Below are 144179 nucleotides of genomic sequence, written 5' to 3'. Positions count from 1 at the left end.
AACTTACACTAATTTATTTAATCCTCACAACTGTCATTTTATAATCTCAACTTTATAAATAACAAATGTTAGGCCTGGGAGTGTAAGAAAGTTGACCAAGGTCATAAAGCTGGCAAGTCACAGCTTGAGCTATGGGACCACGTGGTCTGGTATAATTTTTCTGTTATGAATGGGGAGACAGCAATCTAGAGAGAAAAGGGGGGCTTGCACAAAATCCTTTATGACAGAGGGAAAGGGGGCCCAGGCTTCCTGACTCTGTGACCAGTATTCCTGCCAGCATAGCCTCTGCTGACCTGGTCCGTCTGCTCACTTACAAGAGACGTTAAGTGTCTATGTACTACCTAACCGTTTTGCTTGCCAGGCTGTTAGATCTAGGAAGATGAGCCATATTGTCTATTTCTTTGCCTAGAGCCCTAGCATATGATCGGCACATAATAAATGTCTGGTTATAATGATTGCAAACATTTACTGACATAACATGAGGTTGTAAGAAATCATTTTAGCACTTTGCCTGGATTACTGTAGTATCTTCCACTATTGGGTCCTTAAAACAGTCCTGTATGTCTTGTATGCCAGGCATTCTCATCATCTGTAAACATTATATGCAAATATTTAAATTGAGGAAATGGAGACTCGGAAGATCAGTAATGTTCCCACAGTCTCACAGCTGGTCTCATAGCTAGTGTGATGGGTAAAACTGAGATGTGAACTTGACTGAAAGGCCGTGCTCTAAGACCTGGTTCCTCAGTGTGGCCCACCAACCAGAAGACGTGACATCACCTGGGAACTGGTCAGAAATGCCTAGTCTCAGGCCTGTCGAATCATGATCTGCATTTTTAATGAGGTCCTCAGGTGAACCCTATGCCCATTAGAATTTGAGTATCTTTGCTCTCAGTCAGCTTGCTATTGCTCTCTGTTGACTGAACAAAGGAAGAAATGAATGAATAAATGATTGCTTTCTGTGTAATGGCAAGGAACAAACCGGTCAGATGAAAACTGTGCTCCAAGGGGAGGGATCAAAGTGTTCATCCTATAAATCAAGCCCATTGCAAAACAAAAATGTCCTTTCTCCAGATTCTGTAGTGATACTGCTGCCCCTGTGGGCTCCTCAAACCCCCTCACTACAAACGTCTAAGATCTGTATTTATCCCCTTGGCTGCAAGATAAATACAGAAGCAAATGCTTTAGGACTGAGTAATAAGAGTTGTAACCAGGCCAGGCTTTGCTTGTGACGCACCCAATGTGTGTTTTTAGGCAAGAGGCAGAGGGAAGACTGCCATCTGCTCAGTAACCTGTGAGTTACCATTTCCCAAAAAATCTAAGCTTTTTCCAATTCCTTTACCATGAATAAAAATACAAACTTAAAGCAAGAGTCATTTTGCCCATGGAAAATGCCTTTGACTTTCTAGATATATTTAGAAGTAGCAAGATCTAGAGGAATTCTTTCAAGATGGTAGGATTATTTTATGGTTGATTATAATTTTTTCAGACTTTTAATAAAAATGTTCACCCAATAATCAACAGAAGTTTCTCAGCCTAAATCATCTATCTTCCCCAAGTCATGGAAATGCTCCCTGCTGCTTTGGGGAGATGTGAATCTGGGCCAGCAACTTACTGCCACTTTCTTGTAAGGTGGCAAAGAACAACTATCTCCCTCTTTTGGGTCTCCTGCTAATTCTAGTTCCTCTGATCCCTAATTTTCTCGATGGTAAGATTAAGATAGCGGTAAGGTCTTGACAAAGGCTTTTTTTCCCATCATTACACTGAATTGTTCACAGAGCCACTAACCTAACAGTTTCTAAACATTTATGAGACTTGAAATACTTTGTGAGCTTGTTTATATTCAGATCCTATTTCCAAAGAGTTTAATTAGAAAAGTCAAAGACCTGGAAATCAACATTTTAAAAGATGTTTTTCAAAGTACTTTAACCCAGCAAAGACTATAATTTGATGTCTCTCTCCAGTGGTTCTTTGAATTTCTCTAATACAAATTTCAACTCCCTAAGCAATGATGGGTCCCCAAACAGGTTAAGCCCAAATTTGAGATGATGTCCTAGTGCTTGGCCACAAATTCCATGTGCGCTCTCACTCTTAGGGTATCAGGCTGGGCTGAAACTTAAGGATGTGCCCAGTGGGGAAAAAAACAATAGAGGCAGGACCAAGGCTTGAAAAGCTTTCCCTTGGGCTGGAGTGGTCATGAGTTAAGTGCATCCACTTGTGTCTCAGATCTCCACCAGCTCACAAGTGATGGGGCCGCCCCTCTGCTACCACACCATGTAGGACAGCCCCGAGCACGTCCCGCCGCCCCTCTGTGAGGGCCTGTGCTCCATGGGCCCAACTGTGATTCCATTCGGCAGATTCCACTCAGTTTGTTTCACCCTGACTTGTTATTATGAGCAATTGGACTTGGTTGGGGTCCTTTTCATTTACTGCAATAGCTTCTGTACCTCTGCTGTCACTCATGCTCACAGTGATCTGTTCTTATGTGCACAACAAACTCTTAGTAAACACTGAAAAAAAGGTGCAAACTTCTCCAAGACTGCTTGCGTCATCTTTATATCTTGCTTATTTTGCAATGGATGGCAGCCGGTCCACTTATTAATTACGTAAATGAAGATCTCAGGTCAGGAGATTATCTTACCATTCATTCTAATACCTGGCTGTGTTCGTATTTCTCTTTTTTCCTTCCTACATCCAAGATTCCTCTTGTATTAATTAAGATAAAATATTTCATGGACCAACTTATGCCATACACATACACACACATTTCAAGATCCAAAATGAAGAGTTTGCTTACAGTTATTTCAAAACTTCAAATCCACCAATGCATACTGTCTACTAGGTTTCAGATATGGATACTTGCAGTGATACAGAAAGTAAATTTTTATTTTGTTAATAATATTAATCAGTGCTCTAAATTATTATCAATAAACTATGTTAAACAGTTTTCCTACATCATGTGATTGAATTTGGCTAAGTCAATCTGGCTAAGTCATATATTATTATTCTTATTAAGAACTTGAAATTAAGAAGCAACTGTCATAGATTAATTGACAAAGTCAAGATCTGAACCCAGGGGCACCAGAGACTGGAGGCTGAGTGTTTTATCCTCAGCATTTTGCCTCTCTCAGAGGGAAGGAATGTGACGTCTGAACTTGATGGGGAGGTCGAGCTCCAGATCGGAGATCGGATTGGCAGCAGAGTGGACTGCTAACTCCCTGGATGTGCTGTGACCATCCTCTGCCCACCCTGAGCCTCATAAATTTATTCCAGTGGCTACAAATCCTGCACAGCTCTAATATAATATGACTCTTTAAATTTAACTCTAGAATCACTTGGTTGGAGAGGTTTGATGGTTCCTGGTCTTTTTGTGACCCTTTAGAAAGGGATATAGTTCAGCTATGATTAATGAACCCACAAATTTTTCAAACTGAGAAAACACTGAAAACAAAAGGGGATATTATTCATAATGACACCAGGACATTAGGCAAAAGCCATGATTGTCCTGAGCAAACTAAGAAGTGTGATCATCGTAGCTGTGATATGCTGATCTCTCTAAATTCACAGCTACTAGCTGAATGTGCTCAATTGTATGCAAGATGAATGCCTCTGGAGAAACGACAAGGATGGGAGTAGGGAAAGGAGCGAACTGGATAGGTCAAAGTTAGCATCACTGTCAGCCCAAGATGGCAGAGGAGTGGAAAAGAGACTATGCAGGGAGAGGTAGCACATGCAGAGAAGTATTAAAAAAAAAATCTAAGTTCCCCATTGTGTAAGGTTGACCCTGGACGATGGTGCCTCTATTCATAATGATGACACACACTCAGGGCAAGATTTTTCAGGATTCTTGTAACTCGATCTCTAGGCATTGCAACTGCTGCTAGACTACCGTTCTCTTTGAACAAAGACTGTGGGGCTGACAGACGTGTCAGCTACGGGTAGGTCATATCTTATCTCAGAAATAGAAGATGACAGCTAATCCTATTCCAAAACAGTCCCCCAAGCCATGAGGCCACAGAGAACATGCCTCTACCAGCCTCGGCAGCTGGGATGCCAGCAGCTTGATCATTAACTGTGGCTTATGGATTGCTGTCCTGACCTTTCATATTCAAGGTGACAGCTCCCCTCCTTTTTTTTCGACAAAATGTGAATTCTTCAGAGAAAGACATATATACACAGATGTTCTCTGCATCTTGCCCCTACTCTCAGACTTCCTTTGAAGAATTAAGCACATATATTAAGAGAATAAAGTGGGTCAAACCTTGTTGGGCCTTGGGATTCAATGATAAATAATACTTGGCTTTTGCTTTTGATGAAATTCATGCTCATTTAAAAAAAAAACAAATAGCTATGTAGAAAATGCAAGATATCACTCCCTGTTTATAGAAATTTTTTTCTACACTGGACGTTGTGTGTGTATAAAAATTAATCTCTATGTAAACTCAATAAAGTAGGTTTCATTATCCTACTTCACGTACCCCACCCAGCACGTCGTAAGTAGCTGAGCTAAGATCTCAGCAAAGGTCTATGTCATCCTACAGTCACTCTTCGGTTCTCCTCCAGTGGCTCCTCATCTTACTTACAGGAAACCTGGAGTCCTTACTATGGCCTAAATGGCTCTATTATCATTTGTCAAATTTATAGGTTTCCCCTCAATCTGGACACATGATTGGACTGTACTTCCTGGTTCCATATTTTGGGTCAATCCAAGCAATCAGTTCAGTCCAGTGAGTAATGTGCAGAAGTAATCTGTGTCACTTCCAGGCTGTATGTTGCATTACCAGGGGGAGAGGGATCTTTTTTTTTTTCCCCTTATGCCAAGGTTACCAGCAATGCATCAGTCTGGGTTCTAGAGTGAGGAAGTAAGTGAGGATGTGGGAGCAGAGGCCTTTCTTGGCCCACGATGGGCATTAGGCTTGTAGAAGTCACTGACCCCAGAGTTGCTGACTACTGTGTCATAACCTAGCCTCTCCTGATCCATACAGATACTTCATTTGTGCTTAACGTGTCATGACTCATCATACAGCTTAATTGTTTTTTTATGCTATTTTCTGTCACCTCCACTGAAGTGCTAGCTCCATGAGGACAAGGAATTTTGTCATTTTTGTTCCCTAATATATTTCACGTCCCATGCCAAGACCCGTGCATGGCTCACTGTAGGAACTCAATAAATCTTTGTTGAATGAATGTAAGAACAAAGCTACCTCATTACACCTATGGGTGGTGAGATGGGGTAAGTTGAGGGTGCTATTAGAACACAGAGAAGAGAGACTGATCCAAAATGAGGCTGGATTTATGTCTTCCCCTGTCTAACCTCAGTGCCTGGTTAGCACCTGCAGCATTGTGGGAACCAGTGTAGGACTGTTGAGCCATTATAGTAAAGAGCTTCCACTGTGGTTTTCATAACCAAGTGGCTCACCGTGTACACATGCGTTAATTATGACTCCACTCACCCGGTGGTGAGACCTTCATCCATTACCTGGAGGTCTTACTTATGTCTTAGTCATGCCTAATGACTAAGCTCCATTCAGCTTTCCTTCTGGCATTCCTCTCCTCCTTCCTCTAAGTTCATTCTTCTTTCTCTTTTAACTCACACATTCAGGTGTGCCTTCGAATATTTAGCTCCAAAAGACTCCTGCCTCCTTTCAGGACAAAGTAGCTCTTTTGTCCCTATGTCACTGGAGGCCTTTCTTGCAGATTTCAACCTCAGGAAACTGTTATGGACAGACATGTGTATCTCTCAAAAGATTCTAAAGGAGATAAGCACTTCTCACCAAAATATTTTTCCACACTGGGAATGATCCTGGCTTCTCTTTAACCCCGCGTGAATGTGCTTCTAATGGATGCCCACTGGTTGCTCTTCCGACATTTAAAATACAAAAGTCTAAATCAAAACTCATCTCTCTCTCTCTCTTCTTGAATTCCTTTGCTGTTCTGGAGTTGACTTCCAGGTACCCAAGCTCTCCTTTTTCCCCAACTTGCCACCTTTACTTAAAGCAAGGAAGTCAAACACCATCATTGCTGTTGTCATCCCTTGTAGCAGTCAGGGTTCTCCAGAGAAACAGAACCAGTAGGAGAGATACATAGATAGATGGAAAGATATATAGATAGATAGATAGATAGATAGACAGCCAGATAGATAGAATTGGCTTCACATGACTGTGAGGGCTAGTGAGCCTTAAATTTGTATAGCAACCTAGCAGCCTAGAAATTCAGGTTAAGAGTTGACATTGTAGTCTTGAGTCCAAAATCTACAGAGAGGCGAGCAAACTGGAAACTCAAGCAGGATTTATATGTTAGTCTTGGGGCAGAATTCTTATTTTTCAGGTAAACCTTAGTTTTGCTCTTATGACCTTCAACTGATAGGAGGAGACACATTATCAAGGGTAATCTCTTTTGTTTAAAGTCCCCGATTGTAAATGTTCATCACAGCTACAAAATACCTTCAACCAATATCCAGACTCGTTTGACCAAGCAATGGGGCACAACAGCCTAGTGAAGTTGACACATAAAATTAACCATCACACCTCCACATTCTTTAATCCATAGGAGACATTATTCATCAATCACTGTACTTTCCCAGGCAAATTCAGATGAAGTTTTGTGATTCCTCTCCTAGCAGCATTGTTGCCAGCTATTACCAATTGATCAGCTCTGCCAAGTGAGCTGAAAGGCATCTCTAGCTTATACTTTTAAAAGTACTTCTAATCATGTTTCTCTCATGCTTAATGGCTCTCCACTGCCTAAGATTCCATATGCAAAGCATGTTTCACAAAACATTAACCTTACAAGATACTCTGCTGTGAAAAAAAAGAGATCTTGCGATCAAAAGGTTTATTATAATTGAGATATTATGATTCTTTCCAAAAATCTTGAGAACTCCTCCAGGAACAAAAACAAATACCATTTGATAACCCAGCTTTTCCAAAACCTATCAGACCACACAAATCATTCTTAACATGTCACTCACTAAACACTGAGGAAAACATATTTTGGGAAATGCCTGTCACTTAAGGCTTTTCCATATCTGATATCAGCTATCTTTCCAAACCAAATATCCTGTGAATCAGTGTTCCTCTGACATCCCTGACACTATCTGCATCCTGCTTGGCCCTCCATTTGCTCAGTTAAAACCATTCCACAATATCTGTCAGTATCCTCTGTGGCAGAAATAATGCTCTGTGCTCATTGAAACTTCTGTCCAGGGCACGCAGAAAAAGAACATATTTCCCAGGCTCCACTGTAGTCATTTCAGGGCCGTGTTACTGAGCCTGTCCCCTGCGATGTGTATGAGGTGAAATAAGCCACTTCCAGGCCTGGCTTCTCACCCTTTCATTGACTCTCCACTCTCTCTCTCTTCCTGGCTCTTGTGGCCAGAAACATAGGACCATCAAAAGATAGAGCCATATGGTGCAAAAAGCCTGTGTCCTCCTTCGGCACCACTTACAAGAGAACCCTGCCGAACCCCAGCAGAAAGCGAGAAGTGAGGAAGACATTCTAATTATGTTCAGCCACTGACCTCTGGGGGCTATATGTCACAGCAGCTAGTGTTAATTACCTCGACTATTACACTCTTCCATAAGCCTGATCTGATGCCTTGGCTGGAGAAGACTTTCTTTCTCAGATTCCCATAATACTTTGGCCCACTCTTAACACATACCACTTTTTACCTCGCATTAGGATGGTTTCTGTGGCTCGTACACCTCTTTTCCTAGACTTTGAGATTCTTGAGGGCAAGATCCATACACATTTCATCTCCACGCCCCTCCACCTCACTCTGGAGAATGAACTGTAAACGGTAGTCATCAAGGGTTGTTGGATAAAAGCTGGCATGGAGGGTGTTCACATCCTAACAGGAAATGTCAGCGTAGGAAGACAAAGCTGTGAGCCTTAAGAGAATTTGAGTCCCATAGCATTTGGCAGGGACGCTCTGTTGCCAGCGTTGATGACGCCAGTCAAACTGACTCATACTCATCCCTAAGTCTTTGGTATTCATGGATGGAGAAAGCCAGATGGAAGAGTGGAAAATGCTCAGATTTTGGAATTGGAGAATACTCGGCTAGATTCCAATCCTCTCGCTTGTTTTTCTGACTTTAGACAAATGATTTTACACTTTGAAGGCTCAGTTTCTTTCTTTAAAGCCGACGGTCATCCCCATTTCACGGGACGTAAAGTACCCGACAGAGGGCCTGGCCCGCGAGCACGCGCTCCGCAAATGGCACTCCCTCTGCCCGGGCTGTTGCTGCCGACGCGTCAGCAGGGCCCGTCCTGGGCTGGGGAGGCGCTCCAGAGCCCTGAAGGGAGTTGAATGGCTTTTAAAGCAGAGTTGATTAAATATGATTTTGCAGCTCCTGCTGAGAACTGAGCTGCAAGGAACAGCTGTGTTGTTTTATCGGGGAATCAAGGATTGAGTGTCCTGTGAAGTCCTCTGAAAAGGAATCCAAAATGAGTTTTGATGCTACTGAGCAGTTCGTTTAGTAAATGAAGTCCTCCCTCCAAAAAAATCCATGGCTAACTAGTGAGGTTGGAACAAAAAGTCAGTAGCAGTTCTCTGTCTCCTTCGGTCCTGACAGATGAAAACATACATCTATCAGTGTGCCCGCCGGTTTCAGGCCGAGCTAACCCAACACTGATGCAACTCTTTTTCCCAGTGGAAAAATGACCAATTAGAGCAAAGAGTAGCCTAATCTTTTACATAAACATGTTAGAAACAGGAGTCCTGGGTGGAAATTTTAAATGGGGGAGTAACAGTGTATTCCTGTAACTGTCCTCCTTCTTCATTTGGGAGTGGTTACGAAGGTTGGAGGTGGAGACGTGACTGTTTAGGATCTGGTTTTGGTTTTTTGTGCTTTTGGTGTGTATTTTTGTTTTTCTCTATACATGTCAGTGAAATGCAGCAAAAAGTGTACTCAGGAGATCTGGGCTCAAGTCCTGGCTTGTCCACTGTGTCATCCTGAGGTCAGTCCCTTCCTTTTTCTGGGCGTCAGTCTCCAGACACAGGAAGGAGTCACACCGAGCAACCTCTAAGCACTCCCTGCGATTCTGCTAACTTTAACGTCTTAGGATTCCTTCTCATACATTCCTTGGGCTTGTGGAAAGAAATAAAATGGTTACACATGAGGTGGAATTGAGAGACTTAGTTTAAAAGAGACCATTTCACCTGGAAGAAAAATAATGGGAACGTTCGGTTCAGTCCTTCATGAAAAGATAACGTTCAAATTTGAAATAACCAAATGGAACAAAAAGATGATGGTCTTCAGTTTACTGAACTTCCCTTGCCCATCCGTTATTATTCATAATTGCTATATATGCATAGACCATGGCAGGAAGGATTCTAAACCAAACCCCACAAATCCTGTCTCCTCAGAGGAGCAAGGGCCAGTATTTACTGAGCCCTCGTGATTTGCAGGTGCTATGCTAAGTGATTTATAAACTATTTCATTTTCCTCGCCACAGCTATAAGGAGTAGAGATAAGGATTCCCCTTTCACTAGTTAGAGGCAGGAAGTCAATTGCCCAAGGTCCTGAAATCAGGGACAGTCTAGAATGCAAAGCCACCTCCTTCAGGTGCTCTCATGGAATAATTCGTCTATTCTGTTACGCCTCCTGGTGCCCTTCATTTATTCCTTTTACAAATGTTTACCAGAAGCCTGCAGCAAACCAGGTGCTGGGGAGGGCTCCTGTTCTTAGAGAACTTGTATTCTAGCTGGGAGGTGGCAGAAAGTCACAAATAGAAATATAAGAAAAATTCCAGATAATAGTAAATAATATGCAGTTGATAAGCTTAGAGTAAATGTAATGAGGGAGGGAGTGGCTGCTTTACATCAGGTAGTCTGAAGCATCTCTCTCTGAACATGTGACATGTAAGCTGAGACCTTGGGAAAAGAGCCTGACCTCTGAGCTTCAGGTTTCCCAGCTGTAATATGGGGAATAGTAAAATGTGCCCAGACAACAGGATTTGGAGAGGAGCAAATGGAACAGTGAAAGTTAATGGCTTATTACACAGTCAGATCCCTGCAAATGCAAGGATTTAACACCCAAGTGCTGAATGCCTAAGTAAAGCAATTTTGCACTTAAAGATTTAGGATTTCTCAGTAAGAGGTTAAGCCAGAGTCGTAGTAATAATAATAACAACAACAAAGGTGTATTGAGTGCTTACTATGTGCTAGGCAGGGGTCTCCATACTTTGCATGTATTAGAAGATTTAATCTTCGTAACGCCCCCACGAAAAATACTATTATTCTCCTAATTTTACAGATGCTGGAACCAAGGCTCACAGAGGTTGGGTCCACTGGCCAATTTTATGCAGACAGCAGTGGAATCAGGCTTTGGACTCAGGTGTGCTGGATCCTGAGACAATGCCCTCACTGTCAAACTCTGCTATTTCTCCTATAATTATCTCTGTTTTTTCTTTTTATTGTTGAAGTACAGTTGATTTACGGTATTATGTTAGTTTCAGGTGCACAGCATAGTGACTCGGTATTTTTATAGATTGCTCCATTAAGTTATTACAAACCAATGGCCCTAACCCCCTGTGCTGTATAATATATCCTTCTTGCTCATCTACTCTATACACAGTAGTTTGTATCTCTTAATCCCATACCGTTATCCTGCTCCTCCCCCTTCTTTCTCCCCACTGGTAGCCACTAGTTTGTTATCTCTGTCTGTGAGTCTGTTTTGGTTTTGCTATATACATTTGTTTTATTCTTTAGATTCTACATATAAGCGATATCATACAGTATTTGTCTTTCTCTGTCTGACTTATTTCACTAACATTCTCCAGGTCCATCCACATGGCTGCAAATGACAGAATTTCATTCTTTCTTATGGCTGAGTAATATTCCACTGTATGTATATACCACATCTTCCTTATCCATTCTTCTGTTAACGGGCACTTGGGTTGCTTCTATATCTTGGCAATTGTATGTAGTGCTGCTGTAAACACTAGGGTGCACGTATCTTTTCAAATTAGGATTTTTGTTTTTTCCAGATATGTATTCCAGGGGTGGAACTGCTGGATCATACGGTGCTTCCATTTTTAGCTTTCTGAGGAATCTCCATACTGTTTTCCATAGTGGCTGCACCAATTTACATTCCCACCAGCAGTGAACCAGGATTCCCATTTTTCTACATCCTATCGAACATTTATTATTTGTAGACTTTCTGATGACAGCCATCTGACAGGTGTGGGGTGATATCTCACTGTTGTTTTGATCTGCATTTTTCTAATAATTAGTCATGTTGAACATAGTTTCATGTGCCTGATAGCAATCTGTATGTCTCCTTTGGAAAAATGTCTATTTGGGTCTTCTACTCATTTTTTTATTTTTTTTTATATTGAGTTATGTGAACTATTTATATATTTTGGATAGGAACCCTTTGTCAGTCATATCATTTGCAAATATTTTCTCCCATTCAGTGGGTTGTCTTTTCATTTTGTTGATGTTTTCCTTTGCTGTGAAAAAGCTGTTAAGTTTAATTAGGTCCCATTTGCTTATTTTTGCTTTTATTTCTTTTGATTTAGAGACACAACACATCCATAGTCAATTAATCTATGACAAAGGAGGCAAAAATATACAGTGGAGAAAAGACAGTCTCTTCAATAAGTGGTGCTGGGAAAACTGGACAGCCACATGTAAAACAATTAGATTAGAACATTTCCTCATACCGTGTACAAAAATAAACTCAAAATGGATCAAAGACCTAAATGTAAAATCTGAACCCCTCGAAGAGAACATGGGTAGAACACTCTTTGACATAAATCATAGTAATTTTTTTGGAATTGTCTCTGAAATAAAACCGAGTCCCCCTAAAACTTAGTTCCCTTACCAAGTTTATGATTGATCTCTCTATCCAAACCTTTATTCCCTTTCTTGTCCTCTATGACCTCAGTCCTGTGCTAACTGAACACTTACCAACCAGAGTCAGATGACTAAAATAGCTCTTGTGGATACCATCGTTCATGTACAAACTCAGGGTGTTTCTCCAGGGCAAGATGAGCTCACAGGCCCCCAAGCCATGGACCACCTGGCCAGAGACTCTTAAACCAGAGGCATCCTGACTCCTGAAACTACCATTAAGAAATATTACAGAAATGTCACAAGACAATGATTAATCCCAGCCTCTTTGTTTTTCCCCTAAAAAAAAAAAAAAAAAACTCGAAGACCAGGTTGAGTGCCTCTGAGGTTTGTCTCCCACTCTTTTGCTTGGCGCTCTGCAATAAATCCTTACTCTGCTGCAAACTCCAGATGTCAGAGTTGGGCTTTCTGTGCCGCAGGCAAAATGAGCCCTTTGCGTGGTTACAGAAACCAGATCTCCAAAATCCCCTCTCCTCCTGCCAAAAGTGGGTAAAAATGCTTGTGAACCCCTATTGCTCTTGCAGTCTTCAGTTCTGCACCAGACATGATGACCTCAGCCTGGAGAGGGATCTGTCTGGAGGGCAAACACACAGTGCTGCATTTCTCCAAATGGTTTGAGATCCTCCTGACTCTCAGTGCGCTCCAGGATGAGAAGCACGAGGTAGTAACAGCGAGCTTCCTAAAGTAGTGAGCTCCCCACCACCAGAAGTATACAACCAGAGGCCTGGCAGGCCTCTGTCAGGGGTGTTGTATAATGAGCGTTACACTTTTAACTAGAGCATGGGTCTAAGATCACCTCAGCACTAGAATCCCACCTTCTCAGAGAGATGCAGTAAGGGTCTCCTCTGACTTCTGTGCTCTTGGTGAGGTAGGAAGCTGCCTATAAAATAACTCTGCAGCACCGCTCCCCTCCCTTCCCAAGTGTATAACCCACACACATTTGTTACTCCTGTAGGGGAACAAAATTCGCCACCCCAAAATGTGTCTCTCTGGCATGAGGGTTAATTCAGTCTGATTACTTTTAAGAAACAGAAGACTCAAGTCTTTCTTTTTACCTTCCCTAACTGCTAAAGAATGTAGCTAGGGGACCTGTCCCAGAAAGAGAGCTGTCACCACGCTTAAGTACAGGATGAACTAGGTGTGCAGACAGGGAAGAGCCTAGCAAAGTCCACTTGTTAAAATTCCTCTCTGAGTCCCATTTCTCTTTGTGTTTGTGTTGCAAACATCTGTTTACTGAACATTTGCTTTTCCACTTCCATGTGAATTACCTTCCTCCTCTTTGAAGTCCCAAACCATTGCCCCAACACCTCTTTTGTCTTCAGTTGAAGATGGTGTTTAAGGTGTGGGTTTAGGACAGTGGGTGAGTTACTCAGTTCCCCTGGGTCTCTGCCATGTTTACAGGTGATTAAACTTTCGTGTGATTTTCTGCTGTTCATCTGCCTCATGTCAATTTAGTTCTTGGCCGGTGAGAAGAACCTAAAAGGGCGGGAGACAATTTCTTCCTCCCTGACACTCAACCTGGAAATCACTGCTTCTCTGATTTAAGGCACAAAAGGCTTCAGCGAGAAGGAAATTGTGGTTCTTGGAAGGAGGTGACTTATCCATGACCATGTAGGATCTTTCCTGACAGAATTAAACCGGGGACAAGGAAGACTAGCTGGGATAGTGAAGGAGTGAGGGCAAGGTCCAGATTGGAAGCTAGAGACAGAAACTGAGATGTTGGAAGTTAAAAAATCCAGAGGACTTGATATTTTGCCTGAGGCCACCCTCGTACTTCTAAAAATATCTTAAAACCATAGGAAATGTTTTCAGATACAAATTATAATCTAAAAAAATAAAAAAAGTGGAGTTGGAGAAAAAAAAGAAAGCTCCTTATAGATATTCCTGCCCATTCTAAAAGAGACCTTGTACTCACAGTCTAAGAGGGAGAGGAAATACAGCAGTTATATTTTCCACACATCCAGGAAAGGGTCCGGCTTATAGACTCAGACATGTGGTTCAGAAGCAGGTTTTCGTTTTCTTTTGTCTGTGTCAAGTCACAAATGTCAGTCTGTACCGGGCCATCAAAATGAAAAACAAAGGTTGAAGTTAAATTCCCTGGAGCTCAGGGAGAAGGGGCTGTTTCTGCAGTCTGAAAGGCTGAGCAGAGAGGCTCCTTTTTAATAAGGGTCGGACCTAAGGTGATCCTTGAAGAGCCGGTGTCATGAGGACGTGGGCATGGCAAGCCTGGCAGAGTCTCAGAGGGGAAAGCAGGCACCTCAGTACAGGTTCCAACTCTGCACTGAGGGTGGTGCTCAGCAGAAACTCAGGGTTCCAAGCTTCTGTTTTTCTCAAATGAGTTGGAGGTTTTGTTTGTAGGTCATTTCCACCTGAGGGATCGATTTATCAGGTCAGCAGCAGATTGGACCAGATTTATACCCGGGGACACTAAAGACAGCAATCACGTCATGGCGAAAACAAGCAGAACAGATGTGGGTTCTAATTCCTCCTCTACTGCTTAGCCAAGTTGCTTCCACTCTCTGAGCCATTCACATCATCTCTGAGTGTAAAACAACAATCCAAACTTCATTCTCGTGGAGTTTGAAGGAGACAATGTAAACAGCATGCAAAACCTAATACAGTATGAACATTCAGTGTAGTAATAATTAGCATTGTTTTTATAATACATACTATATAAATTTACATTTATGGTTGTGAATATCTATCCCATTTTCTTTTGTATCTTCAAATCCTAATGTTAGAGGTAGTCTGTCTGAACAGATTAATGAGAATACATTACCTCTGGGTCATCGGTCAGTGGCTGCCTCGGGTCAGATGTCCACTTAAAGCCCAACCAGAGGCACAAAGAACGGCCTACAGAGCCTTCCATGAATCAAGACCGTGGACATGACGTTTCAAGTGGAGGAGGCCCGAGGCTGACCTGTCCAGCTGAACCAACCACTTTGTAACATAAACCCTGATGGCTGGGCTTCCTCTTTTTTGGAATGCATGTGTCTGACTTGAGTTTTGATTGTTGAAGCATCCATTTCAAAGAGGCATCCACTTCAAAGACAGACTGTCTCAACTAAACAGGTTGCCAGCCACAGGACTAGATAAAGAGCCAGGTCACCTGCCCCCCAGAGGCTCTGTCCTTTTAGAGATCTTGGTTGGTCTCAATAACTGTGCATTTGGGCTACTTGTTTTTTCTCATGTGTTAAATTCCTGCTTTTGTTTCAAATTCACTAATAAAGAGGGAGCCCTGGAAACCATAGGCCCCCGGGCTTGACCCCAATAAAAGCAAAACCCCAGACCCTCTCTCTCTCTCTCACCCTCTTCTCCCCACTATCCACCACCCCCAACCTTGTAAGTAACAAACCTCTATTTTTTTTCAGTTTCCTGATGGTTATCGCTGAAGGGCATCTTGCAGTCATAATAAGAACCACAAAGTCTCATCCAACCTCAACATTGGTTATTGACTGATAGGCTGAGACAGGCACAAAACACACATGTACATAAACAAATTTAAGAGAAACTCCAGGCATGCCCGGACCCGCTACACACGCTGGGAGCTAATTGTCAACGTGGAATCAAGAGTGAAATAAATATTCCAGCTGCAGTGGGCACCACTAGCTGTTGGATGTCATCTTTATTATAGACTCTTAACGGAGTGGCATCAAAGCCCATTTTGTCTTGCTCTTTATTTTCCTATGGGAAACCTAAGTCCAGAGAGAAGAACTGACTTGGGAAAGTCACACAGCAATCTCTTCTTTACTACCCGAACCACACAGGGCTTCAAGGCTCCAGCCTTATCTCTTTGGTAGGACTTTCACAGCCTTGCATATCCTCTCCCCCGTGGTCCCACTGTTCTCAGTTTGGGACTTAACTATATTCATTAACTCACTTTATGCGGAGATGGGTTCTTGAGTGTCTACCACGGGTCAGATTCTAGCGGAGACCAAGACATTATTCCTACCTTCAAAGAACTCACAGCCTAGATCCGTGCTGTCCAAATGAAATAAAGCCACAAACCTAATTTTAAATTTTCAAGTAGACCCATTTAAAGAGGTTAAAAAAAAAAAAAAGATGAAGTTAATGTTAATATTTTTATTTAACCCAATGTAATTCCAAAATATTTTAATTTCAACATGTAATCATTATACAATTATGAATAAGACCTTTTACCCTAGTCTTTATACCAAGACTCTCTAGTGTGTGATTTTTATCTAGCACATCTCAGTTTGGACCGCATTTCAAGTGAACAGCATCCACGTGTTGTTAACGGCTACCACATTGCAGAGCCCATATCTAGACAGAAAATAAACAAGTAAATCCATAAATACAGAAGATAGGTAGGTAAAGAGTGTGTTTGGGAAGGGCAGATTATGGGTCTCTAATCTGGTATCGTGTGTGTGTGTGGATATCTGCTTCCAGGTACCCAACTGTGTGTGGCAGAGTTAGGTTAGAGAAGAAATCATCAGAAGAGAGCTCTCAAAGTTGTGGGTTTTGTAAACAATTTTTTTATTTACATATGTCACATACCATAAAACTTACCCTTCCCAAAAGTTCTGATACTTAAGTTAAATTATAAACGATGATTTCATTATTTGGACAAGTAGGGTAGATCATTCCTAGCTGAAGGAACAGTATTTGCAAAAAGCTTAGATACGTGACTAAGTACATAGGGCATATAACAGAAAATCAAGTCACTGTTTGTTTGCTGGTAAAATGAGAGTTTGAAGAACAGTGGGAGATGGGGCTAGAGGAGGCTTGCACATCTTCTAAGGCATTTGAACTTTATCGCGAAGGCCACGAAAACCTGTTGAAATTGTTTGATTGCAAAAGTGGTAAGAACAGATCAAGGCCATGGGAACTGGAGGAGGCAGGCTCAGAGGCACGAGGGCTCATGCTCTGACAGTTTTATTTATTTTGAGGAAGAGACTGATACGGGATCCACCTTGTGTTTTAACAAATGGTACATTCCTGAGTTGTATCAAGCAGTGTTGGGGCCCCCCAAGAGCAGTGAGTGTTTATTATAGTTTCTTTTTGGTTCCATGTTATTGGTCACTCCAATTCTTTTAGCTGTTTTTCAGCTAAATCTGCCCTGTGACCAGAACAAAAAAGCTTTAATTCATACCATCTTCTGATGACAAAAGACGAGCAAGTTAGTAATTTAATAAATGCAGTCAAAGCTGACCTTTGAGATGAACAACAAACATCTTGTAGCGTGAAATTTAGTCCTAGGGACTTGCCAGGGACATTGGATAATATGATACCTTGATTCTTCTGCACAAAAAGTCCTGGGCATGCAATTTCAAAAGGCGTGTCCAAAGTCTTTCCATAAAAGATAATTGTGGAGTGAGTTCTCCCTTCCTTCTGAGATGCTAAGATAGTTGAATGAGGCCTCATAAAAAGCCGTGACTTGTCGAGTTGGGCCCAATACGTTGGGAGGTAGCTTCAAAAAATGATGAATTATATGAAAAGTAACTTGGGATCAGCCAGATGGAAGCTGTCGCCTACTGCTTTTCCGTTATGGAAGAACTGCCTAAAGGAAGAAATGTTGAGAGCCGATCATGGAAAACTTAAACCAGAGTCAGAGTCAAGCCCCAGTCTTGAAAAATGGCAATACAACATGTCCCTTGGATACTAAGCCCTGTAAACAAACAAGAACACAAACACACTACCACTCACACACATGTCTACAGCGCATGTGTGCACCTCTGCTGTATTCTCGTCCTGCCTTATTGGTGAGCTAGTGTTTAAAATCATCAGGGCAGTTAGCTAAGTTGTTTGGGTAAGCTCTCGAATGGTGCGGTGCTTGTCATGACTAGTTGAAACCTTGCTTGTTTATCTCTGTGTGCTTAAGAGAGACAGCAAGGAAGAGCATTATTCTCATGTCTGCTTTGAATTTATCAGCCTGGGGGACTTAGATAAGGCATTTTATCTTCTAGAGCATCAGTTTCCCTATCTGGGAAGTAAAACGTTTACCCTGCAATATTCCTCTAAGCTCTGAGAATGACCTCCAGATGGTTCCAGGCCAGGTGATCCGATCAGTCTAAGTGAACCCCAATTTTATAACCCAGCTGGTGAGAAGTCCCTTCTTAATGTAAATATTGACTGGATTTACACAATTGCTGCTTCAAAACAATGCTTGCGGCTTTTGAACTGCATCTGGAAACCCTGATATGATGCTACATAAACTGAAGTCTCAAGGAAGTTGTCTTCTGGAGCAATGTCTTCCAAGAAAAACATGGCTGTGTACACCTTGGTCTACTGTTTACCATCCATTTCTCTCTCCTGAGGGCAACATTTCCTTTGGAGAACTGACAGTCATTCTTAGCTATGCATTCAGGTAGGACTGACTCACCCCCATCGCCAGAGGTAGACTTTGACAGGTGCGTGCTAATCAGTGAAGCCCATCTACTTGCCAGCATGGTTGGTTTAGAAATGGTCACATGACCCAGTTTAAACCAGTGAGATGCAAGGAGCCATATGCCCAGCTTTGGGGAATGAAGCTTTCTCACATTTTAGGGAGAGCTAGTGAGAGCGAAGTTCTTTCTATCTCTGCTTGTAAGTAAACATGCAGACCTAGAGCATCTGGCCACTGGCTTATATCCATCTTATCATTCTAAGATGGTAACAAAAAGGTCAAAAGCAGAGAGAAGAAACCTACAGAAAACAGACTTTTGGTCATAATATCGAACCACTCGAGTGATCTGTACAGAAAGTTGGCCCTAGCTCTGAACTTTTGGATACAACCATCAGTGAATTCCCTTAATTATGTAAATAAATTTAATTTATTTCTGTTATACACAACCAAACCGTCTAATGAGTTCTGCAATGAAAACAACCTCAAACCTGAATATCCTTTTTGCCCCAAATATCTTTTCTTTAGGAACTCAGTTTCATGGACAGATCCCAGACACTTGGGCAAGTCTCCTCATGTCAAACAGAGCACTGTTCTTCTTTGTATATAGAAGGTGATTCTCAGCTAGATAATTAAAAAAATGTTTATGCAATACCACAACTTATTCCAAATAAATCTGTGTGACTCAAACAGAGGCTTGGACAGCACTGTAGTTTAGGTATTGGTAATTGTCTAACCATCTACACAAAACAGGATTATTTCTGATCCGAGTGTTAGGGGGCTAAATGAGATGATATAAGATTGTTCCAGAAGACAACTTCCTTGAGACTTCAGTGTACGTAGTATCAGATCAGGGTTGCCAGATGCAGAGACTTCATGTGTGGCGTTTTGATATTTATTACATACCTGATTATTTTTTATGATATAAGAAAGTATTTCAGTCCTGTCTTCTCGAGCAGACAGCCTGGGTTTGAATCCTAGCTCTGCCACTTCTGGCAACACACCCTCGTATGAACTCAGATTTTCTCCCTCGGTGCTTCCGTTTTTCTCCTTTGCAAAATGAGGCTAATAGAATTCCCTGTCTTGAAGGATCTTTGGAAGGATTAAGTCAATTGTCACTTTAAATCCTAGAACAGTGCTTAGTATAAGCACTCAGTCAATACAGTTATTCTTAGTGACACGTTAGAAAATACCCAAATTATGTGATGGTGATTTACCTTACATGATCTGTTTTGGGCATTCCAGCAGAAGAATGGGCACTGTGCTAGGGATTTTATATACAAAGACATTATATATGAAGGCAACCCATACTCACAATAACCATGTGCCTGAATGTTACGACTCCTTCATCCATAAGAAGAAACTGGGTCTTGAACAATTTAAAGCCCATGGATGTAAGGAACAGAGACAGGACTGGAACCCCACTCTCTCTAAAGGCTTAAACCACACATGTTCCATTCATTTGCTGATCTATGACTCGTCTCTGCATTTCTTTGGGTTTGGCATAGACCTGCCTTATTTAGTCTGCTCCCAAGGATGAATCCTCTTCTGTCTGTCTCCTTCTCCTTGTTCCCTCTATCCCCAGAGATTGCAAAACATGGAGGAAGACTGTTTCTGTGGGGTCAATTTCCCACACAAGCTACTCGGCTAAGCATTTGTTTGCCTGAATCAAATGATCACCTAACAAAATCAAAAGGGAATCAATTAAGGACTCCTCATTGCCTTCAGCATAAAGTTCATTGATCCATTCAGCCTTTCAACAAAGATGTATCAAAATTCCAAGCACTGTGCTAGTTCAAATTACTTAGGCAACGTATATGGCTGTCAAGATTTGCCTTTTGTATGTTTTCCCAACCTCTGGCTACATCCGATTTTGCACACCAGCTTTCATCCACTTTTAGTATTTCCTGTATGTGCCATGCTCTTGCTAATCCCCAGGTCTGCATATGCTGCTACCTCTGGCTAAAATGCACCCCCAAATCCCACATCCACTTTGTCTGGCTGACATCTACTTGTCCTTCAAGCCTCAGCTCAGATAGCACGTCCTCGGTGCTTTGGCTCCTAAAGGAGATAGGAGCCTTGATTTCGGGTCCAGCCCTGTACCTGTGCCAACATCCCATCAGCTATAATCTATTGAAATTTCTTGCCTCCTTATGTAATCCTCCACTGGAAGATAGTATTCATAAGAGAAGGATGGCAATTTATTCACATCTAAATCCTTAACACCTAGCATAGTGCTTAATATACAGTGTAAGCTCAATAAATACTTGATTAATGAGTGAATAAGCTATGTGATCACTGAACCAGTGAAGGCAGGAATGGGAGTCCCCATCTACCTCTGCTCACAGAAGCCAGAGGAATCTTAAAAGATAAGTTTCAAGGGATCCCAGTTATCAGTTCATTTAAATGGAATCCCTGATGTTTGAATGCCTGACAACACTGTAATTCTCTTGTCCATAACTTCTTAAGAAATCATGTGCTCAACCACAAACTCAAGCAAAAGGCTAGGTTTCAGTGTCCTTTAAGGGGAAAGTAATCTGTCTCTCTGGCCAAATTCCACACCAATGAAGAAAGTGGAAACTTGAGGGAAAATAGTCCTCAGGGAGATGAATTGGAAGAATGAGTGAAGTTTTCCCAAATTCCCACAAGTTGTGTAATATTCTTAAAGGTCTTTGTTGGAAACAACACCTCTTAAACCTTATTGTTTTAGGAAAGTCAGACATCCAAAAGGAAACCAAACTCTACCTATATCACAAAATTTCATTTTCTTCTGATTTTAGTGAATGACATCAACAAAGTTTAATTGAGCATTTGCTGTATACCCAAGAAATAGCATCACTGAGCATTTACTGTTTGATAGACACTAAATGCTTTCCATAAATTATTTCATTTTCTCTTATAGCAAATGTATGAAGTAAATATCATTTTCCTCATTAAAACTGAGGAGAGACGTGGGGCAGAAAGAGGTTTAGTAGCCTAGATTTGGGATTTAAACCTGGACACTTTGGCTTCCACCCCTCTCAACCAGTTAGCCATGTTCCCTTGCTTTCATATTATCACGTCACTTAACTCTTTCAACTGCCCTAGCAGGTGGTTACATTTATTTCCATTTTACAAATGATGAAATTATCATAATAATGAAGAAGACATACAAAGAGCAAATATGCATATGAAAAGATGTTCCATATCGCATCGTCAGAGAAATGCAGTATAACACAGGATACCACTACACGCCTATTAGAATGGCCAAAATCCAGATGACTGACATCATCAAATGCTGGTGAGGAAGTAGAGCAACAGGAAATTTTGTTCATTGCTGGTGGGAATGCAGAGTGGCACAGCCACTTTAGAAGACAGTTTGGCGGTTTCTTACAAAACTGAACATAGTCTTTCCACACAATTCTGCAATCATGCTCCTTGTTACCTACCCAAAGGAGTTAAAACCTTTTGTCCCTACAAAAACCTGCATGTGGATATTTATAGCAGCTTTCTTCATAAAAAACTTAGAAGCAGTAAAGATGTCCTTTGGTAGGTGAGTGGATAAATAAACTATGGAACATCCAGACAGTAAACTATTATAAACAAATGAGCTTTCAAGATGAAGAGGAAATGTAAATGCATATTACTAAGTGAAAGAAGCCAATCTGAAAAGGCTACATACTGTCTGATTCCAACTACGTGACATTCTGGAAAAGGCAAAACTGGAGACTAAAAATCAGTGGTTGTCAGGGGGCTAGGGGAGAGAGAGGGATGAATAGGAAAGGCCTAGAGGATATTTAGGGCAGTAAAAATACTCTGTATGATTGTATAATGATGGAGAGCTGTCATTATAAATGTAGCCAAACCCACAGAATGTACAAGCCCAAGAGTGAACCCCAACGTAAACTACGGACTTTGGGTGACTGTGCTGTGTTGCTGTAAGGTCACCAGTTGTAATAAACGCACCACTCTGGTGGGGAATGCTGATCCAAGAGGCAAGGCCATGCATGCGTGGCATAGCAGGTACACGGAAACTCTGTACTTGCCTCTTAATTTTGCTGTGGTCCTTGAACTGCTCTGAACAAAAGTCTTAATTAAAAAAAAAACAAACCCAAATATATGAGTTCTGCCAAAAGTTTACAAGAAGATAGCTCGCTACAGGCAAGGAGTGTGTCTTTTCTTTTTCTCTGCTGTAATTTCAGTGCCCAGCACCGTGTCTGCCACATGGCAGGCACTCTGCACACCTTCCTTGAGTAAGTAGGAAATGCTTCATCGCGTCATTGTCTGCTTTCATCCTAGTCAATGCCGTGGCAGTCACTCACTTGTAATGTGTGGTGTTAGGGTCGTTAAGCAGGTCAAGATCTGATTAAAAAAAAACACTCATGGGAGTACTCAGAAGTGGACCTTTAGAAGGAAATGAAAAGAAAAAAAATTAGAAGATTTCACTCATGTCTATTCATTGAAAACATCTGGTCACAGAGACTTCTCAAATTTTGAAAAGAATTTACGTATTTCTAGAAAGCTGTAGGGTTGGAGATACCTGGAGAAGTGTCTGAATCTTGTTCTTTTCCACTGAAAATGTAGAATGTAAGTGCGTGTCTTTTTGCACATCTAGCCGTGGTAAAGTTTAAAATATAAATAAATAAATGAGGGAGGAAGACAGGGAGGGAAGGAAGGCTATGGTTCTTAGTCCCAGAATGTAAAACATGCTTTATTTTGCTCCCAAAGCTCTAATGAGTCCAAGGTTACCATTGAGGGAATGTGTCTGTCAGAAATTCCTTCAGCCAAATCCAAGTCTGGAAATTCAGCCACCTCCATTCCTACAGGGACTTACAAAGCCCCACTATTTCAGCAAAGTGTCCTTCCACGAACAGGCAAGCCTGTTCCTACCATTTCTAAGAAAAGCTGGTCTTTCAGACTAGAGCCTGGAGAGTAGCCTCTGCCCTTATGTCATAAAAATAACACCTCAGCCCTGACAAGGAAGGACAGACTTTTATGGGCAAATGAATAATGAAATTGCTTTATCTCTCCAGAACGGCAACTATCTGCCCAGCTGGTGAATGTGGAAGCCTGCTGACATGGAGACTCCAGACGGGCGTTCCTTGAACCCCAGCCAGTGTTTCTAGTTAAGAAAATGTTTCCAACCACTTCTCCCCCTCAGATGGCACAGTCAGAGAGATAAGAGATAAATCCTGGTTACAAGGAGGAACAACAACAAGAAAATTCACATCCTTTGAGAGATGCCCTGGGGTCTCCTGGTGATACTGGAAGATGCACCTCCCTTATCTTCCAGCAAGGGAAGCTGGACAACTAACATGAGTTAAGCCTGTGCTAGATATTCTACGTGTGCCAACATAATTACATTCATTACAAACCAACTAGAGAGTAATCTTCCACTCCATTTGCCAGGATACCGAAACCCAGGGAAGAACGTGTTCATAGTCACAGAGTAAGTCAGTGGTAGAGCCTGGATCTGGACCAAGATCCAACTGGCTTCAAAACCCATACTCTTCCCAACACACTCGACTGCAAGGAGAGAATAAAATGAGAAGTAAGAGTCTGAACCTAGCATTAGAATCTTTTAGAGGCAAGATCAGGAGAACAGGAATTATAAACAGAGGTCCCAGTCCAGACTTTGCCACTAATACACCTTGGGCCAGGGCTGAACTTTCCTGGCCCTCAGTTTCCTGCTGTGAAATACGTGAGGTTTGGGTCTGCATGCAGTCAGCAGACCAGGGTCTGACTGCTGTTATGTAGGTAATAAACTTAAGTCTTCTTGGAGGGGGGCATTTGTCTTACTCATTTCCGCCCACATTCTTCAGTATGGGAGCACCGGGGGTGGCGTGGTGGTAGTTCCCAGGGTCTGTGTGTGTGAATGATGAATGACCGGTTCAGTATTCTCCCAGCTGTGCTTTGCCATCTGCGCACACTTGCTACCTAAAGTGAGGACTTCAAACTCCCAGGGCAAGCACAGAAACGACCTCATGATCCAGCCCACTTCTACCTCTTCAGTCTCATCCCGGCCATGCCTCTGGATCAACCCTGCCCTCTGGGTAAACCAAGCCGTTGCCTAACACAGAATGCTGTTTCACACCTGCTTTTCTTTTTCCTCTGCTTGCACTGCTCCCTGCCCCTGTATTTCCTTCACCCTAACCGCACATCACCCTTGTTCACCCGACAAAAGCCTTCGCACTTTGGAGGGCTCCCACAAAGATTCCTCTTCTCTGGTGAACTGTTTCTGAATGTTTCCCATACTCTGATAAAATTAACTACCTCTATCCCCTCCCCACCCAGGGATTCCACTGGGCTCCCCATTACCCGTAACACTTCAGTCCTCTTATTTCTTTTAAGTAGTACTTTCCCCCCCTGTGACAACAAATTCCTTTAGAGCAATGGCCATGCATTAATTTTCTTCATATCCAGAGATTAGCACAGGGTCCAAAGCACAGTAAGTGCTCAATAAAAGGATCTAACTCGTTTGTTTATAACTGCTTAGTGGCAACTTCTAACGTGTCAGGCAGGGGCTATTCAGGTGCTGGGGCATTCCCATCCAGGCATGTCCCTCGCCTTCACATAGTAGTCAGCTAGTCACTCAAAAAGGCTCAATCAGTGAAAGGTACAAAGAATAGAGGTAGGGGCCTATAAGAGGGGGTTTGACCCAGTGAGGGAAGAAAGTAGGCAAACCTCCCCTGAGAAAGTAGCGTGTGAAGTGAAGCACAAAGAAGAGTCACCAGGCAGGCATGGGATCAGAGAGGGGAGGTAGGAATAAGGCCTCCAGGTGCCCAGAGGAGTGTGGTTTCCCCAAATGCACACTGACTCTCTTAGTTTTGACATCCCCATCGGCACCACTGGGGCGCAAATCCTACTCTCAGTGTGTGGTATTTGAGGATGAAATGAGAAGATGTACTTCACGTACTCTGCACAGTCCTTGGCGTAGAGTTTCTGCTTTATAGATGCAAGACCCCTAATCATTCTGTCAGTAATGGCAGGAGACACAGCAGGGGGCTTCTGTATGAGACACCCCCAGGGACTGGCTCACGCTGAGACGTGACAAACACAGTACTCCCCCCAGGGTGTGCGGAGGGTGGGCCTCCTTCTGAATACTCTTTCTAGATTTATTGTGTTTATTTGTCCATTTATTTTATCCAACTGAGATTCAGGAGTTCCAGATTTTAGCCCTCAGTTCTCCCACTGACTTACAGCTTAGCTCGTAAGTTGAACCTGATGACTGAATGTTTCTTTCGCATGGAGTTCTCTTTTTCCTTCTTTCTTCCCTTTCCTCCCTCCTTCTCCTTTCCTCCCTTTCTACCTTCCCTCTTTCTCTCCTTCGCTCTCTCCCACATTACTTACTCTTTAGTACTATGTCCAGCCAAACTACTGCGGGCCAGTTGCGGGGCTAGGTACTAGGAATGCAGGGATGACCAAGGCAGATGTGTCCCAGCTTCCATGGAGCTCACAGACGTGAAACATAGCTAAGGAATGGCAACTGGGATAACTGCAGTGAAAATGGTCAAGTTGCTATGGAAATATGCGTCAGGAACCCAACCTAGTCTGGGAGATCACAGAAGTTATGTTCCAACTACATCCTAAGGATGAGTAGGAGTTAGCCAGGAGAAGGGCTAGGGGGCAAACCTCTCCAGGATGAGAAAAGAGCATTTTCAAAGACCTTGAGGATTAGAGGGACTAAAAGATGGTGGTCAGTCTGGCTGGAGAGGTAAGGGTAGCCCAGGAGGAGGCTGCAGAGACAGCCAGGGGCCTGCTCGCACCAGGCCCAGTCCATCACATCAGGCAGTTTGAACTTTATCCTAACAGCAACGGAAGTGGCATGATGCAGATATCCCTCTATGTCCTCTGTAAAACTCTGCTTTTATTTCTCTAATCCGCTAGCCATAATTCACAGAAACCGTGTCCTTCTTTCTCCTCTCCTCTCCCACTCATATCTGTTTCCTTACTAGTCTCCGTCAACAGGGCCTAATTGTAAGGCGTTCCAGCTTGGAAAGTTGCTTTTGGATCCTGGGGCTACAGCTGACGCTGCCCACCTCATCATTGACCCAAATAGGAAGCAGCCAGGAATTACTGGGTGAAGCCATCCACTAGCTGTGCCCCAGCAATTCATTCAGAGCAGGAGAACTGGCCCCCTGAAAGCACTCGCGTCTGCCCGTCGAAGAACAGCGGAGTCAATGGCCCTATTCACGGTCCTGCCCGTGCCGCTCAGCTCCCCTTCTCTCCAGAGATATATGGCAGGATATCCATATATGCAGCTGTCAGTGGAAAACCATGGAATGGGTGGGGTGGGTGGAAAATATCTTTCTTTTTGCAAATTTATGGAAAGCAAATATTGCAGTTCTGCTCCCTCGTGATGCTAAATATAGTGCGTCACAGATCCTCCTTTTACAGCTTACGACAGACATTGGTTTTTCTTTTTCCTTAAAGAAGGAATAGCAAAAACACAGGAGACAGGCAAATCTGCTACAATCATTGAGTACTGATTCAAAGGCCGATTCTTTCTAGCTTGACCCAAAACCACCTATGCAAAGGATGGCTGGCATGCTGTCTCAGCTCGCAGTTGAGTATTAACAATGACATGTCCGTGGTCAGCACATTCCTCCCGAGGCTCTAAGCCTCACCCCAGAAAATACTGCTTTTCCCCTTCTTCCTGCACGACAAGCCCGTTTCCCTGTGCACTTTCAGCCCCTCTAGACATGACAGCTCTGCTTGATATTAATGAGATAAAAATGCAATTCTAGTAAAGTTTAGTAGCTTTAGTCCATTCCAGGGTTTCGCAATCTCAGAATTACTGACTTTTTGGGCCAAGTTAATGCTGTGGGGCCATCCTGCGCAAGGCAGGACACTTAGCAGCATCCCGTCCCGCTTCCCCTCAGCAGCTGTGGAGACAAAAATGTCCCCAGACATTGCTAAATACGCCCTGGGGCACAGACTCACCCCAGGTTGAAAACCACAGGTCTATTCGGCTAAAAGTAGTAGTGTCATCTTCTCACACCCCCAGTACCGTGTAGACCACGGTTCTACATCACAGCAACAAATACAGATCACAAGTTTCAGCACCTCAGGTGCTGCCTCACATTCCAACCTTCCAATGACATCCAGGAGCCCTGTATTCTCTTCAGTCTCTTTTCTACATCAGAGACTTTTGGAGGTTTTGTTTGTTTGAGGCACCTTCTTTTAGATTCTTTCTCACTTAGGAGGCAATATGACACAGCGGTTAAAGCGTGATAAACTCTAAAATGAGAAAGACACTAAGTTTAAATCTTACCTCTGCAATTTAATGGCTGTAAGATCTGTAGGAAGTGACTTAACATCCCCAAGCCTCAGTTTTCCATAGTACATGAAGCAAAGAATGTTTGCCTTTTAATGTTGTGTCAAGAATTATATAATAGGATGGGGGCAAAGCACTTTACCGAGTCTGGAGTGTAACACTTGCTTCATAAATGGAAGTTGCCATTTGCTGGAATCATTATTAATCTTGTTGTTCAGATGCTTCTCTCCCCATTTTCAAGTTTAATCTTCCTTTCCTGCCTATCATTCTTGCTGTATTCACTTATTCTCTCAAAATCAATCCATCTCTAAATTAAGAACAGGCAGAAAGATGCTGTATCATTAACGTGCCCCCTAAATTCTAGCCCTCTGCTTCTGAATGTCTAGACACTGCCCTACCTGTGGGCCATGGGGGGATATCCGAAGCAGAATGTCAAAAAGCAAACAAGCTCAGGTGCATCGGGGGTGGATGGAAAGATCACTAAGGGGAAGGCAGAAGCATGAATTGTTTACATGACGCAAATGAGGCCGTGGTTCTCAGCAAAACAAAACATATCCCATCGCTTGAGGGGCAAAGTCAAGATTTAACATGATCAGAGCAATTTTAGAGATCCGTAAACAAACTGTGGGGAGTCTAGATTAAGGAACTGGAATTAAAGAAGGATCTGATAAGGATCCCTCATGTGCCAACCAACCAACCCACATTCACTATTAAAGCCCAATTGCATCTAGACATTTAAATTGCCTACAATACGGTGTAGCAAGCAAAGTGCTGTCTATAGTCCATAGTGGAAAGATACGGCAGGGAAGGTACATTTCACTGGTATCATTTAAGGACAAGTTAAAGGATGAGAAATGGTAGAAATGACTGAGATGGTTCAACTGGAAAAAAAAAAGGTATTTAAAGAAGGTATGGCCATTGTAGCAGAAAGATTCTCATGTATTTAAGTATTTAAACTGGTTTTATGTGGTGTTATAAGGCAAGACTAATGGGAATGAGCAGGCATGTCAAGAAGTTGATTTCTGATGCTTTACAAAGGATACGCTTACAGCGATGGGAGAATTAAGTTGGAAGCAGCTGTTGAAGGTTAGTTCTTTCCCAGGCATCAGAGTTTAGCTAGAGGCTTAACAAAGTCTTAATTCCCAACTATCTTCTTAACAACTGCTTAAGAGACAGGAAGTGGAGTTACGGTTAGTGGGTAAAGATTTTGAGCTGGTTAGATTTTCGCAGAAACCTGGACTCTGACCCTCACTAATCATGTGGTGTTGGTTAAAGTGCTTTCCTGTTAGTCCCAGTTTCTGAAACTGTAATGAGAGACTATGATACCTACCGCCCTTGGGATGGTTAATAACAAGATTAAATTTATTCACATTCATAAAGCATCCAGCATAGTATGTGGAATGAAGCAAATGCTCTGTAATTGATAACAGTTATTTTCATTATATCAGAGGGGAATCTTGCATAGGGTAAGGTTGGACTAGGAAAATAGATGGAATTCAAATGTAGTGAGTTTTGAACCCTCCAGTTTACCCTCCTGCAAACAATAAAAGTATAACCAAGACACTGAAAGATCAGGACTCCAAATGGCATGGTGGGGTTGGGGGGCCACGGGGGAGCATTTTTTCCCTTGTCCATTCAGACACTTTCTGGATACTGGTTCTTCTCTAGATATAATATTGAGTTGGTTCTATGGCTTGTCTGGTTGCTCTCCAATGATAAAAGCATCCCCTGGAGAGCCTTAGTTCAGGGATTAATATGTTCAGTCCTATGGATTTATCACAATATTAACTTCCTTTGTAATTAAAGTCACTTCCTTCCCCGGTCAGGTCTACATCAGGTTTGGCCTTTCTCTCTTTTTTCTCCACCCCCTCACGAGGCTGCCTGTAGCTCTTCCAGGACTGAAGTGGAAGACGAAGAGAGACAAAGTTCAGGGAAGTCCCTGTTGATCAGTGCTGATATAATCTGGTTTCCTTTGGGTGTAATGGTGGGTAAATACAGGGATGAGGCTCAGGGGATGTTCAAAGCTGATCCCTTCTTGTGGCTTGTTGTGAATTCTTTACCGGCATTCCTCCATCGCTTCTCAATACCTCACATTCAGTTCCCTACATGGCGGTCACCCACAACTTCTCCTTTGGCCTCTGACAGTCTCAATAAGGCTCCCTTCACTGGGGTCCCAACACTCATTCATGTGTCCTTTTCGGGAAAAGCCTTTTTAGGATGACACCCAGCCCCATCTTTTCTCGTGACCCATCTGGTCCATTAGAAGCAGAAATACTTTGCTCCAATGAACTCTGGAGAGCTAGTCATTCCCAGTAAGACTGGCCTTCTTCATCTTTCACCAGAACAGATCCCAGTTTTCTCCCATCAGGCTTTAACACTCCATTATCAGCCACTGTGCCTGCAGATCCCAGTCTCCTTAAAACTCTCATCATTCAGCCCAAAGTGAGGTGGAATGAGCTCTTGTCTACTCTCCATGTGCAAGAGGCAACATCTCTAACATGCTTCTTACTTTTTAAATCTTCTCCTCACTCACTTTTATACCTTTCAGGGGAACATTGGGCTAGTGGTCACATAACCTTTGATCTCATCCTTGACAAGTGCTGCATGTGCCATCTGACAGCACACTAGAATACAGAAGTAGTTAGCACTCTATTCTGAAACTAACTCGCAAAAGGTTCCATCTTAACATCTCATTACAGAAAACAATCTTCCAAAATACCAAAGCACTGAAGTCATACAGTGACCCCTAAAGTTGTGTGATGAGGCAGCACCATGGGAAGATATTCAGAATCCCAGCATTCCCACCATTTGATGGATGGAAGGGAGAGCTGAGTGGAGCATGTGTGACAAGGTCTTTCCAAGCTGTGAGCCCTTTATCCAAGCGGCATGAAATGCCTAAGGATCTTGAATCACAATCTTTTATTTCTTTATACCTGCAGACATAACCTCTTCTAATACTTTTTTCTTTCTCAAACCCATAACGCATCAGAAGAACAGCCATATGTGGTAGGCTCACGGGCCAGTGAAGACTGCCAGAGTGTCCTCTGACACTTGACAAAGGGTTTCATGATTAGATTTCTACTGTCCTTTCTCCAGAGCGTAGGGAAGCGACTTTGGTGCAGCAGAGAGCAGAGGGACTTTAAAGTCAGGGAAGCTAGGGGTTAAATCCCAGTTCTGTCACTCTCTCGCTAGGTGACCTTGGGAATAGGGATTGATGTTCACGCATACATTCTTCATCCATTTCTTCTGTTTGCAAATATTTATTAAGTACTACTACATTCCAAGCGCTCTGCCAGGTTCTGTAGGATGGTGAATAAGCATAAGAAAACACACAATCATCCTTCACAGAGCTTACACTCATCAGGGTAACAGATATCGGAGCCCACAGTCCAATGAGAGATCTCTGGAAAGAGAAATACAGTTCTCCTAAGTGACAGAATTCAGAAGGTAGAAACAGATTCCATCAAATGTGAGTCCTGAAGACTTTTTGGACAACCTTTGAAAAGGTTAAATAGGTAAGACACTGTTGTATTTTGAATGCAAAGGGTGTATTAGCATCAGATGTAATAAGAGGTGTAGAGAGTGTGAGTTGTTCAGCTCTGCAAAGCTCACAGGTGTAACATATTTCTTGCAACATCCTCCTTTACTACTGATTATGGCTCATTATTATATTGAGTCACCCCAAGGCACAGCACGTTTCCTAATTTCCAATCATCGTATCTTTCTTCTTTTTCCTTCTTCATGTTCATGGATTTTCATTTCAACCTAATTCTATTGATCACTATTCTGCTGTTTTGTTAGCAGGTTCTTTGATGAAGAAAAGAAGTCACAGATAAATATATTCTTTAAACCAGTCATTACCAGTGTCACCTCTCAGTGGAATCACAGTCCAATGTAGGCCATTTAAAACATAAAGAAATTATTTTCATTTTTCTTGAAGTTAACAGAAGATAGAACCCAACTCAAAACTAAAGGAGTTACCGAACTTTAAATAAAAATTTCCTTATAAAAATAAATTCCACTTATTAAAACTCCCTCTAAAGTTAAACGGAGGAAATTTTATTTAAAACATTGTAATTGAAGACATTTTTTAAAAACTTATACGCTTCCACCCTAAATAGTATCTCTTGAATCCTTGTTTTCCCCACGTACTGATTTTAAATATTATTTTTCACTGGCAAGTTTTATAATTTTTTTCCTACTAGGTAACAGTAACACTCAGAGTCATTAACGTTACCAGTTATATATTTAAACTAATTTAAAGTTCACTATCAATCCATTTGACCATGATTTTTTTCTACTCCTAGGGTTTTTTTTTTTTAATCTCTTCATTGGATGCATTTCTTTGTCTAGTGTCTGTTCCTTAATTCCAAGGAAGATGTATGCATGTTGTACGTTAACATTCTGCATGCTTGAGGTGGAGATCTGTGAACTTAATATTCCAAGGACAAACTACAGCTGGATATAAAATTAATGAGTCTAATTTCCTTCCCTCCAAACTTTATGGACACTATCCCACTGTCTCCCGAGTACTTATTTCTGTGGAAAAGCATAAGGCAACCCTGAACTTTCCCTTCTATATTATTTCTATCATTAGTAGTAGGAGCAGGAGTAGCAGTATTGGAATATAATAAATTTACTAGGATCTGTGCTCATCATTCTATATAAAAAGTTGGAGCATAGAATACAGTAATTTTTTTTCCTATTAAATCATTTTTATTTTATAAAACGTTTTCTTATGTGATTTTTTTTTTTTTCAAGCACAAGCCTGTCCTTGACTATGTTGTCAGTTAAGTTTATTCTACTTTGGGAACTTTTCATGTGGCTCAGTGATACTTTACATTTTTTGTTCAGTTATTTCTTGAGCTCTTCTCATCTTCTATTATGACTTAATTTTTACTAAAATTCTTGCTTTTTAAGTGTATAGTTCATTTTTTTTTAATGTAAGAGAGATATCAAGGTAACTAATTCCCTTGAAACTATTAGGAAATGAAAACTTGAACTCTTCCGCCAGGGATATAGTGTTCTTTTTGTCTTTCATTCCTTTGACTATTAAGTATCTATGCATAGATTTTTATGCTTATTTCTGATAATTTTTTAACATGACAGCATTGGCTGTACAATATTGTACATGGTGAGCGGTGCAGAAATAACAGATGGGAGGGAACATCTTTGAAGGTGGTAGCGTCTTTATTTTGTTGGTTTTCCGGAACATATTCACCAAATTTCACACTTCTGCCTCTGGGGGCTTGTGTCCATTTCTTCTGATTTAGGTATTTGGGAGATCAGGTAGGTTCCCACGTAAACTCCGCTTGTCACAAAACTTGTAATTTGTGATCTGGTGATCACTGTATTCATTCCATCCTTCCATTTCTCTGTCTCAGAGGTGGAGTGACAAAACCACGTGGGGAAGGAGGAGTCGGTGGGCTAAATCTGAAACAGTTACCAATGCCAGTGCACAGAGCCTGCCTCTAGGCCAGGGGCTTCCCACAGCACGATCTCCCCTCTTCCTGAGATGCCCACTTTGATTTTCCCACTTCAGAGGATCACCAAATAGTCTTTTCAGGATAGTGACACTTCTAGGAAAATCTGCACCCAGTTCCAGGTTTTAGGGAGTCACACCTGTTCTGGGCATCCACCCCCTTGCCACAGACCAGATTTCACAGATAGGAATAGATCAAAGTTTGTGGTTTAGGGTTTTAACTATTTCCACTTTCACTGAAGACAAGAGTTGATTTTATCTCTCCTTGTGTTTTTCTTTCTTTTTCTTGTTATCATTTTCAGGAGATTTAGAGGAAGGATTTCCCAACCTTTAAACCAATCTTTAAACCAAAATCTCATCTTTGAATGCTCAACAGATCTTGTGTTAAGAATGAACATTTTTAAGCTTATTTCTTTCTGATAATGTTTGAACGTGACGAAGTATGGGCTGAACAACACTGTGCTTGGTGAGGGAAACTCACACGAAGAAGGAACCTCAGTGCCCTCACCATTTCCACTGATCTGTTTCCAACTAGAGAAAAGTCAGAATGAATATGTGAAGGAGGGAAGGGAGCCACACTGGTGATGAGAAAAGAGCAGGTGGAAACTTGACCTTGCCAACATGGTTTCCTGGCTCCACGTCTTCATCTTGCTATGAAGCTTTTTTTTATATTTACTCAGCCTCCCTCAGTGAAAGTCATCATTTTGAAAAGAGATACTTTCCCCCTGCCTTTGCAATAAGACTTAAAAGAGGAGAAAACTGACCTGAGGTTAGTTCATCATGCCCTTCCCTGTGCTCACTCTGTACGTTGGACAAACTCCACTATCACATCATTTAGAAACTGTATCTCTCCCGCTCCTGCAGGAGCCCCGCCAGTGCCTGGCGCGAGGCATAGCACAGGGTACCATTCAGTGCGCAGTCAAGCCGTGCAATTCAGGAAACTACTGTGCAAAGTAAATCCCACCTTCTCAAAGCTAATGCCTGTCTTTCCCCAAACCTTTTCCTCACTCCCTACGTCTCCTCCCTTTCCGGAGAGAACCAGGACAGCAGAAGCTGTTTGCTTACGCACGCAGGCAGCACCACGTGAACCAGGCACACTGAGATGGTTTCCTTGGACCTGCAGTTTAAAACCTTTTCTTTTTTTCCATTTTTGCTTCAAACTCGACAGTCCAGTCTTGCCCAGGCCTGAAGCAAGAATGAAAAATTGAATGAAACATTTAAAACCACTACGCTCAGAGTCTCTGGAGGCAGAGTCTCTGGAACTCTGCCACCTCTGGAGGCAGCTCCTGGAAAACTCGTCACCCTTTCGAGTAAAGCCATCTCTCCTCCCTTCTTTTTCCTTCTTCCACGGCTCTGGAGCAGGCTTTGGGTGGGGCCCTACCTCACTCCAGAGACACAACCTGCTATTTTGGGGACTTTGTGCTCCAAGGGTCTAATTCTGCTTGGGCTGCGTGCTAACTGGAATCTTACTCACAGGGGCTAGCTCAAGGCCAAGACGGGCAGCTTGCACTTGACGGGGCAGCAGAAGGACAGCTATCACTTAGGTGTCTTTGCATCAGACAACCTGATTTCATCTTGGCTCTGCCATTTTCTAGCCTTGTGACCTAACAAAAATTAACTTCTCTGAAACTTTATTTTTCCCCTCTGTAAAATGGGCTAAGTAGAATCCATTTCATATGATCACTCACACGTAATAATTAGCATAGTTTCCACCATAGAAAGTAAGCACTGAATACATGCTGACTCATGTGCACAAACTCTCTCTCACCCTTTCTCTCTCTCTCGCGCACACACACACACACACACACACACACACACACACTGATCATTCACTGAGTACCAGCTGCTGGAGTAAGTACTGTGCCTGTATCCTTGAGCCAGCTCTATGAAGTTGGTATCTAGTACCATTATTTTGCAGATGATGGAAGTGAGACCCACAGATGTGAAGTTACCTGAGAGGGCACAACAAGTAAGTAAAACAATGAAGTCCCAGTTTGAACCTAGATCTCTGACTCCAAAGCCCAGGTTCTTACTTCACTTGGGATTTGTCATCCAAGATACCCCAAGTTCTCTTCCCAACCCAAACCAATGTCTCCAAAATGCATCAGGTTGATAAAAGGCCACTGCAAGGAAGTTCCCCATGTTGACCGAGTCACTGGATGTCTCTGTGGCTTCATGCAGGAGGGGCCCTCCCTCTGGATGTCTCCAGCAGAGAGCTTGAACTCATTATTCCCCCTGTGAAGGATTCTCTGACCCCTTCCCTCTACCCCACAAGTCAGAAACAGTCCCATTCTCTTCTGTGGTCTCAAAGTTCTTCATCATTTTTCAATCTCAGTAAGTACTTCTAACTGGATACATATTTTCATGTGTCTGTCTCCATCCCTAAACCATCTCCTGAGAGCAAGGTCTGTGACTTGTCTGTACGTTCTCCACCTGGCGTCCAGAAGATCAGAGCCCATGTGAGTTGAATGAAAGATCATAGGGACAGCTTCCTTTTAGCAAAAAGCAGTCATAAAGCAGGTGCTGGGCCAAGCACCTCCCACATATTCTCTGATGAATTCTCACCATCACCCCACAGGGTAGGTTCTATTCTCCTCCCTTTATAGAGGAGGAAACTAAGCCTCAAGTCAATGAAGCAGTTTGCCACAGTTGCACTTAAGTGGTAGAGTGGGGAATATACCACATTATGCCCCTCTCCAAAGACATGCTCACTGCCCTGCTCCAAGGAGAATGAAGAAACCAGCTTTCTCTACAACACACCTCCTCACTCCCCTTCAAATACCACTCGCACACGTACAGCAAAGCACAACCACAGCGGATGACGTCCCACTACCCGGTCTTTACTTCTCAGGGTCAGTGTGACTTTAGCTTTTCCTGTAACACACATTCCCCTCCTCTGCCCCCCTACATCATAAATCCTTGTCAGCTATTTTTTTCATCAAAACCGAGGACAAAGAATGAGGCCTGAGACGAGTATCCAGGAGGAGAAAATGCCAGAAGAGGGGAGAGAGGACTGGAAGGCAGGCACGAGGTCATGGAAGGACTGGGGGTGGAGGGCAGCACGCACCACCCCCAGCGGTTAGGGAGCAGCCCCAGGAGCGGCGACTGTCGCCAGGGCAGCGGGCTGAGCAGGGCCAGGGCCCTCCCATCTGCCTCTGAGATCATTGCTCACCTACTCCGCCATCCCGGCTCGCCAGGGATTAGCTCGGTCTCTCCGGCAGGCACTGCCCCTGCCTGGCTCTGTGTCCTCTGGTCCCAGACGCTGAGCAAGCCCGGAGCTGACTCAGTTGTCCCCTCCGTGGGGCTCGCTTCACGCTGAGTATGTGCCTGTCCTGTCTACCTGTCCGTTCACCTCTCACTGCAGTCAGAGCCCGTGGCCCGGGGCCTGGTAAAGGCCCCCCAGCCTCAGCGGCACCGAGGTGTGGGGAAGAAAGCACAGGCCACAGAGCCACATACGTGCAGATCTGAACACTAATCCTGCCACTTCCTGCCACAGTTATACCAGCTCCCAAGTCTCCTTTTTTTCTTTTTCATAGTTGGGAACAATAATTCCTCTGACTCAGCATTGCTGGGTAAATCACATGAGCTAATTCCAGTAAAAGCAGTTTATAAACCATAAAGTGCTGATCAATATGCAATTCTCCGTGCAATCAAGTAGTCTAAGATCCCACTCAGAGCTGCCACTCTTAGGTCTTCCTGCCCGGGACCCGGTTTGTGGGGCTGGAGAACCCAGGCCTCCCAAGATTGACTTGTTGGGCTCCGTGTGCCTGGAGGGGGCTCCTGCCATCATCATCACAGTCCTCTGCCTTCAGTCATTGTCCATTTATATTGCTTCATTCAGAAAATATTCACTTGTCACTTACTGTCACTCATTCACTTGTTCAGGCTCTGGACACAGGGAGCAAAGCATTCATGGTTTTAGTCTCTTGATGCTTATAGATTCATAGGTGAAAAGGGCATTGCACAATCATTTACATATTCACTGTACTTGTGACAGCGCTGAAAAAATGGAAAGGACAAGAAATCAAGGAAGTATATGGTAGAGAATGAATTGTGTGTACCTGTGGGTGTGGGTGTGGGTGTGTGCCGTGGTAGTGCCGTTAGAAGGCAATGCTTAACCATAGTGACGACTTTCCCAAGGATTTGTCACTTAAGCAGCCTGAAGAATGAGGAGGACGTGAGTTGTGCCTATGTGTGTGCGGTGTGTGTGGAGATGCATGGGTGTGGAGAGGGAGGCGAGGGTATTCAGACAGAGCCTTAAAGTCAGAGGGATCAGATCTGCAGGAGGAAGACCACTAGATAGGAAAGCTCTTGGCACCTTGAAAGCTGTTTGGGGGACAGAAAGGAAAAGACACTGCAAAGTCTGAAATCTGTCTCATGTTTTCCTATTGGCTTCTACCCATTTCCCCAGCTCCATGAAAGAAAGGAGAAGGGAGAGGAAGGGGAGGAGGACAAGGAGGAGGAAAAGGAAGAGGAGAGAATTTTGCGATCCCTTGCCTGAATAGTACTATTCCTCAAGGAATTTGCTGCCACTTGCTGCATGGGTTCCCCGTCTCATCAGTGGCCCTACCGCACTCCATCATTTGGTCTAAAACGTAGGAATTATCCTGAACTTCTTTCTCTTCTACCTTCAGCATCCAATTACCACTGCTTCTACTCATGAAATATATCAACTCTGATGGTGCCTCCTTCCTGTTCTCCCTGCCTGAGGCCAGACCCTCTAACCTCAACCGTTACAACAGCTTCTCCACCCAAGTCCCATCCATCGTTCTCCCCAGAAACAACTTTCCACTGATGTTTTTAAAACCCACGTCTGATTAAGTTCTCCACTGTTTAAAATCCTTTAATAGGAAGTTCTTGTCCTTAAGAAAAAGCCTGCACTCTTTTTCTTGGCACCAGGAATGGCTACAGAATTTGCAGGGCCCAGTGCAAAATGAAAATGCAGGACTCCTTGTTAAAAAATTATAAGGAATTTTCAAGGCAGCAAGAGCAAAGCATTAAGCAAGGCACAAAGCCTGTCTAAGTGCAAGGTGTGGGCAACTGCACAGGCTGCGAGCCCGGGAGGCAGACCCAGCCTGGCACTAACAGCCCCACATGAACCAGCCCCTGGCATCTCTCTGGAGCTGCCCAGACTGCAAGTTACTCCCCAGGAAACCTCGCCCTTTGTTTGGCACACACTGCCCTACCTGGACTCTCGTTTCCTTCTGGGTTAACAACTTCTTATCCGTTAAGATTCCTCCCAGGAACCATTTCCTTCTTATCCTGCAGGAGATATGGCCCAACTCTGGGTTCCCACAGCCCTGACCTTCCCTTGCTAAGAGCAGCTACTGAACTTCCTAGAAACAGTTTATTTCATATTTTCTCAGCCAGATCTTGAGTTCTCCAATGGAAGGGATAAAGACTTCTAACCCTAGATCATGAGTGCCTAGCACTGGTAATTTCTATCTGTTGAGCACTTACTTCATACCCAGGACTAACTGTGCTAAACAGTTGATGCAGATAATCTCATGTGGTTCATATTATTATAGTGGGAGTAGCTTGCCCCAAATCACAAGTAGGAAGTGGCAGAGACAGTACTCAGGAACAAGCCCTTCTGGTTCCAAAGCCCATACTCTTAATCCATGTATTTTACCCACTCTCAAAGTGCCCAGCGAACATATGAATGCAGGAGGTGGGAGGCTGAATAATGCCTCTGGGAAAGATACCCTAATACTGGAGGCCTGTGAATATTACTTTATATGAAAAAACAGGGTTTTGCAGATGTGATTAAGTTAAGGATTTTTAGATGGAGAAACTACCCCGGATTATTTGGATGGGCCTAAATGCAATCACAAGTGTCCTTATAAGAGGGAGGCTGAAGGAAGCTACAGTCAGAAGAGGACAAGGCAATGTGACAACAGAGATATAGATCGGAGTGATGTGGCCGCAAGCAAAAGACTGCTGGCAGCCATCAGAAGCTGGAAGAGGCAAGATTCTCCTCTAAGGCCTTTCCTGCTGCACCTTGATTTCATCCCAGTGATAGACTTTTGGACTCCTGGTCTCTACAATTGAGAGATAACAGATTTCTGTTGTTTTGTCACCAAGTTGTGGTAATTTGTTATGGCAGCTACAAAAAAAAAAAAAACCTACTATGTAAGATAAAGCTTTATTCAGAAGAATGGATGAATGAGTGGTGAACGTATGGAAGAATGAACTGTACAGTAGGTGGTTCTTATGCTCGCACACACACACACACACACATACACAACTTTCAGCTCCCAAGGTAAGCACTGCCCCATTGTACATATGAAGGAATCGGGGCTAAGAGTTTAAATGACTTTTATAAAATCATCAGCTACTGGGAAAAGGATCTGGGAGTTGATGGCAGGGCTTCCAATCCATAGTTTTGAGCTTTTTCTACAATAACCCATTTTTTCCTTTCTCAGTAAGAAATAAAAGCTTAATAGAGATAAAACCCATAAGTAAAATTTCTACCTTAGACTTTGAATCTCCATTTTACTCCACACCTGTGCCCACCTGACATACAATTGGTGGGAGCATGGCCCACAAATCCCCAGCGACCACAGCTGCGAGCCCTTTGAGGCTAAGGACCACCTCTTTTTCGTGACACTATTGTTCCAGAGCACAGTATCTGACACTTAGCAATACCTGGTGAATGTTAGAAGAAAATGAATCAAAGAATTCCAACACCAGACAATAAAATTGTGGTTTAGTGGCTATTTTTCCATTTCATCATGACTTTGGAAGCTCAAGCCACTAAAAAATTGGTAAAAATAGTCTCCAAACAAGTGGAAAACATTAGCATGTATACAGCTATAGAAGTGTCTGTCTTCATTACCAGCTGAAAATCCTCTGAGAGGAGACAACGTGTTCTTATATCTCTCATTTCATGGGAGATACTCAATAAACCAATATTTACGGTAACTAAAGATGTGATAAAACCCCTTCCTCTGCCCTGAGCAGGCAAAGGGTTTATGCTTCTGGAATACATATCCAACTGTTCTCTTCCTAGGACCTGGTATGACGGTTCCAATTTGAATATAAGTAGCATTTGTATCAGTTCAGCCACCATGCATCTCCATCACTGTATGTAATTGAGAGCTAACTCTGGCTTCCTCAGGGAGGAATTATGTATGGAAGATTCATGCCTTTGCGAGGTAAAGTTCCCAGTTGAAAGGCCTCTGTTAATTTATAGGAGGTCATAAATCAGCACGAAAAGAAACATTGGCTCACAATCCATGGAAGGAAAAGACATTCTCCAGGACCAAATGAAAACCAGGCCACAAGCCTAAGCATGATTTAAGACCCTAGACTCCATTATCTGTTCCTAGCTGATTTGGATTCTTTGGGACTTCTTTGCTGAGGCCAAGAGAAGAGAGGGTTTTGCACTGGCCACTGACCATGAACCAGAGGGATACAAAATATTATTCAGCTAACTGTGCATTACAGATGTGCCATTTCTGCTTGGAAGAGCAATGCCATGCATGCATCACTTACCATGATCTTGCCAACTGGCTGCAGCCATCACAGTCCCTCTGGCCAAGATGTGTACTTGTAAAAGACAGCTCACACTCAGATACTGATTCAAAACTGGGATTCTTAGACTTGGCCAAGGTATTTAGAAGACTGTTCTTGTGGTCTGAAAGCAAGGAAGAATAGAGGTGGAAAGTCTATGCTAATCTGAGGTGGTGGTTACCGAGGTGTATACAGAAGTCAAAACTCATCTAACTGAATACTTCAGAATTGTGTATTTTATTATATGTAAGATTATAAGAGAATGCCAATGAAATTGTTTCTGGAAGCAAGAGAATGGGTATTTAATTGTTAGAGACAAACTGCCTAGAAATGTAACTATCTCTGTGTAGTTTGTGATTTCTGATCAGGGAGAGAAGTATTTCCTGCTATTGTGGCTCAAGATCTGTGTAAAATGTTAAAGACAGAAACTCCCTGTCCTCAAACGGCCTCTGGGCCGGAGGAGGAGGCAAGGCACGTGAACAGGCAGTCATAATACAGTCTGATAGGTGCTGTGATGAAAGAAACCCCGAGAGGGAACTGTGGGAGCAGAGACAGCCCATTCAACCCACTCAGAAGCCAAGGGTAGTTCTCCTGAGGGTTGATGGATGAGTAGATGTTTTCTGGTCAAAGGCTGGGGAGGGCAGTGGGAATAGGAAAAAGAGCTTTAGCAAAGGAACAGACAGTAGTGTGAAATAACAGTTTTCATTTGGGTTTTTTTAATCATTATGAATAGTTGGTGGGGAGAGGGTTGTTGGATCAAACATTATGAACTGGGAGAGGGCAGTCAATGAGCCTGGAAATGTTAAGAAACAAATTTTTTCCAGATGAGAGTTTGTCTCAGCTGAGCTACAGAAAAGTAGACTAGAGGCTGTAAACGCACTTGGGTAGACATGGGAACAGCGTCTACAGCCTTGTTCCGTTTCACCCACTGAGATGGAGGAGGAAGAAGATAACGACTACAGCTCTGGAGAGGGGTGAGAGAGCCAGATGGAAACTAGGGACCTGGGCCCAGGCGCTTCTCCTTCATGAAACTTACTGTGTGACTTGAGGCAGGGCTTTACCTCTCTGAGCCTGTTTCCTCACCAGTCAGTTGGGGATAATATCAACAACTTCACAAAATCAGAGTGAGATGCAGAAATATAAAGCACTTTGGATATTGTAAAGGGTCTTCTGGCATAAATTTGCTTAAAGAATTAATGAGAGGCTCAGGAAGAAGCTTACTATGTAAAACGGAGCCTACCTAGATGAAGTTCTTTCCGACCTTTCATTTTGATGAACCTGGCAGATGACGCGGTGAGTGGTCTATAGGAAGGCGTTCATGGCGATGTGACTGCGTGAGTGGAGGCATGAATACATCAGGCCAGACATTCAGAGAAGGGGACTATGGACACCCAAGAGAGGGAAGGAGCGGCGTAGGGGAAGTCTGGGCTGCTCGAGAGCCAGGGCAGCGAATGGATTTTGGGCTTGTTGAATTCTGTGGACTCTCTACAAGATTCTTACAATTATCCCCAGTGTGGTGGGACATTGAAATCATGTCACGTCTCCTGCTCCAGGGCCTTCACACCAAGTGGGAGGCAGGGCTATAATTCCCTGGGCACAGTCCAGGAGTGGGCATCGCATTTGGCACCGCTGAGCCATCCACAGGATATTAAGAGATGCTGAACTCCTCCCCTGCGCCTTCACTGACCCGTCTTAATGCTCTGTTGAGACTCAAATCCTGTTTGTAAATGGAAGACCCCCAACCCTCACAGGGGTCCCCCATTGCTGTTCTGTGGGAGCCTCCAGTCCCATCCAATTGATTGATTTCTCCGGATACGCCGAGGGTGGTCCCGGGGGGAAGGGGGTCTTGGCAGGATACCCCCCCATATTCTTAGCTCATTTGCCACTGTGCCCTTGCCAAGTTTTGCTTCCCGTTGTATTTCATCAGATCATTCCTTAGTCTGTCTCCTTAAGGCACATTCAAAGAATCTGAATTAAGCTTCAGTCAAGCCCCTGACTTCCCCTAGAACGCGTTGTTAGGGAACTCGCCTACAAAGGCAGCCCGGGCGCTGTCCCAGACTCCAAGCTCCCTTTCCTCTCCTCCTCATCCTCCTCATCATTCAATTAATCTCCAGCCAGATTTCCTCAGTGGCCCTTACGCTCCTGGTCACTGGGCAGGCCCTTGTGTGTCCTGAACAGCTATGCCAAGAATCTGCCCATCATAGCCCTTCTTTTCTGCTCACTGCAACCATGAGACTTTTGTCTAATTATCTCTGGACCTGGAAGAAGTTTCACTTTCTGGAGAAGAGCTTTTTAGCTCTAGTCTCCAGTTTCTCCTGTACCAAAGGCAGACCCCTCTAATGCCTCCAGTCAAGTGCTCCCACCCACCCAAAGCAAATCCTCCTCTGAGACAAAGGAGAGACGAGACTTGCAATATTTTATTCACAAGTCCTTCATCAAAGTAAGTGAGTACAACCCTTGTCTATTTCCACAGCCTTCTCTGAGCTGAGAGGTTGTCAGCAAACATTTTCTGAAACATCAGCAAGAGCTTTCGTAAGGTGGCTGCTGGGAGCAGGGGGAACGTCTGGCTGTCAGAGCAACCAAACTAGACCCCACATCTCTTGAGTTCTCTCCACCCCCACGACCACTGCAGCCTGGGCCTCCGTTAGCTCCTACCCGACCCACTCCAGAAGCATCCCATTTGGTCCTCCTATAATTCAATCTCCACATGGCAGCTGGAGAGAATCTAAAAAAGTCAATCGCAACTCACTTCCCCCTTTCCTATCCCAAGTCAAAACCCACTTAGGATAAAACTTAACCTCTTTCATTCTGCCTAGGGAGCCCCATGATTTTGCTCTGTCCAAACTTCACTCCTGTCAGTCTGTCTCATCCACTCTGCCCCAGGCATATCAGTACTTTTTTGGGTTCTCAAACTTCCCGACTGGTTCCCTCCTAAGAGTCTGTACAGTAGTAGCTGTCCCTTTCATGGGATATTCTCTCTTCTGATTTTTATATTACTGATTTTTATCTCCTTCTTGTAATTCAGACTGAAGATCTTGGTCACCTCATTTAGATTACCAGGCATATCGTGTTAGGTAGAGCAATATGAAATTGCTGTTTAATGGGTTGACTGTTGGAAGTTTAAAAGGTTCAACCTAAGAAAAGCTCTGAGCGTATTTGTCTTGTATGAATCGCCAGTCTTTATACGACTGTTTTTATAGAGTACAAAGCGTTTGACGGGTACACGTTGGTAGGTGCTGCCGCCGTCACTGTGGTCATCATCGTTATCATCGTCATTCTAAGTCACAAGGAAGATGTAGGAGCAGAGGAAACTTCAGCATTAAACTGGTTGGGGATATGGGAGACAGGAGGTCTGAGACTGGATCTGCCAGTGCTGTCAAACTGTGTGTTCTTGGCTAAGGCAGTATCTTTTAGAGGTAACACAGAACTGGATTTTAAAATCAGACCTACAAGAAACAAGTATCTTACCATGTATCAAACTTTATGAATCATTTCTAGGCTACAAATACTCACAAGGCACAGGGACAGCGGGGAGAAGCTGGGGCGGCCAACACCACCTCCCAGGCCCTTTCTTGCCGCATTCGGACTTGGTCTAGCCCAGATTTAACACAAGGGTCTCCAAAAGATGTATCTGAACACACTACGTACATGAAAGCCAGCTCTTCTAGTCATGAAACATTTCCATTTTACGCTCCAGTAATTACATAGCTTACGTGACATTTTTCAGGGTGCCATGCCCCAGGAGTCGGTAGATTTCCAGGTTTATTTACCATAAGTAATCCTAGCAGGATAAGGTACATGATGCTAAAAGTATCTCAAAGATAAAAATTCTGCCACTAATAAATACCATCCGTGGTTTCTGCTGGAATCCTTAATAGGTATTTACAAGATTTGACCAGGTCACATTTCTTCCCCCAGGGTGTCCCCAGGAAAGGGAAAGAATGTATCGTAGGCCTGTGTAACCCTTTCCTTCCCTCTTCCGTGGGCTACAGTTCCCTCGTCTGTAAATGGAAAACCTTGCTCCGCATAACCGAGGTCTTAAACTGTTTTCAATCTCATTGAACCCGTGATAAGTGAGGCTATTTCCAGCCACTACTGAGCGGAAGCTACATAACTAGCAGTAGTAAAAGGAATTCCCCACCACAAGGATGGTTCACCTTAACTCGAAAAGCTCCTTCCTGCTTCATGATCACGAGCAAGTAGGGTGTGATGAGAAGGGTGTGAGCTCTGGAGTCAGAGGAGCCAAGGTTTGAGCCTCAGGTCTAGAACTTAGTGGCTACAGGTCTCTGGGAAAGTAGCACAAGACATCTAAGTCACCGTTTCCTTACCCGTGAGATCGCATGATGGCATCTTCCTCCTGGGACTGTGGTGAATTTGAAATAAGATGATGTACGTCAACACCACGCACAGTAGTGAGCATAAAGTGACCGGCAGTGATGAAGCCATTCATTCATTTACGCATTTGCACGCACCTACCCTGTCACAAGGCCTTGCTGTCTACAGCAACACACACCAGTGCACATACCAACACAATGAGATGACAGCAGTTAGGGTCACACTAGGGGGCAGCACAGACAGCCCACTAGCCACTCACACCTCTTTCCACTCCTACCATCTTGCCTCCAGCTCCAAACCCCTGCGCACACAGCATCCAGAGCAAACGTCCTAAACTAGACTCTGAGCCAGTCCATTGCTTAAAACTCTCCAATAGCTCCCGACTGTACTAAAGAAAAACCCTAAACTCTTCCTCACCCCGTGCACGGCTCTCAGTGACTGGGTTATTGTCTTCCTTTCACTGGCCCCCGGGGTTAGTCAGGGTGGACGAAGTGCTGAAACAAGTAATTCCAAACTCTTAGCAGAGTAACACCACAAAAGTCTGATTCTCCTTCACGCCTCCATCTAGTGTGGGTTGGCTGAGAAAGGAGGGACTGCCCCCCACGCCCCGGCGACAATTCCGAGGCCTTGTTTCCTTTGGTCTTGTGGGTCCCCCTCCTCTGGGTTCCCAGAGTTCTCTCTGTCTGCCAGAACATGGGGAAAGAGAGGAAGGACTGCTTATGAAAAGGTTTATGGACCTGGAAGACATGCCCACCACTTCCTGTCTCATTCTACTGGCCAGGAATGAAATCAGAATATTGCTTCATTTAACCACAGAGGAGGCTGGAAAATTTGATATTTGTGATCATTAACATTCTTTGTCCCATTCCCTTACAATTGACGCTGGAGCAGCCCCAGACTCCTTCCATTTATCTGCCACACCATTCAGGTCACCATCTCCGTGCTTTGGACCCCTGCTGGTCTCAATGTCAACAACGCTTTAGGTGAACTTCCTTTTCTCCTTCAGTTCTTGTCCAAGCATTACCTCCTCTTCAAGTCTTCCCTTATTGGACCCCTTTTCTGACCCACAGATAGAGCTCATTGCTCATTTTTAATTAGTACATCTAGACTTTGCCCACACTGTCACTCTGTCCTGGTGGTTTGTTCACATGCTCGCCTCCCCTCTAGAATTCCTGCTCCTTCTGAGCAGAGTCCTGCTCAGGCACCTCATCAATAAAGCCAGCAGAACATTAGCTCTCCACATCACCTAGTGGTGAAGAATTCATAAATTAATGGATATAAAGTTCTCAGTACGTTGCCTGTGACACACAAGGCACACCCAGTAAAATAGAGTGCTACTATCATGTCCTTATGATTTGTTCTGTGGATGGGGACAGAAATGCTCTCCCTCCTTGAACAGCCTTGAATTAGGGCAGAGAAGCTTGCGCTGCGGACACGTGGCCTCCAGGGAGTGGCTCCGGCAGGCAGAGGCCTTGGTGAGCTCCCCTGGCCCTGGAAGGGTTCCTTGAGTGAGGTCTGGCAGGGGCAAAGAGAAGCTGACAAGTTAAATGATTTAGTCTGCTCAGCAAAGTAAATGTGGCTCCAGGAAGTTAGAAGTCACTCGGAATGGAAGCTCCAACTGCCACTGGGTGGAGGAACTTTTTTTTTTCTTTTCCAAACTCTATTTGTTTTCACTTGAGCTGCTTCATTTCATCAACACAGCTCCTTGGAACATTGGCTAAATTCCCTGAAAAAAAAGACTCCTTATTTAAGTGTTTTCTTTTTCTCCCCCTCCCTTCTCCCTAGTTCCTCAAATGCAATAAAAATTAAACACTTGAAAAACTAGAGGAAATCCCCCAAAACACTCGGTGTACACCAGGTATATGATTGCTGGGCTGGCGAGGGTGAGACTGCAGGTTTGGAGGTGGAGTTGCCCTCAGCAGCAGAGTGACTGTGGTTAAATCGTTAGCTAAAATGGCCCTGTGACTGATAAATGGCCTTCTCTTCACAAAGACCCTTTCATCCAGGTCATTCTTGTGTGAGGCTCTCAGTGCCTCTGCATTTCAGCCTCAAGAGGAAGGAAGGGGAAGGAAGCAGACCTTCATCTGAAGCAGCACAGAAGCTTCCTCAGTCAAGAGTCTGGGTTGCAACCCACTCTCTGCTCATGCATCTGGGCAGTGAGCACTCACTCCTTTGCTCCACCAGCATGACTGGGGCAAGGGCCAAAGCCAGACCATGTTGGGGATTTTCCGTCTTTATTACCTGGAATTTTTAAAAAGAGAATAAACCAAAGAACGTCGTTTGTACTGACCAGTGAAAGACTCTGAGATGGCCTAACCCTTCCAGTTTGGGACCTGCTAATTCCAGACCAGCTCTGGTTCCTTCCGAGTATGAAGCATCCCAGTTTTAGTTCTCTCTGCTGGAGAGGAAATATAACATGTCAACAGCAAAAAACTACATAAAGAATAGTTTTCTTTTTCTTTATTTTTCCTCTCTGCTGCCTCTTCACTCTTTTTTTTTTTTTTTGCCTTTATAAGAACTTGGCAGAGCTGATAAATTAAGCAGATTTTTCCACACAAAGAATATAAAGATTCATTGTAAACTATAATGCAGGCATTAACATGACTATGGTGGTCTAGTTTAGGAAGATAATTTTACTTAATTTTTCTCCCTAAACTATTAGACATTTAATTCCTACAGATGTGAAAAATTATTTCCAGGGAATAACCAAAAAAATGCTACTACTGTTTTATTGATATTTACAAAGAAACCAGCACTTTGCTGTAATCCACCAAATCCTGTAAGATCTCTTTGTTTAGAGAAAATTGACGAAAAATGTAAACCACAAAAACTAGAGCAAAAACTGTCAGGGTTTAAAAAATAGTAAGTTCTAAGAGGGTAGTTTTAGAGGGAGCCCCTGGGACGAGCAACCATCCGGAGCACTGATCTGGCTCCAGGAAGTTATATGCAGGGGTTAAACTGGGTCAGGGAGGGAGCGTGTTTTACATCATATAATCTGTCTTCCATACCTGCAGGAAAAGTTCCATGGACGCGGCACAGGCTGCTTCCTTTGGGGGCCCTTGGGAGGAGATGGAGGTTGTAAAGAGACAGGAGAAAGCTCTCTGGTACATGAAGACTCAAGTTGCTGTAAAGGAAGGGCCCCTCAGCAGAGGAGTGAACTCAGGAAAGTTTCCACTTCCACACGCCCTTTGTTTCCCACTTGGAAACCACGGTAGCGTGTCTGCGTGGACGGCGGTGTCTGTTACGAGAGTACAGCTCTCTCATCAGAAGTCAGCAGCCTGTGGAACCAGGGCTGGGGCGGCTTCACAAGTGCGGGGAGTTACAGTCCTCTCCCTCGGCTCCTCTTTCCAAACACTGCGCTTCTGTCAACAAAGGAAAAGTTCGATCATCCTGAACTTCCAGACCCATTATTAAAGAAGAGTAGGAAAATCACTCTGATGGTTAGGTTCTCTGACATTTGACATCATTTAAAGATCTGTCTTGAGTAAAAAGGTCTCATTCACTGAACGTTTTCATCTTTTCCATTTGGCAAACTCTGGTCCCCTCACCTTTCCTTCCATCCAGACTAACTGTGAAAGGTTATCTCATTAAGCACAATATGTACTTTCTTCTGGGACTCCAGCCTCACATATACCCAGAATTATAATGATATTAGCAATGCTCTTTGTCAGAAACTTACTATATGATTACAGCATGCTGTTTGGCAAGCATAACCTTATAGAAGTTCGAAGACAACTCTGAAGTAAACAGTACTGTTCTCAATTAACAGCTGAAGAAACCGAGGTGCAGAGAAGTTCCCATGAGCAGTGAATGACAGAAATTGGTCCCAACCGAGATCCGGCTGATTCCAGAGCTTTAATTATTTCACTAATTGCTCCAACTGAGACACAGCCACCAACATGGGTGGAGAATGCAGCAGAGTTCTCACTGCCTCCACCACGGACTGTCTGCTCACGCATCTGTCTGAAAGGGCTCTCATCACCAGAATGCCTCCATTTATTCTATTTACATCATGTTAAGCCCTGAAACTCTTCACGGGCCTGACCCACACCAGCTGCACAACACTCAGGTGGAGGTTATTCTTGAATGACCTCCGCTTGCACTTGGGTTGCTGGGTAATTTGGGGGAAAAATCTTTCAGAATTGGTAAGAGTCTTATTTCATGGTCTCCAACCTTCACTGAGTCTTCAGAGATGCCTAGGAGTCCCACTGTGTTCCTATGGGCAGTGCTTCCCCCTTCTCTGAGGCAGCTGTTTCAAACTGTCTCCTCTTCTCTAAAACATGTGACCTCAGTTTCCATGTGACTTTGCCTCCCACAGAAAAACAGAGGACATCAGTCAAAATTCCTTCCACTTCCTGCCATAAAATTTACATAGTTGCATCTTCACTCATCCCTTTCTCAACCTTTCTTGGTGGCCTGGAAGAAGCGTCCTTTATCTTACTGAAAACCGGACCCTGTTGATTCCTGCCTCCTCAGGGATGTTACTCCATCCATCTCTCCCTCTCTACTGGCCGCATCCCGTGAGCGTGTGGACAACACGCTGCGTCCAGTCCCCAGGTCCTCCTCCAGACTCCACATACTCTCTCTTCTCTGTCACTGGAGAAATTTCTCTAAAGTGTATCAAATATTTCCATTTCATCACCTCCCACTCACTCCTCAGACCTCTGTGTCTGGCATCCCCTCCTTCACAACACTGAAGCTACACTTGAAAAATCAACTTCTTCCAGATTCATGTGCAATTTTCACCTTCCATCTCACTTGACTTTTCTGTAATTTAATAGCATTGATCACTCAAAGCATTCTCTTTCCTTGACTTCTGGGACAAGGGATTCTATTTAATCCTCCAGCCGTCTGTCTGTTCCTTCCTGTCCCTGTCTTGGCCCATCTTGTTTCCTGTTTCCATCCCCCGTGTTTGGTCTCATCCTCTCTTGTGACATGTTCGTACCCCCTAAACCTGCATTTCTATTTCTGGTCACTTTTCTGGGCTCCGGCTTTTCTGTTCAGTGACCTTCCACAGATTGCACCGGGATGTCTCACAGGCACTTTGTATTCAACACTCGTAAAACACACCCGCTGCACTAAACCCGTTCCTTTTGTTCCTGCATTTCACTTTCAGTGAGTAGTGCCATCATTTGCCCAGTTTCTCAAGCTAGAAAGGGTGACAACACCCTTGTCCTCTTGTTTTGCCTCAGCTCCCATACATAGGAATGATTAAATTCTACGAATTCTCTTTCTCAGCTGTATCTTGAATATACCTGCTTACCTCTAGTTTCCATTTCACTCACAGGTCACCACCTGCTCTCTTACTCCAAGTCTCAGCTGCATGTTACCCTCCCTTTGGGTCATTGCCCACACGCCCCCATTTGCTTAACTTAACATTCTTCCATCATATTTGCACTCCGATATTCTCTTTAATAGGAAGTCTTTTGTAACCCCAGGGCTGGCTTGGGTACCCCTCCTCTGTGTACCTGCAGCATCCTGTGATTCTCTCCTTCGTGTCAGTTACACTCTATTTTTAATTTTCTGTTTACGAACCTGTCTTATCACCCAGTGTCTAGTTTATAATTTTGTCTTGAACACGTAGCCCAGCCTTTGGCACCTAATAAGTGATCATTCAATAACTGTTCAATGAATGGTGTATTTTTAAACTATAACTTTGTTTTCTGCTAGTTGTGCAGTGACATACACACATGTATTACTCAACGAGAGTATGGCTGTTCTTTTAAAAGGCGGTTTTATTGAATTATAATTTATATACAATAAAATTCACTGATATTAAGTGAATTTCAGTGAGTCTTGATAAATGTGTATAGTTCTATAACTAACACTACAATTATAGTATAGACAATTTCTATCGCTGCAGAAATTTCCCTTGTGCCCCTCTGCAGTAAATCCCTTCCCCTCCCTTGAAGCCCCTGGCAATCACTTATCTGTTTCTATCATCATAATTTTGCCTTTTCTAAAATTTTACAAAATTTGAATCATATGGAAAGTAATCTTTGGTGTCTGGTTTACTTCCATTTGCATAATGTTTTTAAGCTGTGTTTATGATGTGTACATCAGTTCATTCATTTTTATTGCAGACTAGTATTTCATCATATGCATAGACCACAAATTGTTTATCCATTCACCAACGAATGATATTTAGCTCATTTCCCATTTGGGGCTATTAGGAAGAAAGCTGTTATGAACATCCAAGTACAAATCCGTGTGTGGACATGTTTCCATTTCTCTGGGGTAAACACCTAAGAGTGGGATTGAGGGATCACATGGTAAACGCATGTTTAACTTTATAAGAAACTGCCACACAGTTTTCCAACATATTATGCATTCCCACTAGCAACATTTGAGATTCTAGCTGATGCACTTCCTACCAAAACTTAATGTCAATCCTTTTAACTATGGTCATTGTAATGGTTGTACAGTGGTATCTCTTTGTAGCTTATGTCTGTATTTGCCTGATGACTCATGACGTTAAGCTTATTGCCACAGGCTTATTGGCCATTCGTGTCTTCATTTGTGAAGCGTATGTTAAATTATTTGCCTATTTTTATTTAGCTGGTTTTTTTTTTTAGCTTTCACTTGTATCAATATATTCTAGACAAAGGCAATTTGTTAGAGGCACATACTGCAAATATTTTCTTCTAATCTCAAGTTTGCTTTCCCATTTTATTAACAGCATCTTTTGAAGAGCAGAGACGTTTAAACTAGATGAAGTATAATTTATTATTTTTCCTTTAGTAGTTCATACTTCTTGTGTCCTAAGAAAGATTTTCCTATACCAGATAGCAAAGATTTTACTCCTATATATTCTTCACTTTGCGCTATTACATTTAAGTCTATGGTCCACTTCTAGTTGTTTTTTGTATAATTCTTAAGATGGGAGGTTAATTTATTATTTTCTATATGATATCCATTTGATCTAGCATCATTTGTTGGAAGTCTGCTCATTCTCCCATTAATTACCTTGGCACCTTTTTCAAAAAGCAATTGATATCTACAAAGGAGTTTATTTGGGGCCTCAGTTCTGTTCCACTGATGCCTATGCCTCCTTTTATGTCAATAGTCCACTGTACTATATTTGATAGTAGGTATTGAAACCAGGCAGGGTAAGTCTATCACCATTGCTCTTTTCCAGAATCACTTAGGTTATTCTAGGCTTTCCATTTCTTTATGAATTTTAGATATTTTATGTAAAATTCTATTTTAAAAACCATGCTGGAAATTGATTGCTACTGAATTGAACCTATTAATCAATTTGAAGAGAATTGACATCGTATTAAAATATATGATCCAATAACATGGTACACCTTTCCATTTACTAGTGTCTTTTTATGTAAAATGTTCTGTAATTTTAGTACACAGGTCTTGCACATATTTGGTTGAGTAAATTTACAATTCCCCTTTCCAAATACACACATATTACTTAGAGCCATCCTGGAAGGCAGTATTTTGACCCACATTTTACAGAAGAAGAATTTGAGGCTCAGAGAAGTTCATGGACATGTAAATTTACACAGCCTGGAGTATTCTGTAAACTGTCAGTGTCCTTATGAAAATCCCCTGTGGTTCATTCCCAAAACTCACGAAATTTTTTTCTCTCTCTTTCCCGTCCTCTTTTCTACATCCTCTTGCTCTGGGCCAGAGTTTCTGTCCCATCGATTCATAACTGGACTCAAATCTCTTCCAATGCCCTTCAGACGGATGCTGTAGTTGGAATGTCTTTTGTTTTATGCTGTTTATTTCTGAATGCTGTATTTTGGATTATACTCAGGACTGTGATTTATAGCCCATTAACACTGTTCTCCTAACTCCTTTCTCCATAACATTCAGCCCCTCAGCCTTCAGCCCTGGTCCCAGTCCACATCCAGAAGCCACCATTCAGAGTATTCCAACTGCAAGGATCCAGAACTTGAGCCAGGCGACACCTGGTCTTAGAGCCCATGATTCTCCCTTTTCTCCCTCTGATTCTCAGGACCCTTCTCTGTAAGCAACTTAAACACGCCTCCTAGGATCTCATGTTTTGATATATGTGTCATTTCAACCAAAAAACATGAGGTAGTATGAACAAGGGGAATAATAAAGTGCTTTGTCTTAAGCCTCAGAGTCTAGTTTAGATTTCTGCATTCAGCTTGTACCAGATAAACCTCAAGGTGTGCAGGTGCTAAGGGAGACTTGTCTGCCAGCCCATCCAAAGAGTGAGTGAAGACAAAAGCGCTCAGATCTTCTAAGTAGACCACAACATCTTTACCGTCCCATGTTTTCCTGTAGCTGCCTTAAGCAACCCCTACATCACAGACAACTGCTTAATGTAGTCATGTTTAGAACTGTCCTCACCTATGCAGTGCTCCATGTGACACTGTGATTTATAAGAAACATACATATTGGGTTATTCAAATGACAAAAATAGATTTCTCATATGTATTTGGTCTTTATTCACAGCTCCTGGCTCCAAGCTCCCAAAACCCTTGAAATTTCCTGAGCTATAAGAGCACTGGGAGCATCTTTTGTCATAATATTTAGTCTCTTGTCCTCAGTTCCTGAAAACACTTCAGGGGTGAAAGGCAAAATGGGTGTCTTGTTATTCATAACAAGCTCCTTTCTACCACAACTGGGTTTATAATAATGAAGATGACTTTTTGGAAAGCACCTTTTTAAAGATGGGGGTTGGTTACTGTGGGGAACTAACCAAGAATAGAGGGTCGGAACTTTCAGTCCCACCCCAATTTCCAGGGAGAGGAGAGAGGGCTGGAGGTTGAATAAATCGCCATGGCCAGTAAGTTAATCAATCATGCCTATGTAATGAAGCCTCCATAAAAACCCAAAAGGAAGGGGGTTTGGAGAGCTTCCAGGCTGAGGAACCAGAATGTTTCCACAGCCCACCATGCCAGGTTCCAAATTCCGTGAAGATAGAGCTCCTTTGTTCAAGACCTCGCTCTATGTATCTGTTCATCTGACTGTTGACTTGTATCCTCTTTGTAAAAAATCAGTAATCTAGTAAATAAACCATTCTAGCAAGAAAATTGAACCCAAGGAAGAGATCATGGCAACCTCTGATTTACAGCCATTTGGTCAGAGGTACAGGTAGCAAGCTGGATTTGCATTCCAAGTTGAAGGGAATCGTCGGAACCTCCCATCTGCAGCGGGCAGGTCAGAAGTACAACCTGTGCTTGCGGCTGGCGTCGGAAGTGGAGGGCACTCTTGCAGACTGAGCCCTTTCCCTGTGGAATCTGTTGCTATCTTTGGGTAGATCATTTCAGATTTGAGTTGAATTCTCAGATACCCTACTTGGTGTGGGTAAATCTCTACTCACACACAAATTGGAACCAGAAACGACCCTACCAGTTAAGAATAAGGCCAGAACCAATCAGAAACAGTGTTTCTTTAGGCCAACAACCAGATTTCTGTGCAGCCCAGTTAATTGATTTTAGTCATTTCCTTCCACGAAGGAGTTCACTGAAGATTAAGAGAGACTATATACGTAAAACCCAGAGAACGGTTTTGTCGCAAAAGCTCTGAACATAGAAGTTGCTTTCTCTTTGAGTCTGGGTCTGTTTAAGTTGTGGTCTGCTTTTGTTCTACACTAAAATGCAGTGGGTAGCCAACACCAGGCCACCCTGTCACAGTGGCCACTGAGAGCATCTAGTTCTGCAAGCCACAGTCAACAGCAATTTGGAGGCACAAGCATGACTTGGAAATGGTAACACTCTCAAGAAGAAACCTGGAAAAGACTTCAACTTCATAGGAAACAAGGATCTGCTCTGCCCAGATCTTCCACAAGCGCCATTCATTTATGCCTCTCTAAAGTTCTCACAGACCCCCATGCATCCCACTGTTCCAGCCTGTCACATTTTTGCCTTAGTGATTCCCTGGGTACAAATATTACCTTAAAACTCATTTCCGGGCACCACTTCCAGGAAGACTTCACAGACTTTGAACTGGGACCATGTGTCCCACCTTTGCACAGTCCCTGCTCTTCCATGGGGAAATATGTTCCAAGACCCTCTGTGGATGTCTGAAAACACAAATAGTACCAAACCCTATAAATACTATGTTTTTCCCTATAGATACATATCCACGATAAAGTTTAGTTTATAAACAAGGCACAATAAGAGGTTAATAATAAATAATAATAAAATAGAACAATTATAATATATATTATATATATATATAATATACTGTAATAAAAGTTTTGTGAATGTAGTCTCTTGCTCTCTTTCAAAATACTTTATTGTAGAAACTCAATGCCTTCTCCATGTTAACTAAGCACTTGTCATGCACTGTGGCAGTAACTCTGGCAGTTTGAGGTGCTACAGCAAAACCAGCATGAATTTCCTTTTTCTTCTTCACAATTTCACAGACAGAAGACGTGTTCTTACATAGATCTGAGCAGCCTCAGCGTATGATGTTTTTCTTTCCTTATTAAGTTGAGAACTTTTACTTTCTCACCTAAAGTAAGCACTTTACAGCTTCTCTTTGGCGTATCTAGACTGCCAGCATCACTACTCTTGTGCTTTGGGGCCATAAATAAGTAAAATAGAGGTAACTCAAACACAAGCACTGTGGTACTGTGACAGTCAACCTGATAACCAAGAGGGCTAATAAGTGACTAGCAGGCTGGATATACTGGACAAAGGGATGACCCATGTCCCAGGGAGGACAAAGTGAGAGGGGAGATTTCATCACAATACTCAGAATGGTGTGCAATTTTAAATTATGAATTATTTATTTCTGGAATTTTTCATTTAATATTTTCAGGCTGTGGTTGACCATGGGTAACTGAAACCATAGAAAGCAAAACCGTGGATAAGGGGGGAACACTTTAATTCCAAAATGCACATTTTTCTCACAGCATCTACCACGTTGTACTATAATTGCATATTTACTTATTTCTCTTTCTCATTGGACTATGAGCACCAGGTAGGCAGGGACTGTATTTTGCTCTTTTCTGTATTCCCAGTTCCCAGCAGACAGGCGCACTTTTGGTGATCAACACATGAGTTAGGGAAACCAAGATGAAAAAGGGGATGATATCACAGATGGGAAAAGGAATAAAGATGAAAGGAGATCAAAGGAGGAAGAGAAAGGATAATGGAAGGAAAGATAAGAAAAATGAAAAAAGGAAGGAAAGAAGGAAAGAAAGGAAGGGAAAGGAAGAAAGACTAGAAGGGAAAAGAGGAGGAAGCAAGGAAGAGAAAGAGCAAAGAAAGAAGGATGGTTGATCTTTCATCTCTTTATTCAGAAGAAGCCAACCTCAGGAGGCCCTTCTTTACAGGCTGAAAATACCATTAGATGAGTTTCTCAGCATCGGGTAACTCTTTTGAAAGTCGAAAATGCAGAGTTGAAATAAAAAATAATAAAGCTAAGTATAGAAGAATGAAATAATAAATTCAGAATGTTCCAAAGGCACCATTCCAGAGAGAGAAGTTTCATGTTATTTCACTATAGTCTCATCCATGGAAGGGGGCGGTATGGTTTGACCTAGGGTTCAAGGGCTCTATTTTCTACTTAGACCTTTGTCAAAGACTAATTTCTTCAACCAATCTTCATCAATTTCATATCAACACCACTCAGTAGAGTATGTTGTATGACCTGTGGACGCTATCTGTCAGTATTAACCAACTTGGAAACTAATCCAAAGCACAGAGATAAAGAATCCCAGAATCCGTTGCGTAACAGGAGCTACCTGCCTGTACTTATGAATCCGGTGGGATTTTCAGAGTTGGAGGACAATTCTTTTTAAATTGAATTTTCAAAAACTCTGAACAATCCTATCAGAGTTTGGGTTTCCCAGTCATACCAAGAAGTTTTATTTATTTTCGTTGCATCTGCTTTTTCTTTAAAACCACAGATTTGAAATTGTTTTCTCCCTTGCTTAAAAACCTATCCTTGGCTCACAAGCCTATTAGCCAAAACGCAAAGAATACCCTCTTTGCAATTTGATACTAAACCATAATTTGGACTTTATCTCCTACTGTTTTCTTTCTTGCACCAAACATTCTCACAAAGTGGCCTCTCTAACATGTTATTAAAAATACCAGTATGCTTTTTTTTCATATCATTTCCTCTTCCTGGAAAGTTCTCTTTTCTTTCTCTACCTACAGAATACCCTTCAATGTTTACCTTTTCCAAAGGCAGTTTGGCTTAATGTACTTGGGGGTATAAACTGTGGAATCAGTTAGCCCAGGTTTTGAAACTTCTTCATCATCATTGAATACTCTTAGGAGATTTATAGAAACTCTAGCATCAGATTGTTTCCCTCCAAAATGGTGATAATAATACCTCAGAGAGTTTTTATTACCCCAAATAATGGGGGAAAAAACAGAGAGTTGCTGTCATGATCCAATAAAATAATATCTTTAAAGATCCAACACAGTGTCTTGAAAATAGTGTGTAATGTTGTATTCCTTATCACCACTATCACCATCACCAGTATCTCAAGGTTGTTGGGTTGAATAGAATAATTCAAGTACAGGCATTAGCAGTGGGTTTAGCACTAAGAGATTGATGATAATAGTTACAATCACCATTAGTAATAATTCTCATTATTATGATACTTAATAAACTCCATTTGCTATTAATCAACAACCTTCCTCTGTTACTCTTACAGATATTAGCTATACCTACCTTTAGCATGGTATGCATCATAACATTACGTAACTACCTGTGTAAGTATCCCCTGTAGTCTGTGACTCACTCAGTAACAGTCCTTGTCCAAGTTGGCCACGTACCCCTAGAGTTCAGTACCAAATGTGCGCTTAGCAGATAAAGGTTAAATGAATGAACAGAGTTAACGTCCACAATAAGCCATCTCTGCTGTTTTTTGTTTTCTTTTGCTTTTGGCTGTTTACAGCCTATACCATTTATGTGCTAAATGGCTGTCCAAAGTGAAAGGTATAGTGTATGAGCACTAGAAGGGGACAGAGGGCTCAAATCATTGGCCTTAGTAGCACCATATCTCAAACTGAACTAAGAGTCATCTAGAACTTCCAAATACCCCCAGAAAGTCCCTGATTGCAGCTAGAAGGGTGATTTTGGAGAGACTTGGAGTGTACCCATGAGTCTGCTCCAAGTACTTATTAGCAGTTCTGGAATGAGTTCATAGCAACTCACCACAGGTCATTAAATGATTTCTTTAGCATTTCAAGATTTGGAGCCACCATCCTGCTCCATGGAAAATTTTAGAGGAAATTAGATTATGGTTGGGAACATTGGCCAGATAGATGAAAGTGAAATAAGTGTATTTAATAAATACTCAGCTTTGTGGCTGCTAGAAGCAGTCCACGTTTCATCTTCTACAAAAAAGGGGAACATATTAACTCTTTGAAAACCTCACTGGAACTGGCCTCCAGGTTTAGGTCCATGTTGCATACCCAAATAAAACTGAGGCTCCAGCATAATGCACAATAAGGTATTTTTTAAGTGCCCACCAAATAAGGTAAATACCACACAAATCTTAGATTTTTCACTTCCTGCCTAAACTCAGTATATTATACTCAAGAAGGAATACATTACTGGAGTTAGTAAGGGATTTGGCATCAGGCAGACTTGATTTCAAATCTCAGCTTCTGATGCTTGCATGGATTACTCTGCCTATTTTTCTGACCAATAAAATGGGAACAGTGCTGTTCATAACATGATGAGGAATAACTGTGCTATGCTGGTGAAAATGCTTATCAATGCTTAGCATGTAGATGTTCAATAAATATCAGTTTCCTTCTCACTTCCCCTTGGCTCTTAACTCTTTTCCTAAAAATAAGGTCTTACAAGTCTGTGCTATGGAGAATCTAAATATATTCCAACCCACTTCTACATTAGTTCATTAAAAAGTAAAGACAAATTCCACACAATAGAAGAATATCATTCATGTAGACCCATCCCTGGCTTCAGTGGCAATTCTTTCTCAGAAATAGAAGATTGTACAGAGTAGTTGATGCACATGGATTAGGCACCTCTCTAAGGAGCATCGGTATCTGAATATAAGCATTTTAAATGACAAGGGATTATTCACTTTCCAAAAGTCAACTCTACGAAAGGATAAACCACATGACTCACTTTAATGGTGCATTTCCCAGGTGGCTGGAAAGGAAGATTTAATTAAAAAAAAAAAATAACACTACCTAACTTTCAAGAATTGAGTCCTCACATGAAACAAAAAAATACTTTTATGAGGATATCTAAAATAAAGCCTACGAGGTTGACTAAGTGACAAAAAAAAGGGTGTGCCAGTTGATGAGACATAGTCCCCTGATGAAAAGCTTTTAGTTTGCCTCGTTAGTGTTAAGGAAGGACAGACTTGTTATTTCTACAAATGAAGTTATTTACACGTGCTAGTGAGGGTGGAGATACAGAAATTGGAAATCATAGTTACGAATTGTCTCTCCTGGGCACCGAGTCTAATCTATGTGTGACCTCATTGAATTCTCCCAACAACCAGGTAAGACAGGTGTCATTATCATCATTACTATTTTGAATATTATCATTTGACAGAGAATGGAATATTGAGAAGTCACAAGCACCCAGCTGGTAAATACTTGTCCCAAGATGCAAACACAATCCTGCCCTGCTCCAATACACATATCCTCTCCTGTGCCACACTGCATCTCACTGCACGGGGCCAAATGACAGGATTTAAATACAAGCTCTCTAGATGTCCAGATGATGGACGTATTATTGTCATTTGGGAATTAAGGAAAAATCTGTAGGGATATGGCATCTGAACTGGGCTAAAAAGAAAGGGAAAATGTAAAAGCACAAAATTTAAAATTTTCAACCATATTCCCAGGAGCCAGTTTAGGTGAGATCATAGATCCTGAACTTCAGCCAACAAAAAAACCTAGATTCATTGGCTGGACTTGAGTTCCAGGAATATTCCAAGACTATCAAATAAAAATCATCATTTTTGAGGGAAACGCCGGTTTAGTGGCAAATTAATCTGTTAAAATGTAAGGGGAGGGGGGGAATGCATCATGTTAGCAATTCATTTCTAGTGGCCTTTAATAGACAATGAAGTTTTCCATGTCTCTAGAAACTGTTCTTCTCACACAGATATATTGGCAGTAACATCAAGTCTTCAGCCAAAGGAAAGAGACTGGCCAGACCTCATTAAGCTGCGATTTCAATTAAACATCATAAAGGAAGAGAGCTGACAGCAAGTAGGTTACAATAACAGGAAAACATTCACCACAGGGCAAGCAGCTCAGTCTTCATGTTCTGTCTTGTGCCTGGCTAGTCAAAGAAACCCTTACCTTCGACAGAGTTAAGGCACGTTGCCTGTCAGAGAGGCCCAGAGTCAGGCAGTATCCGAGTTAGTTTGTGAGAGTGCCGACCTTCTCTCAGCTTCAGCCACCAACCAGGACTCCAGGGCATCCGAGAATCCAACAGCAGGTTCCTGCCTCGGAGGCACAAGAGTCCGATGTAGGACATCTTCTCTTCTTTTTTAACCTCTGTAGTATAAAAGTAAAGAAAAATCAATAAGCATTAATAAGAATAACTAGAAATGAGGAAACTGAACATAAGGTCTTGAGGATAGAAGAAAGAAGATGTCAGAGCAAGAGTAGGTATTTCTTTGATGGAGTGTAAGAAGAAATCAAGGAAAATGAGACATGCATAAGACAAAAGAAGACAAACCAATGTCTATGCTCCGAAACAGAACTCTTATCTGTTAACCAGAGAGCTAAGATATAAGGAGTGTGTGAACCAGGAGACAGTGTGGGGCTAAACTCTGTTATGTGCCGGCATGGAATTATCATGGATGGCATTAGGGTCTCCAAACCTTGGTGAAGACACAGTGTAGCAAAATGGTCGAGAGTACGTGACTTGGCATCAGACAGGACAGGATGAAAATCGCCATTTAACACCTATGCACACTTAAGTAGGTTATTTTAGCCCCATAAACTCCAGTTTTCTTATCTCTAAACTGAGAATAGCACTACCTGTCTCATATGATTTTTGAAAATTTTATGTAATATTGTGTATACAAAGTGCTTAGCACAGTGTCGAGCATGCAGGAAGCCACTAATTTAATTATTATTAATAAAGTGATTTGTGGACGTGGTTGATAGACTTCCTTGATTTACCTGGGAATTTCACTATCGGCCATTGCTAAGATGAGCAGACTAAATGAAGGACATCCAGTTTTTTTTTTTTTTTTTTCTACCTAAGAATCCCATTTATTACTTTGAGAGCAAATATAGCACAGCTAATGGGCCTCAAAAAACAACTATTTTACATTTGGAAAAGTGTGCATTTTGGCAATAAAAGTAAAGTGCAGACCAAGATAGAATATGGCTTTTAAGTTCTAGCAAGGATGAGAAAAGCAGCAGGTGGAAGGGTTTGGTAGAGAAGAGTTATCTAGATCAAAATTAGAATGTCAACAAAGACAGTAACGCTAGCACAAATCCCCCTCAAAAAATTTTAAGTACAAGAAAAAAATTATAGGCTGCAAAAATCTGAATTAAAAAAATCTTAAGCAAAATACTACCACGTTAAACCTAGTACTGTTCTAAGCCTGACCAGCAAGCACCATGGCCTAAATAGAATTTATCACAGAAAGACAGATATGCGTCACTAAGAAAAAAAAATTATCAAAGTATGATTATTCAACATATGATCAATTTAAAAGAGAAAACGGATGTCTCAGTAGATACATAAAATGTGCAATGAAATTCAACATTTATTTAGGATACAATTCTTAGAAAATTATCAACAGCAGGAAACTTTCGTCTTTAATCTAATAATAAGTAGCGATCCAAAAACCTGCACATATAAAACTTAATGATAAAATTTAGAAGTATTTCTATTAAAGTCAAGAAAAGATAATAGCACAGGCCCCATAATGCACCATTACTAGTCAACCAGATGTCCTAACTGGGCAACAAAACAAGAAAAACAAAGGTGGCATGAGAATTGGAAGCTGTAATTACGTATTTACAGATTATAAGATTATCAATATAGTAAACCAAGAAAAGCTGTAAATGAACTAATGGAGCAACTATGAGAGTTCAGAAGGGCTGATTAACATGCAAAAGTGCATACATATCAGTTAGAGTGTGATGTAAGCATAGTCACCAAGGCAAAAATAATCAAAGTTGTTCATAAGTAAAATTTTAAAACACATACGTGTAAAACCTTGTACAGAACATTATAAAATGTTCTTAAGAAACATAAGAGAAAACAAAATAGATGGAGATCTATACCATTTCCATGGATGGAGATGTTAAAAATCACAAAGCAATTAATTTGATCCAAATCATTAATATATTCAATGACATTGCAAATAAAATCTCAACAAGATTTTTTTCTTTACAACTCTGCACACTTATTCTAAAATCCACCTGGGTATGCAAATGCAAAAGATAAACCAAGCTGATTCTGGAAGAAAAATAAAGGAGGTAGCACTTAAGTATGTGTCTATTAAGACATTCACATTTTAAAGCTATTGAAATTAAAACAGTATTACTGAAACAGGAGGAGAACGGTCAGTGGAACAGAATTTGAATCAAATACATGTGAGAAGCTGGCATACGACAGAGGTAGCATTATAAATCAGCGAAAGGAAAAAGAAAACATAAATGGCAAGATTTTTCCATTTGAAACTCACATCTCCCATGAAAATAATTAAACAGAACCATAAATGAGGAAAATGTTTAATTAGGAGAAAATCTAGAATAATAATTTTTGAATGGGAGAAAAGAACCAGATTTCTTAGCAAACTCTCAAATCAGTAGTTTACAGGACAGCACTGATAAAACTGACTACATCCAAAATTCAACTGTTCTCTGCAAAACATACTAAAGAAAAAAAGGACAGGTTTAGAAAAGATATTTATAATGAGTAAAACCAACACGAATTAGAATCCTGACTAGGTCGAGAAATTATATGCCAGTTTAAACAAACCAACAATATAACTTAAAAGTGGGCAAACGATGGGAGCAGACAATTCAGAAGGGTCAGTGAACTAAGGAAAAGATGATTCCCTTCACTAGTGATAAAGGAAATGCAAATTAAAACAAGAGCGAAACACCATTTCACACCAAACAGCTTGACAGGCATTACAGGGTCTGTCAACACCAACTGCTGGTAAAGACATGAGAAAACGGAACTCTCACACCCTGCTGGTGGGAGTGTAAATTAGTACAATCACTTTGGAGAGAAACTGGCTGAGGATAATGAAATTGAAAATGTGCATATTCAGTGACTTAGCCGTTGTGCTTTACAGAAATGCCTGCTCACATGAACGAGGGCATCCTGGATGCTCTCTGTAGCATTGTTTATTTGTCATGGAGAAAAATTGTAAACAACCTTCATGTCCTTCAATAGGGAGCAGGCAAAGAAACTGGTATATTCATACAATTCACTATAATAAAAAAAAAAAACTAAATGAATTAATTAGACCTACGTGGAAAGACATGGATGGATCTCAAGAATACAACATTGAGTAGAAAGAGGGGGAAAAGCAAATTGTCAAAAAGTATCTTGTATGAAATCATTATGTAAAAAGGATTTTTTTTTAAAAAACAGCAACTCCATGTATTGCCTGTTATTACATTTCATGATAAACACAGAAAATAGGGGCTGCAAAATTCGTGCTGGAAATCGCCTCAAAGGGAGGGGGATCTCAGAGGAAAAAAAAGAGCATCACCTTCATCTGCAATGTTCTATTCTTTTTAAATAAACCAATTTATGGTGACTCCACTTTAACAGTTGGGGAGGGCTTCCAAGAGAAAGTCTGACTTCTCCACAAGAATGTAAGCAATAGAAGGAAGAGAGTAATTTTGGTTTGTTTGTTTTTCTTTCTGTTCTCAGATTACAGAAGGCACCTAATCACTGCTGGGTCTCCACTTACATGTATTGAAACCCAGGGTGTTTATAGTTTTTAAGCAGAGGGAAATGCAGAGAGATATTAGATACCAGCCAAGTTTCCAGAAAGCTCAAAATTCATCACTAGACATCACACACATGCAGGCACACACACACACAACTTGTGCACAATCACAACAGTGAGTGGCCACAAGCCATAGAGTTAAGGTTCTTCCAAGGCTACAGAGGGCTGTCACCTTGTTCCCTCAATCGGGGATGGGTTTGCACGACTGGTCAGCACTGTCCCAGGCAAAGAGATGCTTCAAGTCACTCCACTCACTTGCCTTCTCGAGTCTACCTGAATGCTCTCCAGACCTTTATTTGGTCCTTCACTCAAGAAACATTTAATACATTTACCAGGCTTTCTAGTAGGTATCTTAGATACACGTGCTCTCTGTTTTAATCCTCAGAATTGCCCTACGTGGTCAGTATTTTAACATCGTTTTATAGGTAAGAAAGTTACAACACGTTGCAGTTAGTGTCTTCTCCACATTCACACAGTTAGTTCGTAATTGGTGTAACTGGAATTCAAGCCTGGGTTTGAATGACCCCACAGTTAAGCTCTGAAATGAGACCTGGGAATACAGCTGATGAACCAGGTTCCTCAGCCAGCGTTTCATTCAGAGCGTTATGCTAGACACCATGGAAAGAATTAGAAATAAATCAGATGTGGTTTCTGCTTCAGAACAGATTGGGGTCCAGCAGCGGGCTTACATCATCAGAGAAATAAGAACCCTCTGTATACAGCGAGGTTATAATTAAGCCATTCTATGGGATCTCCAGGCTGGAAAAGGTGTTACACATTTTTTCATCTTTGTACGTAAGTCTTCTACTCCAGGCCTTTGCCGTTCTCACCAGATTCCCACATCCCTTTTGGATTTGGGAGCCAAGAATTGATCACAGCCTTGCAGTGAGGGAAAGACCCATACTGTCTCACTCCAGCCAAAAGTTCTCATGTGTGGTGTAAGGGAATCCCCTTCTTGGTCTAGCCTGGAGGTCTCAGTGCAATTAATATTGTTTGCAAGTTGCAAGAAGTAACACCTAAAGCCTCCCTATTGATGGCCAAGCCCCAATGAATTTCTCAGATGTGCTGGATTATTTTTCCTCATGTGTCCACATGCAGTATCTGCTGAGTTCATCAGCAGCAGGAAGTGGGATCAGTGAAAACACCAAGAGAGAGTGTAGGGGATGTGGCCTGTGAGTAGAGCTGGAAGAATAAAACCCAATTTCTCAGTATGTTCTGTCTACAGAACTTTGATTTTAAAGAAGTGAGGTTTTTTTTTTTCTGCATTGACTACCACAGTTGGAAAAAAAATAACCAACCTTCCATTCCAATGAACCACAGAAGCAATTTATAACAGATTACCCTGGTAGGAAATTAACCATATGTCCTGAAAAAACATGGCAAGGAGTTGCCTCAATTTGTGTGAGGGGCAATCATCCTGGCTTCCTCCCCCTGTGTGGGGCGGTGGTGGGGAAGGGCGCGGGGGCGGCAGTGAGACACGCTGTGGTTACTGGCATGCAGTGGCGGTGACTGTGGAGGCCCCTCCAAACTCCAGATGCCAGCTTGCATCTGCAGAGTCAGCAGGAAGGACAAAGAACTAGGGAAAAAGTTCATTGAGATGGTTGAGCTATAAGAATCCTCATGGATCTCCTGACCCACAGGTCTCCAAACCTGTTGGACAGCAACTTTAGCTGGGAAATTTTTAAAACAGTGATTCCTGGAGTACACATCAGACATGCTGAATCAGAGTTGACAATCACGAGGCTACAGACGCCTGTTAAACAGTCCCTTCGTGCTAGAACTGGAGAAGCAAGAGCTAAAGAAAGATCATGATTTGCCCACAGACAACAGCAACGTTTGTCAGAAGCCAGAGGATCAGACTCCAGCCCAGAACTCCCTGACTGAAGTCTCTCTTCTCTCTAAACTCTTCACCTCCACCTCCTCCACTGCTCCAGTCTCAAGGAATGGTCCCACCAAGCCCCCAGAGCTCAAATCAGACACTTGGATGCTACTATCACTCTGTTTCACCCTCCACATGAAAACCATGCTCACTCTGGCTAATTTTACCAGCTCATAGTGATCAAATGGATGCCTTCCCCCTTCCCACCACACTTCTCCATGCCAACCACCACCATCTCTCACATGAACTACTGCAAGAGCCTCCTAACTCGGATCTCTGCCTCTGGTTTGGCCACTCTGTCCATGCTCCACACTGAAGCTAAGGGGAGCTTTGTAAAGCGCTGAAGCGTGGGTCTGATCTCGTCGCTCCCCTGTATAACACCTTTCAATGGCTTCCAAAGAATGAAGACTTTAAGACTTTGACCAGCTTTCATAACTGACCTCATTTTTTTTCTTTTTTCTTTTTTTTTTTTTTTGCTATTCCCCAACTCACCTTACATCTCCTGCAACACAAAACTTCTATTCCCTTCTGGGTGCCATTCAGTTTCATTCCTTCACTCATGAATTCCTTCTCTTAAGTGCCTTTATCCTCATCCTCTCTCTCTGACTGCCCCCCCCACACACACACACACTCTAATATATTCCATGGCTTCACTCTACAAGGCTTAAAGTCTCTAAGTGCCCCCCATGAGAAGTCTCAAGAATGAAACACATGACCTGGTATTGTAAGTACTTAAAAGTGTTTTTTTTTTTTTAGGACCAAATCACCTTCTCCTGAACTAGACTGATGGACCTAATCCCTAATTAGTAATTCCTATTTACTCTCCATGCAAACCACTTCCTGTGAAATGTGATTTTGAGAGACCTCAGTAACCCAGCCAATCCTTGGCCACCTGAAGTAATCAGCGCAGCCCAGGTCCTTCGCCCTCCCTAGATGCCCAGTGCTCTGTAAGCTACATTCCAGGTTCATGAGCAGTGCCCTGGCATTGGACAAATCATACCTCCCACCTGACTAGACATTCACCTTTGTGCAGTTATTGAACTTTCAAGAACACCTTGAGAGGGAGACGTTACTGTTCTCAGTTTTACATTTGAAGAAATAGGCTTGGAGAGAGCAGTACCTAAGAGTACACAGCCACTGCAGAATAGAGCTAAAACTCGAATCAGATCTGTGTCCCCAAAGAGTGAGTCCTGCCAGTTAGCATCACACCTCTCTAGCTAGTGCATCACTGGTCACTGGAAAATCAGAAAACAAAGGAGAACTTTAACAAATAAACCAACATGTCTCCCACCCTAGGACACTTTAAAGGGTTTAGCCTAAAACACCAATAAGTGTCCTTCTTTCTTCCAGTGCCTGGGTTCTATCGGGCTGATACGCAGTAAGGGAAGGGGACACAAATTCAAGCTGGCACATTTCTTACAAAGAAGTTCGCCCACGTAGGTCACATAATGAATGCCCCTGGGTAACGAGGATCCCAAGCAGCCGTGTTGAGAGAACCTTCTTGATCAGCCATATATGCTCATTCAGTCATGAAGAAGGCAAAGGTTATTTTCAACTGCAATTCATCTGACCCTCCCCAGCCTTTCCCTCTCTTTGCTGTTGGTACCATCCCCACATACAGCCCATCCCCACGTTACAAAGACTCCACACTCAGTGCACTAATATAATCTGAAGTCATAAATTTGCCAATCTCTTACTTTTTGATCTTTGGTGAGAAAAAAAATTAACATTTTGAAACATTTTTATATGCAAAATTAGAATACACATATTCTCCTTAATTCTTTAAAAAAATTAAAATACCAAGAATTGAGGACCATGGAGGGAAGTAAGTACCTTAACGCACGGATGGTGAGGATTCCACACAACCTTTCTAGAGGGTGACTTGACAATGCCTAGAAAAATCTAGAGAAGTGTATACACTTTGACTTAGCAGTTCTATTTCTGGGGATTTTCTAAACCAGGGATATCAAACCATGGGGCCACAGGCCAAATCCAGCTGGCTAACTTTGTAAAGTTTTCCTGGAACACAGGCAGACCCATTCTGCTACATGTCATCTATGGCTGACGGTGTTACAAGGGCAGAGTTGAGACGTTCCAACAGAGATCACATGACCCACAAAACCCAAAATATTTACTATCTGGACGTTTATGGTAGAAGTTTGCTGACTGTTGCTACAAGGTCATGAAAACATCACAGGGCCACTGCTGGTTCGGGTCCTTGCGTGGGCCACCCATGTGCTTCTTCTCAGGACAGGCCTTCCACACCTTGGCCCCAAGCCTGTGGCCATAATGTCCTTGGGTTTTCAGACCCAGAGGTCTCCAAGCTCAGCTTGTTCTGCACCATCTGGAGCCAAAGGGCCAAAGCACTGCCGGGGGTGCCGAGCTCAGGGCTCACCAGCCTGCCCGTGATGCACGGCCTTCTTCCCAGCCTAGAACTCCTCACAGGGGTCCTATTTTTCCCTTCCATTTAGATACTTAGAAATAAAAGTTCTCATTTTCCTTCCTTTCCTGAGCAATTTGAGAGAATCCAGATCACCATAACAGACAAACATAAGATCTGCGAAGCTGGTTTCCTCTCACAAGGAGCCCCGATTGCCTCTGGTGGCAGAGCTCTCCTTCCATTCGGGGAAAGGGAGCCGCATTCTTGCCTCAACAGTGAATCATCATCCTAACTTACCCATCATAGCTTCTGCCTCTTTTTTCACCAGAAGAAACAAAAATGCTAAGTACTTAACATGGCACCCTGCTCTATGTATGTATTCGTTTTATAATTGAACAAGCAATAAGGCTATTTCAGAAATCTAATAAAAAAAGACAAGTCTAATTCACAAGGGGTTCTTAGGACCAGTTAAGATTATGCAGACAACTGGCTTTCATAAACTGTAACATGATTTATAAATACAGAGTGAAATTATTATGAATAAAATGAGATATTCTAAAACAAGTGGGGATTATTTGTGTTCAAAAGTTATCTTTATAACCTGCCATAAATTTCATTTAAAGAATTAAGCTCACCCAAAAGCAAATCCCACAAAAGGAATAAACCATATATACAAATAAATGTGTATATATGCATCATTTTCTCCCCTAAAGATGTCTTATGAGACTTTAACAGATAAAACAGATGAAAACAAGGCTGTTCTTTCAAACATAGCCTTCCTAAGTATCCCCAGATTTACTGAACATCTCAGAAAGACGCTTGAGTTCTGCAGAATTAACAAAAAGAGAGAACCACCAGTTCTATAAATTATGGAAAGCTGACACGGGGAGAAAACTTAGGGACTATTTTGAGCCCCTTCCTCATTCCCCAGATCAAGAACTCATTGCAAAAGGAAAGCAGTGCTCCACTCACAGTCACAGAGAGCTCACTGGTCAATGGAATGAGATTCAAACTTACATCATCTGCCTCCAGAAGTAGACTCTTCCCCACCCCCTTTCCCTCCCCTCCCACTCCCCAAAAAGGAAAAAGCAGAAACATTCCTGAGATGTAAAGTGAGATCCACCTGGAGAAGAATGAAATGATTTTAGGTCAATAAAGGGAAGGGCGACTACCTGACCCTCCTGAGAGCTTTTAAGAGACCAGGTCGCCCTCCTCTGAGCAGGAGGCAACCGGCACATGCAGAGCTGCCAGGCCCTCACACCGTTCATCACTCCCTTCTGAACCACTTTCCAGACATATGCTGGACTCCACTTCCTGACAGGTTGTATACTGTTTCCGTCTCTGAGCTCAGGGCTCATTTTTCTCCCATTTATGGCCCTGCCTTACTCCTTGGCTAAACACTAACCACACTCCTCCCGCTCTGCCTGATCCAGCCCAGGCCATGGGCACCAGCACACTCGTCCCCTATGGGTGGTCCTGCCAAGATCGTTACCCTCCCAGCAGGACTGTCAGGACTGACTACAGGCTGCTCCTGCAAGACCAAAGCCCTCCACTGAGTGAAGGAGAGGCTCAGGCTTCTTGCCTCCCTCCCCAGGAGCACCCATTTACTGAATTTTGCCCTCACAACTGGAGGGTCAGCACCTATGGTGTCACCAGATGATTCACACAACACACGTAAACTGGGGCACCTCCCACTCTGCTGGCAAGATCTGCCCTCACATTAATTTAATATCACTTGGCACTTACGAAAGATCTTTCAGCCCTAAAATTGACTCAGAAGCACATGTTAATTGACTAGACTTGCCGGCTCCAGATATTTTCACTCTACCTCCCAGGCCTCTGGGTGTTTATCCAAGATACACCCATGCTCTGTGCGCAAAGTTCAGACTCTGACTTGGAGAGCAGATGAGGGCTCAGGGCATCCCAGGGTACCCAGCTTGCCATCTGGACCCCAAGAGATGGTCTGAGCCACAGGACTCCCTCTAGCTGAGTCTCGAAGGAGCCCTGTTTCCAGGAGTCTCAGAGAAACAGAGACAGATAGAATTTTAAATTCAGAACGATTGTGTTTCAAAATCCAGAACACCCACTGGAAAAAATACATAATCTCCAAGCCCCAGGTACTTAATAGGCAAAACAGGAATGGTAATACCTGAATGAGCTGATATTAGGATGAAAGATAATCTGATGGCTTGAGGGCGATACCTGGCACCTAAGAACTGATACTTGGTGATCGTCTAATGTTTTATATGGCGTAACTTACAAAACTGTGAGTTGGGTCTAATTGCTACTGTCAGTTTAAGATGGGGAAACTGAGGCACAGAGAGATTGAGTAACACGGATTTGAGCCTGGACAGCCTGGCCTGTGACCTCTGAGGATAGTGGTTCTCCAGGAACGGCAGTGCCAACATCACCGTCGTACCAAGGAGAGTGGTCAGCCCTTCTGACGTAGGGATCGGTGAGGACGCAGCCCGTTCCCTGCTGCCCTATGCCTGGCCCCTCGGTGATTTTCTTAAATTTGAACAAACAAAATTTCACATGGGTTTTACATTTTCTAAAAATAATCATAATAAACTATCAGAAAGATAGTGGGGTTTTTTTTTCTTCCTGTTTTCAGTAGTTTTGGGCCATCTGTACGAAGAGAAAAGTCCTGGAAATGGGCAACCTGCTTTTGTTGAGCCCCAGCTGTGCTCTCCTCTCCTGCCTCCTCTGTGGAAACTGTTTTCTCACCTGCAAAAATAGGATCATTGCATCTTAACTCAAGGGGGTGCTGGAAAGGAAAAAGACGATGTTAAGTTTCTCTGTTAACTCAGAAGTTCTCAGATTCCTTTAGCGGTGTGACTTGTGACAACTTCTGAGTGATTTACTGAGACCTATGTCCATTTGGAGGGAAGTGGGCATAAACTCTCCACCCCACAGGGTCCTGAATTTACCCAAGCTCCCCAAACACTTGGCAGTTCTGTCTCTTTCTCCCCTTTGGCAGAAAAGTTACAGGCGTTAACTTGTTCAGTTAACCTGTTTGGCGGAACTAACTACTGCCAGATTCTGTGTGAGGCTATGAAAACACCAAGATGAATAAAACACAAACCCTGTGCGGGAACACCCCCACCATGTGACACACGCAATGGTGGCCGAACTGCTTGGGAAATAGAGTGAATAATCGTGAAGGGAGTCAGGACAAATTTCAAGAAGGCAAACTTCCAGGCTGGATTTTAATGATTGAGTATGTTGGATGAGGGTTTGGGGATCATAGTGAGGGCTGTGCTGGGCTTTCTGAGCAGAAGCAACTGAGCACAGGAAGGTAGGTATGCATGAAGCATCACGATGTAATGAGACAGCCGCTAACACCTCTGTCTGTTAGAGTTAACCACAGCTGGGGGTGGGGCGATGCTAGGCGGGCAGAGCTGGATCTGGAAGGGCCTTGGATGCCCAAACTCACCAGCTTGGAATTCCATTTCCTTCTGTGTTCAGGATGTACAGACATGCTACCTTGCCTGGATCATGGCCCTCTGAACCCTAGGAGCTCCTGGCCCTCTCATACCTGGTTCTCTGACAAGACACGTCTCCCCTCCACCAAGTCACCTTCATCCAGGCCCTGAGTGGGGTGTGCCCCTCCCCTCAGCACCCCCAGCACCCCCTCCCGCAAGGTACCTGAAGTGCTTACGGCAGCAGAAAGCAGGTGCTCCCCAGAGCAGTGGAAAAATAAGCTGCTGAAAGGTTTATTTCCCTGCTCAGAATATTTTTACAAAGCAAATCCACAAAGCTTGTCACCACACACTCAACTATTTTTAAGCTTCCTGAACAGATCTTCTGGATAGGCCTTTGGGGACAGTAAGTGGCGGCAGGGAGGTGGGAGTTGCTCTTGGCTTTGGGTAGGCTGGGTCTTCTGGGAGCCCTGGATTTGGTTTGGCCAGGGGACACTTCTGGGGGAGGGAGCAGGGCTGAAGTGGAAGCAGTTACCCGCCTTGTCTGGAGTGCCTTATTCATCTTTTATGACCAACAGGGACCCCAACCCCTTGCCTTCCAAGGGAGCAGGGGCTGCCAAGAGAAATGAAGCTCAGGGTCCGCCTTCTTCAAGGCCACTGTGTCAGGGCCCCGGAAGGCGGACAAGGGGGCTTTAGCTGGTTTTGTGCCAGATGCGGGGCCTGGGTCATGACTCAGCCGAACAGATTGCTCTCTCTTCTCCCACACTGACCAAAGCCCCAGCCAGATGAGGCCGGTGGGCGGATGGCCGAAAAGCCAGTGAGGGCAGAGCTGTGTGGGTGACAGGGCATTCTCAGAGTTTCCAACAATGACGTTTCTCAGCTCCTGAGGTCGCAAAGCCCATCCAAACACAAGGTCAAGGGAATATGATCCAGGTTTTTCTGGGAACTCAGGTTGACTTTGTCACATCTGGTCTAAATAATGGGGAAGAGCAGTTGTTTATAAAAGACAAGAAGTAACAGAACATTCATCAGGCAAAGCAGGGGACCTCAGACTGAGTGGGCGCAGCACTTATAGTATAACAGTCCATGTGCCTGTTTAAACAGGGTTTACAAGATGTGGGCCATGTGTGCTCCTCCATATCACCTGGAGGGGTCTGACACCTACATGCTGCCGAGTGGATACCAGGATGCAGAGCTTCTGAACCCGAGCTAGGACTGTATATGTATGTATCACACAAAGTACGCTGAGGAAGTTTCAGAGAGTATGTCAAGTAACAGCAGTGCAAAGAGCACGGCTTCTCTGAAGCTCAGAGAGGTGATATAAACTGCTGAATGAAACAAAACCTGTAAATGGCAAGGCCAAGCTTTCACACAAGCTGTGGTTTCTTCCCCCTTATTTATACTGTTCTCTTGACTCTTTTATTTTTTTTAGGTTGGCAGTTAAAAACTTTCTCTTTTTCTTCTTACCGAAGTACAGTCAGTTTACAATGTTGTGCCAATTTCTGGAGTACAGCATCATGTTTCAGTCATACGCATACATACATATATTTGTTTTCATATTCTTTTTCACAATAGGTTTCAACAAGATATTGAATATAGTTCCCTGTGCTATACAGAAGAAACTTGTCTATCTGTTTTATATATAGCAGTTAGTATCTATAAATCTTGAGCTCCCAATTTATCCCTTTCCACCTCCTTCCCCCTCTGATAACCATTAAGTTTGTTTTCTTTGACTGTGAGTCTGTTTCTGTTTTGTAAATAAGTTTATTTGTGTCATTTTTTTTAGATTCCACATATAAGTGATATCATATGATATTTTTCTTTCTCTTTCTGGCTTCTCTTAGAATGACAATCTCCAGGTCCATCCGTGCTGCTGCAAATGGCATGATCTTATTCTTTTTATGGCTGAGTAGTATTCCATTGTATATATGTACCACCTCTTTATCCATTTATCTGTCAATAGACATTTAAGTTGCTTCCATGTCTTGGCTATTGTAAATAGTACTGCTATGATTATTGGGTTGCATGTATCTTTTCAAATTAGAGTTCCCTCCAGATATACACCTAGGAGTGGGATTGCTGGACAGTATGGTAAGCCTATTTTTAGATTTTTAAGAAACTTCTATACTGTTTTCCATACTAGCTGCACCAAACTACATTCCCACCAACAGCGTAGGAGGGCTCCCTTTTCTCCACACTCTCCAGCATTTATCATTTGTGGACTTTTTCATGATGGCCATTCTGACTGGTGTGAGGTGATACCTCATTGTAGTTTTGATTTGCGTTTCTCTGATAATGATATCAAGCATTTTTTTGTGTGTGTGCCTATTGGACGTTTGTATGTGTTCACTGGAGAATTGCTTGTTTAGATCTCCTGCCTATTTTGGGATTGGGTTGTTTGTTTTTTGTTATTAAGTTGTATGAGCTGTTTGTATATTCTGGAAATCAAGCCCTTGTCAGTTGCATCATTTGCAAATATGTTCTCCCAGTTCATTGGTTTTCTTTTTGTTTTGTTTATAGTTTCCTTTGCTGTGCAAAAGCTTATACATTTAATTAGATCCCATTTGTTTATTTTTGCTTTTATTTCTGTTGCCTGTGTTTTCTCCTAGGAGCTTTATAGTGTCTTATCTTATGTTTAAATCTTTAAGCTGTTTTGAGTTTATTGTTGTGTATGGTGTGAGGGAGTGTTCTAACTTCACTGATTTACATGCATCTGTCCAGCTTTCCCAACACCACTTGCTGACGAGACTGTCTTACCTTCATTGTATATTCTTGCCTCCTTTGTTGAAGATTAACTGACCGTAAGTGTAATTTTTGTTAGCACTCAAATTTGATATTGTGTTCCCATCTGGCATACTTTTGAACTTTGCTGGGATGTAGGGCACTTACTTGCTCTGAGAAGATTTCTTTTCAGCTAAATCAGGTATCGGATATTATTACTCTGAAAGGTCATAGGCTGTTGCCCTCCTTCGAGGCTACTTCTCTGCACGTCCCTGCCCCTGCCCACCACCATGCTCCTAGGACGTCATCTTTCCCCTCTACTCTTGTCCTCAGTTCCAGGGCCAAATCCTTGCATCCCCAGGATAAATCCCACTTGATGGTAGGGTATGATCCTTTTAATATATTGTTAGAGTTGATTTTCTGGTAATTTGTTGAGGATTTTGCGTCTATGTTCATTAGTGATATTGGCCTATAATTTACTTTTTTTTGTAGTATCATTGTCTGGCATTGGTACTGAGCCAACAATTTTCCCCTATATGTCTGTCACCAGCGTCTACATCCCCAAGGTGAGCCCCAGCCTCTCTAGGAGACTCTCCAAGACCAGCAGGTAGGTCTGGCCCAGCTCCTATCAAATTACTTCTTTCGCCCTGTGTCCCAGTGCATGTGAGATTTTGTGTGTGCTCTCTAAGTGTGAAGTCTCTATTTCCCTCAGTCCTGTGGGGCTCCTGCAATTAAGCCCCTGGCCTTCAAAGCCAAATACTCTTGGGGGCTTGTCTTCCCAGTGCCGGACCCCCAGGAGCCTGACGTAGGGCTCAGAACTCTCGCTCCTGCTGGAAATCTCTGCAATGTAATTACTGTCCCATCTGTGGGTCGCCCACGCTTGGGGTATGGGACTCAATTATGTCGCAAGTCCACCACTCCTACCAGTCTTGCTGTGGTTCCTTCTTTATGTCTTTAGCTGTGGAAGGTCTTTTCTGGTAGGTTCCAGGCTTTTTCATCAATGGTTGTTCTGCAGATAGTTGTGATGTAAGTGTGCTCGTGAGAGGAGGTGAGCTCAGGGTCTTTTCCTCCTCCCTAAGCTTCTTAACAGTCTGTCAGGGAGGCCAGCTAAAACAGCATTCCTGGAGGCTGGGAAGTCCAAGATCAAAGTACAGGCAGATTCAATGTCTGTGAGAGGCACTTCCTACTTCAGTAGACGGTCATACTCTCAACTGTGTCCTCCCATGATAGAAAGCACAAGGGAGCTCCCTGGGGTTATTCTCTTTCTCTCTTTCTAAACATACGGACCCTGGTAGCCCAGTGTGGCCTCTACCTCGTGCTCCTGCCTGTGACCAGGTCTGTTCCCACATTGCCCAGTGTGGCTTTTTCTTAAAAACAAGAAAAGAGTTCCCCAGAAAGCTTCACAACCTGGTCCCATTTCCACCTCTAAACCAATCACTGGCAAAGGGAACGGACAAGAAGAAACTAATAAGGATTTTCTGCTACAGCACAAGATAAGATCACCCTCCCTGAGCATTATGGGAGTGGGCTGACATCTGAAAAAGATCAGAACTGTAGATGCAAGAAAATGAGGAGAAGGAATTTAGTGTACCTATATTCATCACTGGCTGCACTAACAATCTACAAATCTCGGTGGCTTCTTTTTACCAAAATCTATTTCTCATTTACTCTGAGTATGATGTAGGCCTGGCAGCTCTCCTTTATGGCTCTCCCCTCAGGGATCTGGGTACCCAGAACCCTTCCATCGTATGTTTCTGCCAGCTCAAAGCCTCCCCTTCCAGCTGCAAGGATGAAGAGTTGAGGGGAGGCACAACTGAGACTTAACCACCTCCCCTGGAAGAGATTGCATCACTTCCACTCATATTTCATTGGTCAGAAATAGTCACATGGCCAACCCCCATGCAGTGGAGGTTGGGAAATGTTGAGGAGGCACTGGGTATCAGTAACATTAGCAAGTTCCAGGCCAGTGGGCAAGTCACAGCGCCATGAGTGTGTTTCCTTCACAAGAGTTGTCTCATGGGAGTCTCCACTCTTAAAAAAACAAAATTGATCAGATGTTCTGACTTTATAATTAATTGTTCCTTAAACCTACAACTGTTCCATACCAACTCTTCCAATCAGGTTCAATGTATAATATCTGTGCTTCCCTCCTGATGCAATTCCTTTCCTCCAGGGTTTACTTAAAACATAAATGATAGTGTAATATGCAGAGAATATAATTTTTTCCCATTGCCCAAAGAAGACATCAAGGATTAAAGCTTTTTTCCTTGTTATTTACCCATTTCTTTTTATCTGCTTTGATTTAACATCCCTGTATGTTATATTCTAACAGCCTTTAGTCTCAGAATTCCATTTCCCTAAGTTAAAAAAAAACCACAATTCTCGAAGATTTTTTAAAAATAAAACTCTTCTTCCTCATCATTTTCTCTGTTTTGGCAGACAAGCAAGAATTATGTCATAGGCTTGTGGTCTGGGTCTCCTTGACTGAGGCTTGTCAGAGATGCAGCTAAGAATAAGGAAATTTGAATGTTTTCCAGTTGAATTCTATGGTTTTCTTCCTGTGGTAGCCTTTTGCCTCCAGAAAATTCTAGGGAAATCCAGTGTGGGCCATGCTGACAGGAAATTAAAGGTTCCAATTCTATCCCCAGTAGAGAGCAGGCCTTGTTGCTTAACCACAATTAGTTAATGGAGAGAAAGAGGTCTCTTTGCTTGATTCAAAGACACAAGGACATGATCAAGTTCTGAGTGCCCACAGGAGATCCAAGGTCAAGAACTATAAATAGGAAATTAAAAGAAACAGTCTCTAATTCGAATGACTTTTTCTCCAGTGGATTTTGAATTTTCCAAAATGGCACTCTTAATACTTCCCTGTTTTAACTGAAATTACCATTTACCTCCATGAAAAGAGCCTGGGCCCCAACGTCAGACTGAAGTTAATTGGGAAAGTTGCATTTGTACCCAACTTTGCTAAGAACTAGCTCTGGGAACTTGAGCAAAACAGTTCCCTCTGTGAGTCTATCCCCTCAATAGAGAAATTTTAGGTCCTGTCCAATGTGAGGGACCACATCTAGTTTACCTCTGTGTCTCAGCACTTAGCACATGGTCTGATTCTTGACAGTATAATTAATAATTGTGGAACAACAGATGAGTGACATTCATTCGTCTGCTCAGGCTGCCATAGCAGAACACCACAGACTGAGTTACTTAAACAACAGGAACTCATCTGCTCACAATTCTGGAAGCTAGAAATCCAAGATCAAGGTGTTCTTAGAGTCGGCTTCTAGTGAGGCCTCTCTTCCCGGCTTGTCGATGACTGCCTTCTCACTGTGTCCTCACATGGCCTCTTCTCTTTTCAAAGAGAAGGAGCAAATCTCTGGTGTCTCTTCCTCTTCTTATAAGGACATCAGTCCTCTTGGATTAGGGCCCCACCCTTACAGCCTCATTTAACCCTGTGGGTGCCATGCAAATGTCTCTATCTATCTCTATCTATCTATCTAATCTACCTGTCTATCCAAGTACATCTATCCACACACACACATATGTACACTAAAGTTAATACTATTAAAAATCAGAATCAGCAACTATAGAATCAAAGTCACAGAGGGATCTGATGCTGCTAGTTTTGAGGATGCAGGAAGGTGCCATGAGCCAAGGAAGGCAGGATGCCTCTAAGCCAGAAAAGGCAAGGAATTAGATTCTCCCCTAGAACCCCCAGAAGGAACGTAGCCCTGCCAACACCTTGATTTTAGCCCGAGGAGGCCCACATTGGATGTCTCACCTCCAGGACTGAGGCACTGATATGAGTGAGGTCTCACCTGACCCTAGGTTTGAGGACTGCCTTTTTATTCCCTCCTTGAGTCAGAGGGGCTCCAATCACAATGTGAGGTTTAGCTGCAAAGCCCTTTCATAGATGGAACAAGGCTAATATTACGAGGGCACAGAACCAACAGACAAGCAGTAAGTGGGAGGCAAGTTTTACGCCCTGTGGTTTTGCCCTTGTAGGAAGACGTGGTAACACCTCTAGAACAAAGGGTTCATCTTTTCATCCAGTTAAACTTCTCAGGAGCTCCCCAGTCCCCTGGTCTTTTTATTAGAGAACTGTTCTCACCTCCTTGGCTCTGCACCCATGTTTTCTACATAATATTAAACAGTAAGCTTTGGGTCTCCCACAAGCCGGTATGCTCTGGACTCAAACCACATTTTTCAAACACACACACATACACACACACACACACACACGACCTAAATCTGTACTGGCTGACTTCTGGCAAAATAGAACAAATTTTAACTGTTAAAAAAAAAGAATAAAAATCCGATCAGCTGGACCCCTGCCCTTAGGGGCACCAGGTAACGCTCTGGTATCCAAGGAGTTGTTAGGCGGGGGAGAAAAGGGAGTGGGCATCAACAACAAAAACAAACAACTTGCAGTGGCAAAGCTTCCACTGTAGCAACAAGGAGCCAGGTTGGAATGTGTGGAGAAGACTGAACTTTAGACAAAGAGCACATTGTACTTGCATCTCAGAGCTCCAGCCTCGCACAGAGTAACCTGGGCTCCCGGATTTCCTAGTGTAGAAAAGCATGAGCAACTCTGCATCATTTTAGACAGACTCTGATTTCAGCCCGTCTTCATGGGCCCCACACTTTACGGGGACACTTAATTCCAAGTTGTATGAACTACCTCTTGAGTTGGTGAACGAGATGTGTTACCAACTGTTCATCCTGCTGCTGATTTCCTTTACAAGACAACCTCAGAAAACCACTGCTGAGCAGTTTTAAATCTGCTACTCTCCCGTGATTCCTAGAGCCACTGCCCACTTTCCACAAGCTAGACTCCCCACACGCACAGCAATAATTAAAGGCTGCTGTCGCAGAGCAGATGTAGAAAGATGCCTCCATAAACTCAGAGACGACGTCACCTTTTCAGAATTAAACAAAGAAATTCAATGTTTATTTAATAAAAGGCAAAAATATTTCCTGATCTGGCCCCTATTTCTCTTTCGAGCCACATCTCTTGTGACTTGCACATATATACACGCCATCTTCTAGCCAATCTGGGCAACTTATCCTTTCCTGGATACAACACAGTTTATGTGCTTCCTGACTCTTCACGGATGTTCCCCTGCCTTTAGTGCTTCTCTCAGCCCATCACTCACCTGCTTAACACCTACACCTCTCAGTCCTTGGCTCAGGCATATCACTTTCTCTTGGAAGCATCTGTTTACCACCCCCGCCTGGCTCCAGATTGGCTTCATTTTTCTTCCACGTTCTTTGACTCACTTCCTCCATCCCCCATAGAAAACACCTATTACAGAATTCAGAATAGTAGAGATCTCCTATTACAGAATTCAGAATTGAATTTCCTTCTCTGCCATGAATTTCATTCTCTGTCTCTCCCACAAGACTTGATGGACACAACACATCTCAGAGCACATGAACTCCTAGGGTCCTGTCTAAGACTCGGCTCAGAGTGGAGACTCAACGTACGCTTGCCAAAATAGTAGAAGAATGAGATGGGATGTGAGAAATACAATTGAGAAGACTTGAGAAGCTCCAAGCATGATCAAGAGGAATGTGACAGATGCTCTGAAATGGAATATAACCCAACCCACCTCAAACAGTACACACTGTGTAAGCAGATTTTCTTCCTCAAAAGCATAGATGTTTTCTTTTGTACTCTTCTAAAGTTTTTATGAGCTAGCTGCAATTTCACTTCTAATCTCAACTTACACTCCACCTCCTCTCTCTCAGAAAATGTTTCAGCCAAACTGGGTTTCTTTTAGTGTCTGGAAGTCGCCATCTTCTTACTGCCTTCCAGCCTATGTACCTGTTCCCCATTCTTCCAAGTTTTCCAATGCTTCCCCCATCCCAAAGTCTTGGGCCTTAGCAACTTCTTTAGAGTTTCAGGTGTTCGCTCAGATAAGCCCTCCTACTGGACTAGAAGCCTTACCCAACACTACAGACCAGAGTTAGATGTACCCTTCTCTGTCTTCCCATAGAACCGCACATGTTCTTTCATAATGTTATTTACCACACTGATTATAATAGTATATTTATTTGTTTATCTTATGTGTTATGTTTATTTTTGTATCCTCAACATCTAACAGAGTATGTATCATATAACTGAAGGGTATGCAATATTTTCAGGAGGTTAAATGATAAAAATAGGGAGGAGGAGAGGAAGGCAATAACGGGACTTTTTAATGGGATGCTGCCTGATTTTCAGCTAGGTCCCCAAAGCAATAGGTGTCAAAGTCTTGGCGATTTCAAAGTGCGATGCTTGTCCATCTATGCAGGATGGGCGAAGAAAGTGGCTTATAGTCTACCCTAAAGGAATAAACGATTGAAGTTGGACATTAGAGATGGATTGTCAGGGAAGCATACTTTGAGTCCTACCTCCAACCCCATCCCATGGCAGGACTTACCCTCTTTTAGCCTCAAGCTGAGTGAGTTTCAAAACCAAAGAGCCTACACATTTTCCCTGGAGTTTGGGGACACTCAGAGGGCTGGTGATTGATCAGATTGACAAGCCTGAGAATTCTAAAGAGGAGGAGGTTGGCGGAAGCAGCCTGTACAGCCTATTAGAGCAGACTGGGAAGTCACTGCACACTGACTCATGATGGGTCCAAGAGAGGGAGCAAGTGAGCCAGGCAGGGGTGGACTGAACAGGCTTTGACAGAGGTGTCAGGAGGGGTGATGAAAACTCAGCAGATTATGCAGAGGGTGGCGGTCTCCTAAGCGACCAGCTAGAGGAGATGGATTCATCTGTGTCATTCATGCAGGAGAGAAACCCCCAGGAAAGAGAGGGGGCAGAAAGGCCTCCAGCTACACGCAGAAGGTGCCCTAAGGGAGTCACTTTTAAACAGCCCCTGAGGCCAGGAGACATTGATGCCAGCTCACAGCAATGCTAGCCTCAAAACCTTTTCCTGCCCAGCTCACCTCTCCATCCTTGACTCAGTTTTTCTCCTGAAGCAATCAGAAACAGAATCTTCTGCAAATGGGAAGGAGAATTTAAAGTGTAAGGTGGAGAAAAAGAATGAAAACAACTGATCACCCACACTCACACCCCTCATCTGCTTCCTGAGCTAAAAAAGGGGAGGAAACTTAGCCAAGAGGCACATGAGAAATGCTCAATAAGATTAATTATCAGAGAAACGCAAATTAAAACTACAATGAAGATCACCTCACACCACTCAGAATGGCCGTCATTAAAAAGCCCACAAATGATAAATGTTGCAGAGGGTGTGGAGAAAAGGGAACCCTCCCACACTGTTAGTGGGAATGTAGTTTGGTGCTGCCACTATAGAAGAGAGTATGAAGATTCCTTTAAAAACTAAAAATAGATTTACCATATGATTTAGCAATTCCACTGCTGGGCATATATCCAGAGGGAACTCCAATTCAAAAGATACATGCACCCCAATGTCCACAGCAGCACTATTTACAATAGCTAAGACATGGAAGCAACCTAAATTTCCATCAACAGATGAATGAATAAAGAAGATGTGGTACATATATACAATGGAATACTACTCAGCCATAAAAAGAAGAAAATAATGCTATTTGCAGCAACATGGATGAAACTGCAGATTGTCATACTAAGTGCAGCAAACCAGAAAGAGAAAGAAAAATAACATATGATATCACTTACATGTGGAATCTTAAAAAAAATGATACAAATAAACTTATTTACAAAACAGAAACAGACTCACAGTCATAGAAAACAAACTTGTGGCTACTAGGGAGGAAGGATGGGGAGGTGGAGGGATAAACTGTGAGATCCAGATTTGCAGATACAAACTACTATATATAAATAGATAAACAACAAGTTTATACTGCATAGCACAGGGAACTATGTTCAATATCTTATAGTAACTTATAATGCAAAAGAATATGAAAAGGAACATATGTATGTATATGTATAACTGAAACATTATGCTATATACCAGAAATTGATACAACATTGTAAACTGACTATACTTCAATTTTAAAAAAAGATTTAAAAAAAAGCCCCAGATAAACAGCAAGGTCCTACTGTATAGCACAGGGAACTATTTTCAATACCTTGTAATACCCTATAATGAAAAAGAATATAAAAAGGAATATATATATAGATATATATATATCTGAATCACTATGCTGTACATCAGAAATTAACACAACATTGTAAACCAACTATACTTAAATTTAAAAAAAAGAAGGGGGGAAGCAAATTTTAATGAAGTTGAGTATTCTGACTGAAGGAAACTGGACATTTGATAACTGAAACAAGACTGTATTGTTATCTGGAATGGACAGAAGACATATTTTCTTTAAGAGAGAGCAGATCAGCTGTAGGGTCGCCAGAGATTTTTCACCCCAAGGGTCAGGGATAGAAGAGTCCATGTGGGCTCTACAGGTGCAGCTATGAGAAAAAACACGGCCATTATCTGATTGTACTCCATCCATTCTGCTCATGAAAGATGCTAGGAACAGAAGAAAAGAAGGGAGGGAGAAAAAGTGTTTCTGGATAGACATGGTCCCATCAGGATGAACACACCAGGTTTTGGGTAGTTTTGTCCCTGCCTTGGAGAAGGTCAACCAGGAAGTCATGTCTCTTTCACTTTAGCCAATAAGAACCTTGAGTTGGCCCACTGTCCACTCTGCGTCTTCGAACCACCCTCTCCTTAGCAGAGAGCTGGTTCCTGCTGTAAACATGTCTAGGCACAGGGGAAAGAATCAGCTGACCAGCGGTAACGGGCACTCAAGCCCTTGGGTAATCATCACTCCTCTGAGTATAAATGAGTGAAGTGCTGTTAGTCACCGGCAGACATGTTCGGTGTGAGCGCACTCAGTTGGTCACGGCTGGGGACCTCGCAGAAATGGGGGTACCCTGATGAAATGGAACAGGCGTAGAGAAGCTGGGCCAAAATTCAGGACTCTATTGTTTCATCCCAATGGGCATCTCTCTGAGTCCAATGTGTCCACTTCTCAGATTGCTCACCCTTTAAAATCCCCTAAAATTCTTTTACAATCTGATGGTTTAAAAAAAAAAACATCACTGCCATTTTTAAGGTCCCTTACTTGCCAGGTGCTTTGCTTGTCATCTGTCATTTGAGCATTACAAGAAGCCTATAAATTAGATGTCAGTGTCTCTATTTTACAGATAAGGCAGCCAAAGCTGAAAAGGGTCATGTAATTTCCCCACGAGCTCAGTGAGTGAAGGACAGAGCCAACAGTCAACCGCAAGCCCACTACACCCTGTAGCTTTATGCCATGGACTGTCTCTTTGGCAAGAAGGAGAAAGAGATTTTCTGAATTATGAAAATCCTTTTGTCTTAACTCTAGGATGTACAAAACCTATACCACCTAGTCCTAAGGAGTGGTCTCCCACCCTGCCCCACCCAGCTCAGCAACCTGTCAAAAGCCATTTCACATGTGAGTGGAAAGCCGTGAGAGCTCCAGCTTAGGTCAGGTCAGTTCCAACACGCCATGTTCACCGTTCAGCGGAGAGAAGCTGCTGGAATCAGCTGAGGCTGGCGCATTGCCCTTACGTAAGGCATTACAGATGCCCAAGATATCCTGGCCTGGTCTACTCGGACACAGAGCTTTCCAAAAGAGAGCTAATTTGCCCTATTCGACAAGCAGGGATACGATTCCAAAAGCTCTTACCTTATCGAAAGTAATCTGGACTCCAGTTTCCAAGAAGACTAGCGTCATACAGATCCCATGGGATATAATTACACTTGATGAAATCCCCTGCCCTGAGACGGTCCTGGGGTTGGCAGGAAACTGCCTACATGTTCCCGTATCTCAATTAATTCTCCTAATGTTAATGGCTTCTCCTTTTATCCCAAATACCTATGAATCATATTGATTGTTGACTTAAACTTATTCCCCATAGATTCAGGCTGAGCAACTTATATTTTTTGGCAAATGATGTTTTCTGGAAGCATAAAAAGAAAAGTCTGTGTGAGGTCCCATCAGAAAAAGAAAAAAAAAGGTACAATTACTTTCCAATTCACAGATTTTAGAGATAGAAAAGCTGTTTTTTTAATGACTCTTCAATAAGATACTCATGTTGGGGCTGGAGGAAACTTAATCTTCAATGCCCCTCAGAAGAAGATCAGAGACGTAGTATAATCTTCCTGTGGGGTAGTGTTTTTATAATCCAGAGTCATGGAAACATAAATCTATTTATATAATGTCTACTTGTTTGTAATTTATCACCCATTAAGCCTAATATCTACATTGAACAGAGCTGCTTCCAGGAGAAAAGACTCTTGAGGCTAAGAATCTGTAAAAATAAAAACAAAACAAAACAAAAAAGCTGATTTGATGTTCTTAGGCAGAGTCCCAAAATGGCAGTGTTCTTCATGTATTTCTCTGTATCCAGAATCTTCTCTCCCAACTCATCACCCATCAAGACATAGATTAGATCTCCCCACCTGTAGAATTCTTTCCTAAATAACTCCCCAACTGCAGAGTCCCTTCTGAGTATTTCTTAACAAAATAGTAAGAATATGAAAAGGAATATATATATATATAAAACTGAAACACTATGCTGTACGCCAGAAATTAACACAACATTGTAAACCGACTAGACTTCAATTTAAAAATAATTAATTAATTAACAAAACAGTTAATATATACTGGCATGTTCTATTTGTAAATAATTTCATACATCAGTGAATCTGTAAGTTTCTTGATAGCAGAGTAAAGGAAAAGTACTGAGCTACGGGTGAAGTTCTGCTTTTCTCAGTGGCTTCCCATGTGATGTTAAATGGATCACTTCCCTTCCCGACGATGCCATTCGTTCTCATTTATAAAAAGATTATTTGGTCTTCAAGTCCTCATACAACTTGAATGTTCAATGGTTTTATGATAAACTCTATCATCCTGGTCTTTTATCTCCAACTCTCCTTACCCAAGTTGTAAAGCATGGTTCGCCAGTCTGTAGCCACAGATGAAAACAGTGATACTGTATCGGACTTTTTTTTTTTTTTTTACTACCAATGCCTAACAGTGTGTGAGACACAGAAAGAGCTCAGAAGATACTCCACTGAATGAATGAATGCATACTTTATAAATGAATCGACATCTGTTAAGCACATAGATACTCCAGACCTACGTGTGCCCCGGCTATTCGGTCCTCACAGCACAGCCAGAGCAGACGCAATTATTCCAGTTTCACCAGGAAAGACACTGGAGGTTCAGAGAGAACTGGGGATTTGCTCAGGGTGCCACAGCTGGTGGCCGACTGACACCCATGTTGGTCTGGCTCCCACGCGTGTCCTTTCTTTCTGCCCCTACACCTCAAGCTTCTAAGCCTGTCCGAGAAACAGCGCGAAGGCCCACGCTGCCGTGTTCCATGTGACTATAAGGAAGGGGCTTATTTATGCTGATCTGAGGGGATGGCAACAGTACCCAGCCCCAATCTGAGGAACAAAGAATTCGGGGAGAGGTTGGGTTTCCCACCAAATCCTCCCTAGGCAAATCGGCAAGCAGAATGAAGTTGCAAAAGGAGCTGGGAAACAGCATGCATGATGAGATGATGGTTCTTTGGGGCTGTGATCAGGAAAGCCTGAGGCTCCTGCTACAGCTGCCAGGCCTACAGATTAAGCTTCTTTCTTTCATTCTTCAAAAGCAAGAATGCTGAGACCCTAAACTTGTTTTCTTTTAAATGCTATAAGCCTTTCAGGAAACAGCTTTCTCTGGGAACCTGCTCATTACAGAAAGCCCCTTGAAGAAGTGCCAAAACGTAGTTAGCAGGGAGGGAGCCAGGGAGGGGAAAATGTTGGGTTGATTCAGTGGAGCCATTTGATGGTGAAAGTGCCTTTATCAAGGGAGCAGAGAATAGCCCGGCGCCTCCTCAGCCATGCAGAGCACACAGAGTCCTGGGAAAGAAACTCCCGTTTGGGTGAATGTGGCTGGAAGCAGATTCCTGAAACTGATGGGGATGTGTTGAACTTAGTAATTACAGTAATAGCTCCCATATACTGAGGACTCCAGGCATGGGGCTAAGAGCTTTCAATTGTATTTAGCCTCATACCCACTCTGTGGATAGAATTAATGGCCCTATAAAGGAAAAAGTTAAATCTCAGAGGACAGAAAGACTTGCAGGTGTCACCCAGGTAGAATGCAGTTCATTATTTGAATCCCACTCTGACAACAAAGTCCACATTACACGGCCTCATCTTTCAGAGGCTGAGTACAGGGACCTCTAGATCTGCAAGGCTAATTTGAAACAAAGCACACCCAGGATGAAGAAAGTGGAGAAGCATTTTCACGAGTTAGGATGTTACATGTGACGACTGTGAGCCTACTCCCTTTTAACCGTGAAATAGAAGGAGCCGTAGCCCTTGGTTACATAACTATCGACATCCCCACGCGTTACACCTTCTAGAACATCAGTGAGGAAGGCGGCACTTATTCCTGAGCATCATCCATGTATGTTGGCACCATCATCTCTAAGGAACCATCTCTTGAAAAACTCCGTGAGAAAAAAAAAAATTGGGAGGGAGGGCATGGGGCCATTAGTGGAAAAGATAAGAGCCTGGGCTTTTGAATTAGACAATTCTAAGCTGTGCACCCTGGCTCTGACATATATTAATGTGGGCAAGTGGCTTAACCTTTCAGAATCGATTTACTCATCTGTAAAATGGGTCTAAGAAGCATTTGCCTTGTAGGGCTACGGCGAGGTCAGAGAATGTATTAAAACAGTAGCTAAACAGAGTGATCACTGCAAAGCAACTCCTGTGACTACTGATATGTTTCATGATTGTTGTTAACGTTACTCTTGCAGCTGCTATTTTTACTATTTCTATCCCAGGAAAGATCAGCACATAAATAACACCAGCATGGATTGATTTATCAGACTAAGCGACTATTAATGACTTAATTTTGAGTCACAACAGTAATCAAAACAAGGACACACAGTATTTGCTGGGTGAGCACTATGTGACAGGCATCCTTCTATGTTCTCTCACATGCTTTACATTGTGTCATCCCCACAGAAACCTTGTTTGATAGTAAACAAAATGTTATTCACTTAGGAAGTGAGGAAACTGAGGCACGGGGAAGTTAAGTAATGTCTTCCAAAGTCTCAGAGACAGTGAAAGTCTGAGCTTGGAAGAGCCAGGATTCATACTCAGAAACTCAGGCAAGTTTCCACGGGCACTTAAGAGTGGGAACTGTCTACATCACATATTTGCAAATTAGGTTCTGCAGATCCCCAGGGGCTGCCTAAGGTGGTGAGGAACAACCTCTGGAAGACAGGCTCTGTGGCCTTCATACCCATTTCAGCAGAGTTGCTCTTACTCATTTTATCTGTAGAATTTTCATACAGGATCTCATTTAAATAAAGGATGCTGTGGCTGACAAGCATTAAATAACCCGGTTTGGAAAGAGTGTGCCCCCTAGGGTAGAGGTTCATGGGGTGCTGGCACATCTGGGGAACAGCCGCACTTAACACGATGTTGGCTTTCACATAACGTGTACAAGGTCTGGCCCTGTTCCTGCTGGTGTTCACAGGCGAGTCTTCTCAACCGGGACAGAGTATAGGATAACTCAGGTACGACAGCCTTCACCCTCTCAGTGGGGCACTAAGTAGCTCGAGAGTTTCAGCACTCTTTCCATGAACAGCAGCCCTGCAACTGAGTTCCTGAAGGTCTATGTCTAAGAAGGGAAAGGCAGTTTGGGTTCCACAGGTGCTTGGTTGGCAGGCTTCGCTGCTATAGCCAGTTGATATGGGTTAGACCAAACCATCATTATAATCATAAACATCAATTATTCTCTTTTAACACACATAATTTAAAAGTACTTTTGGATACTTCTATGCTTCTTAACATTTTCCCCCAAAATACCCCCCTTTTTTTTAAGAGGATAAGAGTGAATTCTGAGGCAGGAATGGCTTTAAAGGGATGGAAAGATATCCCTAATGTCATCATCTCAGAGGTTCTTTGCTGTCTCATTGTGCATCTTACAGAGTGAAAGAGGCCTCCACACGCATCTGACTGAGACTCAGATTTTGGAAACCCAGTCTTTCTTCCTTTCATATTGAATAGTTTCCAAGCAGGCTTTAAAGATCACTATTTTATTCTATTCGGTATCACATGATGAATATTCTCTAGTGTTTGTTGTTGTTGCTTTGTTTTAATTTTTACTAATTTTGTCTGTACGCGTTACCATGAGCAGAACACAATGAGAAGTCTCAATTGACCAAATGACAAGGAAGCCCCCAGATTGCTCATCAAGGTGGGGAGCCATGTCACTGCCAACTTACTGCCGTTTTTCAAGCAGTTTCGTCAAAGTTTTTCCATTGTGTCCCACATACGAATGAATTACTGAAGACCAACCTCACTCCATCCGTGTGACATTGTCCCCTGAGTGCCATTAGTGAATTCAGTGTTCAGTGCTTCGAGGGATGTAAGCAGCACATCTTGATTAGTTTATTCAGAGAAAGAAGAATTGAATTCTTTTCTCCATGGGCCCTCAGGACAAAGGATACTCCGCCTGGATGATTCGCCCTAAGAGGGTCCCAAGAGGAGGCAGGGGCCAGAGGTCTTCTCTAAACTGTCCTAGCCCTCCCCAACTACACACTCCCATAGTGTGGAACAAAGGGCCTCAGGTGCTGCTCATTTACTCATTAAATGGATGAATCATTATCTCCCCAAGTCAGCTCCTTCCACTATGTATCTTTTCTCAGTAAGTGGCCCCACTCTGATCCTAAGCTAGCCAAAAAAAAAAAAAAAAAAAAAATCTGTAATAGGTGGAGCCTCCTCGATCTCTTCTCCTTCGCCATCCAAATCCACCTGGCCATCTAGTCCACTCTCTTCCCCTTCTGTCCTAGATCACCGCTTGACTGGGTGATTGTTGCAGCATCAACGTTGCTTTCTCTTCCTACCCATCCTCCAGGCTGCAGCTAGGAGACTTCCCAAGCGTTACTGTGACAACTCATTCTCCAATGTCAGCACTTCAGTGACTCTCCATTACCCAGTGCAGTGCTTCACACACATTTTAAAGTATGGAACCTTTTTTTTCCAAGTGAAAGTTACTACAGAATGGGAAAGAGCTAAAATTAGAACCACTCTGTTTAAATTAAAGAAGAGAAGCAAAGTACTAAAGCATCTCTGCAACAGACACACACACATGCGCGCGCGCGCACGCACGCACGCACAAACACACACACACACACACACACACACAGAGCTGGGCTGGTCCAGGAAAAGCTCCTAGAACCCCTAGGGAATGAAAGGAGTCCAGTTGAAAACCCACTGTCCTGTGGCTAACACCTAAGCTTTCAATCTAAGTAAGACACCACACGGGATGTGGCCGACTTCTCTAGTGCCCACCGTCTCCTCCCAGCTCGCCTGTAACTGGTGCCCCCACTGTGCTAGACCATCCCCACTCAGCTGACACTGCTCAGGCCCTCAGCGACTGCTACAATGTGTCTCACTGAACACTGCCCAAGAGCTTGCTTTGATTCACCACAAGCTGGCGCACGGTGCCGGCAGGCACAGCCCAGCGGTGCCTCTGGGACCAGCCCTCAGCTGATGAGGAGAGGAGCCACTGGGTGAATGCTGCAGACACCTGTCCCTCAGGCGAACCTGTCTTTCAGGTGAACATTCTGCAGGGAATTCCGCGTGCCTCTCAGAGGCCCTGATGAAATGGAGCCGTGTCGTTTCATGATGCACCCTCACGATGGCTTTTTTCCCTTGCTTGTCTCCTTTCCCCAGACAAGCTTTAAAACTAAAAGTCTTGCATCTCAGGAAGCCCTTAGGCTGTGGGCAAACCACGATGTTGGTCACCCTATGAGTCCTTTCAAAATATTCTCACCCAAGTCTTTGTCTTGGGCTATGCGTTTGGAGGACTCTTAACTAGGATATATAAGTAATGCTGAAGAGAAAGTCCTGTTGTTAAGACCATTGGAACTGGAATCAAATGAAGTCTTGGGCACTGAAAAACTGTGCAATCGCAAACAATTTACCTTGATTCTGTAAACTTCAATTTCCATCTCTGGAAATATATCTAGTAGATGTAGCTATCCATTCATCCCTTTTCCACAGTGTTAGCAGAGCACCTGGCTGCCCAGGATAAAGACCACATTTCCTAGCATCCTCTGCAGCTAGATGTAGCGACGTGACTAACTTCTAGACAAAAAGGCTACAAGCAAAAATGTGAGGTAGCTTCCAGACAGCTTTCTCAGAACACCTCCAGTATATTCCCATGACCCTGTTTTCTGCCAATCCTTCCCCCTTGCTACTGACAAGAATGCAGACAAAATACCTAGGGCTAGAGTCGCCATATCTGGGCTATGACATGGCCTGGGGCATGGAGATAGAGAAGGCACAAAATAGGAGAAAGCCAGGTACCTGAGACCCTCTTGGATCAGGGCCACCATTATATCTCTGAACTCCAGACTTGTACATGAGAGAAAAACAAATGTATTTCTTGTTTACATCACTGTTATCCAGGGGTAGGGATGTGCAAATATTATTCTCAGCCAAATTTAATCCCAGCTGAAACATTAATTCTTCCCATTTTTGTGAGGATTATAAGATATTTAATGTGTAAACCATTTAGCATGGTGCATAGCGCATAGCTGGCATTCATTAGTGACTGTTTTCAGTGATGGTGGTGAGAGCGATTGGGTGGGTAATGAAACATATGGATGAAGCCCAACTGAGAGCAGTTTTCCATTATCTCCCCTTCCCTAGATCTGCCCCCAACCACTCTTTCCAGTCCAGTCTGACACTCTCCCCCAGCTATACCAGACTACTCATATCTCATCATTCCCCAAATACACCACAAACACCTATTGTCCCCAGTCTCTGCAACTCTCTTCTCTCTGCCCAGACTCTCCATTCTCATCCACTCCACCTGTTGACTCTGATTCAACCTTCATGACTCTGCCAACCTCACTTCTCCAGCTCCCCAAGAAAGACGAGAGACTTGTATCTGTGCTGCCACAACACACTGCACACCACCTACACTGAATTCCCACTAGCTATGATCACTCCCCTGCCTGAAAGCATTTACTTTCAACACAGCTTTCTTCACTTCCTGGACCCCAACTTCTGTCCATTTTCTCTGCTTCGTCAGAATTGGAGTTCTGAGTATGATACGCATCTTGCAGTTGTGCACCTGGAGCAAGCCTGACTCATACTGGAAAACGGAATGTACCATGCTCATATTGTGGTATTTCTCTGAAAAATGTGACCTCGAAAACCTAATGAGCAGTGTGATGAGATGTTTTAAAAGAACCGCAAACAATGCCACCTTGTTTGAATGATTTGCATTCGGAATGAAACCTAGTGGAGGCTAAACACTCTGAACTGTTTTTTACTCACAACCTGTCTGATACCAAATGCATAGTGTCTTTTCCAAAATTACTTCTCCAACTCTCCAACACCAGCGGGGTGCCCTACAGTTCAATTCAATTTTGACACTATCTTCCTAGAGTTAGCATCAGATACCATAACTTAAGGACTCGAGGCCACAAGGCCCCAGTTCAGATGCCAGTTGCAAGTCCCAGATTGTCCCCAGTAATCTGACCAACCAGCTATACATTTAGGAGGTTACCACAACCAAACCCCTCCTCAGGTTCCATAATTTGAAAGAACATTCACAGAACTCAGGAAAGCACTTTACTATTACTGGTTTGCTATAAAGGATACAACTCAGGAACAGACAAGTGGAGGAGCTGGGCAAAGCAGGGGGATGGGACATGGTTCAAGGAACGTCCATGCCCTCTCCAGGTACACCACCCTCCAAGCTCCTTGGTGGGCTCACCAACCCAAAAACTTCTGAGGCTTTTATAGAGGTTCCATTATATAGGAATGACTGATTCAATTATTGGCCGTTGGTGATTAACTTGAGCCCCAGCTCCCCTCCCTTCCCCAGAGGTAGGAAGTGGAGCCAAAAGTTTCAATTCACTAATCACATTTTGGCCTTTCTGGAGACCAGACCACGTACTGAAGCTATCTGGGGGCCCCCAAATACCAGTCATCTCATTAGCATACAAAGGACATGCTTATCCCTCCAGAAATTCCAAGGGCTTTAGGAGCTGTGTGCCAGGGACCAGGGACAGAGACCAAATGCATATTTCTTATTTATCATATTGGCTTACTTCTCCATCTTGGTCCACTAGTATAATTACTTCAGAAGAGTGAAGATCACTCAAGGACAGACAGGTAGTAAAATTCTGAGCCAAATTTACAGCCAGTGCTCACTCTGATGCCAATGGTAATAACACATCACAAGTCTGCCTGCAAGGCGACTCACATCACCATCACATAATAATGGCAATGATAAGAATGACAACCAGAGCTAATATTTATTGCATGTGTGTTAGATGCCAAAAGAGATGCTAAGCACTTCGTGATTATTTCATCTTGTTCTCACTTGATATAAATATATATGACGTAAACTCTTTCTGTCCCCATTTTATAGATAAAGAAACGTATCTGGAACATTTAACGACTTGCCTAGGGTGCCAGAATAAGCAGGTAGGAACTGGGGCACAGCGCCATCAGGCGGCAAAGCCAAAGCTCTCGCCGCGCTGCCAGAACGCATCTCCCTGGATGTCATGTCCAGCTCGGATTCAGCTTTCATTTTCAACCTCGTTCAGGGAGAATTAACTGCCCCCTCCTCTGTGCTCCCACAGTACTGGGTACCCCTTCCTTTCAGACCATTCCCCACGTGGCTACCAGCATAAATGTCTGTCTCCTCTACTCGTCTGAGGGTGCATTAATTTATCTCTACATGTCCAGGGCCTGGTGGGATGGCTTATACACAACGGTCATTCATTCAACTTAACGAACAATAATGAGTACATAATACATACTCCATGAACCGGAGTGAGTTTTGGTCTCCACCTGTCAAATGGGGACTGTTCTTTCCCGCAAATAGAGACAATTCCCATTCTTTGATGCCAGGAAATGCTCAGGGCTTCGTGAGCCAATACATGTGTGCAACTGGCAAGCAGTATCTTGGGAAAATGCTACCCTGTTATTACAAGGCACTATTGAAAGGAGACCAGAAAGAAAATTCCTATTGTCCTAACACGATCCAGCTGCAAGAGACAAGCTGTCATTACACCAATGGAAAGTTATTGCCTCCAGACTCGAAACTAGCAAACTGGCCCGAAGGCTCAGGGCACAGTCTTTGCTGCATATCACATAAAGTCTAGTCACATTGTGCAAATACCCGCTCTCCCTGCGTGGGGGAAGCTGTCATTGTATCTCCCCGCCAGGTATGCAATCAGCGTCTGGAGGGCAGATTGCCAAGCCGGCCATCTGTGTTGTGCCTGGTTGCTAGGGCACAGGCAGGGAGCCATGTGATGTCTTGCTTTCACCCTAGCTGCAAAGGCCTGGGGCAATGACAAAGCTGCTCAGAGTGCTGGAGCGCCAAGGAAATGTACATATTTGGCTTAATTCACGAGACTTCTATTGAAGACCTGCTCAGAAGACTGGGATTTCTGTCGAGGCTCTGCTGCTGTGAGAGCCCTGATTGGACATGGGTTTCTCTGCGCACGTAAAGTCCTCACTTGTAAATAAGGACCCAAAGCTCAGTGTTTTCCCAAAGAGGGTCTGTGTATGACTGGTGGTGTGTAGAATGTTTACAGGTCGACATGGACAAACTTGTAGACACTTGAGAAGCTCTGAACTGTAATGTGCACTAGAAAATTATTATCATAGCGAATACTTGATATCACATAAGCAATCAATTAGAATGAATGCAAAGTAAAGTTTAGTTAAAAAAATCAACATTAGAAATTATGAATACAGGTAGAGGGGAGTGTGTGGATATTACAGAAACTGGGAAATGGAACACAAATCACTGGAGTTAGGTAAGCTGGAAGAGTGGACTCCTTTTAGTGTTTGGCTCTGCAATTCTATAACCAGTGGCTAATTGGGAAAATCATCTGGACAATACAGACAAAAGTAAATTTATTTTGAAAATGACTCTATTTATATATTCCAAATCTATCTAAAAAAATCAAGCATTTTCTAATACCTACAGAACATCAGATACTAACCAGGCATTACGGACGTGAAGACGGAGAAGACAGGGTCTTGGCACTGTCTAACCAAGGACACACCTGGGGAAATAAATGTCTTTAATTTAGTGTGATATTTACAACAGTGTGAAGTAAGCTGTGAGCCAGAGAAAATAACCCAACTCTTCCTGGGAGAGAGTAACGGCCAAAGAAGCCTTCACAGGGGAGGTGAACACCGAATTAAGCCTTGGAGCCTCAGTAAACATTATCGCAGGATACAAGAAGGAGAAGACCTTCCGGGCAGAAGGAAGAGCATGTGAAAAAAGTGCCAAATGCCAAATCTAACAGGTAAATTATGTTTTCTTACCCTATTTTTTAAGCATTTTTTATTGATTTATAATCATTTTACAATGTTGTGTCAAATTCCAGTGTAGAGCACAATTTTCAGTTATACATGAACATACACATACTCATTGTCACATTTTTCTCTGTGAGCTACCATAGGATCTTGTATGTATTTCCCTGTGCTATACATTATAATCTTGTTTATCTATTCTATATTTTGAAATCTCAGTCTATTCCTTCCCACCCCCCACCCCCTTGGCAACCACAAGTTTGTATTCTATGTCTATGAGCCTGTTTCTGTTTTGTATTTGTTTTGTTTATTAATTTTTTTTTAGATTCCACATATGAGCGATCTCATATGGTATTTTTCTTACTCTATTTTTATGTGCAAACAAAAGCAGCCAGGTGACTGTTGTGTGTATTTCACAGGTGAGAGAACCAGGTGTTGAAGGGAGTTACACGCAACTCCAAACCCATGTTCTTTCTACTCTATTGTATCACGTTTGCCATTCATCTCTGAAACCTCACCAGTGTACAGCTATGAATTCTTATGTATTCTTAATCCACCAAGTGGGAAATAACTGATCAACAGAAGAAGGAAATGATGCTTCTAAAGCGTCAGAATCCTCAATTGCAGGCAATTTCTGGGCTTCACATTACTTTCCCTTTAAAAACAATTCTCTGTAGAATAACTCCCTGAGATATTCTGCATTAGTTATTTTAGGCAAAAGCCAAAAAAGTTTCAAAAGACTCTCCCATGTCCTCCTTCCAGTTTAGACACACATTTCTCAAAAGCAAGGATAATGGAAAGATGCCATTCCTGGGGAAAATGTCATTAGCGACAAGGCAGGAAGGATGCTGAGCTATGGCATTAATTAATAAGCCCCTGACATTTGGGGATTCACAGCTGAGGAATGCTCTGTGAGAACTTCAGTCTAGTGAGGACGCTTAATCCAGTCAAGTTAGAGAAACACAGGGCCTCCACAATCCCTTCTCCTGCTTCTGCTCGAGCAACCAAGACAAAATGCCATGAATTCTCTGCATTCAACTTTTTAAAACAAAAGGGCTGATTTGAAAAGAATATGGCTACAGTTTTGTTCTCCCTTTTTACAAACCAGCAGCTATTCTCAGTCAAAGCAGGTATCGGATACTGACTTCTGGTAGGTGTGTTTCACCTGTGGGAATGGGAGAGAAACTGGAATGAACGGAAGCCAAATACTAAAAATGCTGACCTACACGTACAAAAAAAGCCAAGGAGAGAAACTGCAGTAGTCATCTTCCGGTGAAAAGGAGCACCTTCAGCTTGAAGAGGGAGTTCTACAACAGAGGGCTCAGCCTTACATTAACGGTGAGAATACTGACAAGACAGGACTGTCGGTAAAATGAAGAAAGTTTGGGTGAGGGTATAGCTCAAGCGGGAGAGCGCATGCTGAGCAAAAATAAATAAGACCTAACTACCTCCCCCCACACACAAAAAAAGAAAGAAAGAAAAATAAATAAAATTAAAAAATAAAAAGATGCTAAATTTTATGAAAACAAATATATGTATATTTATGAATGACTGAGAAACTGACACAACAGTGTAAACTGACTGTACCTCAATTTAAAAAAAAAATACGAAACTGTAAGAAAACTCAGGTTCATGGGTCAAACTCAGGTACGCCATTCAGAGAAGTAGGGTCCATCCACAATCCATTCACACAGGAAGAGGCATTTCAGAGGAGTGAATTTGTAACTTACAAGTTCTCTCTGTCTTGGAAACATTTATCCTTTCATCTTTAGTTCCCAGAAACTTCTGCACATTTTATTCCCCCTTTTGTTAGCAGAGACACCTTTACAGCACCCATATGTGACCAACATATATTTCATTAAATCAATAATGGCTCGTAATTTTCATTCTAATATTAACACCCCTATCACCAGCCTCCCTCAGCATTTAGTGTTTAAGGCCTTTGTCCTAAAGTATTTTGTCTATAATGGCCTTTCTTCCCTTCCTGTCTTCTGTGCACAGTAAAATCCTGGTAAGGTGACATCTCACCCAGGCTTCCTCTGAGCTCTTCTTGTGTCCTGTGTCTTATCATGAAATTATAATAACATGCAGTTGGATCTCACTGAAAGTAGATATATTTCTTATTTCTCTCTGTATTCTCACTGCCAAGAACCTGATATATATTATTGTTATCTGCATTTGCCAGTTAGGTTGCTTTTAGCAGCAAGTTACAGAAAATCCAATTCAAATCGACTTAGTTAATAGGAAAACGCACCAATTCAAATAACTGAGGGCCAGAAGGTGAGACAGGCTCTAGTTTTGATTTCCTGATGCAGTTCTGAATCAGGTTACACTCTGCGTATCTCTTTCATCTCTGGGCATGTAGCTAGATGGCCACAGCGATCATGGAGAATTTTTCTTTCTTCAGTTCTGGGTAAGCCATTCATACAGTTTCTTTGGTGGAGAACAGAAACCAAGAACTAGACATGCTCATAGTGAAAGGAGTGCCACTGTTTCTAGGTCCTTTAATGGACAGAGGTAGACACACACACACACACACACACACACACACACGTCTATACACATAATCTGTATCTGTATTTATGTATGTATGCATGTAAATTAAAAACCGCCGAGTCCACCTCATCACTTTGTTTTAAGCCTCACCACACCACGAGGTTTACTCTAGTCTTATCCATCTCCGTATCTGTTAATACCTTCTCTATCAGTGAAAAATCAAACCTGTAGCATTTCCAGAGTACTCACTCACTTTTGCAACCCCTCCTGTTTATAACCCACACCGAAACAACTGTGAGGGAAAGACCAAGAGACCTCACAGGCGCCAGTCCCCATAACTGCAGGTGACTGCGTTAACACGGGCAGGCACCTAGCTCTTGCTACCTGGAGACACGTCAAAACGCCACTGGAGCCATTCTGAAGGGGCGCCACTGGCCGAGGCTAGGACAGCTGCGCATCAAGGTCAATAATCATATTGACAGGCTGTAACCTTCTGAGTGAAACAGAAACCCACTTGTCTATACTGATTTAAATAAATGGGGGAGAAGGAAAAGCTCCTATTTACAGTAAAAGACTTGATGTACAGATCCCCCAAATGCATTTTTCATTAATTGTTAATTGATGAATACAAAATATAAGAGAAATCTTATAACCACTTTTAACCAAGTGATGATAGTATTACCAGCAGTGGGACAAATTAGCATTTGGTGCCTAATGATATAATGCCGTGAGAATAACTGGCAGATGTTAATGCTAAAAGCTCATAAATCATGAGAAAGCATCATATAAACTCAGACTGAGGGATATTGTACAAAGTAACTGGCCTGGCCTGTTCAAAATGTCAGTTATGAAAAATAAAGAATTACTTGGTAAAAAAAAATAAATCATTTACAAGAACATAACACACAGTACAGGGAATATAGTCAATTTTTATAATAACTTGATGCAGAGTCTAGTCTAGAAAAATAATAAATTACTATGTTATACACCTGAAACTAACATAATATTAAAGTCAACTATACTTCAATTGAAAAGAAGAGACCGAGGAATTGTTTTAGGTTGAAGAAAATTTAAAATACGTGACAACTAAGTGAACTTGGATCACTGGATTTGATCCAGAACATAGAAAGGGCACTTTTCAGACACCAGGGAAATTTCAGTGAGGAGTACGTATTAGAAAGCAGAACTGGGCCAATGCTAACTTTCTTATTTTGATAGTTGTACTGTCATCACATAGGAGATTATCCTTATTTTTAAGAACTACAAACTGATGTGACTTACTCGCCAATGGTCCAGAAACAATGGTATATAGGAATGTGTGTGCTGTGTGCATGGGTGTGTATGTAATGGAGAAAGAATGCTAAGACAAATGTGGGAAAATGTTAATAATCAAGGAATCTGTGTGACAGAAATATGCACTATTTTGCAACTTTTTGGAAGATTTTGAATTATTTCAAAATAGAAAGTTTAAAAAAAGACGAAGAATGGGGATAGGCACGTTGCTTGGCAACCAGGCGTGTTTATGATAACATACATCTCAGGCTTCCCAAGCCAGACCCTACCAAACGCACGGCGCTTCCCTGCATTTCCAAGTGATAGAGGCTTCATCCCTCAGGTGCTCAGATGCAGAGACTGCACTCTGTTACCAGCCTCCGCCAAGTGTCCCTGGGGAAGTTCCGTAAATCCACCCTGGCTGTCACTTGTTGCGTAAACCGGTCGTTTGTCTCCAGGTCACCACCTGCTCTTCCGAGCAGGTCACTCCTTTCTCCACCGAGATGATTTCACCCGAGCTGCAGCTGCTTCCCTTCATCTCCCGAGCGTGGCCTCCTCACCTGCCCATGAGATCACCGGCATCCTAGCTTGGCCGGGCCCAGCTGTCCTCCACGGAGCTGTCCCACGAGTCTAGGAAGCTCTTCCCTTGGCTGCTGCCTCCAAACACAGCAAGTACCTCCTTTTGAAAGCTCAGTGTCAGAGAGATTTCTCCCTACCAAGACTCTTCAGAGATCCTTGCAACTCTCAGTGCAGCTCTGACTGAATTTCAAGGGGGTGAAGGAGAAAACGGAACTTTCCTAAGGACAACGGAGAGGTGCTTGTTTTATATCTGCAGCAGGGGTGGACAATGCCCCAAAGGCCAAATCTAGCCTGCTGCCCAGGATACATGGTTCATGAGCCAAGAATGGTTTCTGCATTTGTAAATGGTTTGGGGAAAAAAAGTCAAAAGAAGAAGAATATGTTATGACCTATGAGAATAATATAAAATTCAAATTTCAGGGTCCTTAAATAAAACAGTATTGGAATGCAGCCATGAGTCTTCATTAATGTATTGTCTAGGGGGGCTTTCCTGCTAAAATGGCAGTACTGAGCACTTGTGACAGAGACCACCTGGCCCAGAGTCTAATACGTTTACTCCCTGGAGCTTTACAAAGAAAGTTTGTCAACCCCTGACCTATGTGATTGAAAGGCCTTCCAACGTGGTACCTCTTCAAACAAGAACAGAAGACACAATCTCCTCTTAAAGCAAGTCCACATCTTTGCCCCAGGAAAGTATAAATGATTTATAACTACTCAAATGACAGCCTTTTCGTCTTACAAGTTATCTTAAGTTTCAGTTACTGGAACTGTGATACATTCAACTCCAAGTTAACATGAATGGAGATGAGATGAGCCTTTAAGAGTCAGGATGTAGAACGTGGCTCCCAGCTGAGTCTCCAGTGCTTCTCAAATAATTAATCCAAGTCACACTAGGGACTTAGTGAGTGACACCTAAGCAGTAGAAGCCCCTACATGGTGGAAAGAGAACAGCTGTGGGTGGTAGGAGAGGAGGGTACCGGGGGCTCGGGTGGAGGAGAGTAAAGTTAGTAGCAACTGAAGATCTGGGTATTTCTCGAGCCCAAGCAACGCTCTGGCTATCACTGCAATGTGTGGACCACATACCAGAGAAAACAATGTCACGTCACCTTAATTCCATTTTGATCATTATTTCCATAGAATAAATTTCTGACATTCTCATTATTTGGGTTGAATTTCATAGTCAAGTATCTACTTCAAAACTGATGCCCATATAATTTTTTCAGTGAATTTTAGTATTTACACATAAGCAAGATTATTTTTATTGTTTTCACTAAAATGGAAATGGAAATGAATCCAGAGAGAAGAAATTTAAATCTGCTCACAGCCACCAAAATGTTAGCCTTAGCCATATATCCATAAGGAAGCGAATTCTGCAAACAACCTGGATGAGCTTGGAAACAAATTCTTCTCCAGTCAAGCCCCTGGATGAAAACATACCACATCAACACTTTGACTGCAACTTTCTAAGACCCAGTGAAGCCACATCTGGATTCCTGGTCTACAAAAACTGTGAGATAATGTCTGTGTGCTATCTTTTAGCTGATAAATTTATGGTGATTTGTCACACAACAGAAAACTCATACACTGGGTGACATTCCTATGCTCATTTCTCCCTTCTCTAGGATGGTCTTATTCTGCTGCTATGACCGAGGCTGTGCTTTCAAGAGCCAGCTGTGTAAGAAAGAGGCCAGGAACTCTTCTGGACTGATGTACAGAGGTTCTCCTCAGCAGCCAGCTGCAGACTGCTGGAGCACCTGGAACTGAGCAGGGCCAAGAGTGGAGCCTACATGGCCCTCCCCCAATCCCTGCACGAACAGCAGACCACAGTCGGAGACCAACCTATGGGTATAGATGACCAGTACGAAAGGAGAACATGACTTTACATGTGTGTAAAATCTGGAAAAAATTATTGTTTGCAGGAAACATGCTGCTGACATGGTAGAGAAAGAAGAGTGCGTTGCTTGGTGTCTGAACATGGGGGTATTTCAAGACTTGGCTCTGCCGTTTTAGTGTGTGATTAAGGTCTCACTCCAGGAGGTACCTGAGTCTCTTCTTCCCACCGGTAAAATGTACATAATAATAATATTATCATGTACCTGAAACCATTTTGCCACACGCTATTTATTGCACATTGTCAGCGTATATTAGGCATGATACTTGTGTAAGGGACGGATACAGAAGTACATGAAGTGTGGCACCTGCCCTCAAGACTTGGAAAAGATTATTATGTAAAAAAATTAAACTACATGAGGGGAATCAGGCTCCTCCCTTTCTCATCTCCATCATCAGTAGGACCTAGGCTATCACACTGTGATCTCCACTGTGTGGCTACGGAGTGGATGTGTGGTGTAGAAGGTTGTTGGGTGAAGAACTGGTGATGAAACTGTACTTGAGGGAGAAAGCTTTTAAGTAGCAAAATCTCTTATTGGAAATGAACCTGAACATTGGAGGGGGAGGTTTAAGGTACTAGAAAGGGGGAGGGAGGAAGAAGAATAAGACTGAAAGTTACGCTGAAATGACAGTCCATCCTGAGCTGTAAAGTACACAGTTACACATACACACACACACTTAGGGTGGGTTCTCAGGAAAGTCTGCTGTCCACAACAGCACATGGGAGTTTGGTGGCGATAAATTAAAAGGAGCTATTTTCCAAGCATTGATGAATGGCAGAGGGTAAGAATGGCTTTGGGGGGGAAGCAAAGAGGTGAACAATGTGAGAGACATGAAACCTGGGCTCAAGGTGACCTGCCTGAGTCCCTGGAGGTCACATGGGACACCTGGGATGCGACCATCATGGAATGGGGCTTCGAGCCAATGTATACCTTCATCATAACAAACGAGGTGACCCCTGCAAGCTGAAGAGCTAGGGGACGTGTCAGGGCTGACACTGAAGAAATGAGACAGTGCGTGGTCAAAGTGCCAGGAGCGCGAGGGAAGGGAGACGCGCCCCCACTGGGGCGAAAGGGAAGAACTGACAGTGGTACCTGTCGTCAGCGGTGAGTTCCTGGAGAGTAGAAAGAAAAGCTGGCAAACAGCATCTCAGTGTCACTTTTTCCCCAGAGAACAGTCAGGCAGATACTGGGAGAAGGAGACTCACTAGGGGACACTGGTGTGGTTAGAACTGCTGGGATCAGGTCAACAGGCAGGGAGAACTCAGTGGGCTCTGCATCCAGGGCTCCTGGACCAGAGCAGCCTGGAGGAGTCGGGGTGGGGGGGCCGAGGGCTGCCTCTCCCTCCAGACGGACCTGCTTTCTTCCCAGAGAGGTGTTTCCTTCACTTCCCTGTCTTTTTTTTTTTTTTTTTTCCTTCTTCTTCTCTTTTTACCTGATGCCTGAGACCTGACTAATTCTTTTCACCGAAAGATCAGGGAAATTTTACAAAGAAGAAAGAAAAAGATAGGAAAACAGAAAAGAAAAAAGAAAGGGCAAAGCAGAACATTCTATGAACGTGAGCATGTTTGCAGGGGCACAGACCCATCTTGGGAAATGATTCTTTAGAAGAGGACTTTAGTGCCAAATAGTTGAGTTGCTGCCGGTCTTTTATGACTCCTCCTTTATCACTTCCCCTCGGATGAGGCAGATCAAGACAAATCCACATTCCTTCCCCTAATGTCCGGGGCCTGCCCCTAGTCTTTGTCAGCTGCCGCTTTGCTGAGGCTCTTGGGTTTGAGAAAACCCGCCGGCAGCTCCACGTCTGTTTGTAGCAGCGCTCCTGCACATGGGGTGTCATCCGGGAGCCATGGCAGCAGGGACACAACAAACAAAAGCAATCATGAGCTCCCACGGGTGAACGGGGAAGCTGTCCCCAGCTCCCCAGCACTGTTTATGAAGTGGCTGAGTGGCCATATATCCCTGGTCCCATAAAGCCAGATAGGGGGCAGCTGTTGCAAATCCTTCCTGAAGAGCTTATACATGAAGTAATTCAGGCTGGGCTTCATCATGGGACCATGTGTGTCTCCTGCTGCCATCTGGCTGTGGCTGTTCCACTGTCCTCATTCATCCATTCATACTTCCTCCCTTCCTCTCTTCCTTCCTCCCTTCTTTCCTTCCTTTCCTCCTTCCTTCCCTCCCTCTTCCCTCCCTCCTTCCCTCCCTTCCCTCCTTCCTCCCTCCCTCCCTCTTCCTCTCTATCATTAGTTGAGCAACTCATAGATGCTAGATCTAGGATTAGAACTGAGAACAAAAACATGGTCTCCATCCTCATGCTTAGAGCTGAGCTGGAGAAAGACAGACACGTGACCAGCTGGTACATATACAACAAACATGGTATGTCATCTAGAGGGGTAAGCACACAACAGGGGCTGTGGGAACAAGAGTGACGTCCTAATCAAGTAAGGGTCTTCAGAGTAGGCCGCCGGGAGGTAGTAAGGTCTGAACTAGGCCTTGAAATACAAGTTAACTGAATGGAGCGGTGCTGGGCAGATGTCCTCCTGGAAGACGGTACAGCCTGAGTAGACAGGACGGATGGAGAAATCACCAGGATGTTTAGGGAACCCATAGCAGCTCAAGTGTGGGGTATATGCAGTTGAGTGGGAGAGATCGGGCTGTAGACCCAGGCAAGTGCAAGCCCATAAAATGGAAAGCAAGCGAACAGAAGACAGATGATCCAACATGCATTTCAGAAAGACCTCACAGCCAGCAGCACGGAGAGAGATGGAATGGAGGCGAGGAGGGCTGAAAGGAGAAAAGCCATGCACTCAGACTGCTTTTAAATCACCAGCAGAAACAGTTTAGCACTGAAGGCAATAATAGCTTCTGAGCTAACTAGCCACAAAAAGGGAGGGCCAGCTCCTTTTCTGGTTAAATTCGGATCCATTTTTTCATATATGATGAGAATCCATAATGCTGGCTTCCTCCAGTCTTTCAGTATTGCTCAACTTAATTTAATTCTCATTTACTGATTCCAATTATGCCAGGCACAGGGATATCATGATAAAACGGACCATACTTTGTACTTTCATGACCGAACAATTAACAGCTATGTGCTATATTAAAATATAGTAATAAACAACTTAGCCCATTCACTAACTGTCCCCACTTTATAATTTTCTTTTTATTTGCAACATCAGGCGACAGGAAAATAAAAGAAAATTAAGTTTGCAGATTAAGTGAGCAGTGGAAATATACATGGTTTCTGTGGAGTCCAAAGTAGCTGGGAGGGAGGCCAATGAGGTCCAGGCTGGGCGCCCGGTGAGAAAGGCCACATGCCGGGATTCTGCTCACTGGGTCCTGCAGTCGGGTTTGGGTGGAGTTCCGAACTGGGCAGATGATGTGGGCTCAGCTTGCTGCTGGGTAGAGGCAGAGGAGGGACAGGCCCTACAATGGGCACTGGGACACCCACGTGGGCCCCGAAAGTAACTCTCGAGAAAAAGTGGTCCCAACGAATTTGGCTGGATACCATCTACCTGAGTTTGCCTTTCAAGCCCCACAGGCTCTGAGCTTTAGAGAATGATCCATTCTAAATATGCTCCCCTCTGTCTGATGAACACATGTTCATTTTCTAATGCTTTTTTTGTAGGACCTCCCCCAAGCCAAGAAGAAAACTACCAAAGCATTTAGTACATTTTCCTTGTAGTATGCAATGTGACATATTGTAGTGTAAAACGCTATGCAAAAATATATAACTAAACAATATACACTACACGTGTTATGTTACAGTATATATTATATATGATATAATGCAATATGATACGATGTGCTATAATTCTTTGTTTCCTTAACTGCGTTGGCCATGAGACTGTGAGTTATTTGACTGCAGGGCAACAGCTTACTCACCATTATATCCTTAGATCTAGCAGCATCTGGCATTTGGGAGGAGCTCAGGGTGTGTTTTTGATAAAGGAAGGGCAGGAATGGGAAGAAAAAGATGAAAAGGAGGAAAGAACTAACTTGCAAAGAAGCAAAATCCAGTCTTCTTTCAAAAATGCCCTCCGTATCTCACTAACTCAGACTGCTCTGGCACTTTTTCAAATATCAAGGAAAAAAGTGAGAATGCAGGCTCCCTGTCTTCACAACACCTCAGAGAAAGTCTAGATTCCCCTGTTTGTCTGCCCACACTCCAGAGGAGTGAGATAAGGAAAACAATTCTACATAAAGATGAATGTCATTATGCAAGTGTGTATAGGGAACGTAAGGGGCTGGAGGAGGAGAGGGAGCAGCAGTGAATTCTGTCCAGGAAGATCAGGGCACGAGGAGCATCTGAGAGGGGCTTCAAGGCTGAGCAGGAGACACAGCCGGGGAGAGAGGAGGATCTAGGGAAGAGAGTCTCAGCAGAGTGAATCCTGAAGTTTCCCAGCATCTCAGTCCTGTTTCACCAGTGGGGTTGAGGTGGGGAGAGTTTGGATATTTTCAACAGTAGTTATACTTGTAAATATAGCATCATTTCTTCAAAACCTGTGTCCCTGAGGACTGATGTAGATGGAAGGTACGATTCATAAACTGAGAGCTCAAAGGCCAACGTGCTCCCTTCACAGTTGGAAAATCTGAGAAATAAGCAGTAAATAGACTGCATAAAATGTAGTCAAGATAAATGGAGCCTGGGCCAGAATTGAAGAATTGAATCAAGAGCCTCTGAAGTCATGAGGGTAACAATTGGGTCCAACAGAACACGCTAGAGGGAACCTCCCCATCCGACCTAGAACGTCGGTGCACATGTCCCGTAGAGACAATGCTCCCTATTCTGCATGGCCTCGCCCTAAAATGAATTTATTAACAACAAAAGCGAATGTAACCAAGCCCTTAGAAGGAAGATTCAAAGTTCCAGGGAAGCATATAAAAAATACACTGAAGTCTGTGCACCTATCCCTGCCCCTTCTCTGTGTCCTCTTATTAATTCACTGCTGCTTCTTCACCTCGTCTGTAAAATGGGAATATTCATCCATAACTCAAAGACCTGTGAGAAGTCCAAGAGATACTGTACGTATGCATAAAAAAATTAGCACAGTTCCCAGACGTAGTGGGCTAAATGATCATGGCCCCCAAAACATATATGCGTATCTTAACATCCAGAACCTGTGATTGCAAACTTATTTGGAGAAAGAGTCTTTGCAGATGTAACTAGGCTAAGGATGTCAAGATGTGGAGATCATCTTGGGTTACCCAGGTGGCCTGAAGTCCAGTGACAGGTGTCCTTATGAGAGACACACAGAGAAGAGAAGGGGAAGGGTGACCGCAGAGGTAGCAACTGGAATGGTGCAGCCGCAAGCCGAGGAACGCCTGGAATCGCTGGGAGCTGGAAGTGACGGGGGCTGTCGTCCACCCCCGAGCCTCGGGAGGGAGTGTGGCCCTGCCCACACCTTGATTTCACACTTCTGGCCTTGAGAACCGTTGAGAGAAGACATTTCTGTTGTTTTAAGCCACCGAGTTTGTGGTAACTCGTTATGGCAGCCATGGGAAGCTGTGACGGTCACCAGAAACGAGACCGTTCCACGGCTGTGTGTAACTTCTCATCGCCACCCGCCAGCAGGGTCATTATGGAAGCACCGCTGATGCCTTTAACTCTTTTCTTTTGCTTTCTCTTCAGCTGGGCAGGATGCGGGATGGGACGATGAGACTTTGGCTCTGCGAGCTCTGCTCTGCTCCAGTATAAGCTCTGCTATGCCTCTAGCGAGGAAATAAATGGCGAGAAAAAGACTGAAATCTTTGTGAAAAACCCAGCCAAGAATGGGGAGGCAGAAGAGAGGAGATGGAAAAAGCAGCATCAACAGGACTTTATTGAACTAATATTAGGCGGGAGGAGGAGAGGCTGTTTCTACACTGCTTCCCCACAGGGCCTTGTTCGGGGGGTGCTATGATGGAAGCACCTCTGGGCTGGGTGCTGCGAGCCCCAGGATTGTGTCTAAACTCTGCCACTAACTCATACTGTGACCACTGCTAATAATTTCTGCTTTTTGAGCTTCAGTTTTCTCTTCAATAAAGTCAATATTTGGTGCTATATAATTTTGAGGAGAAAAATAAAGAGGCAACAATCTATTGTCCGCTTCAAACTGCATCTGGCTAAGTTCACTCTCCCGTCTATCTAGATTTCAAACATAAAGATGAAAAATGATTCGCCCAGTTTTAGAGATACGTGTTTTATTATGCGTTCCACCACCCCCTACTCTGGGTAACAGCTGTGCCCATTATTCTGGCATCTAAGCTTCACATAGTCTCCTCATCACTTCTTACAAATATCATACTTCAGCCTCAATGAATGATTTTCCACTCGATACTGTTTTCCGACACATACGTGGAATCGTGAGTGACACCCCAAAACAAGACATCAAGTAGCAGCAGAAATCCTGACGTAGGTCAGTCTTTGCTTTTGCCCAGATTCCTTGCACAAGCAATCCAACGCAATCTTAACCTCCAAGAAGCAAATGAGATGCTTATGGGAAATTCAGGATCCTAGTCACATATTCAACAAGTGAATTCTGTATGGTAATTTCCCATTTCATAGCTCAAATCTGATCAGTCTGTATCACAAAATGTTAGAGTGAAAAATTACAGGACATCTTCTCTTTTTGCCAATATGGAAAACCAAGGCCAAGAGGGAAAAGAGCTACACATCATTCAGTGACAGAGGAGGGACCAGACTCCAAAATATCCTGAGTGTATACTCTGAAGTTTTTTTCCCCCAATAGTATGACTGTTCAATGCCCCAGTGGTGAGGAGTTTCAATGTGTACAGGGAGTGGGGGGAATATAAAAAGTTGTAAAACCAGCCCAGCAAGCCACCATTTCCTCCATCCTTTGGGACCATGGGTGGAGAACAGAGAGGTATGAATTACTACTTAGCTGGAATCCATAAGTATAGTTCTTCTTAGCCAGGCATGGGAGAAGATTTTGTTCCCCAGGGAACATTTAATACTGTCTAGAGACATTTTTGATTGTCACAAGGTGGACAGTGAGGGGTGTTGGGTGCTACTGGCATTTAGTGGGTAGAGGCCAGGAATGCTGCAAACACCTTACAGTGCACAGGACAATACCCCATAACAAGGAATTTTCCAGCCCAAATGTCAATATTTCCAAGGTTGAGAACACTGTACTAGTAGGATCTCTCTTCCACCAAGATAGTGGGGTCAATATCCTGGTAACTTATCTCTGCTAGAAACTAAGAAATACTCAGGAGTTTCAGGTATAATTATTCTAGGCTTTCTGATGCCAAAAGGCTCATTGTAGTCACCTCTAAAGAAGTTAAAGAGACTACTATTAATAATGATAATCTATGATAGTATTTTTTTTAACTTGTTCAAAATCTTTTTTCCTCTTTTTTCCATCTTCTGGTAATATACCTGTGATAGTTAATTTTATGAGTCAACTTGTCTAGGTCATAAGGTGTCCATATATTTGGTCAAACACTACCCTGGGTATTTCTGTGAGGGTGTTTGTGATTAGATTAATATTTAAATCAGTTGAATGAGCAAACAATGCAACCAATAAGAGATTAATTTCCAAAATATACAAAAAGCTTATACAATTCAATATCAAAAAATAACCCAATCAAAAAATGGGTAGAAGACCTAAACTGACATTCCTCCAAAGAAGACATCCAGATGGCCAAGAGGCACATGAAAAGATGCTCAACATCACAAATTAGTACAGAAATGCAAACCAAAACTACAAGGTATCACCTCACACTGGTCAGAATGGCCATCATCAAGAAGTCTACAAATAAATGCTGGAGAGAATGTGAAGAAAAGGGAACCCTCCTACACTGTTGGTGGGAATGTAAATTGGTGCAGCCACTATGGAAAACAGTATGGAGCTTCCTTTAAAAAACTAAAAATGGAGTTACCAGCAATCCCAGTTCTGGTAATATATCCAGAAAGGTAAAAACTCTATTTCAAAAAGATATATACATCCCAATGTTCATAGAAGCACTATTTACAATAGCCAAGACATGGAAGCAACCTGTATGTCCATTGACAAATTATTGGATAAAGAAGATGTAGTGTATATGTATGTACGTATGTGTATACACACACACACACACACACACACACACACACAGAGGAATATTACTCAGCCATAAAAAGACTGAATAATGCCACTTGCAGCAACATGGATGGATTTAGAGATTATCCTAAGTGAAATAAGTCAGACAGAGAAAGATAAATATTATATGATATCACTTACATGTGGAATCTAAAAAATGATACAAATGAACTAATTTACAAATCAAAAATAGACACATCAACATAGAAAACAAACTGATTTACCAAAGGTATTGAGGATTAACAGATACACAGTAATATATGTAACACAGATAAACAACAAGGATCTATTGTATAGCACAGGGAACTATACTCAAAATCCTGTAATAACCTTTATTAGAAAGAATCTGAAAAAAAATATATGTCTGTATATATATGAAAAGTATATGTGTGTGTGTGTGTGTGTGTGTGTATGAAGCAGAATCATTTGCTGTACACCTGAAACATTGTATATCAACTATACTTCAATAAATTAAAGAAAAAAAAACAGTTGAATGAGTAAAGTAAATAGCTCTCCCTAATGTGACTGGGCTTCATCCAATCAGTTGAAGGCCTGAATAAAACAAGTAAGTTGACTTTCCCTTAAGTAAGAGAATTTTTCCTGCCTGAATTCCTTTGAACGGGGACACTTGCTTGTTTTCTGTCTTCAGACTTGAACTGAAACACTGGCTTTCCTTGGTCTTGACCCTGCTGGCCTTTGGATAAGAAATTATGCCATCAGCTCTCCTAATTCTCAGGGTTTCAGAATTGGACTGCAATTACACCACTGGCTCTCCTGGGTCTCCAGCGTGCTGACTGACCCTGTAGACCTCGGGACTTGCCAACTTCCATAACTGGCCGGTTAGTTACGGTAAGTCTCTCCATGTACAGATGTGTATCTCCTATTGGTTCTGTTTCTCTGGAGAACTCTAACACAACAGCCCTCTGACCCATGTTAAATGCAAAGGGTTGTGATCAAGCCTAAACAATCCTAGTTTTCCATTCCCTATTCCCAGTGACTGGCCCAGGGTTAGACAGGAGATTAAAACAGGGTCAATCAGAATTCTTCCTTGCAGTAAACATATGGGAGAATACTGGGGGCTTTTCTCTTTTTGCTGGCCGAGAATACTGGAACTGTGCCAAGCCTGGTGCCGTCCTCACTATATGCAAAAGCTCTGTGTGGAGACGGTTAGTGCAACCATCAGAAATGACATACATGTGTAAACTGCAAGTTCGAGCTATAATGAGCATCACTTTGGGTTCCCAAAGTTCTAGTTATTCAAGTTCTTCCTTTGGGACCGTGAGCTACCCTAGAATCCAGTTGCAAGTCATTAAATCCTCTTCTTTGGCAATGCTGATTTGAGTCTGTGTTTTGTCACTTGTAATGGAAAGGGTTCTGATAATAAACCTACATTTACAGAGCACTTGAGAGTCAGCTAAGTGTTTTCACACTGCTGATCTTATTCGAGCCTCACTAGAACATATGCTAGAGAGAGAGAGAGAACGGATAGGGAACATTACCTCATTGGCATGTGCGGAAACTGAGACACAGTGGCTGAGGCTGAACGACCGTCCTAATGCCACCCCCGAGATGCTGAATGGTATGGAACTGCTCCCTAGGAGAACTACTGTACCCTCTGAGAGTCAGAATACCACAGTAAGAGGTAGTACAATAAAAATAATAGAATAATAGTTACCACATTCAGCGCGCTTACCATATGCCAAGATCTACTGTAATAATTTTTTGTATATTGACTTGGAAATCATCATAGCAAACCCCTAACAATAGTTGCAATTGTTTTTTCACATTTTGCAGGTGAGAAAATCAAGGCATTTGAGAAAACTGCCAAAGTCCTCTAGACACTAAGTGACGGTTGGGATTCAAACCCAGCATCCTCAAGCTCAACCATTACAGCCTACTGAGTGACAGCGATGTCATGAAATTTGACCCCAATCCTCCCAACACATGGCTAGGTAGACGAGGAACCAGGATCTGAATCCTGGTCTGACTGACTTTAAGGATTCTAAACTGGCACCCAGGGCTCCATCTCACTGTAGATAGTGAACTGCAATGCCAGGTTTTGAACCCAGATCTTCATATTCTCCAGCTAGTGCTAACGTGCTGTTATACACTCATTTGATGCACATTTAATGCACACTTACTACAAGTCAAGCCCTTTAGAAATTGTTGTGGAGTGAGGAATAGCCATGATGCATAGCATGGCTGATTGAATTACCAGTCTATTTCTTATCCTCATACTCAAACACAGCTTTGTGGATTTAGGAGCTTGCAAAGGAGAGCCATCTGCATTCTATTAGAGAGGGACAAGAAAGCTCCCTTCATCAACCTCAGAAGCAAAGCTTGAAATATGCTAGTTCACAGTTCATAGCAAAAATTGGACCCATCACACCAAAATCCTTTTTGTTCCAGGAACACATGTGGTGAGGATGGTGAAACTTGTTTATTTTATGGCTTACTAGGAGTAACTGTGGGCTGAGGGTTTGGGGTCTGTCTTCCTTTCTGTCCTGCACACACACACACACACACATACACATGCACAAATCTGTGGGTCCAAAAAAGGTGGTTTTTATAGGGATGAAAAATGTAGGTATCATTACTTTGACAGAAAAATAATATTTAAGGGTGAAATGAATTTCAAAATCTTTAGAAATGTGATAAGAGAGAAGTAAATATAAAGATTATTTCAAAAGCTTTCACACATATCAAAATCCTTTCTGGATCACCTTTTTTAAAAAAAATTTTTTTAATGTTACTTCTCCAACTCTGGCACCTTCACACAGTACTCTGTCACTGTGATACCAAGACAGAGCAGAAGGAACATCGCACATGACACATATGAAACCCGATGGCCAGTCCTACAGGTGGGGGATTTTCTGAGGCTTAAGACGACCAACAGAAGCAGAATCTTGGCTCAGAAAGGAACATTTGTCAACTTCTAGGACAGAAGCTTGTGTGTTTGTTTCCCTAGAGCTAATGTGAAGAAGGAACAGATGACAAGAGTCTGATAAAAGTAACACCTTGAGCTCCTTGAGCAAATTTATCTTTCCCCGAAAACTACATATTATTTTCCCGTTCTTAAGTGAAATGAGGAAGCCGCGGCTCAGAGGAGATGAAATCATCTGCCCAAGGTCAAACAGCTAGTGCTGTTTTCAGCCTCCTCCAGGCACCTCAAGTCCATTGTTTCTAGAGCTGAGCATGGTGCGCACTTCCCCCAAAGCGGCAACCCTCCCGTGAGCCCCCTGTTTTGTGGTTGGCAGTGACACCTCCCAGTCATGGTGGTTAAACACCCGGGGTGGCTCATCTCTCTGTTTCAGTCAATCCCAGCTCTGCAGGTCCCATTCCCAAACTCCCCTGGTGCCCTCTAAGAGCCCAGCCGCCCATCTCCCCCGCCCCGCCTCCCAGAATGCTGCTAACACCTCTGTCTGGTCTCATCTTGTCCCCTCCTTCATGCAGCCATGAGGACGTCTGAAATGCAAACAGCCCCTTCCCACTCCCACATCACCTGCAGGACAAGCTGCAAGCTTGCTGGCCAAGCACACCAGGCCTGTTCCTTCTGGTCCTGCCTCATCCGCCCAGCTCCTCGCCGGCTCACTCTGCCTCATCAGCCGCCGAGATCACAGATCGCTCATGGTCGCCCCGCGTGAGAGCGGGTGTTTCTCGTCTCTGTGTTTTTGCCCGGGCTGCTCCTCTACCTGGACTGCTCTCCTTCAGGCTCCTCCTCCCCATGATGGACCCTCCTCATCCTTCAAGGCTCAGCTTAGCTACTCCTTTTTAACGTTGTGTGTGTGTTTCCAGAAAGTTTTCCCTGAAAACCTCCATGCCCCACTGTGAGGATCCACTACTTGCCTGTGCTTCTCATCACATTTACCTTATTGATTATCCCTGATCTCTTTTCACGTCTGTCTTTTCAGCCAGACTATTAACTCCTTGAAGGCAGCGATGATCCAAATGCTTCCAAGAGAATAAGCCCATGATGAGATCCTGCCCACCTCCTTTACACAGAATTGCAGGCAGTCCACTGGCGAAATCTTCTGTGTGTTAGAAGCCGCAGCAAGTTGTGTTGTATGTGAACGGACAGAGGAAAAACAGGATGACAGGAACACCTCAGCCCCTAGAACTTACTTCAAGTGTATCTTTCCTAAAGTCATTTAGGGGAAAAAAAAAAAAAAAAGAATTGCCAAAAGCAAATCTCCCTGGATCTTGCACTTTTCTGAATCTCTTTGCCCGCCATTCTTTAAGTAAGAGCTTTTATAAATAAAATGTCAAATTCATTTTACAAGGTTCTTTATTTTTTTATTCTTTCTGGTTTTAATGTTCAATTGCCTAAGGAATAAAATGCAAAGCTCCTTAGCAGGGCATTCAAGGATTGGCACAGAGTGACTCAAAGCTTCCTTTCTAGCCCTATATTCTGCCATTCTTTCCCAAGGAATACCTCATACTGTCCCAGCCCCGTGTTTTTGCTTCCAGCTTCCTTATTCCCCCGTCTTACACATACACAAATAACAGATGTGTACGAAAAGCAGGAAACACCTTCCAGAAGCAAGGTAAAATTAGGGGAGTGAAGTCAGTCTACAGTCAGAACTCATCTGATGATAGTATTTCCATCTTCCTATAGGAACAGATAAATAATTCTCCTCCACATAGCATTGCTCAGGTTTTTCTCTAAATTCTTTCTTACTATAAAATCTATTATATGGCTCAGGTCAGGCTTATGTAATGCTCTATCCTCCTTTCTCCATATGTGTATAAGAAAAACACCACTCTCACTTGGGGCAAGAGAACTGAGATCTACCCTGTCCTACTATGTGCCAGACACAGCACATAGTTTGTGTCATTTAATATTCCTAGCAACCTTCAGAAGTAGGTAGGAGTCCTCTTAAAACAGAGGCAACTAAGTCTCAGAGGAATTAAGGAGCTAAGGTTTTTCAAGTTAAATTAGAGTTGGGATTTAAATATGGTAATTTGACTCCAAAAACCTATTTCTCCTCCTAACAGTGGGTCAGTGAAATTGTAGATTAAAAAATAATAAATAATAATAAAAATTGTGGCTGTATGAAATTTCACTGTCACTGTTACAACAGGGTGCTTAAATAAAGTAGGATCCTAGGAGAAGAGCATAGACGTTAGAAAGAGATCCACAGATATCCCTCCAGCATCAGAACTAAAGGATGAGTAAAAGCAATGGAAAATGAAGAAGAAAAAACTTGAGTCTGGAGATGGGAGGTGTCAAATCATGGCGTTCTCTTCCCAAGGAAGGGGGTGGTGCCACGCGGGGCGGCGCCACGTGGAGAGATGCAGGCCCGCAGGAACAGGGTGTGGCTGCACACAGCGAGGGGCTTGGCAGGGTGGTCGGAGGCGCGGCAGGCTTTGTAGTAAATGGCTCTGTTTCCAAGTGTCTGAGCCATGGGGGCATCTGGCCCAGAAGATGTTCTTGGAAGCAACGACTGCAGTAGGCAAAGTAGGGGAAAGCTGGAATAAATCATGGGCTCCATGTGTCGGGGCTTGCAGGAATGCTTTGACTTTGGAGCTACTTTTCACATTGGCATCCGAATTTTCCACAGAAGTCCTATTTCCCAAGCTGCATTTTCTTACTTAAGAGCTATTGGGAATCATGCTGGAAACGGGTTACAAAATAAGGAGACTATATTTTGCCACATTACCTTAAAGGCCAACTCTACTTAATCTCTCCCTACTGGAAGAGTGTCTGTCGGTTATTTACCCAGTGTCTCTCAGCCTCAGGGCTCCCCACCCTCGTCTACACTATGTGATGCCAGAGCTGGGAGTTTGCAAACTACTTTTCCCAGAATCCTTTGCTGGGTCACTTCCCACGAGGGTCCCTCAGCAGGAAGAAGTGACAGGAGACCAGGAGGTGGCAGGATGAAGAAGATTCTCGTCCTATTTCCAGACCCAGTCAGACACCTCCCAGGAGCAAGACAGCTGAGGTTCCAGCTCAGCCTCCTTGAGCACTCCCAGCACGCACCGGGCGATGCCTCCTTAGAGGTACCAGCATCAGGTAGCCCACCAGGGCTGAGCGCAAGCCCTCACGTCCCCGGAGTCCTGGCACTGGCCACAGAGGAGCCCCACTGAGGTCTGAGTGCCAGCCTTGGGGCCCCTCCCCATACGTCTGAGCATTGGCTGCAGGGTGCCCCCTCCCTAGAGTTTGAAGCAGCAGCTGTAAGACACCCCCCCTCCACCCCAGAAGTATGAGAATCAGCCATGCAGGCCTCCTTCCCCTTGTTCCTAAGTTCTTGTAACACTCTCCTTCCATTTTTGTTCTCCCTGCCCGAGGGACAGAGGTTACTTCCTGCAGTTACGAATGTCGGGATTATCTCACATCCCCTGCTTGCTAGTTCGGCTTTCTAACACATGTGTAGTCAATTTCCCATATTAAATCCCGCTATTTGAAATTCCTGGTGTGCTTTCTGTTTTCCTGACTGCACCCTGATGCATACAAAGAGCATCCATATCTTTTAATGCAATGTTGTCAAATCTCTTACGAGGACAATTCTTTAAAAAAACATAATATTAACATCTTTAAAAGGAAACTAACCCTGTCAAGTACTCCTCTCTGTCAATAAGAAGAGAGAACAGCCTAGCCCTGTAGGTACGAGGGTTCTTATTCTTCATTCCTCCTTGAACAAACTCGATCTGCATCCCAGCAGTATGCCAGGTAAGTGTCCCCAGCTCTAGGGACACGGGTTTGAATGAGCAACGATCTCACCCGCTGGGAGCCTCTAAGGGAGGAGAGGTCAGTTATAAGGCCATCGGAGAGGAACCTGCTAGAGCAAATAGAGGCAGCCTGTGAACACTGCTTGTCTGAGTCCTGAAAGATGTATCAACTCTATTGTTGCTGTTGCTTTCCCACTGCAAGAAGCAGAAACCAATTTTAGGCGACAGTCTCATAAAGCATATGTCAGGAGTATGAGAGTGGGTTCGGAGGTCAGGGGAGAAGGCTAATGAAAGAGACTGGAATCAACAGAAGCTGTTGGTTCTGGACCCAGAACCATTGCTGGAATGAAGGAATCCAAACACTTCATGCATTCTCCTGGGGAGAAAGTGCAGTTGGCCTAGAAGAGGTCAATGTCTGTTCCATGACTGCGCCAAGTAGGTGAGATGAAGGACTCAGGAGGGAATTTCTGCCCACAGTCTAGGAGATATGATTTCCCAAAGGGAAATTAAGGTGTTCTGGGAAGAGGGAACAGAGGAAAACTAAACCAAAAAATAAAGGATGGAAGGAATAAGACACAGTGGTGTCCACTGCAAAGATGAGCAGGAATCTTCTACTTGGACGAGAAGAAGAGGATGGGCACCCAGGCAGGGAGAGCAGCATGAATTAAGGTATGATGTGTTAATGACACACTAAGGGGACAGAGAATCCTGAGACAGCAGAGTAGGGGTGCAGCTGACAATGTAAGCAGAGACCAGAGAATGAAGGCCACGCGCGCAGCACTAAAGAACCCAGCTTACGTCTGCAGGACCCAGCACGCAGCATCAGATGGACTTCAGCAGTCCATCTATGCCCTGACGTTGTTGCAAAGGTGTATTTTTGCCCTTATTTGTGGAATATAGTATCTAAACATTGCAACCTTGATAAGAAAATTTTCAGTGGAGTGGAGAGGAGGGGACAGAGCCTGGCTAGAGTGAGCTAAGGAGAGAATGAGTGGTGAGGAGTGGAAATGGGGGAAGGAGATGCTGTATGATTTAGTACTAAATTATTGGCACAAACTTGAGGTTGGGCAGGAGTTCAGGAAGAGCCAGCTCAGTGGAAGCACTAGAGAGAGGATGTGGAGCTGAAGAGAATGTGAACAAAGCACTTCTTGTCATGAGAAAAGGAGCTTCACTGCCCTTTCCACGTATCAGCCATGGAGACAGGCCAGCCTCAACGCAGCGTAACTACTTTGTGAAAATCTCTTAAAAATAAATCGTAAGTCCTCATAAACTCCCTAGACTTTAGACTCCTGCAGGGCAGTGACCCCGTGTTCTTATTTCTGTATCCCAAGTGTCTGATATCAAGCAGGCACTCAAAGCAGCCTTTGGAGTGAATTGATTACTTGGAGGAATGATAAATTTACAAAAGATTGCTCATAATATGTTGTTAGTTATTTTAAATCACCAAAACAATACACAGTATGAAGACATACATATTTAAACAAGTGTAGGCTACTCTGATGACTGTTCTACAACTTGCTGCTTCTATTTAATACACGGTGGGCACCATCTTCTGTCCGTTCAGAGTGGCTTTAAAATCACAAAATTAAAAAGCTGGCGGGGGGAGCCTGAGCGAAGATTACACTTACAACATAGCCGAACCACTCAATGGCTCAGTAAGCTGACGCTCAAAGAGGTGAAATGACTTTCTCAAGGTCATGCAGCAAATTTATAGCAAGACTGGGTCCTCCCGCTGGGTGTCCTGACTTCCTCTGAGGGCCTCTGACGAATGTACCCACCAAGGTTAGAAAATGAAAGGCAACTGCTTGGAACCATCCAAGGGCTGGACTCTGGGGAAGATGAGGAAGGCCCTCCTAAATGCGGGATGGGAGAGCACTCCCTGAGGCAGAGGCGTCCACACCGGGCTTTACAGGGGAGCCTTGGGGGAGACAAGGCAGCTGGCTCACGCACAGATGGTCAGCTTTCACCTGTAAAATGTGGGGCTTTCAGTTGCCCAAATTGTTTGGGCTGTGGTTTCCCCCTGAATCCACTGCAGTGAGCTCTGAGGACGACAAAAGATAGCAGGTGGCTCAGCAAGACCGGGCAGGGTGTCAAGGAGCAAAAGGCACCAACTCGCCGAGCGGGTCACCGGCAGTTCTGGAGGTGGCTGCACACGGAGATCAGTCAGCTGCCCCGCCAGCCACCTAAATGCCAGGGTGGAAAGAACCTGGCACCAGCGCACTCGGGATTTAATCCAACATCCTTTTTTTCTCAAAAACAAATCATCACCAACCAGTCATGAAGGTCCCTGCATTTCCTTTCTTATCTAACTATCTGCAGAATTGCGCTGTCAGAAAACACTGCCAGGGTCAGATGTGGGCGATCTCGGGGAAGGGGCCAGATCAACACTAGGGCTTCACCAGGTAATAACACTGGCTTCAAACAGCCACTTCCCTGAGGGCACCTGGGACCAGAGCCTCAGGGTCTCTCCTGCTGATGAGGCTAGACCTCTGATGGTGGCCTCCTTTCTGAGGGCCAGAAGGGAAGCTGTTAATTTGAAGATGGCCAATAAAATTCTCAAGAGGATGCTAGCTGCGTGTTCTGCACTGTGTTGTGTACTGGTGTTGAAAAGAGGACAGAATGCAGAGAGAGGACAGAATTTCCGTCTCCTCACTTGACCAAGTCACTGCTCGCTCTGAGCCTCGATTCCCACATCCAGAGAAAGGAGTCAGCATTTACTCCTGTGAGGGCTTTTGTGAGATAAGAGAAGCAACACCAGCGCTCGGCAGGCATTCAGCTAATGCTCCCTGTGACATTATAATTTATAATAAGAAATATATATATATTTGGTTTTCGTTTTTATTTCTGGCACAAAGCTTCTAAAGCCCTTGGAATTTCCTAAGTGATGAGAGCATAAAGGTATCTTTTGTTATGTGAACGAGGTGACTTTTGGAAAGCATCTCAGGTTGGAGAATGGTTGCCAGGAGGACCGACCATGTGATTAGAGTGCTGGGCTGCAGCTGGAGACTGAACTCAACCACCAGTGGCCAATGATTTACTCAATCATGCCTCCGTAATAAAGCCTCCATAAAACCCAGAAAGGACGGGCATTCAGTAAGCTTCCAAGTGGAGATCTGGGGCAAGTGGCATGCTCAGAGAGGGCACAGAAGCTCCAAGCCCTCTCCCCATGACTTACCCTCTGCATCTCTTCCATCTGGCTGGGCCTGAGTTATATCCTTTTATAATAAACTGCTAATCTATAGTAAGTAAAATGGGTCTCTGAGTTCTGTGATCTGCTCTAGCAAACTAATCAGATCTGAGGAGGAGGCCGTGGGAACCTCTGATTTAGAGCCAGTTGGTCAGAAGCACGGGTAACAACTTGGACTAGTGACTAGCATCTGAAGTTAAAGAAGAGGGTCATGGGAATCCACACAGTCTGCAGCTCGTTGGTCAGAAGCACAGGTAACAATCTGGACTTGAGGGAGGTTTCTGAAATGGGGAGGGGAGCAGTATTATAGGACCAAACTCTTAACCTGTGCAATCACACTATCTCTGGGTAGATAGTGTCAGAATTGAGTTGAATTCCGGGACACCCGCTGCTGGTGTCCCAGAATTGCTCACTGTTCTGTGGGAAGTTCTCCCAACACATACACGATGGAATTGTGTCCAGCAAACACAGGTAGTTCCCCATTCTCATCCTTGAGTGAATTAACCCAGAGGACAGCAGAGCGACTACCTAGGAAGCACCGAATAGTTTTAGCAAAAGAATAAACAGTTTGTTCTCAGTTTTTAAAGCTACTGAACTTGTTCACAAATAAGCCTAGCATGGGTCATACGGCAAAGTATAGGTAAAAGGTTTAGCCCAAAGTCAAGGGAAGAATGACAAGTTAAGAGACGGTAGGACTTCAGCATCACAAGTACTCTGTTTCTAAAAGTAGCAACTTCTAAAGGAACAGAGATGAGGGCCACCTAGCTCATCTTTCAGGGTTAGGGAAGGCTTCCTGGAGGAAGCGATGTCTAAATGAGGAGCTGAGGGAGACGCAGAAATTAGACACACAAAAGAAGGGAAAGGATGATGAGAGGTTTCATTCATTCATTCAACAAACAAATCCTGAGTACCTAATATGTTCTAGAAACTATCCTACAAACCGAGGCTAAAGTATTGAACATGACAGACAAGGTCTTTGATCTTATAGAGTCAATCCCCCAGCTGGTCAATCAATAATAACTAGTTAACAAAACATCAGGAAGTGGCCCATGACATGAAGGCAGCGGCGGGAAGGAGCTGTCTCGGACTTGGAGTGGTCGTAGGAGGCCATTTCAAGGAGGTTCCATTTCAGCTGAAACCTGAGAGAGAAGAAGAAAGTCATGCAACCATGTGCACAACCGAAGTGTAAGCAGGGAGACGTGCCAGCACCAAGATCTTAAATTCTGAGCAGGCCTGGCATGTTCTGGGCACATGAAGAGGGCGCTCATGGCTGTCATATGGAGCAAAAAGAAGACACAAAATGTGAGAAGGAGGGCAGGGCCAGCTCTGTAAAACCATGTAAGGAACAGTAACACGTGTGAATTGTATACGAAATGTGATAGGAAGCCACTGAAGGTTTTCAGCCGGGAACAGTTGTGATGTGACTAACATATTTAAAAATCACTCTATTTCTTAGAAGAGCATAAAAAGCAATAGAGTTGACCCTTGAACAAAGCAGGGGTTAGGGGTCCCGACCCCACCCCAGTCAAAAATCCACCTATTGCCATCACTGGCTCAAAAACAGAGGAAATGAAAAATGACTCACCCAAGGGCAGAAAGCTGAAACAGTTTACACAGAATCAGGACTCAAAACTCTAAGTTCTCTTGCTTCAAATATTGTGATCTCTAATCAAACACAAACTTTCCCTCAGACTTAATTAAGACCTTTAAAATGAAAATATAGCCACTATGTTTACTGAAAAAAATCTGCATGTAAGCGGACCCACACAGTTCGACCTCGCGGTGTTCAAGGGTCAAGTGAATGTGCAAAAGTTCCAGATAAGAGAGAATATGGTCTATGCGAAGAAAAAAAGAAAAAAGGGGAAAAAAACCACCTCGTCCAGCTGAGGAAGGGAGTAGTCAGGGATGATCCTGGGACCCACGCTCCAGGGTCTTGGGTACTGTGACAAGGATTTGGACTCTAACCCAATGCAATGGATGCTACAGAAGAATTTACAGAAAGACGTCAGATTTCTGTTTCAGAAACACATCAGTGACAGTGATGGCTCCAGAAACCAGAGCGTGGCTAAAAGCCTTCCTCCCTCACAGGGTCAGCATCTCTGCTGTGTAGGGAATGTGCACACACCGTAGGAGAGCATGAGTGAGCAGAGAAGTGCTGCGTGCAGAAAGAGGAGGAGGTTGGATGCACACAGCTGCAGGAAGAAGTCAGGAACCCCCCAGCGGGACCCCCACGGCAGCTGTGTGGACCTTGCGAGGCTCTCCCAGGCCCTGGGTGCCCTGGGATCCCACAGCCCCCTCAGGACAGTTTCTCAAAGAAACCACGAGCCAGAGCTGGGAGACAGGAGAGCGATGATTATCTCTTCCAGGCCTATCATTTTACAGATGAAATGAGTCTCCTCATTCCCATCAGCCATATGGCTCTGAGGTTAGCTTCTCCAGAGCTCAGCCACAAAGACTGGCTAGATTCTTTTTTTTTTTTAAAGTCTGGAGATATTGGCTAAAAGGACTGTCTCTGTCCCCACCACAAATAATCTGCTTTTGTCCCCCTGTCTGTGAAAGGCCATGGGTTATTTCGATTTCTCATGACATGACTTTCTCCTGCAGCAAACCCAGATCCTGAAAGGCTGGGTCTCTGAAAGGCCTTACCATTGTGCGGTCGGGGGACAGTCTGCCTGGGAAACAGGTCTTGTCTGCAAGGCGCAATTTCCTCCCATGGATCTCTTCCAAGTAAATGCTGCTTATATTATTTGGGGGGTGAAATCCATGGAGCATTGGGGTCATATGTTGATACAGAGCCTAGAGATCAGTTTTAACACCTTTTTATGTCAAATACTGTCTATGCAGTCATCTGAAAAACATTAATGAAGCACCTTCTAAGTGCCAGCTCCTCTGCTCGTCACTGAAGACATGATGATAAAGATACAGCCCTTGCCTTAGGAAGCTTGAGATTAAGTGATTTTTACTGAAATTGAGAAAACATGAAACAAACACTAAAATCCTAAAATACATGAGCCTCAACCTCGATCTTTCCTCAGATAGTCACGAACATTTTATAACTAACTGTATGCTATTCAGAAGGACAAGGGTTGCTTTAGCTCCGAAAGAAATGGAATTTTACTTGATACAAGGAAATTCTTGAGTAGTGAGTCCTTTACTCTTGGTTACTGGCACATTTCCTAAATGCCCGGTGATTGTCTGTTGCTATAATATATATGGCAGGTCTGGCAAAGGAGGGTTGCAAAGGGGAATTAAGTTTACATGTAAGAATAATGACCACATCCCTAATCTCACTGCAATCATCACTATTAGACCTGGTAACAAAGGAACTGAAATCCAGACAGAGTCAGGAAACTAACCAAGCTTAATCAAGCAGCAATTTCCATCATCCTCAATATTGTCACCTCCAATCATTGATGTAACAGTCAACTATTGCGTATTATTACAGTAGTAGCACTCATTCACCTATTTATTAATTGACCAAACACTCACCAAATACCTGTTATGTATAAAACATCGAATAAGACACATGTCCTGCCTCAGGGACTTCCAGCACAATGGTGAATAGAAGTTAGCCAGAAATTATTAAATCTACTTTACAGGTAAAGAAAATGAGACTTTCAGATGTTTTGTAAGCTCAAACATTTATCATCGGTTGAGACTGGAAATTTATACTGCTCTGTCTCAAACTCCAGGGCTCATCAAACTTGACCAGTCTTCCACTTCAGTTCCATTAACAGATGACACTGCAACCCAAGCTCCACCCTGGACTGGCTCCTGAGTCTACTCAGTGAGTGGGTCCGCTCCTGCTCTCTTCCTCCTGGGGAACATTGGGCAGTCCCCCTCTGTTGCCACGGCAACCCCCCGGTGACTGTGGCCCCAAGCAAAGGGCTGCTGTGTCCTCTGATGGAATCCTGCTTACAAGGTCTGATTATCATGTGCAAGACCCGCTTGGAAGAGCATCCTCAAAACTCAGTTGGCTGTCTTCTTTTTATTCTTCTAATATTTTCTTCTATTACCAAAAAAGGGCCTATTCCCATCTTCTGGCCCTCACGGACACTCTTAGAGAACATGCTCCCCTCAGCAATGTTCTCACTCCCCACAATCTGCTTTCCTGGCCATGTGGTACCGGCCCCCTTCTTCCTCCTCGGCCCCTTTCTGTGGCTTAGGGAAGATACAAAGATAGCCTACTTGGGGACACAGGAAAGTGACAGGAGGTTGTAAGAAATGGTCAGTTCAGGATATAGTTTGCTGGCTGACCTACCAGATCCGTTTGATGGAGTGAATGTGGGGAAGGAAAATGAGCAACCAGAGGGAAATCAGGGATCAGGGAAAGACTGGGGGAAGAGCAAGTCTGGGGCTGGTAGAAATCATGGTCTGTTCTGTGCAGGTTAACTGGAGCCTGCTTATTAGATGCCCAAGTAGAATGCAGAAGAGACACTCCAGATGTCTGCAGTTCAGAACATCATGTGAAATAAAGCTCGTCATGAACACATGAAACTTTGAAGGATTATAAATATTTTGGTAAGCCGGAAATGTAGGAGGTATCATAGGAACCACGGAGAGACAGGGCAGAGACCAGGTTGCAAATAGCCCGTCGGGGTCAGTGGAAATCAAGTGAGGGTTAATTTTGAGTCAATTTGTAATTACATATGTAATTCACAATTATATTTTCTTTGAAAAGGTCTAAAACATCTATTTTTTGGTCTACCTAGAGCAGCAGGGCCTCTGCACCTTGGTACTATTGACACTTGGGGCTGATAACTCTTTGCTGGAGGGCAGGGCTGTCCTGTGCCCTGAAGGAAGTTTAGCAGCATTCCGGGCTCCACCTGCTATGTGCTAGTAGCATCACTCATCCCCTCGATCACAACAAACAGAAGTATCTTCAGACATTGCCAAATCCCCCTGGGGGCAAAACCACTCCCAGCTGAGACCGAGGGACCTAGCAGTAACCAGTGTTACCTATTTGCTGTAGAAGTTCAGGGCCTATTTCTACAGACTTACCTGTACATGTATTTACCAATGGTGCATGTTCTTTTTATCTTTTTCACGTATGTTCTCTTATGTTACATGCATCCGTTTTTAAGTTGCTTATTTCACATGGCTTAGTATTTGGGATGTCTAAACATGCCGGTACATAAAAAGCTTTTAGGTTTTTTGGTTTTTTTTTTTCAAATGTGACGTAGTATTCTGTAGTATGTGTATATCACAGTATATCTGTATCTCTACTAGTGGACCTTGAGTTTGTTTTGTATTTCAAACAAATTTGCAACAAATGTCCTAACATATATTTCCTTATATGTGTAAACTTTCTTTTGGGTAGAGAAACATGGAATTGTTGGGTCCCAGAGTATATGCATTTTTAATTTTAATAAAACTACCTCACATAGATTGTTTATAAAAACAGCTGCAAATAATCCCCTCCCTGGATCCGGGCTCCTTTGCAATATGAAATGTGTGGCTCCTCCCCTGGTAAGGTGGTGTGCTCTTCTCCACCTCTTGGGTTTGGGCCTGCTCCGTGACTCACTGATCCACGGAATGCAGCTCTGTACGAAGAGCTGGGAACATGGGGCTGCCCTGGATACAGCATTGTCCTCAAGGTATTGCGTTCTTGACCCAGGGGATGCTCAAGTAAACAGGAGACGAAGCATTACAGGTTCTGAGGTAGTAATCATTACACGGGGAAGGGGGCCAGAGGTGCTGGGGCTGAGGAGGCACCAAGGAAGGGAGTTGGGGGAGCAAGGGAGTTAAAGTGTCCCCCAAGGGAAGCCAGGTCTTGAAGGACGGGAGGGAGACTGCTGATCAGGCAAGTCGAGGGTACACGCAGAGTGGGAACCTTCAGCTTCGGCTTCTCCCAGGACAGAGCTGATCAACCCCGAAGGCTCTGGCTCTCCTCCTCCGTATGGATATGTTACAGGGAAGTCTATCAGATACTGAACACCCGCTGATGCAGTGAGATGAACAAGGGCAAGGTTACGAACTAATTTTCCACGGAGGAGTCCAGCCCTGTGCCAACCTATCAGACCACAAAGGAAGAGGTCTACAGAAAGCATATGGGTTTTTTTCCCAGAACCTAAAACATATCTCAGATAATTGACTTAAACAGGAATTAAACGGACACATCTTTTCGGGATAAGGAATATGAGAGGCAGATTGGTTTTGGCTGTGGGTCAAGTCAGAGGGTGGGGGGTGGGGAGCAGAATCTTGAGAAGTCTTTGCAAAACAAATCTGGAAGCTTCATCTTTCTCTCCCTCCTGTTGTGCCTGGATGTCTCCTTTGACATTTGAAATACCCTGTTGCGCTATTCTCACTAAAAAAACTTTTTTTGTGAGCTAATGCTCAGCTCCAGTCACAGGAGTGGCTAGTAAACCCCTCTTTGTTTTCTTTGCCCTTCTCTTCCTTGCCCCCCTTTTTCTTTTCCCTCTAGGGTTGTTTTCAATAGGAAAGAAGCATTTCTCTAAGAACACAAAGAATCTAGCTAATGGTCTAGTCATTTTGGAGATGAATAACAGCAAGGTACAGACTTGTCTTCCTGGTACAGACTTCGTGTACATGAGGTAATATGTTAGGACAGTCATCGCCAAAGTGCTTGAAATACAAAAAAGAAAAAAGAAAGAAAGGAAAACAAATTAAAGGTCCCATAACACAGATACGGATAAATAAACTGTGATATATCTCCACAACAGAATATTATAAAAAAAAATCTGACAGCTTCCTACATAGAGAACCCAAAGCACAAAGGTACGTGAAATAAGCAAGTTAAAAATTGATACTTACCACACAAGGGTATTTGTGAAAAAGAAAAACAGAGTAGTATTAACAGAATAGTACATTCGTGAAAAAGAAAAACATAACAGAAACAGAAAACGAACAGAACGTGGTAAATATACCCGCATAGGCAAGTGAACAGAAATAGGTCCCTGAGCTTCTAACAGCACATGGAGGATGCTGGTTACTGCTAGGTCATTGGTTCTCAGCTAGGAGCAGCTGTGCCCCCAGGGGACATCTGGCAACGTCCAGAGAACACTGGCAGTATCACAACTGTTGGGAGGAGGGACGGTGCTACTGGCGTGCAGTGGATGGAGTCCAGGGCACACAGGACAGCCACCTCCAGCAAACACATTATCCAGCTCAACAAGGTTGAGAAGCTCTCAGCAGACAAAGAGGGCATCAGGATTAAACAGATGTCAAAGAAATTTAACTGTAATGTTTTAGACCTTTCAAATAAGATGCAAATGTATATTACTCATGTAATTACAAATTAATTAAAGACTAACTTTGGCAGATTTCCACTGACCACGGAGGACCCTTTGTTACTTGGCGCCTACCTCATCTCTCTCAGGTCCCTCTCATACAGCCTACATTTTTGGCATACCAAAATATTTATAGCCTTTTAAAGTTTTAGGTGCTACCTAATTGCCCATTTTTTTTTCCCCACGTGGTGATCCTTCAGCTCAGAAAGCCTCTCTCCTCCTTCTTTGCCTAGTGAAATCCTATTCATTCTCCAGAACCCAACTCAAATACTATTTTCTCTGCTCTTCCCAGGCGAAGCTGCTCCCCTCTTCTTCTGTGCCATCTCTGCGGAGCCCATACATCTGATATTAGACCTCAGCACCCTGACATGGGGAGCTTGGTTCTGCAAAGCCCTAACCTGGCCAGCTGTGAGGGTCCTGGCTTCCTGCACACTCCACCGAAACACACTAAAGGACAGGTCACATGTGACACAAACTGTAACATATGAACCCTGCACAGAATCAGGCCCCCACCTCAAGTCAGTAAGGGTCACACACTCAAACATGCATGGAGGTGCTGGATATTGTAAATGTGTCGAGCAGGTACAGAGGGTACTCTGGCAAACTGGAAAGAACAGCCCCAACTAGAGGGGCAATGTTGGCTGTCTCCTACTGATTACTGAAATGTTGCCAGATCTCCCAAGATAAATTGGAAATTTGGAATTTCATCTTACAATTTCTTACTTCTCAAAGTTTAATATCTAAATCAAAACCCCATGATCATTCTACAAGTGAAACAATTGTGCATCAAAGGATCAGATCTGTCATGAGGGCTATTGATTTTTCAACCCTGAATTATAATGATTCATAAGTGAAATTCCTGAAATGGATCAAGAAATGGAAAATGATGGTCTGGTACAGAGGACAGACACCAAGACACATGAGAACCGAAGATAGCTCACATATCATACAGTCTTTAATATACAGACTCACCCTACAGAGAAACATGGATGGGAAAATCAGACCCTTGTCACCACCAGACAAGTGATACCTTCTCCTGTGGGGAAGAGTAAGAGAAGGGGCCGTAAAGAAGAACCAACTCTTTCTCCCTGAAACTTCTCAGATGACAGAGGGTCCTGTTTTGTAAACTGAGGTGGGTGGGGACATGAGACCAAGAGAGAGGATGTTTCTCCTACAGTGATGATATTAAACTAGATCCCCCTTGAATATGATTCTATGATCCTATGAACCGTTTGCAAACTCCCAGCTCTCAGGTTTGTAAAATGACCAGAAGACAGACATCACAGAGGATGGTTATTCCAGGCTCATGCAAGAAGTTCTCTTTGGTACCAGCTGCCTCATGAACCACACTCCTTGGAGCAGAATCGTAATGGCCAATATCCAGATGATCTTTTCATCTCGTGGCCCTCGAAACCCAGCCGATGCTGGAAGCCAAGTGAGAGCAGGAAAGGGTCTTTGGCCTCAGTGTCTGATCTGCTGCAACCTTGCCACATGTCTTTGGAGCCAACTCCATTCTCCTGTGTCTCTAGTGGGATCCGTGGTTTAGGATCCTGGACACTGGCCTCGGGCATTTTTCCCTGCATATCACATGGAAAGAGAAGGGACTGACTCATGATGGAGCCCATTCAGACAAGCAGGAAGGAAGTGGCACATGATCACACTTTCCTGACAAGAGGTGACTCTAAGGTACAGCCCTTCCACATGCAGCATGCTGAAACATGCACCTGTTGCCATGGAAACCCCATAATGCAGGGTGATTAAATGCAGTCTGAATAGATCCCACCCAACAAGCTCGCTGAAGCTGGCTGTATTCAGCCCCTTTCATCACCCTAGCCGAGTCCAGCTGGAGCCAGAATTAGTGATGGGTAAGGAGCTCAAAAGGCTGCTGGTCCCCTTCCAGGGCATCTCCGATTTACGTAAAGTCCCTTGGGATTGGAAGACTCAAGTGGCCGAGCTGTCCTGTGAGAGTCACGACTCCCCTCTCTCTCACCCGGGGCCACAAACTAGCATCTCACTCTGTGTGGGGGGAATGAGGTGGAAGCTAATCAAAGTAGCTTTTAAAAGGCTTTCAGAGTTTGCAAAAAAGGGGATGTTTTGGGTAGAGACAAGAACGCAATTTTACTCCCAGTCTGTTTCCTCTTCTTTCTTAAACACACACAGATTGAGTGAGACTACAGCAACAAGGTTGGAACAAGTGAGAAATTTTAAAAAAGCTATTAAACATGATTTTCTTTCTCCACAGAGAAGCATCAGCTATGGGTCATACATAAATTCTGAGTGCCCAAAGTTCTATTCGAAAGATTTTACATTAATTAGACAAAATAAAAACATGCCCCTCCCTTCCCTTCTCCAGGTGTATCCAAACAAGTTATATGAAGACTTTATAAGCTAGCCAGAGCCCACCTATTTGGCTGAACTGTATTTCTAGGTTCCTAAGATAAAAGAAATAAATGGAGAAGTGGCAGAGGCCATTTCACAGGAAATATCTCAGGAGATTTTATGGACCACATGGAATGATCCATCCCATGGGGACAGCTCAACTGGACTCAGAGAAAAGTGAGTTTGCAAAAACTTTATTTGCTCTGAACTATAATGGCTTCCCCCATCCCCTCCCTTAAATGTCATTATGTGCCTCACACAACTCTTACTGCTCTGGTTCATCTGGACGAGGACAAGTAAGAGATCACATTAGCAGAAAAGTCAACAGTCATTTCCTTTCTCCTGAGATGCCTTATAAATCTCAAATTTATATAACAGGTAGGAGAAAGGAAATATTCTTTGCTTTCCCCATTTAGAGCCTTGGGGAAGAAGGTGTTGTTAAATTCTGGATGTGTATTTCTTTAGTGAAGCTTTCCAACTCAATTAGCTGGGGATAAAGTGGAGGAAAATTCAAAATAAAGGCAAGGTGCAGATGTATGGTTTCCCATAGCATTCTGCCTTGAAGGGTGCTGCGGTTCCAAACAAAGGAGGGAAGCAGGGCACCCCGTCACTCTCACTTCACAGATGAGGACAGGGAGGTTCAGAGATGGAAGTACCTTTGTGAAAACCAAGGGGCTTGCCAGCCACTTACCACACATGCTCAAGCACAGGACAGCATTGAATGAAGGCTTATCCCTCATCTTTCCAAACAGATTCAAAGAGGCAAGTTATTTGGCCAATTTATATACTTAAAACATTAGAGATGTGGCTAGAGTAATAAAATGTCTACTTATAGTATTTATCAATGAAATCACCATATATATCTAAAGACATAAAATTACAAACATTTTTCATCATTGTTTTTTTTTCCAACTCTCCATTGTCATGAACCTCTTTTACACAAACTCTTGACATCAAGATCCATCCATCATAAGTCACCTAAAAGCTTTCCAGAGCCCATTGTCTTTGCTGTTATCCAATTCATTTGAGGTCTAGTTCTTGTTCAATCCACAAGCCACAAGTAGGGATTTCCTTAGCAACAGAACAACTGTTTATTTCTTTTGTAATTCATTCTGTCAACATGTATAGTCTTGAATTCCACAATTAAATCCATCAGGAATAATTACAAAATGTAATAAATATCTTTGCCCCTTGCTTTACCCTTTGGTCAAATGATCTGATACGTAGTCAAACTTGGCTTTGATTTTAATGAGTTAATGTGATTTCCCCAATAATACTTTTGCTATTAAAAATAAAGCAATTGAGAGATTGTCCATAAATCCTCAGGACCTGTCAGACATTGATTATAAGATGGTCCCTGTTTGCCAAGATAGAAACTGGGCGGACAAAAATGCCCTCTCTTTCCATGCAGGCCCACGCTGCCCTGTGGCAGAAGGGGAGGGACTACAGGTCTTTGGCCTCTGGTTGGAAGTTAACACCACTGTGCAACACCATTGATGGCCTGCTTCTGCAGGGCAGGGAAGTGTTTTGTTTATCTTATTCAGGTCCTACAACAATACCTAACACAGAACAGGTTCTCAATAACTATTAAGTAAATAGATGAATAAATGAAATAATTAATCAAAGCATATATTCCTTCAACATACTTTCCACCCTTAAGGAAGGGAGGGAGGTGCTTTAAAATTCTTAATACTACCAGGTCACCCTCTAAATGGAAGTGATGTACTGTTTCGTTTCCTGTGACAATCCTGTGTGGCAGATCCATACTGCAACATCTCAGAGCTCAGGCTCACCATCCCAGCTCACTAAATAGCAGAAGCAACCAGCTCAGAGTCAGTCCAAACACTCAGTGGCCATAGTAAATGGTCCAGAAAGGCTGATGCCAAGAATCTGGCTTGAGAGTTCCCGGTCTCATGGACGGGTCTCCCCAGGAGGACAAACCCTTGTTCTGGTGCATTGTCAATTACAACCCTGCCTTCCAGCCCACAGGGCCCCCAAGAATCCAGTCACCGCGCCCACGCTGGAGCTGTAAAAGACTGCAGCTGCGGCATTTTCTTGGCTTTGCTCAGCGCTGTAATGACACAGGACTGGGTGGGAGAGAGTTAACAGGAAGGGAGCCTAGGGGGACAGTTTCTGAGAACAAAGCTGCCCACTGCTGAAGCTGTCTGGACTTCAGCATCTGAAAAGCCATTCTGGGATCACATTGCTGGGAGGCAAGAAGGAGGCACAGAGAGACAGGGAGCAAATCCAGCTCGGGGCGCGTGTGAAACGGGCCATGTTCATAGGCAGTATTTTCTGCCCTCCCTTCAGGGATGACTCCCCACTCCCAAAGGTGCTGCACCGCTGTCTTTACTGCCAGGAACAAAAAGCTCAGGGGACTCACCAAACCTCGGCTTCTGCCACCTGGCCTGAGTCTCCTGTCCAGAGCCTGGCAAACTGGAGGTGCACAATAGAGCCCAGTTTTCGTTTTCACTTTGTGTCATGAGCTAACTCATATCTGGTTCAGAGCACTTTCAAAGCCATTTTATTGACAGACCTTCACCCTCATCTTTTAGGGTAAGCTAGGCAGGGCTAGAATTCCCATTTTAACGTGGAGATACGTATTTTTCAATGTCCCCTCAAAACTTTCAGGGTAATACTCACCCTGTCAGGACAACCCATGTACTGGCCACTTCCTGGTCTGACCTCTGCCTCCCTCCCCTGATTCTCCTTCCTTGACTCTCCCTCCATGGTGCACTCAGGTCACGCTGACCTGCTTGTGGTTCCTCGATCCCACCATATGGCTTCACACCATGCCTTGACTCATACATTTCCCGACCCCGGGATGCCGCTGTACCATCCTCTGGTTAATAGACGCATCCTGACAACTGCTACGCGTGCTTCAAGATTCAGACCAGTTCTCGCAGGGAAGCCTTCCATGAGGCTTTTTCCTCTCCCAGGCTGATCCCTGGTATTTACCTGCACCGTACCGACCATCTCTCTGGAGGGCATTTGCCTATTCACGCGTTGACTTCTCCCCATCTGACTACGAGTTTCTAAAACTCAGGGACTGTCTTGTTGCAAATGATAGTAAGCATGAATCAACATGACCTTAATTAAAAAAAAAATTGAGGAGGGCGAATGTATCTGCTCAATAACTCAGTGTGGTGCTGAGGGCACAGCCAGACTCAGCAGCTCAAGTGATTATTACCAGAATTCCACCTCCCTGGTGTCCAAGCTCTACTTTCTTTCTTTCTTCTCTACAGATTTTATTCTCAAGAAACATTTCTCTCCACATAGCAGCTCCTAGAATAGAATAAGCAAGTGTAAAAAGGGCACAAAGAAGTTTGGAGAGAAAGCTAAAGGCTAGATCAAGCAAAGACGGGTGGTCATCTTAAGGACTTTGGGTTTTATAAATGCATCAGGAAGTCTTAGGGATTTAAACACAAGACATAGACATATGCTAAGACAATCACTTTTGTTTCTACTGAAGAAAATGAATGGGAGAGGCAGAGTAGAGCAAAGGTCAGCAGCTATGAAGCTGTTATGAAAACCTAGGGAGCAAAAGTGTGGCGGCTTGAGCTAAGTTGCTGGCAATGAAGATGCAGAAGAGTGGAGAGAGCCAGGACCTACTTTGGAAATGAAAACTGGGAGATTTTATCATAGATTGGATGGAGAAAGTGGTCATGGAAAGGTAGAAACCAAAGATGATTTCCTTATTTAGGACTTGAGCAACTGGTGATGCCAGTTTCTGGATGTAGAGACAGGTGGGAAGAGGACAGCTGAGAGAGAAGGGGGCAAGTTTAGAGGGCAAAGTCAACAGCTCCATTTGGATATGTTCACTGTCCATGGGACATCTAGGTGGACTTCAGTTTGGTTTGTGCACAGAATTGCCTGCCAGACCTGCCCCAGAACTGGGTCTGAAATAGGGTACCTAGTGGCTGACCAGGGAAAAACAATGTAGAAAAGTTGAGGGAAGACGGATACTGTGATTGACAAATAGAAATCAACTTTTGAGTCCTGAAGTCTTCACTGGAGGAATTTGCACTTAAGATAACCAGATAACCAGATCTGGGTTCTGTTACCGGTTCTGTTGCACCCTGGCTGTGTGATCTTGGTCAATTCACTGTCATCCCTCTCTGAATCTTAGCTTCCTCAACTGCAAATGGAGGTGATTCTACGCCCCTTACTCTCAGGGCTTTTGTGTAGATCTGCATGTTAGAAGGTATTGTATACGGTGTGATTTCACTCAGATGTGGAACACAAAACACAAACGACAAACCAAACAAAAACAAAAATGTAAATACAGAGAACAGAGCAATGATTACCAAAGGGGAAGGTGGGGGAAGGGTGAAATGAGTTCAGGGGATCAATTGTATGGTGATGAAACTAAATTTTGGGTGGTTAAGCATGCTGTAGTGTGTACAGAAGTCAAAATATAATGTTGTACACATGAAACTTACACAATGTTATAAACCAGTGCTATCTCAATTTAAAAAAAAAACCTCATAGGAACAAAAACTTGTTCAACTTGAATTATATCTACAATGTTTTTATAAAACAAAGAACTATCTTAAAATTTTTGACCAGAATAATATATTGCAAACTATAGAGCAACAAATACCTATAAATCGGCATTATGATCATTTTAATATATACACAGACATCAGAACCAAAGGAATTTTTACATGAAAGCAAGCCACGTAAGAAAAATTGGGTACATTCTTTCTTCAAGCTCTAAACCTTTGAAACAATCCCAAGAACAACCTCAGGCTTCTGGTGTCAATGAAACACTTTGCTTACTTTGTGTTTTAAATTCTCCCATCACCTCCAGTTAGTTACTCACAGCATGTCCCCTGTGGCTGATGCGAAAATGTATTTCTCCCCCTGTATGTCCTAGTTTCTCAGGATAAATCCATTCCATGTGGCTGAAGGAAGAGGCCGGACAATATGTGACCTGACTTCCCTCCCCGCCGGCCACCAGAGAGCTAAGAGATGAGTTCCAGGATTTTGTCAACAAAGGACTGTGGGCTGAAACAACCACCTGCGAACTGAACACTGCAAGTTTATTTATTTATTTATTTAAACAGTAAAGCCTGGGAATGCCCAGGGAAGGGATGAGATCATCCGTCTCGTCTGTGAGCAGCGTGCTCTGCAGGTCTTCTCGTTCCGCATTACATCATGCTGGAAAGAGAAAGTGTCTGGATATCCCTTACGCAATCTGCAGGGGTGCGAAATGAGGGAGATGCTGCTTGCTAAGACTCGTGATTCCCCAGTTCTGGTCACATGGGAGCACACATGCACACTCACTCTGCCAAGGGTCACAGAACGTCCACTACGTGCCTGTGGTCTTTAACGTAAAGGTAATCTTGCACGTTCATTAACTTATTCATTTACTGAACAAATGTTTATGTTGAGTGTTCACTATGTGACAGGTACTAATCTAGGTGATGGGGATACAGAGGTGAACAAAATGGATAAAATCCCTGCCTTCATGTGGCAGGGATTTTATTGCAAGAGATGGCCAACTAACAAATCAACATGTCACTATATGATCCAAAGTCAGGTAAGTGCTCCGAAGTAAAAATGAACCAGGACAAGAAGATAGAGAGTATAGAGGGCTATTGTGGATAAGATAACCAAGGTAAGTTAAGTCCCTCTAAGAAGGTGACATTTGAGTAGAGGCCAGAATGAATTGAAGGACGTGCCAACAAACACCTCTGGATGAAAGAAAGGGATCTCCAAGCAGAGAGAAGAGAGCGGGCAAAGGTTCCACAGCTAGAAAGTGTTTTTGTAGAGAAGCTACCGGTTTTCACAACCATCATCCTGGAGCATCCCCATAAACCCATAACCCCACGCTAACTCCAGGAGAGAGTCGCCCCATCCTCCAGGTGACAGAGCTGTGTGTCCGAGATGCTGCCAGGCCCCTTCTCTGTAAGCAAGTCCATGTATGTATGTATGTGTATAGGATATATACACACCACAGATTCAGCCCTCACTCAGTTCTGCTTTTAATTCTCACATGTGCTTTCTGCTAGACATTCTTTCTATAGAAGGAAAATTAAAGCAAGAGTTATGTGATTGAGGTTAACAGCAAAGAAAAGTGAGAGGAAAGAATTCTCCCACTTCTCTCTGGTTTGCACATGAATATCGAATGTGTTGCTACATTGGAAGAAAAAATTCTAGACAGTCTATCTAGCTACGTCTTTGGTCGCGTGTCATGCCCCAGCCAGTTGAGAGTTATTCCACTGTGGTGCCAAGGATGACACGAAACCACCATTCTTTCTGCGGACTGAAGGGACAGGCTAGCTGCTGCCATCGGCACTCGCATTCAGTGCAAAAAGGTTGCTGCAAACACACTCGTCTCAACTTTTTGTCTTAGTCCTTCATAATCATGAATATCTATTCACTGAGAGCCACTTTCAAAATGGCTTTTACAGACAGACACTGGAGAAACCTTCAAACTCATCCATTTTGCTAATTAGGACCCAGTTTCATGAAATTTAGTGTCTCAGGGCTCTGACTGGGTCTATTAAAAACAAAAAAGGAGGAAATGGCAACAGAGAGCAAAGGAAAGTTAAGCGTGAAGGAAATGGGAAAAGATGAATTCCCATTAATTATGTTGCAGGCACATTTAATACTCATCATAACCACTTAAGATGGATATATGTATCCCTATATAGAGACAATGTGAAGTTTATGAAGATTCCAGATGCAGCTCAAGGTCAAAGCTAGCGAATGCCTCAGCTGGGACTCAAAGCCAAGCTGAGCCTCTCTGTGCTCATCTATCTGCTCCTGCCTTCATTTTTCTCTCTGAAAAGTCAGAGATTGCCAAAAAGTCCACGATTTCTGGTGCCCACCACTCTTTTAAAATTTTCAATCATTAAAAGCCCAGGGGAGTGAAATTTTTGCTTGGTATCCCCAAATATCTAGCAGCTCCATATTTAAACAGAGGATACCATCCTTTTAAAACAGTGCCTCCAAAGACGTCTGGCCCCCAGCTCCTGGCTCCCATTTGAGGTTATTCAGTGGGGATCCCATAACGGATATAAATAGCACTGACTAATCCTCAAGGCTCCTGGCTGAGTGACCACTGTTGCAGTTGAGGTTTGATGACACTATCACAGGAAGCACTGGAACCAGCTAACGAGTGCCGTGCTGCTTAGAATGATGGTTTCTTCACAGAGGAAGTAAAACTGTCCCCATTAAAAGTATTTCACACGTTACTTTGATTTATCACGTAACTTGCCATGTGGCGATTACTTGTTTACGTGTCTGGCTTTCCATTTGGCGTGCTGGCTACCCTGCAGAACCGGGACCACGACTTAGTCATCTCTGTGTCCCCACAGCATGCCACAGTGTTGGCACTCCATCATATTTTAGTAAATGGATGTCAGTTATCTGCTGCTGCAAAACAAACCACTCCAAAATTTGTGGCTTAAGGCAACAACTGTTTAGCAGGCTCACAATTCTGTGGGTCAGCACTTTGGGCAGATACAGCTGGGCGGTTCTTCTGGTTCCAGCCCGACTCCCTCAGGAGAACGTGGTCAGCTGTGTCCAGCTGAGCAGTTCTGTTTCTGAGTGTGGCAGCCCACACGTGTCTCTCCCCCTCCCCGCACTCTGGACTGATTCTGTTCCCGGGGCATGACAGGGATGCGAGAGCAAGTGAGAGAAACAGAAGCACGCGAAACAGAGCGTCTTACAGCCTAGCCTCACTTCCGTCACAGTCTGCTGGATGAATCAAGACACGATGACCTGGATTAAGAGCATGGGGAGATAGACCACCTCCTGAATGAAAGGGCGGCAACATCACATGGCAATGGATGCGGGATGAGTAGAGAATCGGGGCCATTTTTCCCCACCTATCACAAAATATTTGTCATGAATGAAATGCACAGCATTTTATCAAATTATGATACATGGCCTATTTTTGCATTAAAAATTAATGCCCCCTTCATAAATAGCTTACTTTCTAACCCAGAAAAAGGAGATAGAGGTCACCAACCGCAAACACAAGATTCTACAGGCAGCAAAGGCCAGAACGTAACTCGAAAGGGTTGATGCTCCAAATTAGAACACTGAAGTTCATGGCTTTTGTTTTGGTTTGTTTTTTTTCCCTTGGGAGAAGGGGAGTCTCCTGACCCAGTGTCTGCACAGATTGAAATGAACAGTGCCGGTTCTCTGTTTCACCCCGAGAGGCAGCGTTAGATGCTTTGGTGAAAAGAACATGTTTTGAAGTCAGACTGAGTTTCAAATTCTGGCTTCTACATGCTCTAGTCTTGTGACCTGGTATGATTTAACTCATTCTTCTGAGTTGGTTTCTTTGCAAGATGGAGACTGATAATAACAAGTATGCGTGCCCGTTATGATTATTCAGTGAGATGGTGTAAGCACAACACTTAATAAAGTGTCAGACACAACACAGGTCACAAATAAACATTAGTCCCCTTCATACCTTTCTTCCTGTAGCCTCTGCACGGCTGGAGGACCTCCCCCTAAATCCAGGATAGGAAGATACTTCTTGAAACGTCATTCTTGGGAACATTCAAATCCAGAGGTAAACGCCAGGCCTCACTTTTACTGGAAGTTAGAGTAAGTCAAGAAATTTAACTGAAGGGCAATTTAAACAAGTATTTCATATAAAAATATATATGTCAATTCATATCTGGCAGGTGTCTAATTAACAAAGCATGTGGCTTCAAAGAAACTCAACGAACACGAGTCCCTTTTAGGCTACACTGTGCATCTGTCCCTACAGCTGAAGGGGTGGTGGAGGGAAAAGCTGCAGAATCAGCAGCGCAGGGGGATACCTACCCAGGGCCCAGCTTGCCACACGGGACGCTTCGGGACGCTCATTTCTCTATTTCCACGCCTGCAATTGAAGAAAATTCCCTCTGTTTGTGCTTCCATTCCTGGTCCTTCATTCCTGAAAAGAAAACTGCCTGACAGCACGTTCCCCTTCGTTCATGTTCCATCTTCCCGCTGAACCTCCCCCACATCCTCACTCACACCCAGTGCTTCTCCCCCTTTTCCCACATTCCAGACGATTCCAGTGTGATTTGTTCAGCCTTTAGATAAGTCTGACTACACGACGACTGCTCATAAAAGAGCCTGATGGAAGGGGGATCAGCCACAGTCTGTGATGACTCCTCCCGCCTAGCAGGGCTCCAGCTTTCCAACATGCCGTTTATCTCTTGGCGGTCACCTTCGTATGTCATTAACATCCAGTCCAAACTCCCAGACGTCAGTGCAGATCCATCTCAATCCCTACGATCGCCACTGACGTGGCGTGGAGCAAGTCCTGTCCTTTCGACACAATGAGGTCACCAGAGACTAAAAGAACTGGACGAGTAATACCGTTTTCAATCCATTCACAGAGACACCTGTCCAGAGCAAAAGGTTCTGAAATCAGACAGAAAGGCAGCAGGGGTGGGGCGGTGGCTAGAGCTCTGAGCCGGGAAGTGGGGCTGACCTGACTCACGTTCTGCCCCCTACACCGCTGATGAGCTGTGTGGCTTCGAGAAGTCAGTTCATTTCTCTCTGCCTCAGCTTCCTCACTTATGCAATGCAGATAATAATGCAATTTACCTTACGAGACTATTGTGGGGATTCAAAGCGTTAGCTGGGTAAAATGTTTCAAAGGTGCTGGCGTATGCAAAGGTTTGCTTTTCATTAATATCTGCAATTCCAATTCAGTTGATTGCTGTGTGACCTTGGGCAGGTAAGCAAACCTTTTTGAGTCTCAGTTTACAAATGGAGGTAACGATATCTGCCTCAAAGGGTGGCTGTAAGAATTCAAGGTATGGTAAGTGATTAGCATGACACTCAGAGAGTAATAGCTGATATTTTTAGAAATAGCAAGAATCATCATTACCATGAAGTCAGTAAGCAAGATAATGATTGCCTGAGGCAGATGCGGAGTTACTTTAAATATCACATCACATTCACAAATTAAGTCTTAGGAATCTATTGTGTAGAAGGACAAACAGGAGGAATGAGAGCATTGGAGATGACCAACTGGAATTGAGTCACTAAATCCACCACTTAGCAGGAAAAAGACACATTACTTGACTTCTCTTTGTTTCTTTTTCCTCATCGGAAAGACTGGAAAAATACCACCTACCTTGCAAGACTGTTGTAGGATTAAACGGGATACTGCGTAAAGCACTTGGCACGTTGCTACAGCTCAGTGAACGGCCGCTATTCTAAATCAAAGGTCTAAGACAGAAAAAAATGACCTGTAATTTTTATTAATATGAAGTGAATTAAGGAAAAAAAAAACACCTCATGATTTATCCATGTGAGCTTGGCTCCAGCTAAGTTAATGAAGATGGAAGAGAGAAGAGAAATGGGGGTGAGAGGGACTAAGTACACAGAGTGGGCAGGGAGTTTCGCTGAGGTTAGCTATAAGGAATTTGTGGTTTGATTCAAAAGACTTCAGTTTTATGAGGTTTGAGGGCCTTTTTCAAAAGGGAAACCAGATGTATCAATGGAAAGTTCATGCAAACAGTGCTATCTTCAGCAAATGCTGCTTTGAATCTAATTATGTTATACAGGGCAGGGGTGCAGTGGAGAGGGACCCTGGGATGTTTTCAAAAACTCATTTGATCCTGTTTTGTAGACCTTCAGTGATGTTATCAAATGCGTCACGAGACCAGTACTTTGTAAGCAAAATCCCCCAGAACCAAGAACAGAGGAATGATTACAATATAGCCCCGAAAGCGGTGGTGTTTCCCATCTCAGGCTCCTGCTTTATATCCTTGAAGAAAACCAGGCTTTCTTCCCTAGGAGTCCAGCATGTTCAGGCCCAAGGCTTTCCCAGCACAGAAAACAGGAACGAGTTGCTTCCTAAAGCCCCTCGTCACTTTCTTCCAAGTCCCAGAGGTAAAGGGGAAACTTCAGACAATTCACAGTGCTTAAGTTAAATTTCTTTGTCACCTAAACTGCAAAGACAATAAATTTTCTACTGAGTTTACGAGGATTAATTGGCAGGCCTCATGAAAAGGCTTGGAATGCTTTAAAATATATAAGGAAAAGCCATCTCAAGATTACCAAGACAAATGCATATAACTATGACGTGGGCACTTTCTGTAAGGTGTGGTGAGTAAACCCGAAGGCCAGGACCCTGGGGGGAGGGAGAGCAAGGACATTAGCAGGAAAAGTGAGAGGTACACAGTGAGTGCAGGTGACGTGGGGATGATGAGGACTGGGTGAGCCAACACTGGGCATGTGCTGGGCTATTTTTTTATGGGGCCCTAGACATACTTGTTGGGACAAGAGTCGACTTTTAAAGAGGCTGCATGGAGGTAGAAAGCCAGAGGAGAGCAGTCAGGGACCAAGGCTAAATTCTTATATCCTCAAGTCCATTCTTCTGCCACCACCTTCAAGGATCAAAGCTGTTGTGACTGTTTCCTTCACCTTACTCGAAAACAGTTTCGGGAAAGGGCAAGAGTAAACGAAATGACAGAGAGCAGACGATGTGGCATGGTGATTAAGAAGACTGAATCTGAAATCAGACAGCCTGAGATATCAACCACAGCAGAGTTCTGAATTGGTATTTTTTTGGTTCTAAAGCACATGCTCTTAGCTAATTAACTCTGCAAATATCCATAGGTAAAGTGTCCTAACTCTGCTGACCCGAATATTACATATAGAAACCTCCTCTTCTCTATCCTGGCTTTAGAAATGATCAGAATAAGAAATCTGATATTTCCATTTGCAGTCAGGAATTCACTGAGCAGTGTTTTAAGTCAACAAAGGATACGGTCCAAACCAGGTTCATATTGTGGTCCATTCTGCATATCCAAACAGGTTTGCCCAACCTTGAGTATGACTCATTTGCTGAAGCAGATATATATCACCTCTGACTCAGTCGTGGGGAAATAGGTTAGAGCCATTTCCTTAAATGGGCCTAAGTAATTGGGAGGGGGGGAGAAGAGAACATCTCCCAACCCCATGGATGGCAGCTGCTTTGGCCTCAAATCTTCAGTCAGCTCCCTATATTCTTGTTCATCGACTATAAGAATATTGAAGTGGTCTCTAAATTTCAGATCTACTTGTAGCCAAGATTGGTAACTTTGCTAAATATCCATTCTCCAGTTCCAGCAGAGAAACACAAAACCTGGTTTTTATGTGGGCCCATGTTTGGCCATGTAAAGATCACATTTTTCAATCTTCTTTGTAGCTGGATATGAACCCGTGGCTAATTCCTGATGGGTGGGATAAAACTGAAGTGCCTTGCGCAAGCTTCTGAGACTCTTCTTTAAAGAGAATGTTGAAGCCTTCCTGCTATGGTTTGACTATTTGTGTCCACCCAATGTCCGTATGTTGAAATCTTAACACCCAATGTGATGCTATTAGGAGGTGATTAGATAATGAGAGTATAGCCTTCATGAATGAGATTAATTCTCTTGTAAAAGAGGCTCCACAGAGCTCCCCATCCCTTATGCAATGCGAGAACATGGCGAGAGGTCAGCGGTCTACAACCTGGACGAGGGCTGGAAGCCCACCATGTCGGCACCTTGATTTTGGACTTCCTGCATCCAGAACTGTGTGAAATAAGTGTCTGTCATTTACCAGGCACCCACCCTCTGACACTTTGGTACAGCAGCCTGGATGAACTAAGACAATTCCCACAGTTATCTTCACATCACTGCTCCCATTTTGCCACCTGGACTATGAGTTTGGAATATGAATTTAACAGCCACATGAGGATGGTTGGAAAGACTCAGATTTCCTGAGAAGAGCCGCTCCAGCAGTCCTGGACTATTTAACTCCAGACTTTCACACGAAAAAACAAATTTCAACTGTCTTAAAACCAGTATTAATTTGGAATTTTCCATTACTAGCAGTCAAGCCTAATCCTAAATCAGAGGTCAATCATGTCACTCTTTGCTCAAAGCCCACCCATGGTTCCCAACTGACCTCAGAGAAAATTCCAACTCCCGTAGCCAAACAGTCAAGGTCCTGATAATCTGTATTTTTTAAAAACTACGTATTTTAAGCTTCCCATTTATGTTTTAACAATCCAGAAATACCTAATGATCTGCATTTCTCTAAGTAAACTCACAGTTTATCCCGTTTCCATCTCTCTACACATATTGTCAATGTCTGCTTTGAGTGTCACCCTCACTTGTTTCACAGAAAAGGGCCATTCTTCTCTGACAAACCATCTCTTATTCCTTAGGCAAACGTGTGCACGCCTGCTACTCTATTCCAGGTGTACCTAATCAGTCATCCCTTTAACCATCACTTCAACACAAACCGAGAGTCTGTTCCTATTTCTGACTCCACCATTAGACTGTCTCCTAGAGGGATGCAATCATGTCATATGCATCTTTGAAGCCACTTATGCTGCTGGGCACAAAATGATGCTCAGAAAATTCCTGTTAAGTGTAGAAATGTTGATTACCCAGCCATCTCCCAGTATCAATCAATCAAATGCCTCAATATGACTTCATTGATTTCTTTAAAGGAAGACTTTGTAAAATGGAAAAAAAACAACAAGTTTCAACTGTAGAGCACAAGGAGCTATATTCAGTATCTTGTAGTGACCTATAATGAAACAATATGAGAACGAACATATGTATGTACATGTATGACTGAAGCATTATGCTATATTCCAGAAGTTGACACAACATTGTAAGCTGACTATACGTCAATGAAAAAGAATGCAAATCTTAAAAAAGGAAGACTTTGGAGTCCATCTTGATGTGAATCTAGGCTGTGCCACTTACAAGCCCTGTGGCTCTGGGCAACTCTCTTTCTAAGAATCAGTTTCCTCTTCTGCAAATCAGGAGAAGGAAAGGCCTCCTTCATGGTATTTGAGCATCTTTATGTATAATCCAGACAGAACATAGAACATCTAATAATAACGCTCACTAAATGGCACTAGTTATCATATTCTTTAGAAAAGCTTACTCAGGTAAGAAAAGTCACCCCAAAAGCCAACAGGATGCAAAACGGAAGAGACGGCACATGGAGAAGCCCTCAGAAGGCCAGTGGCACAGGCAGCCTATGCAATGGAATGAGTGCTGAATATTCTGATCTTGGAGAGAGCCCTGTCTCAGCCACTTGACTGCTGTGAGATCAGGAGGAAGTCGCCCCCACCCCCCAGGCCTTAGTTATCCCACGTGTGCAGTGTTGAGAGAGTACTCAGATCATATCACAGGACCAGTCTGAGTGTCTGTGATAACTATGAGCAGCTCTTCCTTTGGCCCAATTTCACCACTCTGATGCCATCGAATCATATAAATTTTGCCCTTAGATGGACTGCTCTGAGCGGTCTCCCCACACCCCACACCCCCTACTCACCCCCTGCTTTATGAGAAGCAGGATGAGTTGGTTGCATCTTCAGACTTTGGCCTGACAAAGCATGTTTGTGCGGAGTGGGTGATTGGTTTCACATGGCCGCACGATTCAGCAGCTGGGGACATCTGCTTGCATTCAGACACAGGCAAACTTTCCACAATCAGGAGTCAGCGTGCTCCTGGCTGAGCAGGGGTTGGCCCCTCCGGGCTGCATAAGTGTAGGCGTTAGACTGGGGTCCTGGATTCACAGGTCAGGAAGAACAACCTAGACATGAAACAACGGAGGTAAGAGTCAGCACTCTGGTATCTCTGGATGCATAAACTGCCTATGGAAATGGGGCAGCTGGACAGGAAGCATCCTATTACACTGACAGGAATGATTAAAGGAGACACTGGAGGATGCTTTGTTCCCAGAGGGAGGTCCGGGCCTTGGGGATATCCACCCACATAGAAAGGGACGGCTACCTCAGAAATAGCCTCAGCATGTGGCCCCTGCTCGTCATGGGACAGGACCATCCAATAAGACACTTCCCTGCAGTCCATTGTAGCAGACACATCGCGTGCTCAGAGGAAGGAGCACTGACCTTGGGATGATCTGGCCTAGGTCTGTCTTCTGACTCTCCCATTCACTCTGCGTATCCTTGGGCAAGTCAGGCTGGTTCTCTGAGCAGGAGCTACTTCGTCCCCAAAAGGAGGCTGCTTGGGATGAAATAAGATGCTCCATGGTAGTGTTTTGTCTCATGTGAAATATTATCCAGATGTCAGGAACTGTTGCTACTATCTAAAGAGTATCTCAAGGTTGTAAAAGCAGAAGTAAATATATCTTATTCTGCCAGCCACAGTAGAAGTCATTCTATGGGTCCTCTGAGAGATGGCTGTCTACTTTGCATATCAATGTCTCATCTCCAGGGACAGGTGGCCACAGCCTTGCAGAAAAGTCAGTTCTGTTGTCTGGGAGCTGTGGTGGTCAGAAAGTCCTGCCAAAGCCCTTCATTGTCCCAGCATGGGAGCCTCCTGGTCTGCTTTCTCTCCTCTGGAGCCACGGGAACAAATGTACTTCCTCTTTCACATGAAACACCTGGAAATATTTGGAAACAGCAAGAGGAGAGAAAAGGCATAGTGCGGTCAAGCAGACCTGGGTTCATGTCCTACTTTTCTATTCTTCATCTGTGTGACCTTGAGAGTGAATGCAATCAACCTCAGTGTTCCCATCTGTGAAGGGGGACAGTATAACTGAGCAGTGAGGGGGTGGCAAAGGTTAAGTCAGATGATGTATGGAGAGCCTGACACTGTGCCGTAGCTTACAGTAGTAGGTCCCCAGTAAAGAACTATTAAGCTGTTGCTCTATTGCTGTGAGTGCCCTACTTTTGCTCTCATCATTGGTATTCCTTGTATTTAAACACACTGGATTCACTAAATGTTCAGGTGGGCCTCCCATGGCTTGGTTTGGGTCATTAGCAAACCAACATTTTGCACCTTTGCTAAAGTGCATCTTCTCTGTCCCAGGCACTGTGCCAGGCACTGTCGAGTATTCAAAACAGGAGAGTTCCAAACCGAGTGAGAAATCACGTTAGACCAGGGCCATGTGTCCAGAGTAACACGCAGCATGGAAGTACAATAGAGAACTTTTTGTTTTTGAAGGGTTTTTTTTTCCATTTCCTTTTAAAATTACCTGCG

General features: G+C 43.3%; 1 long non-coding RNA gene across 1 annotated transcript; it reads right to left on the bottom strand.

Annotated features, from left to right (window-relative positions):
• Positions 1–60042: 60042 nt before the first annotated feature.
• Positions 60043–143291, bottom strand: LOC116152557 (uncharacterized). Its single transcript, XR_004136082.2, has 5 exons — positions 143087–143291; positions 142507–142767; positions 137008–137065; positions 136649–136773; positions 60043–60234 (listed from the first exon to the last, which is right to left on the bottom strand). It is a non-coding gene; the product is annotated as an uncharacterized LOC116152557 (long non-coding RNA).
• Between the last annotated feature and the right edge of the window lie 888 nt (positions 143292–144179).

The sequence above is a fragment of the Camelus dromedarius genome, chromosome 10, assembly GCF_036321535.1.
Source record: "Camelus dromedarius isolate mCamDro1 chromosome 10, mCamDro1.pat, whole genome shotgun sequence".
In the NCBI taxonomy this organism is placed as follows: Eukaryota; Metazoa; Chordata; class Mammalia; order Artiodactyla; family Camelidae; genus Camelus; species Camelus dromedarius.
The sequence above is the reverse complement of the archived record's forward strand: the minus strand, read 5'-3'. Positions and strand labels throughout refer to the sequence as shown.